Below are 144,179 nucleotides of genomic sequence, written 5' to 3' on the forward strand. Positions count from 1 at the left end.
GATGCAGTATTTCTAATGAACCATTGAAAAGTGATTACACAAAAGTACAAAGATCTTTTATACCCAAGATCCACCCTTCAACGTACATGACGAACAACAGATCTTAGGGACTGTTCACAAAGGGACCTTATACTTTAGAAAGGAGTATCCCTTAGCCAGATAACATTCGCTATAAATTATCATTCAGTTTGGTCCCTAATGACGAGGTTCTAATCTTGTTCCTGGTACTTCATAATACAAAAACACCATCTCATCCAATGGCATATCAATTGTCAACTCTAGATACTCCCATCTCAAGTAAACCCCCTCTTGATCCCACTCCTGGACAAGCTCACTGAGGGGAGTGACTTGCGCACAGACATTGTGGAGACAAGTAATTGGTTCCCCATTAATCAAGCCATCCCTTCACATGGTTTAACAGATACATTCACATATGAAGACAATGTTTCATTCTGTCCTCTTCAGGGACATGTAAAAGACAAGCCTGACCTCTCCCCTCTCTGGGCCCCAAGTGACTGAGCCCCAGCTAAGGGAAAAGTGCAACTGAAAAACACCAGAGTCTAAAGGGATACTTTCTAATGATAAGTATCTCACATAAACATATTATGCTAATAAAACATCTTAATTATCTATGTTACCCAACTAATTCTGATTCATCTGCCACACATGCCAGGGTAAGCCCTTGTGCTTCTTAAATCCCTTATGGGAAAAGTGGAGTGTAAAAATTATTGGAACCGTTTTCCTGTTTGACTGCTAGATTTATCGGTATTATGACGCCTCCACTGTGGGACTCTATAGCCTACATGATAAGATATTATGGTTGAAAGTGCGAGATTATTTTTATTTGTCAAACAGCAGCCATGCATCGATCATGTCACCAGAATAAGACACTTGATATTTATTGAAAGGAGCATCGAGATCATCACCGTGAACATTCACCACCCTGTGAATTTCACCAATTTATTTCATCTGTAGCCTAATAAACTGAATGCTTTCTGATGTCATTACATTTTTTTATCTTACATGTACTTTACTCCCACAAAAAGGTTGGCTGGAGACCTGTACGCTGTTATTCAAATTACATTTTCACTGCAGCCTAAGAGTATAATTTTGTACTCACTTAAACAATGATTCATTGCATTGTGGTGTTGTAGGCTAGTCTATGTAGGATAATTGTATTGTCCCTAAATAAGATTAATAGGGGAGCTTTTTGAGCTGCATGTCTCATGTCTTCACTGTTCAAATCAAATTGTATTTGTCACATGCGCCAAATACAACAGTGTGAAATGCTTACTTACTAGCCCTTAACCAACAATGCAGAGTAAAACAAAGGTTTGCTAAATAGACTAAAGAAAAAATAGTAACACAAACTAATAACGAGGCTATATACAAGGGTACCAGTACCGAGTCAATGTGGAAGGCTACGGATTAGTTGAGGTAATATGTACATGTAGGTAGTGGTAAAGTGACAATGCATAGATAATCAATAGAGTGTGTGTGTGTGTGTGTGTGTGTGTGTGTGTGTGTGTGTGTGTGTGTGTGTGTGTGTGTGTGTGTGTGTGTGTGTGTGTGTGTGTGTGTGTGTGTGTGTGTCATCAATATGCAGGTGTGTGTTGGAGTGTCAGTGTGGTTAGAGTCCAGTGAGTGTACATCGAGCCTGTGCAAGAGAGTCAGTGCAAAACAATAAGAATAAAACAAGGGGGTCAATGCAAATAGTTTCATGTACAATGATGCACCTTGCCTCTCTGCCTATCAGCTATTCATAGTTTTTCTTGTGGGTTCATATTGAAAATGTATCCAGCTTTGAATGCTTATATGTGTGGTATGATTGCTAGTTAGCTTATTGCAGACCTTGACAAATGATCCACCTTCCACTACTATTACTATGAATGGTGGATAGAAGACAGGATCAGTGTTGCCAACTAATTTTCAGGGTAAGTTGCTAGAGGCAGGTTGATTTGTTGCTAAATGACGTTGTGATGTCATTGCGTTATAACGTAAAACTGCGTCATTACGTTGAATACACAATAACGTTACTCAAATTGACTGGCCATCTCGGCAAAAAATATGATTTTACATTTGTTCAGGTACAGACTCCCACTCTGTTCTGTACTTCTGGCTGTACAATTTTCATTGAGACATGTTGATTGATGTAAGTTCTGTTCAAGATCAAACATTCGTGACCAACTATATTCATTGGGTTTGGCTCGTCGAACCCGCACTACTGCTGCTGCAGTCAGCCAACAATGATTTGCAATTTACTGAAATTGCTGCTGGCTGTGCATGAGCTGAGCGCTTGCTGCTGACGTCACACATAACGCACTTTTGCAGCCAGGCACGTGTGTTGTGACTGAATGTGTGACAGACAAAATCGTTTTTGTGTCATTTAGAGGGAAAATGCGTGCACTTTTCAAAAGTTGCTAAAAGTTCCAAATACATTTTTTAAAAGTAGCAAAATTTGTTGCTAGTTGCTGTTTGAAAAAAAAGTTGCCAGGGCAGTCTGAAAAGTTGCAAAATCTAGCAACAAAATTGCTAAATTGGCATCACTGGACAGGATAGACAGACTGGCAGACTATATTGACCTGTGGTATTAAAAGTTAGCATCCCGAAAAGCGTAGTGTATAAGGGAAGTACCAAAACACCTTAATGTAGGGGATGTGCATGCAAGCAGATGAGGAAATGTGGCTAGGATAGAAGAAATAATGCAAAAGAGCGAATGTAAACCAGGGAAAAAACGCACTACCCTCCCCTGTGCCCAAGAATAAAAGAAAAAACACTCCCCAAAGCAAAATGTTAGACCAGGGAAAAAATGCACTACCCTCCCCTGTGCCCAATAATTACAAAAAAAAACACTCCCCAAAGCCAGTATTTCTACTTTACACATTCATCTACTGCACATCTACCATTCCAGTGTTTAATTGCTATATTGTATTTACTTCGCCACCATGGACTATTTATTGCCTTACCTCCCTTATCCCACCTCATTTGCACACACTGTATATATACTTATTTTTCTACTGTATTATTGACTGTATGTTTGTTTACTCCATGTGTAACTGTATGTGTCGAATTGCTATGCTTTATCTTGGCCAGGTCGCAGTTGTAAATGAGAACTTGTTGTCAACTTGCCTACCTGGTTAAATAAAGGTGAAATAAAATAAAAATTAATAAATACATTTACAACCCCGCCCGTCCTTAACGTTTCCCTAGGTAACGAATGTCTGCAGTTTGACCACCAGAGGACGTTATTTCAACTATACTCCTAGGGGGCGTGGTCAGCATTGCTCTCCATTAAGTCACGTTAAGTAACATTTTGTTGCAATTCCAGTATTTGAGCCAGTCGTCAAGTCACGTAAATCGGAGGATATTCGAACCCTATTGAGTGTACACGACGATTTATGAAAACATATCTTTAGGGAGAATCGATTGGTAAGTTACAGTAGGCAAGATAAAAAATATCTGTTTCTTTTTTGTGGTTGTTATGGACCTAGCTAGCGTAACGTAAAAATGTGATTTTCACCCAGCAAGCTTAAACTAGCATACTAGCTAATTTGGTTGAGGCGGGGGCAAAGTAGCAAGTTAGCTAGCTAGCTACGTACTTGACTGTGGTTAGACTTTGCTGTGATCTGAGAGAAATATAATCTTTGCTGTGGTTCATGGGGAGTGATGTGAAGCCGTGAGACAGATTAGGGTGGGTCAGTATGGGTGACAGCCCACGGCTATAGTAAATGCACTAGCTAACGTTAGCTATCTGCTGTATTTAACATTCACGTTGTTGATGTAACTAACTAGTTATAATAACCAGAGACTGTAGAGAAACTATCTCTGTGGTAACTATGTAGCTAGCTGTAACATATTGGCAGACGGTAACTATTATAATGTAACTTCCGGCATAAGCCATGGATTCACGAACGACACTGTTGGAGTATCCACATGGCTAATTTAACCTCCCATCAATCTGCTTAGATCCCAGAAGAGATGGAACTCCTCTGTCCCATTCTGCCAAATAGCGTTCTTTGTAAACTGTAATCTGTTCTACACCCACCCAGACTGTCACTTTTTCCAAAGTTGATTGCACTGCTTTTTGTCAGCATAAGTACTAACCACAAAGTAACCGCCATCTAGTTACCACAACACATTCTCTGTTATTCCACTAGCTTGTACATTTCCTTATAAACAGGAAGTAAAGTATCAAAGGCAAATTGTGTGTGTGTGTGGGAAGTTGTGTTGGGTCTGCCAATTTGGTCTTTGGCTTGGGTGATTGACATGAACAATGTTTATTGAGGCTCCACGCTACTGTACCAGATCGGATGAACAAGTGACTGTCAGACACACAACTTGAGGCACTAGGCCTACTTCATCACTTATATTTACATTTTAAACGTTATTTTAATTAGCTCTAAGATCTCAAGGCTGTGTTTACATTTATGATTACATGTGCAGCTGTGTTATTGACCTCCTAGGCCTTAGCTATTTGGAATTGGAACTAGCAGCAAAACACTAGTACTAACTCAGGGACAATTGAAAGATTAGGCCAACCAAGTGGAGACTGTCTAATGATGTTGACAATCTTCTCTAACAGCTTTTAGGTCCAAATCAAGATGTTCCACACATGTGGACCCAATGAAGCCATGGTGGTGTCTGGTAAGATGTTTAGTTTTATGTGTTAATATTTATTAACATAATCTTACATGACACAATACAGAACCCTCCAAAAAAAACAGGTTGGGCAATCTACCCAACCTTACCCCCAGCGCCCTACATGGCCCAATATTGTTATGACTCTTCTTGAAACTGTAATAGGCCCATGTTGTTTACTGTATGTGATTGTTTACAATACAAGTAACAGTAAATGTAATGCAGGGCCATGTGACATGTGACTCACTTTGGCCTATCATGAAGTGTCATGTGTTACCATTTAGTAACTCTAGGCCACTTTCAGTTGTCAAACTTTGCTGATAGAAAAGTCATTAATAGAGCCAACATGATTTGTTGATCGACATGTCGGAGAGGCAAATTTGTTCTATGTTACATATTTCTATCTGAATGTTCCAAAACGTCGTGTCCTGCTGAATGCGCCCGGATGTCACAGTGTGTAGTAAACCAGGACAGGAAACTGTAATCAGGTTCAGCTCAAACCGTACAGTATTTTGTTTACATTTTACAATACCAGCTGTCGATAGGCTAGCTCCTCACTTACATTGTATTGTATGGAATGTTGTGCTGCAATGTAGTCCTATATGTAGGTAAATTAATGTCATAGACTCACTGTGTACATTCCATCTTAATTGTGTGCAGTACTGTGTTGACAGAGAGTATAGCCTAATGTAATCTCATCTCTCTCATATTTTCAAATAACCCACTCTTTTAGTATATACTAAGGCTACATTTTTTACTTTTCTTTGTCAAAGACTGATTGCCCTCTCTCTCCTTCGCTTCTCCTCCAGGCTTTGGCCGTTCCCCTCCTCTAATGATCGCTGGAGGAAGAGTGTTTGTCCTCCCCTGTATTCAACAGATCCAGAGGTGGCTTTCTCTCCCTCCCCTTCTTCTTTCAGTTATCTATCCATCTGTTCATCTATCCAGGTTTCATTCAGGGATTCTATTCATGTATAGAGAAAAAGGCCCCATAGTCTCTGTGTATCCTCTACTGAGTAAGCCTATATAAATGCCAGGCTACTATTTGAAGTTTATAATGCAACACAATCTGTCATTTGTAGCCTCCACCTGTAGTTGTGGTTACTCTCTCTGTCTGACTCACTTTCTCCTCCCTCTCGCTATTCCCCTTTTCTATTCTCATTGTACTTTCCCTCTTTGAACCACATACCCCCTTCTCTCTCTCTCTCTCTCTCTCTCTGTGTGTCTCTCGGTGTCTGTTAGGATCACTCTGAACACCCTGACTCTGAATGTGAAGAGTGATAAGGTGTACACTCGTCATGGAGTGCCCATCTCTGTCACTGGCATCGCCCAGGTATGGACTTAGAAATCATCCCCTAGCCCCTACACACTTCGTGTACATGTGAAAGTAGCCATGTATTCTGATTGGATAGGTATAATTGACCTCACAGGTCAAATAGGGATTCCAAATGTGACCTTTGACCTATAACCTCTGACAGGTGAAGATCCAGGGTCAGAACAAGGAGATGCTGGCCACGGCCTGTCAGATGTTCATGGGGAAGTCTGAGGCTGAGGTCTCCAACATCGCCCTGGAAACACTGGAGGGGCACCAGAGGGCCATCATCGCCCATCTGACTGTTGAGGTAGGCTACACACCGCACCATGTCCTGATAAAGGGCATGTGTTGCCTCTGGTGCCCCTTTCTCTTCCTAAAGGAGTGCCTTGGTCTTTTGAATTGCTGAATGTCTCACTGACTTCCAGCTACAAGCCATAGCTTGTTTTTCCTCATTGTTGACCTTTCTCATGACTTACCTAAAATGCTGGCAAACCTGCCTGGAAACTCAGCGCAATAATGGATTATAGTTATTATAACGTATGTAATAACAAGTCTCCTTTCATTCCCAAGGTCTGTTGTTTTACTTCCTGTGTAGCTCTGGCTGATCTCCTCTGTATGCTACGGGTCCCCCCCCCCCCCCCCATGTAGATACACAAATACTAGAAGGGACAAAGCCAATTTGACAGGAACACTCATGGGTACACTCGTTATGGCTGGTCCACCCTTATCCCCCTCTTGTCCTGTGTGACTCAGTTAGTAGAGTATGGCGCGTGCAACGCCAGGGTTCATAGGTTCGATCCCCGTTGGGGCCACCAATATGAAAATGTATAAAAGTGACTGGTAAATGGAATGTATATTATTTATTATTATTAATGTCCTTCCCCTGTAGGAGATCTACCAGGACCGTAAGAAGTTCTCTGAGCAGGTGTTCAAGGTGGCCTCCTCTGACCTGGTCAACATGGGCATCGGCGTGGTCAGCTACACGCTCAAAGACGTTCATGACGACCAGGTTTGTTCTCTCTGACAAATATACAGCGACGTTACAGTATGAAGGTCACACAAGGATTGTTGTTACAGAATACAGTCTGAAATTGAGATATTGGCACAGATTTGGTACAATGTTGATGTCTTTTAAAAGTCAGTGTTCGAGAATGCAAGACAAATTCCTGCACAGAAATAATTGTTTACTGTTTTGTTTATGTTCGTAACCAGTTTATAGTAGCAATAAGTCCCAAGGTGGTGTGGTATATTGCCAATATTCCACGGCTAAGGGCTGTTCTTAGACACGATGCGAAGGGGAGTCCCTGGATACATTCCTTAGCTGTGGTATATTGGCCATATCAGCCAATCACATGCTGGACCCAAACTACCATGTTTCTAATAATAATAATAACACTGTCTCTGTCAGGACTACCTCAACTCCCTGGGTAAAGCTAGGACAGCTCAGGTGCAGAAGGATGCCAGGATCGGAGAGGCTCAGTACAAACGAGACGCGGTGATCCGTGAGGCCCAGGCCATGCAGGAGAAGGTGTCGGCCCAGTATCTGAATGAGATCGAGATGGCCAAAGCCCAGAGAGACTACGAGCTGAAGAAGGCCTCCTACGACTACGAGGTCAACACCAAGAAGGCAGAGTCTGAGATGGCCTATCAGCTGCAGGTATCCTGCCACCAAACACTGGGCCGTGCAATAATCCTCTCATTCAGACACGCAACACAGCTGAGGCAGTGTGTCGTGTTCTAATAATGGAAAATATTCACGTTTATTTACACAGGGCAGAATCCTAACTTGAGATATGAGCATGATCCTCAAATTCCCCCCACTGCCATCACTTTTGATGTAAAGTGTCTGAGTGTTCTTTCTAAATCCGTTGTATTATTGGGGTTATGTAGGTGGCGAAGACGAAGCAGCGGATTGAGGAGGAGACGATGCAGGTGAAGGTGGTGGAGAGGTCTCAGCAGATCATGCTCCAGGAGCAGGAGATCACCCGCAAGGAGATGGAGCTGGAGGCCAAGGTGAAGAAGCCTGCTGAGGCAGAGAGATACCGTCTGGAGAGACTGGCTGAGGCTGAACGGTATGTTACAATACCAAGGGCATCATTTAGAAACATTTCGTAAGCACAAAATATGCCCCAAAACCTACATGCGCCAGTTTTTACACAAAAGTTGTCAGTTATAAAAAGGAAACTTGAGGGGAGAATGTATTTCTCCTCCTGCCGACTCTAGACCATGTGTAAACAACGTTACTAGTGGGTGAAGTTATTGCATTGTTAAAAGGCAAAGGTAACCTTGTGCAAATGGAGAATATGCAGTTGAAGTCGGAAGTTTACATACACTTAGGTTGGAGTCATTAAAACTAGTTTTTCAACCACAAATTTCTTGTTAACATACTATAGTTTTGGCACCTCGGTTATTAAGTAATTTTCCCAACAATTCTTTACAGACAGATTATTTCACTTATAATTCACAAAATCACAATTCCAATGGGTCAGAAGTTAACATACACTAAGTTGACTGTGCCTTTAAACAGCTTGAAAAATTCCAGAAAATGATGTAATGGCTTTAGAAGCTTTTGATAGGCTAATTGACGTCATTTGAGTCAATTGGAGGTGTACCTGTGGATTTATTTAAAGGCCTACCTTCAAACTCAGTGCCTCTTTGCTTGACATCATGGGGAAATCAAAAGAAAACAGCCAAGACCTCAGAAAAAAATCTCTAGCCCTCCACAAGTCTGGTTCATCCTTGGGAGCAATTTCGAAACTCCCGAAGGCACCAGGTTCATCTGTACAAACAATAATACGCAAGTATAAACACCATGGGACCACGCAGCCGTCATACCGCTCAGGAAGGAGACGCGTTCTGTCTCCTAGAGATGAACGTACTTTGGTGTGAAAAGTGCAAATCGATCCCAGAACAACAGCAAAGGACCTTGTGAAGATGCTGGAGGAAACGGGTACAAAAGTATCTATATCCACAGTAAAACGAGTCCTATATCGACATAACCTGAAAGGCCGCTCAGCAAGGAAGAAGCCACTGCTCCAAAACCGCCATAAAAAAGCCAGACTACGGTTTGCAACTGCACATGGGGACGAAGATCGTACTTTTTGGAGAAATGTCCTTTGGTCTGATGAAACAAAAATATTACTTTTTGGCCAAAATGACCATCGTTATGTTTGGAGGAAAAAGGGGGATGCTTGCAAGCTGAAGAACACCATCCCAACTGTGAAGCACGGGGGTGGCAGCATCATGTTGTGGGGTGCTTTGCTGCAGGAGGGACTGGTGCACTTCACAAAATGGATGGCATCATGAGGAGGAAAATTATGTGGATATATTGAAGCAACATCTCAAGACATCTGTCAGGAATTTAAAGCTTGGTCGCAAATGGGTCTTCCAAATGGACAATGACCCCAAGCATACTTCCAAAGTTGTGGCAAAATGGCTTAAGGACAACAAAGTCAAGGTATTGGAGTGGCCATCACAAAGCCCTGATCTCAATCCTATAGAAAATTTGTGGGCATAATTGAAAAGGCGTGTGTGTGTGTGAGCCAGGAGGCCTACAAACCTGACTCAGTTACACCAGCTCTGTCAGGAGGAATGGGCCAGAAATTCACCAAACTTATTGTGGGAAGCTTGTGGAAGGCTACCTGGAACGTTTGACCCAAGTTAAACAATTTAAAGGCAATGCTGCCAAATACACTTAATTAGTATGTAAACTTCTGACCCACTGGGAATGTGATGTAAGAAATAAAAGCTGAAATAAATCATTCTCTCTCCTATTATTCTGACATTTCACATTCTTAAAATAAAGTGGTGATTCTAACTGACCTAAGACAGGGAATTTTTACTAGGATTAAATGTCAGGAATTGTGAAAAACTGAGTTTAAAGGTGTATATGAACTTCCGACTTCAACTGTATGATGATACTCTTATTCATAACTAAAAAAACAAGTAGCTAAATATTATAGCAAGATGCATTCATTTGCTGTTAATTTTGCCTTCTAAAATATTGATCATTGCAGAATGAATTCCTTATTTTCTGGTCATGAGGTCATATTCCTGAGGTAGCCATACAACAAATTACCATGAACATCTCTCATTTTTAATTGGACCCATTAGATAGGCTGTTCTATATATATTTTTAAATGGTCTAGCTAGCCTATGCATCCAACAGGAATCACAGTTTATAACAGACAGTTGATTTGAGTCTGTGGTTGATGTTTTACATTGAAGTGTGTAGGCTACAGCTGTAAGTAGCCCTACTGTAGTTGTCATTTTTATCCAGGCACACCATGTTTCAGAATTCGCGGGCAGTGCAGCATATTTATGTTCGGGGGGGGAAAAGTGACTGCAAAACATTATTGCGTTCAAACGATCTGTTAACAGGTCCACAACAATTTGCAATTGTTTCTTTCTTTCAGGAACGGTCAGATACACCCAGAACATTTCATCAAGTTCACCACTATTTCCTTTACATACTGCTTTGGCCTAATTCCAATACTTCTAAAGTATACAGCAAATAAAGGCCTTATTGTCACCATAAATATGATGGGGGTATGTTCTGTAGTAGTTACAGTAGTCCTGGACAGTGAGTCCTGTTAAACTGAGAAAGAGACTTTTCTAGTGCTCCAACATTTGCTCAGTTCAGCTCAACTCAAACGGTCTCTGTCCTTCTCTCTTTCACAGTGCACAGCTCATCATGGAGGCTGAGGCAGAGGCAGAGTCCATCAGAGTGAGTTCAGCAGCACCTCTCCTCTATCACTCCCCTCCACTTTCCTGTCACTCCTGTTATGTCTCTTCACCCCCAGTACAATAGCTGTCTGATATGCCTCCTGTCCTAGCTTCTCCCCTGACACCCTGTCACCCTCCTGACAGACTTTCCACCCTCTCATTCATCCACTTGCTCTCTCTTTCTCCCTCCCCTCTCTCCATATTGAGGTTGGTGTTCTCTGTTCCACTTCCTGTCTCTATTCTAACTTCCCTGTCTCCTTTGTAGACATCGCTTACTTGCATTAATTTAACCTTACTTTAGGATAAGTTCTCTCTCTTTCTTCCTGTTTCATATATTATACACATCCTTATTAATCAGTCTTACTAACAGTCCATTTCACATTTGGATTTATTTTTCATAGAACAACCACCCTCCTGTGTCTCGCGGTTCAGATGCATTGGTATATACTCAGTTTATTAGGTACACCACCCCATTCATGAAAATGGTTCGCTCCTACAGACAGTGAGTCACGTGGCCGTGGCTTGCTATATAAAGCAGGTAGACAGTCATCTGAATGGGCAAAATGATTGACCTAAGCGACTTTGAGCGTGGTATGATCGTCTGCGCCAGGCGCACTGGTTCCAGTATCTCAGAAACGTCCGGCCTCCTGGGCTTTTCACGCATGGCAGTGTCTAGGGTTTACTGAGAATGGCAGTGTCTAGGGTTTACTGAGAATGGCAGTGTCTAGGGTTTACTGAGAATGGCAGTGTCTAGGGTTTACTGAGAATGGCAGTGTCTAGGGTTTACTGAGAATGGCAGTGTCTAGGGTTTACTGAGAATGGTCCGACAAACAAAAAGCGTCCAGTCACTGGCTGTCCTGTGGGCAAAAACAGCTTGTTGATGAGAAGTCGAAGGAGAATGGCAATAATCGTGCTAAGAGGCGGGCCACAAACAGGCAAGTAACGGAACAGTACAACAGTGGTGTGCAGAACCACACCTCGGAAAGCACAACTCGTCGGTCCTTGTCACGGATTGGCTATTGCAGCAGACGACCACACCAGGTTCCACTCCTATCAGCTAAAAAACAAGAAGAGGCTCCAGTGGGCACGGGACCACCAACACTGGACAACCGAGGAGTGTAAAAACATTTCATGGTCCGACGAATCCCGCTTCCTGTTGCGTCATGCTGATGGTAGAGTCAGGATTTGGCCTAAGCAGCATGAGTCCATGGCCCCATCCTGCCTGGTGTCAACGGTACAGGTTGGTGGGGGTGGGGTAATGGTGTGGGCAATGTTTTCTTGGCACAAGTTAAGTCCCTTGATACGAGTTATTGAGCAACGTTTCCATGCCCCGGAGAATTTAGGCTGTTCTGGACCCGCCCAGGTACTAGATATACCTAATAAACTGGAAACTGAGTGTGTTCTTATTTTCTTCCGTATATACACCCTTTGGTTATTTGAACTATGTGTTCTCTCTCCTTGTGTCTGTCCTGTCTGTGTAGATGAGGGGCGATGCTGAGGCGTTTGCTCTGGAGGCTAAAGGTCGTGCCGAGGCAGAGCAGATGGCTAAGAAGGCTGAGGCCTTTAAACAGTACGGGGAGGGAGCCATGGTGGACATGCTGCTGGAGAAACTACCACTGGTCAGTCACACTGGGAGTAGGACTGGTTCTACTAGAGACTGGGAGGGTGCATGGATAGGGAGAAGGATTGATGGGAAAGCGATTCAGTAGATGGATGGAGAGATGCTGGATGGATGCATAAATGGTCAGAGTATGTAAGGATAGATGGATGACAGATTGATTAGATGACAGACGGACATGTAGTGTACTGTTACTGCAGTCCTGTCTGCTGCTGTTCTCTTCCTGAAGCTGCCATCACTCTTCCTGTCCTCTAGATAGCAGAGGAGATCAGCAGGCCCCTCTCCATGGCCCAGAAGGTTACCATGGTTTCCAGCGGCGGCGGTGAGGTGGGCGCGGCCAAGCTGACCGGAGAGGTTCTGGACATCATGACCAGACTACCAGCTGCTGTGGAGAAACTCACTGGAATCAACATCTCACAGGTCTCTGTGTGTGTGTGTGTGTGTGTGTGTGTGTGTGTGTGTGTGTGTGTCTGTGTGTGTGTGTGTGTGTGTGTGTGTGTGTGTGTGTGTGTGTGTGTGTGTGTGTGTGTGTGTGTGTGTGTGTGTTCATATACAGTACGTGTATGTGAACATATTTGTCGACAAACACTGACATTCTCTCCCCTTCTTTCCACAGGTTGGCCTGTCCACCCGAATGGGCTGAGAATGGAGCCCAGTGACTGAGACAGTCTGCACTGTCAGACCAGGAACTCCAGACTGCCTCCTTGTGCCTATAATTACTATTACCTAGTGTAGTTGTCTGTCTGCATGCCTGTCTGCATGCCTGTGTTAGCACTGTAGTCTTTCTTAGGGCATGTCTCAGCACTCTTATTGGCACTGATCTGGAAACAGAGGATGGGTCAAAGTTGTAGGCCTACTGTGGGACTTTGTTTCTCCTGGTCATTCATATCTCTGTTAGATCAGCTTGGATGAAGGAAAGGAAAGCACTTTGGACTAGCATGACACAGCCTTAGTAGTTCTGGTAGTAACTAGCCTCTTTTTCCCGTCCGTTATTCAGTGTGTTTTAATCACTGCTTCAAGCCTGCTTTTCTGTCTCCCTCTGTTACAGGTTTGGGTCCATATAAACTGTTCCACTGTCACATAGTTGTGTTTTAGTTGTAATTGATAGAATATTATTTCATTGGGATGTGGTTGAGAAAGGATGTTTTCATTCTCAGTGCCTTTTGTTGTTCATAGGAAATAATCGTGTCTGTTTGAGGTCGTCCATTTCATTGTTGGGTTTGTCAGCTGATTGTTTTGTCGACATTTGCAGTTGTTCTGTAAGGTAGTCTGTCTTGTTCTGAGCATGGTTGGCTAGCTAGTTGCTATCAATTGCTTTGCAAATGAAGAAGAAATGCTCTTTACTGTCACTGTGGACATATCTTCATTTCTGTTTTAAAGTCTAATTAATCATATCAATACAAGCCATATTACAGTAGAAGCCAAGTTGCATACAGATAATGCTGATTTGTGTTTTTTTTTTGCCATGACTCTGCCATTTGTGTGGGATGAAATCACAAACTATATGATGGGTTGACACTAAACCTCTTCTCTCTGTTGGTACAATACTGGCATAGACACAATCGATGGAGTACTGAATTTGATGGTACCTAATCTCATTTTCCAAAGCAAAAAAAAGTAAGGAACTACAGATTCTCTGTTACTATAGTGTTGTTTATCCAACAGACAGATTGTCATATACACCATTATGGCTTAGTTCCAGTGTGTTTTTAAACTTATTAGACAGACAGGCCTTAGATCTGAGCTTCTACTGTGCTGAAACTGTATAAAGGCTGAGATTTTCTGTGAAGTGATTGGAAGGAAGGAAGGAAGGAAGGAAGGTGGGTGGGAGGAGGGAGGGAGCAGACTGGGGTTTTCCTGCTGAAGACTAACCTCAGAAGTCTCTTTATCTAGGTCTGGCGTACTGTCAGTCACGTGGTGCCTGGTGGATGTGCTGTTTGAGGTGTAGTTATGTGTGTAGGAGGGGAATGGCGAAACTAGCCTGGGTGCCAGTCTGTTTCTGCTCTCTTGTCAACTCCTTATCGAATTGTCATGCCAAACGTGTTTCCCTTGACAATGTCAATGGAACAGGCAAAAGCACAAACAGACCTGGGACCAGGCTACAGACACGACTGTTGTGGAGTTCCATGTTTGGTCCAGTGGGGTATACAGGGACCTTCTGTAGACTGGAGTAGACAATATACATTTTAATCAGATGTGTTGATTAATCAGGAGCTATCCTTTTGTATCGTAATCTTATCATTAGACTGGTCTATTTTTCCAGATTTTCTATGTGGTGCTGATCACATCCCTGTTTGATCCTTTTTGTAGTATAGGGTTGTTGTTAGGGACTGGTTCTATACCATAGAAATAGAATCCTTCTATGTTCTATATCACCGCTCAGGATTCTAGAAGCTACTTCTCTCTAGCTGATTGCATTTCCCAAAGCTTACATGCTCTCTGGCTGTCTATGCATTTTGTTACCGTCAAGTGCCTGACTAAGTTGAAAGTTTGCCATTTTTCTCTCAACCTAAAGGCTAAACTATCACCCCAGGTTAAACATTGTAACAACCTATAGAGGCATGCTATGTTCTAAAGATATTAATGAAAGCCAATTTTGCCAAACCAATACTACTGCTTTCACTTATGCACACACCTGTATATTATGTCATAATGTCAATGATTTGTGACTTTTAACCTTTTTCTGTACTGTAGCTGCTCTTAGTTAAATATGATTTCTGTGATTGTATTTCCGTCTATGCTTCGTTGACTTGCCAAGATAATGCCTGGCCTTCCATGTACAGTGGCTTGCGAAAGTATTCACCCCCCCTTGGCATTTTTCCTATTTTGTTGCCTTACAACCTGGAATTAAAATAGATTTTTGCGGGGTTTGTATCATTTGATTTACACAACATGCCTACCACTCTGAAGATGCAAAATATTTTTTCTTGTGACACAAACACGAAATAAGACACAACTGAACTTGAGCAAACATAAACTATTCACCCCCCCCCCAAAGTCAATACTTTGTAGAGCCACCTTTTGCAGCAATTACAGCTGCAAGTCTCTTGGGGTATGTCTCTATAAGCTTGGCACATCTAACCACTGGGATTTTTGCCCATTCTTTAAGGCAAAACTGCTCCAGCTCCTTCAAGTTGGATGGGTTCCGCTGGTGTACAGCAATCTTTAAGTCATACCACAGATTCTCAATTGGATTGAGGTCTGGGCTTTGACGAGGCGATTCCAAGACATTTAAATGTTTCCTCTTAAACCACTCAAGTGTTGCTTTAGCAATATGCTTAGGGTCATTGTCCCAGTCTCAAATCTCTGGAAGACTGAAACAGGTTTCCCTCAAGAATTTCCCTGTATTTAGCACCATCCATCATTCCTTCAATTCTGACCAGTTTCCCCAGTCCCTGCTGATGAAAAACATCCCCACAGCATGATGCTGCCACCACCATGCTTCACTGTGGGGATGATATTCTCGGGGTGATGAGAGGTGTTGGGTTTGCGCCAGACATAGCGTTTTCCTTGATGACCAAAAAGCTCAATTTTAGTCTCATCTGACCAGAGTACCTTCTTCCATATGTTTGGGGAGTCTCCCACATGCCTATTGGCTAACACCAGACGTGTTTGCTTATTTTTTTTCTTTAAGCAATGGCCTTTTTCTGGCCACTCTTCCGTAAAGCCCAGCTCTGTGGAGTGTACGGCTTAAAGTGGTCCTATGGACAGATACTCCAATCTCTGCTGTGGAGCTTTGCAGCTCCTTCAGGGTTATCTTTAGTCTCTTTGTTGCCTTTCTGATTAATGCCCTCCTTGCCTGGTAGTGAGTTTTGGCCCTCTCTTGGTAGGTTTGTTGTGGTGCCATATTCTTAAAAAAAAATTAATAATGGATTTAATGGTGCTCCGTGGGATGTTCAAAGTTTTTGATATTTTTTTTTCTAACTCAACCCTGATCTGTACTTCTCCACAACTTTGTCCCTGACATTTTTGGTGAGCTCCTTGGTCTTCATGTTGGTGCCCCTTGCTTAGTGGTGTTGCAGACTTTGGGGCCTTTCAGAACAGGTGTATATATACTGAGATCATGTGACACTTAGATTGCACACAGGTGGACTTTATTTAACTAATTATGTGACTTCTGAAGGTAATTGGTTGCACTAGATCTTATTAAGGGGGTGAGTACATATGTGCGCACCACTTTTCAGTTTAAACTTTTTGAAGCAAGTAATTCTTTTCATTTCACTTCACCAATTTTGACTATTTACATGAAATAAAAATTAAAATCTATTTTAAATGACAGGTTGTAATGCAACAAAATAGGTAAAACACCAAGGGGGGTGAATACTTTTGCAAGGCACTGTAGTGTAAACTTTTAATTCAAGTGCACTAAGTTATGAATATTATTGTAACATTATATAAACACAAACTGTCTGATTTCTTAACTCAAACCATTTGTTGTTTCTTCAGTGTGTTTGTGTGTTTAATGACAAGTAAAACATTCTTCCTTGCTTTATTTGGAAAGGTTAACTTTATTAAAACTACAAAAATAGACAACCCAATGAATTACAATGGCATCAAGGTAATGTAGCAAGCTTTCTACAAAGGAACAAAAAGAAGAGACCAACTGTAACAAAGAAATTCCATATATTAGTCAACAAAATAAAAATTCTGTCCTTAGAATATGTACACATCAGGTTCATCTTCAAAGACAAAGGATGACATCATCACTGACAAGGAGATTCTAAGTACATATACAGGAAATATATATATACAAATATGGGTTTAGTTGGGCTACAGTGTATCAAAAAAGGTCAATCGAGACACATACTGTATTCGTATGGCACCACCATTCATACTCATTCAATCAGTAAACAAGGATTATTTGATAATCTTGATTAAGCCTGACACATTATACAGAACTACAATCAGTAAGGTAGAGTCCACCACGGGCAACTTATGTTGGGATAATGTAGATGAAAGGTTACTGACAAACTAAAAGGCTTTGGATACAGTTGTTAGTGAGTGTTAAATTTGTTGTGATTTTGACGTTTTAACCATTAAGGTCTGATCTTTTCCCTATTGCTGGGTATCTATGTAACACTGACAGTTTGGGGATGAGCATTTGGTGTACTCTGCCTTTCCTCATAATGCAGACAGAGGTTTTCCAAACCTTTATTTTCCTCCTTTAGAACACCTTTTATGAGGGGCGGTTCTATTTGAACAACAATCCACTGAAATGAATCATGAATGATAAACTTTAAGTAGATAAATCACAAGACACTGACCTGTTTTTCTGTTTAGAACTACATCTATTTTGACCAGCAATGCCATGTTGGACTGCTATGGGTTCTAACGCCAAGGGGATCCAGACTGTCTGTACGCTCCAACATACATACCAGTGTTGGGGGACCTACTCTGAAAGTGTTGTTAATTAGTTGTTAAACTACAAGTACTGTAACTATGCCCCAAGACTGGCCACAACTAGTATTCTAGTGCAGGTACTGGGGTGTGCGGCCAGAAACAGCCTTTAAAGTGCAGCTGGTAGTGTATTGGACATATACATGAACCTCCTTTCTCCATCTGGGTCACTGAGTCAGACCCAGCTCCGCTATCCATCGCTGGTAGAAAATCATCAATTCGCTCACCTCACTTACACATGAAAATGGTCATTTATATATATCAGCCCCCACTCCCCTCTAGTCGTCAATCCATCTGTCCATCCATGTTCCATCAGCTAGTCACCAAACAACTGTCAGTTTCACATGTGATGTCACAGCGCAGGCAGTGTTGTCTGTCTTTCAGTGTGTGTTGCTGTGGGCTGTACTTTTCCAGCTCCCATAAGGAAGGATGTCTCTCTTCTGTTAAGTTCAAGTCTCATTGGTTGTAGCCGTTCACAGTGCACCTCCCCTGCTGTACCTGTTCTCAGTCAGTGAGGCTCACGTCACGTGACACCAGTCAGTGAGGCTCACGTCACGTGACACCAGTCAGTGAGGCTCACGTCACGTGACACCAGTCAGTTCTCTCTGGCAATGGAGGTCCAAAGGGTTTCAGTTTGGAGGTCTGGTAGAGTAACAACCATATCTCTATGGTAACAACCACACACTTCCTGTCCTGGAAAGAGTCCTCGAGCCCAGATCAGTCCACATCAGTCCAGTATAACTCCATAGTTACAGCTCAGAGTGGATCAGATGTGAGACTGCAGAATGAAAGGCTTACGGAGTGGTGAGATACTGAGGTGGGTGGAGAGGGAGGCAGAATATAGTCATAATGCCAGCCTAGTCTGGGCTGAGCAGCTGACTGACAGTATTGTGTGTGTTACAGATTGCTGGTGGAACACCTGTTGCTGTGTCTGCTACTGGCCTGTGTATGAGATACCATCATTCTGCTTGCCAGACTTTAAAGCTCAGGCGTAACGGGTAGGCCAGAGGAATATAATGCAATATTCAGCCTCGTCTGGCTCCATGAGACCAGAGACCGAACCTTAGACTGGGGTCTGGGATGGAGGGTTTGGGTCTGGGAATAAGGGTCTGGGGTGGAGGGTTTGGGGCTGGGAATAAGGATCTGGGATGGAGGGTTTGGGGCTGGGAATAAGGGTCTGGGATGGAGGGTTTGGGGCTGGGAATAAGGGTCTGGGATGGAGGGTTTGGGGCTGGGAATAAGGATCTGGGGTGGAGGGTTTGGGGCTGGGAATAAGGGTCTGGGGTGGAGGGTTTAGGGCTGGGAATAAGGGTCTGGGATGGAGGGTTTGGGGCTGGGAATAAGGGTCTGGGATGGAGGGTTTGGGGCTGGGAATAAGGGTCTGGGGTGGAGGGTTTGGGGCTGGGAATAAGGGTCTGGGGTGGAGGGTTTGGGGCTGGGAATAAGGGTCTGGGATGGAGGGTTTGGGGCTGGGAATAAGGATCTAGGGTGGAGGGTTTAGGGCTGGGAATAAGGGTCTAGGGTGGAGGGTTTAGGGCTGGGAATAAGGGTCTGGGGTGGAGGGTTTGGGGCTGGGAATAAGGGTCTGGGGTGGAGGGTTTGGGGCTGGGAATAAGGGTCTGGGATGGAGGGTTTGGGGCTGGGAATAAGGGTCTGGGATGGAGGGTTTGGGGCTGGGAATAAGGGTCTGGGATGGAGGGTTTGGGGCTGGGAATAAGGGTCTGGGGTGGAGGGTTTAGGGCTGGGAATAAGGGTCTGGGATGGAGGGTTTGGGAATAAGGGTCTGGGAAGAACTGGGTTATATACTGAAAACTAGTGAAACATACTGGAGTTTACTGGGACATACTCGTTTTATATATAGTACTAAGACAGCAAACCTTGTGTGCAATTTCACCTCTGTGTGAAAAATGTGTGCGTACCGTTGTGAGATGGAGAAATGTTGACAGTATGAGAATATATATAGACCTTCACCAGTAACCCTAGCACATGATTTATACAATACCAAAAACATTAGCATGTCAAGTAATAAAATATCTATATAGGACGATGTGTTATTAACTTTATCCCAAAATGTTAATATGCTATTAAACTATGATCACATTTCAGAGTGTTAAAGTCTGACATTGATACATAATCAGATTGGTATTGTTGATATTCTTTGATAAAAGTTAATCAGCGTTACAAATTCGTCTGTCTCGTGGGAGTGAAAACCGAACCAGCGGTGTCTCAGCCCCATCCGCCCATCATAGAGAAATACAAAATATACAAGCAGGCACCCATCCCTCTACTGTACACCTCTCCCTCTACACCTCCACCACTTCTACACCCATCCCTCTACTGTACACCTCTCCCTCTACACCTCCACCACTTCTACACCCATCCCTCTACTGTACACCTCTCCCTCTCTACCTCCACCACTTCTACACACATCCCTCGCTCAAAGCACTCATCTCTATGATGAATGGGGGAATGAAGGTCGGAGTCGTCGTCGTCTCTCATCCCTCTCTCTCCATCTCACTCTTCCATTCCCCTCTCTCTCTCTCTCTCTCTCTCTACACCATGTTCATGGCATCCTCTGTGAGGAAGGAGTGAATGTGGGAAAATGAGGGGCGGAGCTTGCAGTCCCGGTTCCAGCAGCTCAGCATGAGGTCATAGAGACCCTGAGGACACACATCTGGTCTGCTCAGATACACCTGGGGGGGGAAAGATAGAAAGGGGGGGACAAAAGAGATGAGGGTTAAACATTCCATCTACACATTTAAATGTACTGCTACTGTACTGTATGAGCGTGTGTTTGAGTGTGTGTACCTGTCTTCCGTGGTCCCTGAAGAACTCTCCAGCATTGTCTATGACCTGTTCATCAGTCAGGTTGGAGTAGGGTTGCTCCTGACACACACTCAGCATCTCCCACAGAGTCACACCAAACGCCCACACGTCACTGGCTGTGGTGAACTTCCCCTGCAGAGACACACACTCTCTGTTAGTTACTGGTTAGTAACTTATTTACCACTGCTAACTTACTACTTGTCCCACCATTTTGTTTGTTTCTTTTGTAATGTCCTCATATCATCTCTCTTGTTTCCTTTATGCCTCTCTCTCCTTCCTCCCTGTCTCCCTGTCTCCCTGTGTGTCCTCTCACCATCAGGATACACTCCCAGGCCATCCATCGTATAGGCAGCACAGCCCGCCCCTGGATGCGGTAATAGTCTCCAGCATACAGGTTTCTGCTCATCCCAAAGTCGGCGATCTTGATGGGTCGCTCCCCGCCCCGGTCGCCCCCGCTCTCGCCCTTCTCACCCCCCACCAGGCAGTTTCTTGTGGCCAGGTCACGGTGCACGAAGTTCAGAGACGACAGAAACTTCATCCCTGAAGCTATCTGACTGGCCATGGCGATCAGAGCAGGGTAACTGGAGGGAGGGAGGCGGGATGTGTGGTGGAAGAAGAAGAGGAGAGATTAGAGGCAGAAATACAATATTTCAGATGCAGGTGGAAAGGTGTTTGTGTGTGTATATGGATCCGTCTTTCTGAAAATGTGAGTGTGCGGGGGGGACGGGTGTGTGTGTGTGTGTGTGTGTGTGTGTGTGTGTGTGTGTGTGTGTGTGTACTATGTGTGCGTATTACCTGATGGTGGGGGTGTTGTGTGTGGGTCCAGTCTTGTCCAGCAGGACTCTGTGTGAGAGGTACTGGTTGAGGTCTCCACTCTCCATGTACTCTGTGACCATACAGAGAGGATCGCTGCTCACACACACTCCCAACAGACGGATGATGTTGGGGTCCTTCAGACGAGACAGAATCTTCCCCTCCTTTAGGAAGTCATTCCTAGGAGGGAGAGAGAGAGAGAGGAGCGAGGGGTGGGGGGGTGGAGAGAGAGATCAACAATTGCAATGAGAAAAAGCTAAAAGAGAAGAGATGGAGCGAGAGAGACAGAGACTGAGAAAGAAAAACTAAACTTTAGGACCAAAATTAGATGTTCTTAATAGGTCTAGAAATGGTAATTGTTCGCTAAATGATTTAGATGAACTATCCTGAGACAGACCTGGCGTTCTTGGAGGCGTCAGGGCGCAGTATCTTAACAGCCACCAGCAGAGGGCGTCCTTTCCTCACGTTGAAAGGGAACTCCAGGTTAGGCAGGTCCTGAGGGCTCTCTATCTCACACAGGTGCACCTGAGGAAGGAACCAACAGGAGAAGTTACCTTCAGACAACCAACAACCACAACTAAAAGTCTCTCACATGATCAGAAAACCACCCCGCATCGCCACAAATGACTTCAATGATGCCAGTCTCAGACTAAAGAATGTAGTGAACGACAGAGCAGCGGAAGAATTTAGTGAGAGTTGTCAAGCTCCCACACACACACACACACACACACACACACACACACACACACACACACACACACACACACACACACACACACACACACACACACACACACCACACACACACACAGTATAGTTAAACACATCTACACACAAACACATGCACACACACAGGCGTACACACCTCTCCAAACTGTCCTTCTCCCAGTTTCTCCTTGAAGACCAGACAGTGTCGGGGCAGTTCAGGCAGGGGGGTGCAGTCTGCTGCAGTGGGGCTGGGGGAGGTCAGGGCTGGCACTGCATATGTGTTGTTACCACTGACGAGACAAATCAAAGTGCATTTCAAATCACAACACACTTTAGGGTAGAAACACGAAAAAGGCATTAAAAGAGATGAATAAAAGAACATAAAAACAAAGAAAGATCACTGATTCAAGTCCAAGTTAAAAAGGTGGGTTTTTAATGGTGATTTAACCCTCCTACCTGACGCCCTGCAGGCTAACGATGTCCGCCTCTGCATAGTGGGGCACGCTGGCGGGGAAGGGGGGAGACAGGGCCGGGTAAGGAGGAGCATCGGGGTACGGGGGAGGCTCCTCCTGGGTGGGGGGCAAGCCCTTCTCCAAGTCCATACCACAGGCTGGAGGGAGGGAGAGGAGGGAAGAGGTTGTGAAAGGAGGGATAGAGGAGTGGAGAGAGGCGTGCTCAGGCCTTTGTCATGAGCATTTTGAGACAAATGACTTTATTATGCTTAAAGCACTACACAAAATGGAGTGAATTGATGCAGTGAGTGACGGACAAACGGTTCATAATCAAACACATGCTCAGAGCCCCGATGTTACTCTGTTATTCTAGACAGTATGATTCCAGCTCCATGGAGCTCCAGGGAGGGGGTGAATCCTGGTACATCCCCCCAGTCAGAGGCTCTTACCCTGGGCCCCATTATTGAGGCTCTTCTCCTGAGGGTGAGAGGAGCTGGCCCTGGCCAATGGGACGGTTAGGGGCCACGAGGAGCCTGAGCCATGCTGCCTCTGATCTGACAGGAGGAGGTCATAGGCTGGGTTGTTTAACAGCAAGGCTGGGGGGACACATGGAGCACACACACACACACACACACACACACACACACACACACACACACACACACACACACACACACCACGCAAAACACAAAATAAGGCAAACATGCGATATACACGACAAGGCAAACAGCACAACACAGTACAGCACAACACAGCACAACAAAAACACAACACAAGTTAGCGAAACACACCAGTGACTATACAAGGGGAAGGATGCATTAAGTTGGGGAGAACAGAACAGGTCAGCAGAGCAAAGACCAGGCAAGGTTAACACAACTCAGACAATGAACAAATGTAACACCCACAGGAGTATAAAGTACATGTGGGAGGATAATATTTCTGTTATTCAGCATGATAACGTTTCTGTGATATTGTTATTCTTCTGTATAATATGTGACATTGTTCAAATCTCACACAGTGGATAGTAAAGACAGCATAGCGGCCGCCTGCAGCGCAGAGCAACTAGGAATGCTCTCTCTCACTCTTCCCTTCCTGTCAGTCAACAATAGGTCTCTTATGCCCTGTGTGTGTGTGTGTGTGTGTGTGTGTGTGTGTGTGTGTGTGTGTGTGTGTGTGTGTGTGTGTGTGTGTGTGTGTGTGTGTGTGTGTCCCCTATTTGCCAGTCTGTGTCTATCAGCAGGATCTGATGGTGTCATGTTAAGTTTTAGTGTTCGATCTGTTGTATCCTGTTGTGTGTTTACTGTACCACATCTCCTTTGTGTGTTTACTGTACCACGTCTCCTTCTCCTTTGTGTGTTTACTGTACCACATCTCCTTCTCCTTTGTGTGTTTACTGTACCACATCTCCTTCTCCTTTGTGTGTTTACTGTACCACATCTCCTTCTCCTTTGTGTGTTTACTGTACCACATCTCCTTCTCCTTTGTGTGTTTACTGTACCACATCTCCTTCTCCTTTGTGTGTTTACTGTACCACATCTCCTTCTCCTTTGTGTGTTTACTGTACCACATCTCCTTTGTGTGTTTACTGTACCACATCTCCTTTGTGTGTTTACTGTACCACATCTCCTTTGTGTGTTTACTGTACCACCATCTCCTTCTCCTTTGTGTGTTTACTGTACCACATCTCCATCTCCTTTGTGTGTTTACTGTACCACATCTCCTTTGTGTGTTTACTGTACCACATCTCCTTTGTGTGTTTACTGTAACACATCTCCTTTGTGTGTTTACTGTACCACATCTCCTTTGTGTGTTTACTGTAACACATCTCCTTTGTGTGTTTACTGTAACACATCTCCTTTGTGTGTTTACTGTACCACGTCTCCTCTTTTTCTAGCCAAATCAACTGGCTAATTGATATAGCAGTTGCTAGATTTGATTTTCTTTCTTCCAATAATACAGCACTTTCTCCAGTACCAGTTCAATGTATTTGTCTGTCTGTCTGTCTGTCTGTCTGTCTGTCTGTCTGTCTGTCTGTCTGTCTGTCTGTCTGGATACCCGTCTGTCTGGATACCCGTCTGTCTGGATACCCGTCTGTCTGGATACCCGTCTGTCTGGATACCCGTCTGTCTGGATACCCGTCTGTCTGGATACCCGTCTGTCTGTCTGTCTGTCTGTCTGTCTGTCTGTCTGTCTGTCTGTCTGTCTGTCTGGATACCCGTCCGTCTGTCTGTCTGGATACCCGTCCGTCTGTCTGTCTGGATACCCGTCCGTCTGTCTGTCTGGATACCCGTCCGTCTGTCTGTCTGGATACCCATCCGTCTGTCTGTCTGGATACCCGTCCGTCTGTCTGTCTGGATACCCGTCCGTCTGTCTGTCTGGATACCCGTCCGTCTGTCTGTCTGGATACCCGTCCGTCTGTCTGTCTGGATACCCGTCCATCTGTCTGTCTGTCTGTCTGTCTGTCTGTCTGTCTGTCTGTCTGTCTGTCTGTCTGTCTGTCTGTCTGTCTGTCTGTCTGTCTGTCTGTTTGGATACCCGTCTGTCTGTCTGTCTGTCTGTTTGGATACCCGTCTGTCTGTCTGTTTGTCTGTTTGGATACCCGTCTGTCTGTTTGTTTGTCTGTTTGGATACCCGTCTGTCTGTCTGTCTGTCTGTCTGTCTGGATACCCATCTGTCTGTCTGTCTGGATACCCGTCTGTCTGGATACCCATCTGTCTAGATACCCATCTGTCTGTCTGTCTGGATACCCATCTGTCTATCCATCTGTCTGTCTGGATACCCATCTGTCTGTCTGTCTGTCTGTCTGTCTGTCTGCCTGTCTGTCTGTCTGTCTGTCTGTTTGTCTGGATATCCATCTGTCTATCTATCTGGATATCCATCTGTCTATCTATCTGGATATCCATATGTCTGTCTGTCTGGATATCTATCTATCTGTCTGTCTGGATATCCATCTGTCTGTCTATCTATCTGGATATCATCTATCTGTCTGTCTGGATATCTATCCATCTGTCTGTCTGGATATCTATCCATCTGTCTGTCTGGATATCTATCCATCTGTCTGTCTGGATATCTATCCATCTGTCTGGATATCTGTCTGGAATCTATCTGGATATCCATATGTCTGTCTGTCTGGATATCTATCCATCTGTCTGGATATCTGTCTGGAATCTATCTGGATATCCATATGTCTGTCTGTCTGGATATCCATCCGTCTGTCTATCTATCTGGATATCCATCCGTCTGTCTATCTATCTGGATATCTATCCATCTGTCTGTCTGGATATCTATCCATCTGTCTGTCTGGATATCTATCCATCCATCTGTCTGTCTGGATATCTATCCATCTGTCTGTCTGGATATCTATCCATCTGTCTGTCTGGATATCTATCCATCTGTCTGGAATCTATCTGGATATCCATATGTCTGTCTGTCTGGATATCTATCTATCTGTCTGTCTGGATATCTATCCATCATCTGTCTGTCTGGATATCTATCCATCTGTCTGTCTGGATATCTATCTATCTGTCTGTCTGGATATTTATCTATCCGTCTGTCTGGATATCTATCTATCCATCTGTCTGGATATCTGGATATCTATCCATCTGTCTGGATATCTGGATATCTATCCATCTGTCTGGATATCTGGATATCTATGCATCTGTCTGGATATCTATCCATCTGTCTGGATATCTATCCATCTGTCTGGATATCTGGATATCTATCCATCTGTCTGGATATCTATCTATCTATCTATCTGTCTGGATATCTATCGATCGATCTATCTGTCTGGATATCTATCTATCTATCCATCCATCTATCTATCTATCTGTCTGGATATCTATCTATCTATCTATCTATCTATCTATCTATCTATCTATCTATCTATCTATCTATCTGTCTATCTGTCTATCCGTCTATCCGTCTATCCGTCTATCCGTCTGTCCGCCTGTCCGCCTGTCCGCCTGCCCGCCTGCCCGCCTGCCTGTCTGTCTGTGTGTGTCTTTCTAACTATGTGTCAAACTGACACTCTCTCAGTGTGTTTGCGGTCTTACTGCGACCATGTCTTACCGGTGCTGTCTCGTCCGGTGCTGTCTCGTCCAGTGTGGTCTCGTGGTCGGAGCAGTGCGCTGGGCTCCTGGTACTCTCCCTCTCCGTCGCAGCGCTCCCTGTCCCTGTCGTCAGGGAATGTGTGTATACGCTGGTAGCGGCTGGAGTAGCTGTGTGTGTTGTTGATCACCACGTTGTCCGAGGGGACGGACAGATGGACACGCAACTCGTCACTGGACAGACTGCCCTGGGCCTGGAGAGGACAAGGAGAGGGTTAGCAAAACACACACACACGTAAGCCAGCGCATGCATACGCGACACACACACACACACACACACACACACATACATTCTCACACGTTACTGGACAGACTACATTACTACTAAGTAAGAATGTAAAGATACGTGAGACAGATAGTGGTAGCCATTTTGAAAGTCATGCTGAAAGCCTTTCCTCCTTCACCTTGCCCAGTATCTTCTTCCAGTATTGCCTCCACAGAATGACAGCGATCACAGTCAATAGCAGCAGGATGATGCCCACCAGGCAGCCAATCAGGATGGCTGTGTTGCTGCTGTCGTCCTTGGCGACAGGAAGGCCCGCCCTCGGGCTCACAGCAACGAAGTCGGCCCCTGAGAAGAACATAAACGTAATGAAGTGCATGTGTGTGTTTGCGACAGTATACAGCTCTGGAAAAAATGAAGAGACCACTGCAAAATGATCAGTTTCTCTGGTTTTACTATTTATAGGTAAGTGTTTGGGTAAAATGAACATTTTAGATTTATTCTATAATCTACTGACAACATTTCTCCCAAATTCCAAATAAAAATATTGTCATTTAGAGCATTTATTTGCAGAAAACGACCTGGTCAAAATAACAAAAAGATGCAGAGGTTTTCAATGGGGTTGAGGTCTGGAGATTGGGCTGGTCATGACAGGGTCTTGATCTGGTGGTCCTCCATACACACCTTGATTGGCCTGGCTGTGTGGCATAGAGCATTGTCCTGCTGGAAAAACCAATCCTCAGAGTTGGGGAACATTGTCAGAGCAGAAGGAAGCTAGTTTTCTTCCAGGACAACCTTGTACGTGACTGATTCATGCGTCCTTCACAAAGACAAATCTGCCAGATTCCAGCCTTGCTGAAGCAACCCCAGATCATCACCGATCCTCCACCAGGTCTCACAGTGGGTGGAGACACTGTGGCTTATAGGCCTCTCCAGGTCTCACACCCACTGTGAAACTTGGTGGAAGATCTGACAACACTGCATATTTTTGTTATTTTGACCAGTTGTCATTTTCTGCAAATAAATGTCCTAAATGACAATATTTTTATTTGGAATTTGGGAGAAATGTTGTCAGTAGTTTATAGAATAAATCTAAAATGTTAATTTTACCCAAACACTTACCTATAAATAGTAAAACCAGAGAAACTGATCATTTTACAGTGCTCTCTTAATTCTTTCCAAAGCCATGTGTGGTACGTGAGAGAGTCAGTATTTCATCAGTAAATGTGTAAGTGTTAATGTGCTTTGCAGTCTGTGTATTAACACGGTCTACATAGTCAGAGAGGGAACTGCTGAGAACGCATCTGTCTGTCACACCCAAATACTTTCATCAAGCTCACTGACTGTCTGGGTGTGTGTGTGTGTGTGTGTGTGTGTGTGTGTGTGTGTGTGTGTGTGTGTGTGTGTGTGTGTGTGTGTGTGTGTGTGTGTGTGTGCGTGTGTGCGTGTGTGCGTGTGTGTGTGTGTGTGTGTGTGTGTGTGTGTGTGTGTGTGTGTGTGTGTGTGCGTGCGTGCGTATGCCGGGGAGGTCTGTGAAAGCCTCAGGGCTGGTCTTGGGGACAGAATGTTTTAGTTGTGTTTTCTGTTCCAGATGACCTTGCATGAGAGCAGCAGCTCTGATTATATAGGAAATAGAATGCACACAGTTTATGAGTTCAGCTCAAACATGCAAAACAGTGTTGTAAAGTGAGATCTCTCTCTCGGCATGCGCACATACTCAAACAAACACATCCATAGCCACACAACCATAGCCGTTAAGACAGACATAGCACTACACACCCACCACAGTGGAACCCACTGCCGCCCTCTAAAAAGACCTGTAATTGTCTGGTGTTCCATGATCTGATGTTCCTTAGTTCCACAGTGGTTCCGTTGGTTCCGTCAACATGCAGTTAGGGAGATCACAGGAAGGAAGCAGTGGCGTTGTTGTATGTGAATATGATGAGGTACCACAAAGCAACATGCTGTGTTAGTGTGTTACACTCTTTGGCCCAGAGTCAAAACATTAACTCTACCGCTCCATCCTTCCCTCCTGCCCTTCATCCCTCTTTTCTCTCCTTCTGAACCCCTCATGGTCTCAGGACAGCTCTAAGCTGTGTTAAACAGACCAGTTATCAGGGGAAATGTCCTTTCCCTCTTTCCACCCCTCTCTCTCTCTCACCTGACAGTGTGCTGTTACCCGTGCTGTCCATCATGGGGTTGGTGGTGGGGGGTTCTGGAGGAACGAGGGATGGAAGGAGTGATAAGACAGAGGAGAAGAGTGTACTGAAAAGGTACTGAAAAGCATGAGAGTGATGATATGTAGCATATGAGATGTCCAACTCCACGTGGACAACAAAGATGTATTATTCTGTAGACGACCATGTTGCCAGACAAAGCTGCACAAAGCTGCAGTGTAGACGGCTGTTGTGTGAGGTTGGACTGAGGACAGGGGCTTTAACAGCATGATGGACAGAGGAGGAGGCGGCTCACACATGGCTCCTTTCTACCTTGATATCCAGCACTGGGTGGTGTGGTTACTTCTTATACCCTGTCCTTTTGTCATTGCATGTTTTTGGAACTGCTTTAACCTGTTAGGGCTAGGGGGCAGTATTTGCACGGCTGGATAAAAAAATGTACCCGATTTAATCTGGTTACTAATCCTACCCAGTAACTAGAATATGCATATACTTATTATATATGGATAGAAAACACCCTAAAGTTTATAAAACTGTTTGAATGGTGTCTGTGAGTATAACAGAACTCATTTGGCAGGCAAAACCCTGAGACATTTTCTGACAGGAAGTGGATACCTGATGTGTTGTATTACCTTTAAACCTATGCCATTGAAAAACACAGGGGCTGAGGAATATTTTGGCACTTCCTATTGCTTCCACTAGATGTCACCAGCCTTTACAAAGTGTTTTGAGTCTTCTGGAGGGAGATCTGACCGAACAAGAGCCATGGAACGATGATGGCCCATTAGACACCTGGCGCGCGAGTTCATGTTGGGTACCCTCGTTCCAATACGTTATAAAAGAGAATGCATTCGTCCACCTTGAATATTATTCATGTTCTGGTTAAAAAAGGCCCTAATGATTTATGCTATACAACGTTTGACATGTTTGAACGAACGTAAATATATTTTTTCCCCTCGTTCATGAAGTGAAGTCCGGCGGGCTTAGATCATGTGCTAACAAGACGGAGATTTTTGGACATAAATGATGAGCTTTTTTGAACAAAACTACATTCGTTATGGACCTGTGATACCTGGAAGTGACATCTGATGAAGAGAATCAAAGGTAATGGATTATTTACATAGTATTTTCGATTTTAGATCTCCCCAACATGACGGCTAGTCTGTATCGCAACGCGTATTTTTCTGGGCGCAGTGCTCAGATTATTGCAAAGTGTGATTTCCCAGTAAGGTTATTTTTAAATCTGGCAAGTTGATTGCGTTCAAGAGATGTAAATCTATAATTCTTTAAATGACAATATAATATTTTACCAATGTTTTCTAATTTTAATTATTTAATTTGTGGTGCTGACTTGACTGCCGGTTATTGGAGGGAAACGATTTCCTCAACATCAATGCCATAGTAAAACGCTGTTTTTGGATATAAATATGAACTTGATAGAACTAAAAATGCATGCATTGTCTAACATAATGTCCTAGGAGTGTCATCTGATGGAGATTGTAAAAGGTTAGTGCATCATTTTAGCTGGTTTTATGGTTTTGGTGACCCTGTCTTTGAATTGACAAAACATTACACACAACTCTTGTAAATGTACTGTCCTAACATACTCTAAATTTATGCTTTCGCCGTAAAACCTTTTTGAAATCGTAAAACGTGGTTAGATTAAGGAGATGTTTATCTTTCAAAGGGTGTAAAATAGTTGTATGTTTGAAAAATTTGAATTTTGACATTTATTTGGATTCAAATTTGCCGCTCTTGAAATGCACCTGCTGTTGATGGAGTGCACCACGGGTGGGACGCTTGCGTCCCACCTAGCCCATAGAGGTTAAACACACGACTTAGAACACTGCATGCCCACACTCATCACAACTGGTGGGTCGAGGGGCAAGAGGGAGAGGGAGAAGGAGAGGAGAGAGGAGGAGAAAGGGGAGAGGAGAGAGGGGAATGGAATAGTAATGGAGGAGGGGTGAAAATGGGGAAGGTGGGAAGGAAGGGGAAAGGATGAGGGATGAGAGGAGAGTGGGACGAAAGGGGGATGAATGGAATAGAGGGGGATGAGACGAACCGGGATGAGAGAGAGGCGACTCACCTGAGGGAACGCTAGTGAAGTTGGAGGAGTTGTGGTTGAGGGCGGGGCTGACGGAGGAGGGGAAGACAGGAGGAGGAGGAGTAGCGGAGGAGACCGGAGGAGCAGGAAGAGCAGGAAGAGCAGAGCCCGTGTCCACGGGGTCGACACCCTCCCCATACGGCTCTGAGAGAGAGATGGGGATAAACAAGAATAGGATGATCAACTTCCTAAGACAATCAGAGATAACCATGAATCCCACAGAGTAGAAGGGGAGAGAGAGACTGAGAATCAGAGAGAAAAGGAGAGAAGAGGAGTGAGAATGAAAGGCAGTGAAAGAGAGCAATACCCTGAACGTACCAGAGTAGAAGGAGATCTCAGAGATGAGCATCCATCGGTCTGCGAAGGCAAACTGGCAGCGTAAGATCTGGGCGGGGCGACCCCCCAGGGGCAGGGAGATGGGGCGTGAGGAGGGGTCCTTCAGGTCCTCCAGGGGTACAGCCAGAGAGAGGGGGGGCGAGGACCAGGGGAGTAACAGGCCAGGTTTAAACTGACACTCTACCTTACTGAAGACCCTCACACCCTGGGTGTGGCGGTTATTACTGTGGACCTGGATGGGGGAGGGGGAGGGAAGAGAGAGGGGGAGAGGGGAGGAGGAAGAGAAAGGAAGGGGAGAAAGTTAATAAGATAATGAACATATTTATAACAATGAGAAGGGTTTATCAAGAAAAACTTCCAGAAGGACTAATTCAAGGCAGAAAGGAGTTGGAGAAAGCAACAAAAAAGGCAGAGATGTATTTATTTTAGCTCACTTTAATCCATTGTAAAGGATGCAAACAGGTCACTGATGTTTCAACGTCAAGCTGACGTCTTCCTCCGAGTGACCTGACCATTGCACCTACCTCCTATTTATAGCCTAGTGGCCCATTGAGACACAACAATATACCAAGATTATCATAATAATATATTTCAAGGTAAATGGCAAATTATAGCACAAAATAATACTAATAATGAGATAAATAATGTGTCTCGTTAGTCAATAGGCCATGTCAAAATATACAGTTGAAGTCGGAAGTTCACATACACTTAGGTTGGAGTCATTAAAACTCATTTTTCAACCACTCCACAAATTTGTTGTTAAAACTTCTTAAGGCTAGGGGGCAGTATTCGCAAGTTCGGATGACTGACGTGCCCAAAGTAAACTGCCTGTTACTCATGCCCAGAAGCTAGGAAATGCATCTAATTGGTAGCATTGGATAGAAAACAGAACTGATATGGCAGGCGAAAACCCGAGGAGAATCCATCCAGATTCAATTTTTTTTTTTTTTTTGAGGTCACCACCCATTGAAATGCTTGTCATTGGGATATTCAAAGAAAATCCTCCCAGATTGCAGTTCCTATGGCTTCCACTAGATGTCAACAGTCTTTAGAAAGGGTTTCAGCCTTGTTTTTTGAAAAATGAGTTAGTCATTGTAGTTTTCAAGGTGGCTCTCATTTTGGACTGTAGTCTTGTGTAGTCTTTATCGAACAAAACCATTTGTTGTGTAGCTGGGACTGCAAACAGAGGAAGATCTTCAAAGGTAAGTGAATTATTATATCGCTATTTCTGACTTTTGTGACACCTCTGCTGGTTTGGAAAATGTTTTTAATGCTTTTGTATGCGGGGCACTGTCCTCAGATAATCGCATGGTTTGCTTTTGCCGTAAAGCCTTTTTGAAATCTGACAACGCGGTTGGATTAACAAGTGAAGCTTTTAAATGATGTAGTACACTTGTATGTTCATGAATGTTTAATATTACATTTTTTGTATTTTGAATTTCGCGCTCTGCAATTTCACCGGATGTTGTCGAGGTGGGTCACTAGCGCCCCACCTAGCCCAAAGAGGTTTTAACAAACTATAGTTTTGGCAAGTCGGTTAGGACATCTACTTTGTGCATGACACAAGTAAGTTTTCCAACAATTGTTTACAGACAGACACTATCACAATTCCAGTGGGTCAGAAGTTTACATACACTAAGTTGACTGTGCCTTTAAACAGCTTGGAAAATTCCAGAAAATGATGTAATGGCTTTAGAAGCTTCTGATAAGCTAATTGACATCATTTTAGTCAATTGGAGGTGTACCTGTGGATGTATTTCAAGGCCTACCTTCAAACGCAGTGCCTCTTTGCTTGACATCATGGGGAAATCAAAAGAAATCAGCAAAGACCTCAGAAAAAATTGTAGACGTCCACAAGTCTGGTTCATCCTTGGGAGCAATTTCCAAACGCCTGAAGGTACCACGTTCATCTGTACAAACAATAGTACGCAAGTATAAACACCATGGGACCACGCAGCCGTCATACCGCTCAGGAAGGAGATGCGTTCTGTCTCCTAGAGATAAACGTACTTCGGTGTGAAAAGTGCAAATCAATCCCAGAACAACAGCAAAGGACCTTGTGAAGATGCTGGAGGAAACAGGTACAAAAGTATCTATATCCACAGTAAAATGAGTCCTATATCGACATAACCTGAAAGGCCACTCAGCAAGGCAGAAGCCACTGCTCCAAAACCCGCCATAAAAAAGCCAGACTACGGTTTTCAACTGCACATGGGGACAAAGATCGTACTTTTGGAGAAATGTTCTCTGGTCTGATGAAACAAAAATAGAACTGTTTGGCCATAATGACCATCGTTATGTTTGGAGGAAAAAGGGGGAGGCTTGCAAGCCAAAGAACACCATCCCAACCGTGAAGCACGGGGGTGGCAACATCATGTTGTGGGGGTGCTTTGCTGCAGGAGGGACTGGTGCACTTCACAAAATAGATGGCATCATGAGGAGGAACATTATGTGGATATATTGAAGCAACATCTCAAGACATCAGTCAAGAAGTTAAAGCTTGGTCGCAAATGGGTCTTCCAAATGGACAATGACCCCAAGCATACTTCCAAAGTTGTGGCAAAATGGCTTATGGACAACAAAGTCAAGGTATTGGAGTGGCCATCACAAAGCTCTGACCGCAGTCCCATAGAACATTTGTGGGCGGAACTGAAAAAGCATGTGCGAGCAAGGAGGCCTACAAAACTCAGTCAGTTACACCAGCTCTGTCAGGAGGAATGGGCCAAAATTCCCCCAACTTATTGTGGGAAGCTTGTGGAAGGCTACCCGAAACATTTGACCCAAGTTAAACAATTTAAAGGCAATGCTGCCAAATACTAATTGAGTGTATGTAAACTTCTGACCCACTGGGAATGTGATTAAAGAAATAAAAGCTGAAATAAATAATTCTCTCCACTATTATTCTGACATTTCACATTCTTAAAATAAAGTGGTGATCCTAACTGACCTAAGACAGGGAATTTTTACAAGGATTGAATGTCAGGAATTGTGAAAAACTGAGTTTAAATGTATTTGGCTAAGGTGTATGTCACCTCATCTTGGTGAAACTACAAAGCACAGGGAGGAAGGTAAGCCATGGTCGGCTTCGATGCAGTGACGTGCAATTTTTTATTTTATTTTACCTTTATTTAACAAGGCATGTCAGTTAAGAACAAATTCTTATTTTCAATGACGGCCTAGGAACAGCAATAACATAGTCCGTGCTTTAACTATGCTCCAACTTCTTGTTACCTCGAATTAGTCCTTTTGGAAGTTTTTCTTGATAAGCCATTCTCATGATTTTTGTCATTGTTGTTGAGCACCCCTCCTTTCCTTTGTTTTCTGAAGTGTGAAGGCCCACCTGATCTTGATTTTAAAAATAGTAACACTAAAACCCTGCAGTTATAATGCATCATTAGCATTGTTATGACCATGTGCTACCTCTTTATAATAGGAACATCACATTACACTGAGGTACTTGGTGGAAAATAACAAAACTCTGCATAAAGAAATGGTCAATGTGCGAACTATCTTTTTAAGTTGGAGGGGGAGAGGGGGGCATTCAATTAAAACATGAAATTAAAAACATGATTTAAATCCTGTTGACTCTTGATTGCTTTGGCAACATTGTTGTGAATCGGCTATAAATGCAAATGAGTGAAAGTGGAAAGTGACAAAGTATGAGAGGGAAAAGAAGAGAAAGAAAAGAGGGGTGAGAATAAGAGGGGGAAAAGGAGAGGTTGATTGGTGGGCTGTAAAATGTATTTTCTCCAGAGGGACACGGCAGGAGAGAAAGTCTATAGACATAGATGGAACCTATCACTGCTGAGAGAGAGAGAGAGAGAGAGAGAGAGAGAGAGAGAGAGAGAGAGAGAGAGAGAGAGAGAGAGAGAGAGAGAGAGAGAGAGAGAGAGAGAGAGATTCAAGGGGGAAAGGTAGAGAATAGAATAGCCAGGGAGCGGGGAATACAGAGAGGAAAGGGAAAGAGGGATAGGGCATCTGGAGGGAAATAAAGGGTGAGAGAGAAATGTTTCCTTTAATGGGGAAGGAAGGGCTGGTATTAAGACTACTGACAGGTTAGTCATTAACCTGACACTTACTGTAGGGAAAACCTCTCTAACTAAAACCACATGTGGACCAGTATAATACAAACACACACACCCATATATGCACTCATGCACACTCCTGGAACACAACGCTGAGGTTAACATGTAACTGATTGTAATCTGGAGGGGGCCTAATAATTCAACAAAGCAAAGCCTGCTGGGTAATCTGATCTGCACAGGCCTGGCTAGAAAACATACATTATGTTCTTGTTATTTCGTGCTTAAGTGTTCCCGTTGCATTCTTCTAGAACATGTTTCTGCTCACTTACTTGAATGCACTTATTTCTGAGTTATATGAAAACATCCTACTAACTGACTGAAATGTTAATGAAAGAACATGGAACAAGGAACATATGACAAGTAGGTTAGAGGAGAACAGACCCTTATTAGGCCGTCATTGTAAATAATAATTTTGTTCTCAAATCGATTCACCTGGATAAATAAAAAAAGGTACAAAAGTATTTGCCACATTCTGATTTTCTCTATTTTTGCATATTTTTGATACTGAATAATCAGATCTTCAACCAAAACCTGATATTAGATAAAGGGAACCTGAGCTTACAAATATTAAAATAAGTACACATTTTGGTTAACAAAGTGACGCAACACCCAATTCCCCTGTGTGAAAAAGTAATTGCCCCCTTAACTTCACTAGGGTAGGGGGCAGCATTCGGGAATTTTGGATGAAAAGCATGCCCATAGTAAACTGCCTGCTACTCAGGCCCAGAAGCTAGGATATGCATATAATAGTAAACACTCTAAAGTTTCCAAAACTGTTAAAATAATGTCTGTGAGTATAACAGAACTGATATGGCAGGCAAAAACCCGAGGAAAATCCATCCAGGAAGTACTATTATTTTGAAAGGCTGTTTTTCCATTGAAAGCCTATCCACCATACAAAGACTTAGGACCCAGTTCACAATCTCTATGGCTTCTTCTACATGTGGCCAGTCTTTAGGCATTGTTTCAGGCTTTTACTCTGAAAAATGAGGGAGATACAGCACTTTCAATGAGTGGACAGTGGAAATTTCCAGACATGAGTCCAGCGCGTGATCGGGAGCGCGCCTTTCTTGTTTCTCCTTTTTCTATTGACGAAGCTTTTATCCGGTTTAAATATTATTGATAATTTATGACAAAAACAACCTGAGGATTGATTTTAAACATCGTTTGACATGTTTCTACAAACTTTTATTATACTTTTTTGATTTTGTGTCTGTCTGTTGTGACCGCGCTTTGTTCCAATGGATTGCTGAACAATACGCACCAACAAAACGGAGGTTTTTGGACATAAAGAGGGACATTATCGAACAAAACGAACATTTATTGTGAAACATGGAGTCTTCGGAGTGCAACCATATGAAGATCATCAAAGGTAAGTGATACATTTTATCTCTATTTCTGACTTATGTTACTCCTCTTCTTGGCTGCTAACTGTTTGTAATGATTTGTCTGCTGGGCGCTGTTCTCAGATAATCGCATGGTTTGCTTTCGCCGTAAAGCTTTTTTGAAATCTGACACAGCGGGTTGGATTAACAAAAAGTTTATCTTTAAGCTGGTGTATAATATTTTTATCTTTTATGTATGTTTATTATGAGAATTTCTGTTTTGTTGAGTTTCACGCTCTGCAATTTCACCGGATGTTGTTTGAGACAGTGGGTTATTGAACAAAACGCGCTAACAAAATGGAGGTTTTTGGATATAAATATGGACTTTATCGAACAAAACAAACATTTATTGAGTAAATGGGAGTCTTGTGAGTGCAAACATATGAAGATCAAAGGTAAGTGATTAATTTTATCACTATTTCTGACTTTTATCACTATTTCTGACTCCTCTACTTGGCTGGTTACTGTTTGTTATGATTTGTCTGCTGGGCGCTGTTCTCAGATAATCGCATGGTTTGCTTTCGCCGTAAAGCCTTTTTGAAATCTGACACCGTGGTTGGATTAACAAGAAGTTTATCTTTAACCCCATGTATAACACTTGTATGTTTCATGAATTTTCATAATGAGTATTTCTGTTTTTGAACTTGGCGCTCTGCAATTTCACTGGATGTTGGCCAGGTGGGACGCTAGCTCAATAACGGGTTGTGACACCTTTAACTGCAATGGCTGCAACTAAATGAGTCCATTCTCTCATACCGCTGTGGAGGATGTGACCCATCTCGTCCAAAAAGTTGACTCAAATTTGCCAAATAGCACCTGGATGATCATCAAGACTCTTGGAAGAATGTTATATGAACAATGAGTCAACAGTATAACTTCTTGGACGACATGGTTCCCATTATGGCTGGAGAAAACCAAACACTGCATTCCACAGTAAGAAACTCCTACCAACGGTCAAGCATGGTGATGGTTTGGGGATGCTTTGCTGCCTCAGGACCCGGATGATTGTCTTAATAGAAGGAACCATGAATTCTGCTCTGTATCAGAGAATTCTACAGGAGAATGTCAGACCATCCGTCTGAGTTGAAGCTGAAGCGCATCTGGGTCATGCAGCAAGAAAATTATCCAAAATACACAATCAATTCTACATGAAAATGGCTAAGACCTAACCCCAATTGAGTTGTTGTGGCAGGACATTAAAACGAGCAGTTCATGCTTGAAAACCCACAAATGTTACTGAGTTAAAGCCGTTCTGCATGGAAGAGTGTGACAAAATTCCTCCACAGCGACGTGAGAGACTGATCAACAACTACAGGAAGCGTTTGGTTGGAGTCATTGCAGTTAAAGGTGGCACAACCAGTTATTGAGCATAAAGGGTATTGGGTGTTATTTAATTTATTTTATAAACTAAGTTACGCAAGAATGTAATTGTTGTATTATTTGTTCACTCAGGTTCCCTTTATCTAATATTAGGCTTTGGTTGAAGATATGATAATTCAGTATCAAAAATATGTAAAAGTAGAGAAAATAAGAAAGAGAGAGAGAACAAGAACGAGAGAACAAGAGAACGAGAACTAGAGAGAACAAGAGAACGAGAACTAGAGAGAACAAGAGAACGAGAACTAGAGAGAACAAGAGAACGAGAACTAGAGAGAACAAGAGAACGAGAACTAGAGAGAACAAGAGAACGAGAGAGAACAAGAGAATGAGAGAGAGAACAAGCGAGAGAGAGAGAGAGAACAGGAGAGAACGAGAGAGAGAGAACGAGAGAGAGAGTGAGAACAAGAGAGAACAAGAGAGAAGAGAGAGAGCGAGCTAGGTAACGGAACACGTTCCTCTCCTGCGAGAGCGTCCTAGAACAAGGTTGGAGAACATATCTCCCTTTAGAGATCGCAGACTGTCAGGTTCATGTTCCTGCAGTTATTTATGTGAACTGTGTGCTATTCCCTTCAGGTGTATGTTTGCTGACATAAGACCAGGGAACGCATTGGAAAAAGACAGGGGAAAAAACTGCTTAAGCTCAGGAAAAACATCAGGAATACATCAGGAACAGGATTGAGGAAAGACTACAGGAGAAGTTATTGAAACGATCTATATAGAAAAACAAAAACACAGGAAAACGTGTCAGGAAAAACCTTTAGGAAAGTGATAGAAAGCTTTAGATAGCTTAGGTGCAGCATTCCAAGAGGACTGGGAAAACACTGGGATAGTTGAAGAATTCCCATCCTTAACGACATAGCATTGGGGAACTAATGAGTAACACTGAAAAGGTTGTATCTAGACTGGAAAGTCAAACTGGTCAATATTGTTTCTTTACTCATCTCTTTCATTCTTCCTGCTTGTTTTCTTTTATCTCATTCATTTTATTGTTTTAAATACACTTTCATTCAAGTTTTATTGGATTTAATAATATGTGTTTTTATAGTGGGCAAATCTCCAATCCCAGCCCTAACCAACATTCCAGACTGACTCCATTCCAGAAGAGAAAACAACAGGACATTAAACTGGGTTCATTCACATTAAACTGGGTTCCTTCACATTAAACTGGGTTCCTTCACATTAAACTGGGTTCATTCACATTAAACTGGGTTCCTTCACATTAAACTGGGTTCCTTCACATTAAACTGGGTTCATTCACATTAAACTGGGTTCCTTCACATTAAACTGGGTTCATTCACATTAAACTGGGTTCCTTCACATTAAACTGGGTTCACACATTAAACTGGGTTCCTTCACATTAAACTGGGTTCATTCACATTAAATAAACTGGGTTCATTCACATTAAACTGGGTTCATTCACATTAAACTGGGTTCCTTCACATTAAACTGGGTTCATTCACATTAAACTGGGTTCACACATTAAACTGGGTTCACACATTAAACTGGGTTCATTCACATTAAACTGGGTTCCTTCACATTAAACTGGGTTCATTCACATTAAACTGGGTTCCTTCACATTAAACTGGGTTCATTCACATTAAACTGGGTTCATTCACATTAAACTGGGTTCCTTCACATTAAACTGGGTTCCTTCACATTAAACTGGGTTCCTTCACATTAAACTGGGTTCCTTCACATTAAACTGGGTTCCTTCACATTAAACTGGGTTCCTTCACATTAAACTGGGTTCATTCACATTAAACTGGGTTCATTCACATTAAACTGGGTTCCTTCACATTAAACTGGGTTCCTTCACATTAAACTGGGTTCACACATTCCAAAATCTTCCAACATAACAACAACATTTCACCATAAAGAAACCATCAAACCACAACCACACATACAGCCAGTCATACAACCTAATGGCCCCTAGACTACAGACTACAGACAAACAATGATAAACGACAGGAAAATGACAAGCTAATATGATGGTGGGACTGAAAGGGTCATTTAAGACAATGTGTTACTGGTTAGTCACACATTGATAAAGAGATATAAAGTGATGTGACAACAATTATTATATTATTATGTGTTGTGTAATGTTGGTCAACATTATTGTATAATGGGTCATTTGAAGGTTTTATAGAGACGTATTGGACTGTGTGAGCCAAGGATTTTGGGGGGGATTTTTGGACTTAAAGACCAGACAGAGACACACGTAGACATAAGACACACACTAACACACACACACACACACACACACTTACCTGCATGGTGTGGAAGCTGCGTGTCTTTTCGAAGTGGAACTCGATGTCAACGCTGCCCTGCCCCAGAGCCTCTCTGCTCCAGCCCAGGTAGTCATACCCCGGCCACACCCTCAGCTCCTTGGTCTCTGTGAAGTCATCCCCTCCTAACACACCGTCAAACAGCTGGCCCAGGCCTCCGAACTGAACCCTAAACACATACATACAGTACACACACATTATTACACAGTTATACATATACTGTACACATGCCAAGGCATACACAGTCATACATTGTACACACACACACACACACACACACACACAACTCAGACCCCTGTGTCTCAGCTTTCACACACACACACACACACACACACACACACACACACACACACACACACACACACACACACACACACACACACACACACACACACACACACACACACACACACTGTATATAGGTCTGGGTTGCGTTAAAACCGTTAGCTCACCCGCTATGAAAACAGTTGTGCCCCATTAAAAAGGCATATGTGAATATAACCTCCCTACTTCTCCCCATCCCTGGACAATACAGTCTGGAAACAGAGTACAACTCCCTCAGCAAATAAAGTCTGACTCCAGATCATTTCATTCTTATTCGATTAGGTGGACATAGAAAATAAACATTGGGTAGAGGAGTTGTTTCGTGTGTGTGTGTATGACAGACTAAAGCCATTTGGCTGACTGCGGCTCACTAAGGCCCTGTTCACTACTAACAGATGGGATGAGTCCAGGAGCAGAGCAGCAACGGAGAGGGTCTGCAGATTTTGGAGGCCATGTTTCAGCTAGCTACTGGTTCCTTTATATATTCATCCATATTTTACCAGGTAGGTTGGCTGAGAATACATTCTCTTTTACAGCGACAACCTGAGGAAAAGTTGCATTTGTGTGGGACCCAACTAAAAGCCAACGGAGGATGAAGACCAATCTCAAGTAGCCAGCCAATACCCCCAGAGCTGAGAGAGGAGGAGGATGCTCACCCTGCCTCTATGCTGCCATCGTAGGTAGAATCGTTGAGGTACACAGGTGAGCCAGACAGGTGCATCACATGACCCACTGGAGCTGTGTACACCAACAGGCCATCTGAGAGAGAGAGAGAGACCGAGAGAGAGAGACCGAGTGAGTGAGTGAGTGAGTGAGTGAGTGAGTGAGTGAAAGAAAGAAAGAAAGAAAGAAAGAAAGAAAGAGGGAGAGAGGGAGGGAGAAGGGGGAGAGGAAGTATATAGAGAGAGAATGCATTAATAATGTACACTTTAATAAGATACAACATACATCAGATTTACCATGGCCTGGTCAGCTACACATTAACTACATACGCTGGTTAAGCCTGGGTTCAGGTGGTGAGAAACACACAGGCAGAGCAGATCTCTCCAGACCAGAGCAGCTCTATAGAACATTAGTCAGTGAAACAGACTCTCTCTCCCCCCAGCCAGCATGTATGGCTAATCAGCATGTTCTCCTAGCACAGGCCTGAAGTCACTCACTGTAACTAGCACCTTCACCTTCAGAGCTCACATCCATAATAAATAGCTTTTACAGAGGGAGAGAGTGTGTGCGTGTGTTTGTGTGCGTGTGTGTACATGTGTGTGGGGGACATGGGCTCAGTCCCATTGGGGTCTTGCACAATAAACAAACCACATAGCATACCCGTTCCCCGCCACAATGTAAAACGTGACGATGGGACAGGAATGTGTGCTGAGAAATGTGTCTGCCATTTCTGTGAATCTGCATGTTATAGTGTTAGTGGTTACAGAGACAGAACCCTCTCTAACAGACAATCATGATTCCAGGAAGATAGTCAATCTATCCCCAGAGAGACACACAGAGGTTGAGTCTTAAATGACACCCTATTCTCTATACAGTGCACTACTTTTGACCAGAGCCCTGTTCAGGGAATAGCTAGTGGCATTTGGGATGCATCCAGATGCAGCGACCCCAGGCATTAAGGCTCAGCACTAGGCTTGATTTACAGCCAATAAGCCAACCATTGTGTGAAGGGAGGACAGAGAGGAGAGAGGAGGAGACGTGACCCTCCCATAAACACAGTGTAATGCACTGGTGCTCTGTGAGCATGGAACATACCATCTATCATCCTCTGTGCTGTAGTGTCACTTATCTGTGGTAAAACTGGATGGTTTTTATCTCAGGCCAAACCAGACAGTAAATTAAAAGTCATGGTGAGTGAATCCTATTACCCTATCTGCAGAAATACGTGCTTATTTGAAGACACATAATCAGCCTTATTTCTCAAATCCTGTTTGCTGGACATTTCTCAAATCCAGAAAAAAGACTGTAAATTCAAGGCGACACACACACGCACACGCACAGGAATTATATCTAAGGATGGTGAAGTCGTTGGCCATCCCCCTAAGTGTCTGTAGTGCAGCCAGCAGAGATATGAGTAGACAGTGTGATGTCCACTGTGCTGTGATCTTCCAAAGGACTTCTTTTCAATGTCTGTCTGTATCCACTTTACACTCTTAGAAAAAAAGAACCAAAAGGGGTTCTATGCTTGCTTCATATATGCCCCCCCCCCCTAAAGGTTCTATAAGGGTTCTATGTGGAACCAATTTTGGTTCAATGAAGAAGAACCCCTGGGGTTCTGATCAAAGAACCCTATAAAAGGGTTCTACAGTGTATAGTGCCGTATATGAAACAAGCAATAGAGCCCTTTTTGGTTCTATCCAGAACCTTTTTTCTAAGAGCGTATTAATTCATCTGCTCTCGACCCACACCCACACAGAACCCATCCACACATATTTCCCAACTATCAGACAGACAGACAGACAGACAGACAGACAGACAGACAGACAGACAGACAGACAGACAGACAGACAGACAGACAGACAGACAGACAGACAGACAGACAGACAGACAGACAGACAGACAGACAGACAGACAGACAGACACTCAGTGTGACTCACCGTTCCACAGACAGCCATAGAGCTCCACTCGTAGACAGACGCTCATGACCCGGTCTGCCAGGGGGTAGAAGCGGACATAACGGGCAACAATGGGTGGACCCAGGTCCTTCAGAACCACATCATAGGTGTTCTCATTCCCAGACACCACCTGGGGGGTGAGGGGGGAGGAGGGAGACGGGAGACAGCCAAGAGTAGCATGGAGACCCATTGAATAACCATGAATAGAAGCATTTAGATGTGACCCATTGAATAACCATGAATCTAAGCATTTAGATGTGAAAAAGCAACATGGACATAATGGAATATAGAAATGATAGTGAATGAATGATACATAAAAGGGCTTTAGGAAACTAGTGAGATTCAAGGATGTTGTGAGTGGGTGGCTGAATAAAAGGTTTGTATAAGACAGAAATAATGGAATGAGTCAGAAAAGCAGAGCCAAGGGGAGAGAGATACATTAGATAGATAACACACACACACACACACACACTTCTCTTTACCTCCTGCCCCCAGCGGTCCTTCCAGGTGATCCAGGTGCGTCCGTCTCGGGAGTAACGAAGCCGGTAGCTGCGGGCAAACTCCTGGCCGTGCCCGTCGGCATGGCGACCCTGGGTACCCACCAGAGCCAGGAAGTGCAGCGAGCGCAGGTCCACCTGGAAGAGAGAGAACAAGACGTCTCTAGTCACTGATCTAAGGTCAGTTGTAATGTAGTGCTCTGACCCTCAGCCCACCCTGACCCTCTAACTCCAACACAGGGAAACTAAGGAACTTCTACCTTGATTCAATTAAACACAAGCTATAACCCAATAAAATGTGAGTATTGGCAGGATGAATGCACCTCTAGCCAATGGAAACAGTGAATCCTTCACATACAGTATGTGTTGTAGCCCATGTCTGACCTGGAGGTACTCTGAAGCACTGGGGAACACTGCTCCTGCAGGACACCATGCACCGTCTCCCTCTCCTGTACTCAACCTGGGGGGGGGAAGAGTTATTGAATTATACATTTATGGATTCCATAACGAGATCATTCTGGATAGAATATAACTTTATCATCCAAACTATCCCAACCACAAATAATTCTTACAGAGACCACAATATCCATCACCAGAAACAAACCACAATACAACCACTTAGTCGCTGGCATTAGGATCAATTCACACTGAGAACTGGTCCTCATGAAGCAAACCAAACCTGGACCATATAAAGACCAGCCCGAACACCAAGACACAGTTCTTCCTGTCAACATTGTTGAATCGAATGCCAATAAAGTTATACTACAGTTGATGGCGATCCCACTGAGGTCAACCTACCATTCAGAACACTAGGTCATTGACACTGATGGAGGGAGGGAAGGTGGGATAGAGGGAGGCCAGGCCTCACTGCATCATACAGTAGATCAGATACGAGGGAGGGATGGATAGATGAAGAAAGGGAGAGAGAGACAAACCAGGCCTCTCCATCCTACATCATCCAAAATGATTAATATGACAGATCACTGCCGTGCAAAAGGAGACAAACTGTCCAAGTCCTCAATCCCCCCTCTATTCCCCCCTCCATCACTCTATTCCCTCTCTCTCACTCTCAGACCAGCCCTCTATCGCCCCTCTAATCCCCCCCTCTATTCCCTCTCTCTTTCTCACTCTCAGACCAGCCAAGTCCTCTATTTCCCCCCATCCCCCCTTCATCACTCTCTATTCCCTCTCTCTCTTTCTCACTCTCAGACCAGCCAAGTCCTCTATTTCCCCCCATCCCCCCTTCATCACTCTCTATTCCCTCTCTCTCTTTCTCACTCTCAGACCAGCCAAGTCCTCTATTTCCCCCTATCCCCCTTCATCACTCTATTCCCTCTCTCTCTTTCTCACTCTCAGACCAGCCAAGTCCTCTATTTCCCCCTATCCCCCTTCATCACTCTATTCCCTCTCTCTCTTTCTCACTCTCAGACCAGCCAAGTCCTCTATTTCCCCCTATCCCCCTTCATCACTCTATTCCCTCTCTCTCTTTCTCACTCTCAGACCAGCCAAGTCCTCTATTTCCCCCTATCACCCCTTCATCACTCTCTATTCCCTCTCTCTCTTTCTCACTCTCAGACCAGCCAAGTCCTCTATTTCCCCCTATCCCCCCTTCATCACTCTATTCCCTCTCTCTCTTTCTCACTCTCAGACCAGCCAAGTCCTCTATTTCCCCCTATCCCCCCTTCATCACTCTCTATTCCCTCTCTCTCTTTCTCACTCTCAGACCAGCCAAGTCCTCTATTTCCCCCTATCCCCCTTCATCACTCTATTCCCTCTCTCTCTTTCTCACTCTCAGACCAGCCAAGTACTCTATCCCTTCCTCCTTCTCTCTAAATTCCCTTCCTCCCTCTCTCCTCCCCCTCTCCTCCCTCTCTCCTTCCCTCCATCTAACATGCTGTCATCCAGCTGCTTTGGGACAATATCAATGAGCACCTCCCTAAGATCACACACCAGGCTTCCTCCCTCCCTCGTTCCATCCCTCTTTCAATCTCCCCCTCCTCCCTCCATCACAGTGGCGCCCATTTTCCCTACTTCTCTCTCCTCTCTCTCTCCCCGATCCCTCCCTCTCGCTCTCTCTATTCCCCTCTCTCTCTCCCCTTTCCCCCCGTCTGTCGCGCGTCTGTCTGTCGTCTGTCTGTCTGTCTGTCTGTCTGTCTGTCTGTCTGTCTGTCTGTCTGTCTGTCTGTCTGTCTGTCTGTCTGTCTGTCTGTCTGTCTGTCTGTCTGTCTGTCTGTCTGTCTGTCTGTCTGTCTGTCTGTCTGTCTGTCTGTCTGTGGTGTCTCTTTAAGGGGTTGGGGCTGATCACCTCCACATGGACTGACAGTCAGCCAGCAGACCCATCCCAGACACGGCAGGCTAAGAGAGACATGGAAACTGAGTCCACACACACACACACACACACACACACACACACACACACACACACACACACACACACACACACACACACACACTCACTCACACACTCACACACTCACACACACACTCACACACTCACACACTCACACACACACTCACTCTGTGGATGTCTAGTAATAGACCATGTCAATCTGCCTTGTTTAACAGATAGGCTGGTAATGTAATATCATGACCTAATGTGCTATAAAGAGACATGCTGGCCACAGCCTTGTATTGTAATCTGATAGTCTTCTCCTGTGTGATTTAAACATGGTGACAACAGATGACAGACATAGTCAACGGTAGAGAGATACAGACCCAGAACCAGACATGAATAGAGATAATATAATTGCACACACACACAGGCACACACACAGGCACTCACACACAGGCACTCACACACATGCAAAAACATTTTGAATACTCTATTTGCACTCTCCACAGTCAAGCATTGAGGTACAAAGGACCCAAATATGTCATAGGTCACAGAGTCTTAGAATGATGTAAACCAGAAAGATTTCTCCTCCACAGAGATCAGCTAATATAACAGCTGACACAGAGCTATACAGGCCAGCTGCTGGGCTGTTTGCCCTTTGGAAGGTATGCAATAATACACACAAACACACACACACACACACCGACATATGTACCTGCCGTGTTTGGCCTCAGTAGAGTCTGACCAGGCGCTGGAGGCTGTGATGTCAGAGTCAGGGATGGTGCCGTCCTCCATCCCCAGGGCATAACGACACTGAGCTGCATGGATGTGGCCGTGCGTGTGTATGTGTGTTCGTGTTTGTGTGTGTGTGAGAAAGGGAGACATAGACAGGGGGGGGGGGGGGGGGGGGGGACAAGAATGAGATAGAGACTACATAATAGAATTCATCATGCCTGTCATACAGAGACTAGAGGACAGAATAGAGCATTCTACTATCGTACATTCTACTATCATACATCAGGAGTAACATGATAGCTATATGTACAGATGTAGGATCTTCATTTGACCAGTTTCTCACAGAAGGAAAATAATCCTGCAGCAACAGGAAATATGAATTAGTACGTGGATTATAATTAATATTTTTCCTTCTCTATCTTTCCTATCTACATGGCACCCTACTCCAAGCTTCTGGTCAAAAGCCATGCATTCTATAGGGAATAGGGTGCCATTTGGGACACATCCTCAGACTGCGTAGTGGAGCTCATCCAATAATGTCCTTGTCACCTCTTATTTCTCTTCTAGTCACTCAGGAAGAAACAAGTGCAGTCAATGTTAATGAATCATCTAATAGGATGAATATTGAAGAATAGGAGCTGCCAAGGTCATTACAAACAGATATCCTTCTATTAGCTTATAACACTGAAGAGGCATCATTCTCCATTTGTTTTAACTTTAACAGGCAGATGAGGTGAGCTGAGCACAGGGCTAAAAAGAGGAGGAGAAAGAAGAGGAGAAGGTGGAAGTGGAGTGAAAGAGGGGAAGAGGAGGACATAGGGCAGACAGTTAACAGATGAAATGGACAGCTCTGCTCTGCCCGGTTCAAATATCAGCCCAGACAACAGTCCCACAGGCATATATCAACCAGGCACTATCCAATGACTTAGCTATCTGCCATGACTTCACTGCAGGGCCAGACATGACCAAATGGAGGGCAGAGAACCAGTCACAGTGAGTGGTGGTGGTGGTGGGCCAGATGATATGAAAGGAAGGGGGTGTGGGGGAGACAGGATGGTGCTACTAACTGGGGTGGGGGAGGGGTGGTGATGGAAAATGAGAGGGGATAATGGGGTTGTGCTAGTGGGGGGGAAATCGAACTCAGTTATTGTTATTGATACGGAGGCTTTGCTTTGGGTGGATAATTGATGCTGTCAGTGATATGGAGGTGGGGGGATAACTGATGCTGTCATTGATATGGGGGCGTGGATAACTGATGCTGTCATTGATATGGGGGCGCGGATAACTGATGCTGTCAGTAATATTGGGGCGTGGATAACTGATGCTGTCAGTGATATGGGGGCGTGGATAACTGATGCTGTCAGTGATATGGGGGCGTGGATAACTGATGCTGTCAGTGATATGGGGGCGTGGATAACTGATGATGTTAATGATATGAGGGCGTGGGGGTGGATAATGATGCTCTCAGTGATATGGGGGCGTGGGGGGATAATGATGATGTCAGTGATATGAGGGCGTGGGGGGGTGATAATGATGCTGTCAGTGATATGGAGGTGGGGGGGGATAATGATGATGTCAGTGATATGAGGATGTGGGGGGTGATAATGATGCTGTCAGTGATATGAGGGCGTGGGGGGTGATAATGATGCTGTCAGTGATATGAGGGCATGGGGGCTGATACTGATGCTGTCAGTGATATGGAGGTGGGGGATAACTGATGCTGTCAGTGATATGGGGGCGTGGATAACTGATGCTGTCAGTAATATTGGGGTGTGGATAACTGATGCTGTCATTGATATGGGGGCGTGGATAACTGATGCAGTCAGTGATATGGGGTGTGGATAACTGATGCTGTCATTGATATGGGGCGTGGATAACTGATGCTGTCATTGATATGGGGTGTGGATAACTGATGCTGTCATTGATATGGGGGCATGGATAACTGATGCTGTCAGTGATATGGGGGGGTGATAATGATGCTGTCAGTGATATGTGGGCGTGGATAACTGATGCTGTCAGTGATATGGGGGGCGTGGATAACTGATGCTGTCAGTAATATTGGGGCGTGGATAACTGATGATGTTAATGATATGAGGGTGTAGGGGTGGATAATGATGCTCTCAGTGATATGGGGGCGTGGGGGGATAATGATGCTGCCAGTGATATGAGGTCATGGATAATGATGATGTCAGTGATATGAGGGCATGGGGGGGTGATAATGATGCTGTCAGTGATATGAGGGTGTGGGGGGTATTAATGATGCTGTCAGTGATATGAGGGTGTGGGGGTGTGGATAATGATGCTGTCAGTGATATGAGGGAGTGGGGGGGTGGATAATGATGCTGTCAGTGATATGAGGGCGTGGGGGGTGATAATGATGCGGCCAGGGATATGAGGGCGTGGGGGGTGATAATGATGCTGTCAGTGATATGAGGGCGTGGGGGGTGATAATGATGCTGTCAGTGATATGAGGGCGTGGGGGGTGATAATGATGCTGTCAGTGATATGAGGGCGTGGGGGGTGATAATGATGCTGTCAGTGATATGAGGGTGTGGGGGGTGATAATGATGCTGTCAGTGATATGAGGGCGTGGGGGGTGATAATGATGCTGTCAGTGATATGAGGGCGTGGGGGGTGATAATGATGCTGTCAGTGATATGAGGGTGTGGGGGGTGATAATGATGCTGTCAGTGATATGAGGGCGTGGGGGGTGATAATGATGCTGTCAGTGATATGAGGGTGTGGGGGGGTGATAAGGGGGAAGTTCTAACTTAGTTGCTGTCAGTGAGTCAGTGGATAGGAATGTGGGGTTGGAAGATAAACCCTCTGCCCCCCCCCCCCCCCCCCCCCCCCCCCCACACACACACACACACACACACACACACACACACACACACACACACACACACACACACACACACACACACACACACACACACACACACACACACACACACACACAGGCCTGTTTCATTACTTCATTACCAAGCTGCCAATAAAACTCTCTCTCTCCAGGCCTCTCCATCTCTCTTTTACTCCTCTCTCTGTCACTGCCCTCTCTGTCTCTATTGACTTTCTTCCAACGCTCCATCTCTCTTTCTCCCCCTTTCACACACATGGTGGGTGTTTCCCTTCTTTTATTCACTCTTCATATCAGTTCATTATCCCGGTACTAATGTGCTATTTCCTCCTATAAAAGACTTGTTGTTGCATCACCGCAGCAACGGTGTGGAAATAATAACCATATGGATCAAATCAGATGACACAACTGTGCGTGTATGTGTGTGAGACAGATAATTCATTGTCTGCTGATACCCTGGAGGTGACAGAAAACGGCAGCTCTGGTTTCACCATGTGGAGTTTAATTTTCTCTACTCTCTCTCTATCCCTCTCCTCCCCTCCCTCCTTCCTTCCCTCTCTCTCTTTGTATGATTGACAGGTTGATGAGCAGCCTGTACATTAGTGAGGTTGAATACCCAAGGCTCTATCTCCCTGCTACCATCTCTCTCCTGTTACACATGGCTGCCTAGGAGACATGGACCTGAAACAGGATCGGCTGCTGATAGCTGATGGACAGACTTAAGGCACACATCCAAGAATGTGAGGAGAATGTAGACATGAGAGGGGCAGAGAGGGTGAGGGGTGGAGGAGGAGGATAAGGCAATAGGTGAGGCCGAGATGGAATTGTCTGACATTTCTGAGGGGGTGCCTGTGAGATCTTGAATGGAAGGTAAAACACATCTGTTCTGATTATAGTTTTTTCCCTTGTTGTGACTCAAATTGTATTAAACCTGGCCGATTGGTCAACGATCATCAATCTCTAGTCCGTCTACTATCTACCTTGGCTTTAACCTCACTAGGGTAGGGGGCAGCAATCGGAATTTTGGATGAAAAGCGTGCCCAAAGTAAACTGCCTGCTACTCAGGTCCAGAAGCTAGGATATGCATATAATTGGTAGATTTTGATAGGAAACACTCTAAAGTTTCCAAAACTGTTAAAATAATGTCTGTGAGTATAACAGAACTGATATGGCACGCAAAAACCTGAGGAACATCCATCCAAGAAGTGCCTTTATTTTGAAATGCCTTTTTTTCCATTGAAAACCTATCCACAATACAAAGACTTATGACGCAGTTCACAATCTCTATGCCTTCCACAACATGTGGCCAATCTTTGGGCATTGTTTCAGGCTTTTACTCTGAAAAATGAGGGAGAAACAGGACTTTCAATGAGTGGACAGTGGAAATTTCCAGACATGAAGCCGGCGCGTGACTGGGAGTGGGCCTTTCTTGTTTCTCCTTTTCTATTGACGAAGATATTGTCCGGTTGAAATATGATCGATTATTTATGACAAAAACAACTTGAGGATTGATTATAAACATCGTTTGACATGTTTCTACGAACCTTTATGGTACTTTTTAGATTTTTCGTCTGTCTTTTGTGACAGCGCTTTGTTCCAATGGATTGCTGAACAATACGCACCAACAAAACGGAGGTTTTTGGACATAAAGAGGGACATTATCAAACAAAACAAACATTTATTGTGTAACATGGAGTCTTCGGAGTGCAACCATATGAAGATCATCAAAGGTAAGGGATAAATGTTATCGCTATTTCTGACTTTTGTTACTCCTCTTCTTGGCTGCTAACTGTTTGTAATGATTTGTCTGCTGGGCGCTGTTCTCAGATAATCGCATGGTTTGCTTTCGCCGTAAAGCCTTTTTGAAATCTGACACAGCGGTTGGACTAACAACAAGTTTATCTTTAAGCTGGTGTATAATATTTTTATCTTTTATGTATGTTTATTATGAGAATTTCTGTTTTGTTGAGTTTCACGCTTTGCAATTTCACCGGATGTTGTTTGAGACAGTGGATTACTGAACAAAACGTGCTAACAAAACTGAGGTTTTTGGATATAAAGAGGGACTTGATCGAACAAAACAAACATTTATTGGGTAACTGGGAGTTTTGTGAATGTAACCATATGAAGATCATCAAAGGTAAGTGATTAATTTTATCACTATTTATGACTTTTGTTACTCGTCTACTTGGCTGGTTACTGTTTGTAATGATTTGTCTGCTGGGCGCTGTTCTCAGATAATCGCATGGTTTGCTTTCGCCGTAAAGCCTTTTTGAATCTGACACTGTGGTTGGATTAACAAGAAGTTAATATTTAAACCGATGTATAACACTTGTATGTTTCATGAATTTTCATAATGAGTATTTTTGTTTTTGAATTTGGCGCTCTGCAATTTCACTGGATGTTGGCCAAGTGGGACGGTAGCGTCCCACCCCCCCTAGAGAGGTTAACTAGGTAGGTTATTGAGAACCCATTATTTTCAACAATAACGACCAATCATATTCTAGGGATCTGATTTGACCTTAAACAGCCACTTCCTCTCTGACATCTGACCTCTTACCTGGTTTAAAGTGCCACTCGTGGTCATCCGCAGCCGACAACACCACCAGGACGATAGTAACCACAATGACAGGCAACAGACGCAGCTCTGGCGTTGCCATGGCACCAGCAACACACCTGGTTACCTGTCCGGAGACGCGCTGACAACCACAGGCATACCTGACACAGAGAGAGAGAGAATGAGAGCAAATGAGAGAGAGAGGATTAGAAGATTTCAGAATGCATGAATCATTTCTTATGTTTCATGAAAGACAGAATACGAGAGAGTAGGAAGAATGAGAGAGGTGATAATCTGTGTGGATGGGTTTCTTTCTAAATGTCAGGTCCAGTCTAGTAGATACAGTAGTAGGTCCTTTATACATCCACACTGTGTGTCTAGTAGATACAAATAACTCAATTCAACACAACAAAATACAACAAAACAGACCAGTGGGTGGGGTTATATCCTGCCTGGTTGGCCCTGTCCGGGGGTATCGTCGGACGGGACCAGTGTCTCCCGACCCCTCCTGTCTCAGCCTCCAGTATTTATGCTGCAATAATTTGTGTCGTGGTGCTAGGGTCAGTCTGTTATATCTGGAGTATTTCTCCTGTCTTATCCAGTGTGAATTTAAGTATGCTCCCTCTAATTCTCTCTCTCTCTCTCTCTCTGTCTCTCTCTCTTTCTCTCGGAGGACCTGAGCCCTAGGACCATGCCTCAAGACTACCTGGCATGATGACTCCTTGCTGTCCCCAGTCCACCTGGCCGTGTTGCTGCTCCATTTTCAACTGTTCTACCTGCTGCTATGGAACCCTGACCTGTTCACCGGACGTGCTGTTTTCGACTCTCTCTCTACCGCACCTGCTCTCTAACTCTGAATGATCAACTATGAAAAGCCAACTGACATTTACTCCTGAGGCGCTGTCTTGTTGCACCCTCTACAACCACTGTGATTATTATTATTTGACCCTGCTGGTCATCTATGAACTTTTGAACATCTTGGCCATGTACTGTTATAATCTCCACCCAGCATAGCCAGAAGAGGACTAGCCACCCCTCAGAGCCTGGTTCCTCTCTAGGTTTCTTCCTAAGTTCCTGCCTTTCTAGGGAGTTTTTCCTAGCCACCGTGTTTCTACATCTGCATTGCTTGCTGTTTGGGGTTTTAGGCTGGGTTTCTGTATAGCACTTTGTGACATCGGCTGATGTAAAAAGGGCTTTATAAATACATTTGATTGATTGATTGACTAGTGGCACCACAACACAGACACCATTGGCTTGGTTTAGATCTGTTGTTGTTGCACAATGAACCAATCGAAGGTGGTATAATTAGCCTAGCCAGCATTACTTAGTACTTCAGCGTTCGAAATGTCAATCATGTCATTTCCAACTCCCTTATTGCAAACTCCTCCTCAAGCCCTAATTAGCTTAAACATAGCAGCAGGGTTGTTTCGAGATAGAGAAAGACAGTAGTAAATACATGTAGATCATTCATCAGATCACATAGCCAGAAAAGGACAGATAGAGAGAGAAATAGAGGAAGGTAACAGATATATTTGAGATGATTGACAGTCCAGTCTGTGTATCAACACTACAAGGAGAGGGGCTAAGACAAGACAAGACAAGACAGACAGACAGAACGGACAGACAGATAACACCACCAGGACAGATAGGGTGCTGTAGTAGTTAGACTGGGGCCTGATAGGGTAGACAGGGCACTGTAGTAGTTAGACTGGGGCCTGATAGGGTGCTGTAGTAGTTAGACTGGGGCCTGATAGGGTAGACAGGGCACTGTAGTAGTTAGACTGGGGCCTGATAGGGTGCTGTAGTAGTAAGACTGGGGCCTGATAGGGTGGATAGGGTGCTGTAGTAGTTAGACTGGGGCCTGATATGGTTCTGTAGTAGTTAGACTGGGTCATGATAGGGTGCTGTAGTAGTAAGACTGGGGCCTGATAGGGTGGATAGGGTGCTGTAGTAGTTAGACTGGGGCCTGATATGGTTCTGTAGTAGTTAGACTGGGTCATGATAGGGTGCTGTAGTAGTAAGACTGGGGCCTGATAGGGTGGATAGGGTGCTGTAGTAGTTAGACTGGGGCCTGATATGGTTCTGTAGTAGTTAGACTGGGTCATGATAGGGTGCTGTAGTAGTTAGACTGGGGCCTGATAGGGTGCTGTAGTAGTTAGACTGGGGCCTGATAGGGTGCTGTAGTAGTTAGACTGGGGCCTGATAGGGTGCTGTAGTAGTTAGACTGGGGCCTGATAGGGTGCTGTAGTAGTTAGACTGGGGCCTGATAGGGTGGATAGGGTGCTGTAGTTACCCATCTACGAGACACAAAAGGGCTTGTCCAGTAGTTTTACTGGTGGATGCTTAATGATTGGGGGTGATGGGGGCAGGGAGGGGGAGACAGCTGGTAGGGGAGGGGGTGTAGAGGGGTGGCCTGGGGTTCCTGTGGGCCCTCTCTGTTTCGGCTTCAGCTCTGACTTCACTGGCACAGACCAACAGCTGACACACAGCTGTAGGGACACAGAGGAAGGGGAGTGACAGTGTGATGGACAGAGAGAGGGAATGAAGGGAGGTATGAAGACAAGTGAAAAGTGGAATTGTAGGCATAGAGAATGGAAGAGAAGGATGGAACGAAGGAGCAGTCCAGATGACATGGATGACATAGTAGAAAGAGTGTGTGTGTGGTACAGAGGAGATTTCAGGGATAGCCAGCCAGTGCAGCTGTCCAGAACAAGAGACAGGCGCTAGGCAACAGATACAGGGTGCAAGTGTTCAGAGAGAGAAGACAGCTTGTTTTGAGAAAACACCCAAGCCTTCCAAATGAGTGAAGCAGTGTGTGTCTGCTTTGCCAGATGACACCATGTTGAAATATGTCTCTTACAGGATTCCAGTAACTCCAAGCATGCAGAACCAGAGCTGAGAATCTCCCTCCGCTGGCCTGTCCACTATGTCAACAATCCTACACAGTCACCACGGTAACCACTCCACATCGTAAACGAAAATGATCCCTGTCACAATCAATAACAACGTACTTGACAAATGTTACAACAGATAAAATACTTTTACTGACCAGTGACCACAAAACTGGATGGAAATACAAACCTTAGGTTCTAAAGAAAATACAACCAAATTAAATCCCCACTAACCAAAACCAAGATTATGTTTGGCATAGACAGTCAAGTGTTTTTGAGGAAGTGGAAAAACAAGCCGCAGTGTTTAGGGAAAAGCTAGCGAGGGAAGCGAGGCGAGCCCATAGTGTTTAGCTAACCATCCATCTCCCTATCCCACTGCCATCTCCCTCCACTCACATGACTTGTCCAGACTAATCCACAGTGCTAATTAATGGTTATGGCTGTCTAAGTCCCACCACACAACAATAAAACAGACAGAGAGTGAAGGAAGGAGGGAATGAGTGAGGGAGAAGAAAGGCTCTTATGAAAAAGTATGCTTCAGAGAAAGTTTGACAAAAGAGTTTGGATTTCTTTTGGCACTGCAATGTCTCATGACAATCACATTGTAATTTGCATTCCAAAATATACTGAAAAAATATATAAACACAACATGTAAAGTGTTTATCCCATGTTTAACGAGCCTAAATAAAAGATCCCAGACATTTTCTATACGCACAAAAAGCGTATCTCTTGGCCAAATTTGTTTACATCCCTGTTAGTGAACATTTCTCCTTTGCCACAATAATCCATCCACCTGACTGTGGTGTGGCATATCAAGAAGCTGATTAAACAGCATGATCATTACACAGGTGCACCTTGTGCTGGGGACAATAAAAGGCCACTCTAAAATGTGCAGTTTTGTCACACAACACAATGCCACAGATGTCTCAAGTTTTAAGAGAGCGTGCATTTGGTATGCTGGCTGCAGAAATGTCCATCAGAGCTGTTGCAAGAGAATTTCATGTTAATTTCTCTACCATAAGTCACTTCCAACGTTGTTTTAGAGAATTTGGCAGTACGTCCAATCAGCCTCACAACCGCAGACCACGTGTAACCACGCCTACCAAGTACCTCCACATCTGGCTCCTTCACTTGCGGGATCATCCAACCCAGGTCTCCCGAGTGGCGCAGCGGTCTAAGGCACTGCATCTCAGTGCTTGAGGCGTCACTACAGATTCCCTGGTTTGAATCTAGGCTGTATCACAATCGGCCGTGATTGGGAGGCCCATAGGGCGGCGCACAATTGGCCCAGAGTTGTCCAGGTTTGGCCGGTGTAGGCCGTCATTGTAAATAAATATTTGTTTTTAACTGACTTGCCTAGTTAAATAAAGGTTAAATAAAATTAATTAAATAAAATCTGTGTCGAGCCACCTGGATTGATGAAACTGAGTTTGTAAACCAAAGATTCTCTGCACAAACTGTCAGAAACCGTCTCAGGGAAGCTCCCCTCCGTGCTCGTCATCTTCACCAGGGTCTTGACCTGACTGCAGTTTTCAGTCATAATCGACTTCAGTGGGCAAATGCTCACCTTTGATGGCCACTGGCACGGTGGAGAAGTGTGCTCTTCATGGATGAACCCCCATGTCGCAAGGATCTGTACACAATTCCTGGAAGCTGAAAATGTCCCAGTTCTTCCAAGGCCTGTATACTCATACATGTCACCCATTGAGCATGTTTGGGATGCTCTGGATTGACTTGTACGACAGTGTGTTCAAGTTTCTGCCAATATCCAGAAACTTTGCACAGCCATTGAAGGGGAGTGGGACAACATTCCACAGGCCACAATCAACAGCCTGATAAACTCTATGAGAAGAAGATGTGTCGTGCTGCACGAAGGCAAATGGAGGTCATACCAGAAACGTACTGGTTTTCTGATCCACGCCCCTACCTTTTTTTAAAGGTATCTGTGACCAACAGATGCATATCTGTATTCCCAGTCATGTGAAATCCATAGATTAGGGCCTAATTTATTCATTTTAATTGACTGATTTCCTTATATGAACTGTAACTCAGTAAAATCTTTGAAATTGTTACATGTTGCATTTATATTTTTGTTCAGTGTATAATGTGATTGTCTGGTAACTGCTAAGAACAATAGTGCCCATTAAAACACCCATTCAAGTTGGGCCATATTATGAGAGTTTGCCATACTATATGACTTGATGGTATCAAGCCCAACTTTGAGTTGGAATGTTCGTTCCTCTCAGTCTAATTCTAAGGGGTTGAGTTTGGGCCTGGGGTAGAACAAGGAGCTGATTCTAAATCTATTATATTCTCTGTGTTCCGTCTTCTCTGTGTGGAGTCCATGAACACAGCAGCCACAGAGACTGTTTCTCTCCCCAGCCAGTCAGCCAGTTAGTAAGACAGACAGACCGTTTCTCTCCCCAGTAAGACAGACAGACAGGAGTAATAGTAACCCTCCCACTGGGGAGGCTAGAGAGTAGTGAGGTCTTTGTTCTGGGTTTCCGTCAGACCCAGTAGAGGGAGTAACTGAGGCACAACCATCCGGTGAGTCCTGGATAGATGGAAACACCTTTAAACCTTCCAAGCACTTACAGTGTTCAATGGCGTCAGCCGGGGAAACAAGGCGACATTTGAAGGCTTTCCTGAACGAGAGCAGATGGTTTTGTGGTTTTGTTTGTGAGTCAGTGATAGCCTGGTCCCAGATCTGTTTGTGAGGTCTTGACACATCAGAGGGGTTTACTACAAAGTAGGATCAATGAGTTAGCAGGCTAACAATAACAAGCAGAAATAACTGTTGATTTTCTGTTTCATTAAAAAGCCAAACTTAGATATAGGGATGGGTATCGTTAAGATTTTAACGGTATTACTACTCTTACCGATAATGCTTATCCATCCGGTACTTTAACGGTATTCTTATCGGTTCTTTTTTACCAGAAAAAAACCCGAAACAAATTAAGAACAGAATTAACACTGCTTTATTATCTGAAATGTAAAATAAATAAAATAAACAATTATTTACAGCAAAAGAAACAGTGATTTGTTCAAAACATTGCTATTATAGACTAATGTTGTGATGATGGAAATGTAAAACAAATGAAATAAACAAGAATTTCCTGCAAAAGAAAATACAGTGGTATAGAGCAACACGGGTGGGGCCTGCAGGTAGGCTGCAGAAGGACAAGCAGTTCTTCTTCTCTGGCAGAAGTCGGGACCTCTCCTGACTTATTGTGTTCCCTGCAGTCGAAAATACCCTCTCGCTAGGGATGGAGGAGGCTTGAGCAAAGAGGTAGCTTGTTGCAATGTTTGTGAGGAGGGACAGAGAAGCTCTCTTCTCCCACATCACAGGATCTTCAGCCATGGGGATGGGAGTCAGGCCTTTGTAGAGCTCGATCTCTAGGTCAACGCGCTCGCTGAGGGTGAGGGACGAGGTGTCCTGTTGGATCCTCAACCTCAACTCCTCCTCTGAGAACAGCTCCTCCAAGGCACTCCTTGTTTTGTACAATGGAGGGACTGTCTCCTCCATTTCCTCTCCTTCTCCTTCAGACTCCTCCTCCTGTTGCTGGTGCTCTGTGTCTGTCTGCTCCGGCTCCTCTGACAGCCCTGGTGTTGCTCCTGTCACATTGGCCTCAGCATTTGCCTTCCTCAGCCTGTCCCAGGTGGCGTCACTCACCGGCCTCCCTTTAAATCTGGGGTCCATTGCTGTGGCCTCATGCAGGAAGGCTTGAACGTCCTCATCCTGATAGCGCTCGGAGAGGTTCTCCCACACCTCTTTGATGGTTGCCACAAACGTTGTATCTTCATGTTTCACATTGAAGTGCTCTTCCAGTTTTTGAGGATGGGTTTGATCTGTCCACAGGTGGCATTGTTTTCACATGACACACACAGTGTGGATGTATAGAGGATTCTCATGAGCTGGACAAACTCCTCAGCCTTATGGAAGTCCTCGTCCTTCAGACGGTCCAGGTTGTCCTTGGTCATTGCTTTTCGCAGTTGTGCGTCCAAGGCTGCTGCTTGGATCGCTGGATATTGCTCCCTGAATCTCTCTATCATTAGATAGAGCGGGTTCCATCTGGTCTTGACATCAAGGATGAGTGAGTGTTGCGGAAGGCCTGAAACAACAACAAAAAACAACATACATTTAATTACCGCACACTTGAATATCGAATTAAATTGTTAAATGTGGGAATTTCAAAATAATACTTTAATAAATTGAACTAGCTTCTTACCAAGGAGCTGCTGCTTTTGGACATCGAGGATCTCTTGAACCACACGGCCACTGCTCTGATTCGGGGAGCCCATTTATCAATGGAAGTCATTTTGTAGATTTTCTGCGCTGCCAGATTCAAGGTGTTTGCAAAGCATCCTATTTTTAGGATGTGTAGCCGCTTGATGGCAACATCCATATTTCCAGCATTATCAACAGTTACAGCTACAATCTTGCTCGGCTCTGTCTCAAACTCTTCCAGAATGTCTGAGATCTCCTCTGACACTACTTCGTCAGTTTGCCATTTGTACACTGCCCTGGTGTGGAGGACCTTCTGTTGTACACTGCCCTGGTGTGGAGGACCTTCTGTTGTACACTGCCCTGGTGTGGAGGACCTTCTGTTGTACACTGCCCTGGTGTGGAGGACCTTCTGTTGTACACTGCCCTGGTGTGGAGGACCTTCTGTTGTACACTGCCCTGGTGTGGAGGACCTTCTGTTGTACACTGCCCTGGTGTGGAGGACCTTCTGTTGTACACTGCCCTGGTGTGGAGGACCTTCTGTTGTACACTGCCCTGGTGTGGAGGACCTTCTGTTGTACACTGCCCTGGTGTGGAGGACCTTCTGTTGTACACTGCCCTGGTGTGGAGGACCTTCTGTTGTACACTGCCCTGGTGTGGAGGACCTTCTGTTGTACACTGCCCTGGTGTGGAGGACCTTCTGTTGTACACTGCCCTGGTGTGGAGGATCTTCTGTTGTACACTGTCCTGGCTTGTGTAGTGAACTGTAACAGTGAGATAATGGCCCTGACAGAGGCTGGTCCACTCGTCTGATGTGATGGTCAGCTTTGGCACGTCCTTCAGCTCAGTGATCACATTGGCCTTTTCTACCCCATACCAGGTAGGAATTATTGTGTCACTGAGGTAACTCCTGGAGGGAGGGGTATATTTGGGGTTGAGTGCCTTGCTCATCTCCCTACAGTAAAAATTATATATAGTTTTCATGTGTTGAATTATCATTATTGAATTATTGTGTTGTTGTGTATTGTGGAGTGATGGGACTAACATACAACCCTTTGAAACTACTATATCCGAAACATGAATACAACTCAATATATATACTGACAGACTGTTACCTAAAGCCCTTTGACTCCACTGCTGCAAAGGGGTGTAGGCCTTTCACTATGACCTTGGTCATGGCTAGGTGGCACTCATTCACCCTCTCCTCAGTCATCCTCCCACTAGCTGCCAACGTGAAGGGGCTTTGGGCTGGTCTTTGGCTTGGACCAGCTGTATTAGAGGGAGGAGTGGGTTGGTTCATTGTAGCTGCAACTTTAACAAAAAAGTAGCAAAATCTTTAAATGGGCGATTTAATTTTTGAACGCAACCACAGCTAAACAATCAGCTGGCTAATGGTTCCTTTTGATCAGGAACCCATGTTCTCATAATCTAGTTAACTCTGTGTGTGTTGGCTCTAGGCTGCTAGCATACATACCTAACGTAGATCAGGCAACGAGAGATGAACTACAAGCTAGGCAGTCAAACTGTTTCTCTGCCTGTACATGATGCACTTTCCATAGATGTTTGGACAGATTGCTTGTAAGGGCGGAAACACGAGCAAAAGTCTTGTTGCACTTGTGGCAACGAGCATTGTCAGCATCAACTCTGGTGAAGTGTAACCACAATTTTGAATATTTAGTTCTCTCCGCCATCGTCACTAATTAAGAGCAGGGTCTTTCGGGTGTGTGTGTGTGTGTGTGTGTGTGTGTGTGTGTGTGTGTGTGTGTGTGTGTGTGGTGTGTGTGTGTGTGTGTGTGTGTGTGTGTGTGTGTGTGTGTGTGTGTGTGTGTGTGTAGAGATGTGAGAGAGACAGGCTCCGCGCGACAGCTCTCTCTTCTGGATTGGGAATAGCGAAAATGCATCACAGACAAATGTCTTCATCTTATTGCAAATTGGAAACGGTTGGTGAGATAAAATGTGCAAGATAACGTTTATGTAGCAATAATAAATAGGAAATGTATTTTCTTAATTTCGCCAGTACCGAAAGCAGAACCGATAACATCTGAGTTTATCGATACTACGGTCTTTCATAATTTAGCCCTGGGGCCCGTTTAATACCGGGTTTCAGTACACATACCTACTTAGATATGTGTTATTGGTTGTTGAGTCAATTAGACCATGCCCATTTCAAGCTTATCTTTCTAAAAACGACAACGTTATTTCAGAATAGTTAGGCAAGTTAGCTGGCTAACTCATTTATCCTGCTTTGTAGAATACCCCTTTGTTTATTTATGCTGTAGTTGACAATACAGCAGAAACAGATCAGAGACCAGGCTAGGTCATGGTTGTTGTTAGCCTGGTAACACTGCTACTGGTTCTGAGGGGCTATTCTCTGAGAATCTTTGAAGACCTGGCCAGAAGAACAATCGTGGCAGCTAGAGTGCTGTGCTACTATCCAGCAGGCATTTTTGCAAATCCTGCAAGTTCTGATACCCTTTCCCTGAAGCTGTCGCCTTCCCTTGAAGTATTATTAAACTATCTGACTCAATGTATTTCTCCTCCATGTCATTGGTTACTGTTCTCAGAACACCATTGGTCACTGAAGCCGAGGGAAGATGGCTGCCCTCTTGGACAATAGCCCAACAGAAAGTTCTGACCCTCTCTCCGATCGATCGGGATATTGACATTTTTATTTTATTAATCTTTTTATTTCACCTTTATTTAACCAGGTAGGCCAGTTGAGAACAAGTTCTCATTTACAACTGCAACCTGGCCAAGATAAAGCAAAGCAGTGCGACACAAACAACAACACAGAGTTACACATGGAATAAACAAACATATAGTCAATAATACAATAGAAAAATCTAGATACAGTTTGTGCAAATGAGGTAAGATAAGGGAGGTAAGGCAATAAATAGGCCATAGTGGCAAAATATTTACAATTTAGCGATTAAACACTGGAGCGATAGATGTGCAGAAGATGAATGTGCAAGTAGAGATACTGAGGTGCAACGGAGCAAATAAATAAATAACAGTATGGGGATGAGGTAGTTGGATGGGCTGTTTACAGATGGGCTATGTACAGGTGCAGTGATCTGTGAGCTGCTCTGACAGTTGGTGCTTAAAGTTAGAGAGGGAGATATGACTCTCCAGCTTCAGTGATTTTTGTAATTCGTTCCAGTCATTGAGAGAACTGGAAGAAAAGGCGGCCAAAGCAGGAATTGGCTTTGGGGGTGACCAGTGAAATATACCTGCTCGAGCGCGTGCTATGGGTGGGTGCTATTATGGTGACCAGTGAGCTGAGATAAGGCGGGGCTTACCTAGCAAAGACTTATAGACGACCTGGAGCAAGTGGGTTTGGCGACGAATATGAAGCGAGGGCCAGCCAACGAGAACATACAGGTTGCAGTGGTGGGAAGTATACGGGGCTTTGGTGATAAAACGGATGGCACTGTGATTATTCAGCAAATTGGATGCAGTCGCCGAAGTCAAGGATCGGTAGGATGGTCAGTTTTATGAGGGTGTTTGGCAGCATGAGTGAAGGATGATTTGTTGCGAAATAGGAAGCCGATTCTAGATTTAATTTGGGATTGGAGATGCTTAATGTGAGTCTGGAAGGAGAGTTTACAATCTAACCAGACATCTAGGTATTTGTAGTTGTTCACATATTCTAAGTCAGAACCGTCCAGAGTAGTGATGCTGGACGGGCGGGCAGGTGCGGGCAGCGATCGGTTGAAGAGCATGCATTTAGTTTTACTTGCATTTAAGAGCAGTTGGAGGCCATGGAAGGAGAGTTGTATGGCATTGAAACTCGTCTGGAGGTTAGTTAACCTCTTGCGGATTAGTGGGACGCCATTTCAACACCTTCCGGTGAAATTGCTGAGCGCCAAATTCAAATTAAATTACTATAAATATTAAACTTTCATGAAATCACAAGTGCAATACATCAAAATAAAGATTAACTTGTTGTTAATCCAGCCGCCGTGTCATATTTGAAAAAGGCTTTATGGCGAAAGCAAACCATGCGATAATCTGAGGAGATCACCCAGCACACAAATACATAACAAATAATTTTCAACCAGGGAGTTGCGACACGAAAGTCAGACATAGCGATATAATATATGCCTTACCTTTGAAGATCTTCTTCTGTTGGCACTCCAAAAGGTCCCAGTTACATTACAAATGGTCCTTTTGTTCAATAAAGCATTTTATATCCATAAAAACTCAGTTTAGCTGGCGCGCTTCAGTCAATAATCCACTCGGTTTCCCTCCTTCAAAATGCATACAAAATGAATCCCAAACGTTACCAATAAACTTATCCAAACAAGTCAATCAACGTTTATAATCAAACCTTAGGTACCCTAATACGCAAATAAACAATAACATTTAAGACGGAGAATCGTTATTGTCTTTACCGGAGAAAAATACCAAAGAACGCGCTCTCATTCACACGCTTGGAAACACTACAGCCAAAATGGGAGCCATCTAGAAAAACTACAATTTCTGGCTCATTTTTCCAAAAACCAGCCTGAAACTCTTTCTAAAGACTGTTGACATCTAGTGGAAGCCCTAGGAACGGCAATCGGGCACGATTTCGACCCATTATAAAGGTGCCAGCCATTGAAATCAGTGGTAGGATGATTTTTTTTTTTTTGTGATGGTTTGTCCTCGGGGTTTCGCCTGCCATTTCAGTTCTGTTATACTCACAGACATTACTTTAACAGTTTTAGAAACGTGAAAGTGTTTTCTATCCACAACTACCAATTATATGCATATCCTAGCTTCTGGGCCTGAGTAGCAGGCAGTTTACTTTGGGCATGCTTTTCATCCGGACGTCAAAATACCGCCCCCTATCCCAAAGAGGTTAACACAGTGTCCAAAGAAGGGCCAGAAGTATACAGAATGGTGTCGTCTGCTTAGAGGTGGATCAGAGAATCACCAGCAGCAAGAGCGACATCATTTATGTATACAGAGAAAAGAGTTGGCCTGAGAACTGAACCCTGTGGCACCCCCATAGAGACTGCCAGAAATCCGCACAACAGGCCCTCCGATTTGACACACTGAACTCTGTCTGAGAAGTAGTTGGTGAACCAGGCGAGGCAGTCATTTGAGAAACCAAGGCTGTTGAGTCCGCCGATAAGAATGTGGTGATTGACAGAATCGAAAGCCTTGGCCAGGTCGATGAATACAGCTGCACAGTATTGTCTCTTATCGATGGTCTCAGAGAAGTGTTTCTGAGAGAAGTGTGGTGTGGTGCGTTGTCCTTCAGTGGCACATATGGATCCTCTCACTGGATTCCATGAACAACTAACACACAGATGGAATGAAGCCATTTGTCTGGAAACAATGGCTGTGGTGGATATCCTCTGTGATGAGGCTGTATGTAACAGTGTATTGGTTGGTCAGTCAGTCAGCGGTCCAGTCATCCAGTGATTCACTAGTATGTGTCAGCTGACACTTCATCAATACCAGGAAGTACCAGTCAGCAGGAAGTAAGGAAGTACAGCCAGTCAGAAGTTTGGAATCTGAACTGATTTTGACAGGATGGAGCAGGAAGAGGAAAAGTGAGTCATTTAAAAAGGACAAGTGATGAGAGAGGTGAAAGATAGATGGAGAGAGAAACTAAGAACATGCTTGAGTGTGAGGAAGGAAAGAGAGAGAGGGGGGATTATAAAAGTGGGCGGAAAGAAAATAGTAATAAAAGTAATTTTTAAAAGCGGGCGGCGATAGAGAAAGAGTGAGAGAGTGAAAGAAAGAGAACTAATTTCCAGGAATAGTTTGGCCTTGGGAAGTGTGGCCTGACTCATTACGATGGCTCTCTGCTTTCCAAAACACAGTTTCAACAACTCACACACACATACATATGTACACACACACACACACACACACACACACACACACACACACACACACACACCACACACACACACACACACACACACACACACACACACACACACACACACACACACACACAAACTTTCCCTTCACCTAACTGCCAGTGTCAACACCATAAACTTACGCCATGCACAATAACATAGCTCTGAACCAATCTAAACGACGAGGAACTGACAGACTGAAAATATTTATGCAATAAAGACCAATGAATCAACTCTTTAGGAAAGTGAGACAGGAGTAAAAAAGTATTGTAATAAACTCTGATTCATTATATGCAGCTTGGGCCAAGTAGGAGTCAATCATTAAGGGAGTAAAACTTCCAGTTACTCCAATACGTTCCTTCCCCCTTTCCCTAGCCCCCTCTCCTCTCCTCTCCCCTCTCTTGCCCCCTCCCCTCTCCTCTCCTCTCCCCTCTCTTGCCCCCTCCCCTCCCCTCTCCTCTCCTCTCTAGCCCCCTCTCCTCTCCTCTCCCCTCTCTTGCCCCCTCCCCTCCCCTCTCCTCTCCTCTCTAGCCCCCTCCCCTCCCCTCTCCTCTCCTCTCTAGCCCCCTCTCCTCCCCTCCCCTCTCCTCCATAGTTAGGATCAAGTCATCTTGGCCTTCCCCAGTCCTCCTTACTCTAACTCTCTCTCAGCTCCATAAGAGCTGTATTTCTAGGATTGCACATTCTTCAGCATGTCTACATCAGTGGAGGCTCCTCAGAAGAGGAAGGGGAGGACCATCCTCCTCAGTGAATTTCATAAAAATAGTGAAACATTAAAGTTCTCGTTTTTAGATAAAACTTTACTAAATATATTCATGTCACCAAATAATTGATTAAAACACACTGTTTTGCAATGAAGGTCTACAGTAGCCTCAGCAGGACTCTGTAGGGTGGCACCATGTGTAGCCGTAGGACAGCTAGCTTCTGTCCTCCTCTGGGTACATTGACTTCAATACAAAACCTAGGAGGCTCATGGTTCTCACCCCCTTCCATAGACTTACACAGTAATTATGACAACTTCCAGAGGAAGTCTGTGGCTGCTATGAAAGTGAACTGTGTTTATGTCTTATCAGGGGTGTATTCATTCTGACGATTCTGTTGAAAAACAATTCTTAAACGGAACGGGGATAAACATACCAGAATTTGTCTAATAGAAACTCTCATTTGCAACTGTTGGACTAATGATTACACCCCAGATCAGTTAGATGCAGGCAAGAGTGTTCACACCGGTATTGAATGTCTCACTCTGTCACCTTGACTACTCAAAATTCTCTTGACCTGTGCACCTATGTTTGTAAACTTTAATTCATAGGCTAGGTTGTAGCAACCTCATGTAGAAGCCTAAACCTATCGATATTACATTGAGCTGGGTGACTGGAACATGAATGACAGTCATCCAATATGCTGTGAAAAAGTTTTCTAATCCTCCTTCATCTTAAACGGCACCGACCGCCACTGGCCTATATAGTAGAGCAGACAGACGATGATTGAAGACCACAGGTTCAGGTTGTCCTGCTGGGGAAATGAAGCTTTGTCATCAACAGCAACAGAAGCCATATGAAGACATTAGTTGGACGTCAATACAAAATGTATGGATGTTAAATACTAATGCTTTTTTTCATCCCGAAGCAAAACTAAACTAATAATGAATAGATTCAAACTAGCACATTTAATGGAGTTTTGGGTTCAATTTCAAAGTCTGTAAGTAGTCCTAAAGCCAAACACTGACTCATGCTTCTGCTTCCTGTCATTGATCTGCATCAAGATGACAGAATCAAGAGGAAGAATATTCATTTTCTGTTGGGGCATAATACAGTGGGGGAAAAAAGTATTTGATCCCCTGCTGATTTTGTACGTTTGCCCACTGACAAAGAAAGGATCAGTCTATAATTGTAATGGTAGGTTTATTTGAACAGTGAGAAAGAATAACAACAAAAATATCCAGAAAAACGCATGTCAAAAATGTTATAAATTGATTTGCATTTTAAATGAGGGAAATAAGTATTTGACCCCCTCTCAATCAGAAAGACTTCTGGCTCCCATGTGTCTTTTATACAGGTAACGAGCTGAGATTAGGAGCACACTCTTAAAGGGAGTGCTCCTAATCTCAGCTTGTTACCTGTATAAAAAGGCACCTGACCACAGAAGCAATCAATCAATCAGATTCCAAACTCTCCACCATGGCCAAGACCAAAGAGCTCTCCAAGGATGTCAGGGACAAGAAGATGGTCTACATCGTCTACACAAGGCTGGAATGGGCTACAAGACCATTGCCAAGCAGCTTGGTGAGAAGGTGACAACATTTGGTGAGATTATTCGCAAATGGAAGAAACACAAAAGAACTGTCAATATCCCTCGGCCTGGGGCTCCATGGAAGATCTCACCTTGTGGAGTTGCAATGATCATGAGAACGGTGAGGAATCAGCCCAGACCTACATGGGAGGATCTTGTCAATGATCTCAAGGCAGCTGGGACCATAGTCACCAAGAAAACAATTGGTAACACACTACGCCGTGAAGGACTGAAATCCTGCAGCGCCCGCAAGGTCCGCCTGCTCAAGAATACATATACAGGCCCGTCTGAAGTCTGCCAATGAACATCTGAATGACTCAGAGGACAACTGGTGAAAGTGTTGTGGTCAGATGAGACCAAAATGGAGCTCTTTGACATCAACTCAACTCACCGTGCTTGGAGGAGGAGGAATGCTGCCTCTGACCCCAAGAACACCATCTCCACCGTCAAACATGGAGGTGGAAACATTATGCTTTGGGGGTGTTTTTCTGCTAAGGGGACAGGACAACTTCACCGCATCAAAAGGACGATGGACGGGGCCATGTACCGTCAAATCTTGGGTGAGAACCTCCTTCCCTCAGCCAGGGCATTGAAAATAGGTCGTGGATGGGTATTCCAGCATGACAATGACCCAAAACACACAGCCAAGGCAACAAAGGAGTGGCTCAAGAAGAAGCACATTAAGGTCCTGGAGTGGCCTAGCCAGTCTCCAGACCTTAATCCCATAGAAAATCTGTGGAGGGAGCTGAAGGTTCGAGTTGCCAAACGTCAGCCTCGAAACCTTAATGACTTGGAGAAGATCTGCAAAGAGGAGTGGGACAAAATCCCTCCTGAGATGTGTGCAAACCTGGTGGCCAACTACAAGAAACGTCTGACCACTGTGATTGCCAACAAGGGTTTTGCCACCAAGTACTAAGTCATGTTTAGCAGAGGGGTCAAATACTTATTTCCCTCATTAAAATGCAAATCAATTTATACATTTTTTTGACATGTGTATTTCTGGATTTTTTTGTTGTTATTCTGTCTCTCACTGTTCAAATAAACCTACTATTAAAATTATAGACTGATCATTTATTTGTAAGTGGCAAACGTACAAAATCAGCAGGGGATCAAATACTTTTTTCCTCCACTGTAGCCTAGACCTAAGGCCTATACGCCTACACCCACACTGCAGATTGGAGAAACGCAACCTGTACAATTCTGAACAATTAACTAAAACACCTCTGTTGTTGCCTAAGTATGGATCCAAACCCGTATGGAACCAAGATCACCTGGGAGAATCAAGACAACGTTAGCACAATGAGCTAAAGCCTAGGCATTAGATCTAGAACATTGAGCTAAATCATTTACATTTACGTCATTTAGCAGACGCTCTTATCCAGAGCGACTTACAAGTTCGTGCATTCACCTTATGATATCCAGTGGAACAACCACTTTACAATAGTACATCTATATCTTATTGTTTTGTTTTTTTTTTGGGGGGGGGGGGTTAGAAGGATTACTTTATCCTATCCCAGGTATTCCTTAAAGAGGTGGGGTTTCAGGTGTCTCCGGAAGGTGGTGATTGACTCCGCTGTCCTGGCGTCGTGAGGGAGCTTGTTCCACCATTGGGGTACCAGAGCAGCGAACAGTTTTGACTGGGCTGAGCGGGAACTGTGCTTCCGCAGAGGTAGGGGGGCCAGCAGGCCAGAGGTGGATGAACGCAGTGCCCTTGTTTGGGTGTAGGGACTGATCAGAGCCTGAAGGTACGGAGGTGCCGTTCCCATCACAGCTCCGTAGGCAAGCACCATGGTCTAGACATTAGCTAGTATATAACTACTGCTATGCACACCCTTTCTATTCACATACTGTCCATACACACCATTCACATACATACAGTGCATTCGGTAAGTATTCAGACCCCTTGACTTTTTCCATATTTTGTTACGTTACAGCCTTATTCTAAAATGGATTAAACAGTTTTTTCCCCCCTCATCGAGCTACACACAATACCCCACAATGACAAAGCAAAAAACGTTTTAGAAATGTTTTTTAAAACTGAAATATCACATTTACGTAAGTATTTCAGACCAGTTACTCAGTACTTTGTTGAAGCACCTTTGGCAGCGATTACAGCCTAGAGTCTTCTTGGGAATGGCACTACAAGCTTGGCACACCTGTATTTGGGGAGTTTCTCCTATTATTCTTTGCAGATAGGGTTGTTGACCTGTTGGAAGAGGAACTTTCACCTCAGTCTGAAGTCCTGAGTGCTCTGGAGCAGGTTTTCATCAAGGAGCTCTCTGTACTTAGCTCTGTTCATCTTTCCCTCGATCCTGACTTGTCTCCCAGTCCCTGCCTCTGAAAAACATCCCCACAGCATAATGCTGCCACCACTATGCTTCACCGTAGGGATGATGCCAGCTTTCCTCCAGACGTGATGCTTGGCATTCAGGCCAAAGAGTTCAATCTTGGTTTCATCAGACGAGTGTCTTGTTTCTCATGGTCAGAGTCTTTAGGTGCCTTTTGGCAAACGTCAAGTGGGCTGTCATGTGCCTTTTACTGAGGAGTGGCTTCCGTCTGGCCACTCAACCATAAAAGCCTGATTGGTGGAGTGCTGCAGAGATGGTTGTCCTTCTGGAAGGTTCTCCCATCTTCACAGAGGAGCTCTGGACCTCTGTCAGAGTGACCATCGGGTTGTTGGTCACCTCCCTGACCAAGGCCCTTCTCCCGCGATTGCTCAGTTTGGCCGGGCAGCCAGCTCTAGGAAGTCTCTTGGTGGTTCCAAACTTCTTCCATTTAAGAATGATGGATGCCACTGTGTTCTTTGGGACCTTCTATGCTGCAGACACTTTTGGTACCCTTCCCCAGATCTGCGACTTGACACAATCCTGTCTCGGAGCTATACGGACAATTTTTTCGACCTCTTGGCTTGGTTTTTGTTCTGACATGTACTGTCAACTGTGGGACCTTTATATAGACAGGTGTGTGAGCCTTTCCAAATCATGTCCAAGCAAGTGAATTTACCACAGGTGGACTCCAATCAAGTTGTAGAAACATCTCAAGGATAATCAATGGAAACAGGATTCACCTGAGCTAAATTTCAAGCAAAGGGTCTGAATACTTATGTTAATAAGGTATTTCTATTTTTATAAATTTTTTATAAATTAGGTAAAATAAAAAAACTGTTTTAGATTTGTCTTCATGGGGTGTTTCGTGTAGATTTATGTTTTTTTATTTAATACATTTTAGAATAAGGCTGTAACGTTAAAAAAAAAATGTGGAAAAAGTAAAGGGGTCTGAATAATTTCAGAATGCACTGTATATATACTGCTCAAAAAAATAAAGGGAACACTTAAACAACACATCCTAGATCTGAATGAAAGAAATAATCTTATTAAATACTTTTTTTCTTTACATAGTTGAATGTGCTGACAACAAAATCACACAAAAATAATCAATGGAAATCCAATTTATCAACCCATGGAGGTCTGGATTTGGAGTCACACTCAAAATTAAAGTGGAAAACCACACTACAGGCTGATCCAACTTTGATGTAATGTCCTTAAAACAAGTCAAAATGAGGCTCAGTAGTGTGTGTGGCCTCCACGTGCCTGTATGACCTCCCTACAACGCCTGGGCATGCTCCTGATGAGGTGGCGGATGGTCTCCTGAGGGATCTCCTCCCAGAACTGGACTAAAGCATCCGCCAACTCCTGGACAGTCTGTGGTGCAACGTGGCGTTGGTGGATGGAGCGAGACATGATGTCCCAGATGTGCTCAATTGGATTCAGGTCTGGGGAACGGGCGGGCCAGTCCATAGCATCAATGCCTTCCTCTTGCAGGAACTGCTGACACAGTCCAGCCACATGAGGTCTAGCATTGTCTTGCATTAGGAGGAACCCAGGGCCAACCGCACCAGCATATGGTCTCACAAGGGGTCTGAGTATCTCATCTCGGTACCTAATGGCAGTCAGGCTACCTCTGGCGAGCACATGGAGGGCTGTGCGGCCCCCCAAAGAAATGCCACCCCACACCATGACAGACCCACCGCCAAACCGGTCATGCTGGAGGATGTTGCAGGCAGCAGAACGTTCTCCACGGCGTCTCCAGACTCTGTCACGTCTGTCACATGTGCTGTGTGAACCTGCTTTCATCTGTGAAGAGCACAGGGCGCCAGTGGCGAATTTGCCAATCTTGGTGTTCGCTGGCAAATGCCAAACGTCCTGCACGGTGTTGGGCTGTAAGCACAACCCCCACCTGTGGACGTCGGGCCCTCATACCACCCTCATGGAGTCTGTTTCTGACCATTTGAGCAGACACATGCACATTTGTGGCGTGCTGGAGGTCATTTTGCAGGGCTCTGGCAGTGCTTCTCCTGCTCCTCCTTGCACAAAGGCGGAGGTAGCGGTCCTGCTGCTGGGTTGTTGCCCTCCTACGGCCTCCTCCACGTCTCCTGATGTACTGGCCTGTCTCCTGGTAGCGCCTCCATGCTCTGGACACTACGCTGACAGACACAGCAAACCTTCTTGCCACAGCTCGCATTGATGTGCCATCCTGGATGAGCTGCACTACCTGAGCCACTTGTGTGGGTTGTAGACTCCGTCTCGTGCTACCACTAGAGTGAAAGCACCGCCAGCATTCAAAAGTGACCAAAACATCAGCCAGGAAGCATAGGAACTGAGAAGTGGTCTGTGGTCCCCACCTGCAGAACCACTCCTTTATTGGGGGTGTCTTGCTAATTGCCTATCATTTCCACCTGTTGTCTATTCCATTTGCACAACAGCATGTGAAATTTATTGTCAATCAGTGTTGCTTCCTAAGTGGACAGTTTGATTTCACAGAAGTGTGATTGACTTGGAGTTACATTGTGTTGTTTTAGTGTTCCCTTTATTTTTTTGAGCAGTGTATTTATATTCCACACACAATGCAAAGCTGCCATTGGACTCTGGAGCAGTGGAAACGCGTTCTCTGGCATGATGAATCACGCTTCACCATCTGGCAGTCCGACGGACGAATCTGGGTTTGGCGGATGCCAGGAGAACGCTACCTGCCCCAATGCATAGTGCCAATTGTAAAGTTGGCCCCTTAGTTCCAGTGAAGGGAAATCTTAAACACTACAGCATACAAAGACATTCTAGACGATTCTGTTCTTCCAACTTTGTGGCAACAGTTTGGGGAAGGCCCTTTCCTGTTTCAGCATGACATTGCCCCTGTGCACAAAGCGAGGTCCATACAGAAATGGTTTGTCGAGATCGGTGTGGAAGAACTTGACTGGCCTGCACAGAGCCCTGACCTCAACTCCATCGAACACCTTTGGGATGAATTGGAACACCGACTCTGAGCCAGGGCTAATCGCCCAACATCAGTGCCCTACCTCACTAATGCTCTTGTGGCTGAATGGAAGCAAGTCCCCGCAGCAATGTTCCAACATCTAGTGGAAAACCTTCCCAGAAGAGTGGAGGCTGTTATAGCAGCACTGGGGGGGACCAACTCCATATTAATGTCCATGATCTTGGAATGAGATGTTCAACGAGCAGGTGTCCACATACTTTTGGTCACGTAGTGTAGCTCATTCTAATATTTCTACTACTGTACATGACATTTTAGTTACACTGTTTATACACACCGCATATGTATTTATATACTGGATTCTTAACATGCTATTTTACTTCTTTGACATTTTACTGCATTGGTAGGAGCTAGTAACATAAGTATTTCGCTGCACCAGCTTTAACATCTGCTAAACTGTGTACGTGACCAACTTAAACTGCTGAGCTAAAGCCTAGGTATCAGATCTAGACCACGTTAGCACACTGAGCTAAAGCCTAGGTATCAGATCTAGACCACGTTAGCACACTGAGCTAAAGCCTAGGCATTAGATCTAGACCACGTTAGCACACTGAGCTAAAGCCTAGGCATCAGATCTAGACCACGTTAGCACACTGAGCTAAAGCCTAGGTATCAGATCTAGACCACGTTAGCACACTGAGCTAAAGCCTAGGCATTAGATCTAGACCACGTTAGCACACTGAGCTAAAGCCTAGGCATTAGATCTAGACTACATTAGCACACTGAGCTAAAGCCTAGGCATTAGATCTAGACCACGTTAGCACACTGAGCTAAAGCCTAGGCATTAGATCTAGACCACGTTAGCACACTGAACTAAAGACTAGGCATTAGATCTAGACCACGTTAGCACACTGAGCTAAAGACTAGGCATTAGATCTAGACCACGTTAGCACACTGAGCTAAAGACTAGGCATTAGATCTAGACCACGTTAGCACACTGAGCTAAAGACTAGGCATTAGATCTAGACCACGTTAGCACACTGAGCTAAACCCTAGGCATTAGATCTAGAACACGTTAGCACACTGAGCTAAAGCCTAGGCATTAGATCTAGACCACGTTAGCACACTGAGCTAAACCCTAGGCATTAGATCTAGAAGTTGACAAAGCTTTCAAGTCACTGGCAAGGTTACGCATCACATATATATTTACAAAAATGTATGTATGTATGTATGTATGTATGTATGTGTGTATTTACAAAAATGTATACACTCCCTATATATATATATATATATATAATATATATATATATATATATATATATATATATATATATATATATATATATATATATATATATATATATATATATATTAGGGGAATGGAAATGATGCAGACAATACATTGATATAAGCCACAATCTACATGTTGAGAAAAAAAAGGCCCTGTTCAAAAGTAAAGCACTGTGTAGGGAATAGGGTGCCATTTTGGACTCAGAGTGGGACTCCAATAGGTTCCCACGGGACAAGAATTTTGTTTCACTCTCACTGTCTGCTACTCCAACGGTTTTGTTTTGGTTCTCAGACAGGGCTAAGATCTCTGTACTTGTCAGTGCCCGTCCAGGGAACTGCTCTGGGCCTCAAACGGATGATTACACCTGGCCTACAGACGCTACACTCCCTCTCTCCATAATCCCTATCCTGGATATATACACTGAGTACAAAACATTAGGAACACCAGCTCTTTCCATGACTAACCAGCTGAATCCAGGCAAAAACTATGATCCTTTATTGATTTAATTTGTTAAATCCATTTCAATCAGTGTAGATGAAGGGGAGGAAACAGGTTCAAGGATTTTTAAGCCTTGAGACAATTGAGACATGGATTCTGTATGTGTGCCATTCAGAGGGTGAACAGGCAAGACAAAATATTTAAGTGCTTTTGAACAGGGAATGATAGTAGGTGCCAGGTTCACCGGTTTAAGTGTGTCAAAATCTGCACTGCTGCTGGATTTTTCATGGTCAACAGTTTCCTGTGTGTATCAAGAAGGGTTCATCACCCAAAGGACATCCAGCCAACTTGATACAACTGCATTGTGGTAAACATGGGCCAACAAATTGAGGCAAAAGGGTGTGCAACTCAATATTAGGAAGGTGTTCTTTATATGTACACTGAACAACAAAAACATTACACAACACATAAAGTGGTTTATCCCATGTTTCAAGAGCTGAAAAAAAGATCCCAGAAATGTTCCGTACGCACAAAAAGCTTATTTCTCTAAAATTTTGTGGCCAAATTTGTTTACATCCCTGTTAGTGAGCATTTGTCCTTTGCCAAGATAATCCATCCACCTAACAGGTGTGACATATCAAGAAGCTGATTAAACAGCATGATCATTACACAGGTGCACATTGTGCTGGGGACAATAAAAGACCACTCTAAAATGTGCAGTTTTATCACACAACACAATGCCACGATGTCTCAAGTTTTGAGGGAGCGTGCAATTGGCATGCTGACTGCAGCAATGTCCACCAGAGCTGTTACCAGAGAATTGAATGTTAATTTCTCTACCATAAGCCTCCTCCAAAATCGTTTTAGAGACTTTGTCAATGCGTTCAACTGGCCTCACAACCGCAGACCACGTGTATGGCATCATGTGGGCGAGCGGTTTGCTGATGTCAACGTTGTGAACAGAGTGCCCCATTTTGGTGGTTGGGTTATGGTATGGGCAGGCATAAGCTATGAATGAACATTGCATTTTATCGATGGCAATTTGAATGCACAGAAATACAGTGACGAGATCCTGAGGCCCAATGTGAGGCCCATTTATTTTAAGGTATCTATGACCAACTCATGTGAAATCCATAGATTAGGGCTGAATTAATTAATTTCAATTGACTGATGTTCTCATATGAATGGTAACTCAGTAAAATCTTTGAAATGGTTGCATCTTGCATTTATATTGGTTCAGTATATGTTTTATTGTCACATACACCAGGTAGGTGCAGTGAAATATGTTGCTTTACAGGGTCAGCCACAGTAGTATGGCGCCCCTGGAGAAAATTAGGGTTAAGTGCCTTGCTCAATGGCACGTCAGCAGATTTTTCACCTGATCAGCTCGGGTATTCGAACCAGCAACCTTTCGGTTACTGACCCAATGCTCTAACCGCTAGGCTACCTGCCGCCCTAGATGGGAGAGAAGTGCAGTCACGAAAACCCAGGGAGGTGTACTGCCACTGAATCTGAATTAAGAACCCTCAAATCTCTTTAAGTCTCAAGCTATAAACATAGTCTTGGTGAGAACATTTTAGCACTGAAAAAAGAATGTTGTTTTAACTGAATTGAGCCCTAGGTATAGGAATAACAGTACCTATCTAACTTATGATGTCCTGTTTTCCATATGAGACCTATACTATAACAAGTATGTAATATATCGGTAGTAGCATTGGCATCCTAATAACATACTGGCGATAGAGTGAATATCAATCTGTGATGCTAGACTGCCTCTAACTATACTGGACCTCTGAGGGTTTGTTACAGTTCTAGTGACACAAGGCCTCAGACCAATTCCCTGAATTCAATTTACACTGTCTCACTACCACCTGTCTGCGGAGAGGGGAAAGAAAGGGGGGGGGGTGAAGGGGAGGAGAGAAAGAGGGGAAGAGGGGGAGGAGAGAACGGCTCCGTGCTACTCTCACAATGGGGAGAGAGAAAACGGACTGCCGCCTAGTCCACCATGGTGGAGAGAGAGAGTAGGAGAGAAAAGGGGGAGAGAAGAAGAAACGAGAAATGGGTAGAGGAGGAGAAAGTGGTAGAGGGAAGTAGAGGAGCAGAGAGAGAGGGGGGGCTTCCATATTTAGAAGCCTGACTCAGAAATATAGAGTAAGCATTAGACAGCGTTAGACAAAGACGGGACCTTGGCAGCAGGAGGGTGAGAATGATTCACCCAGTGACTTAGCATTGAAATGGAAAGGAGGACAGGAGGGAAAAGGAGGGAGGGAGGAATAGTTTGGAGACAGAGAGAAAAGGGAGAGAGCAGGTCAAACCGGAATGTGTTGTGCGAGGCTCAGCATTTAGAACTGCAGTGAGAAAAACAGACTCTCTACTTCACTAACCAACTTCTTCATCAAAACAAATAAATGGTCACGCAGGGGAAGACTGAAGACATCCACAGAGCTGTTTAATGTCAGTCTGGACCATTCACACACACACACACACACACACACACACACACACACACACACACACACACACACACACACACACACACACACACACACACACACACACAGAGCTGTTTAATGTCAGTCTGGACCATTCAAACACACACAACAAACAAAATCTCAGCTCTGGAGCCGCTCCTGATGACCTGATTAACGTGGAGTCTGGTTCTAGATGTAACTCACGCTGACACACACACGAACACACCCATTATCATTTTTACGCCCCTCAGGCATCGGTTGATCCCTCTACCAGCTAATTTCTCTCTGCTCCTAAAAAGAGCTCACTGACACTTCACAGGGCAGTATCCTGGTCCTAATGCCTGGAAGGGGAAGGCTGAGGTCATAGTCAGAACCTCAACAGGGATGGTGTTACTCTGAACACTGAGGTGATAAAGAGACATAGGCTCAGTCCCAAATGGCACACTATTCCCTATATATAGTGCACTACATTTGACCAGGGCCTAGGAGAGCTCTGGTCAAAAGTAGTGCACTATATATAGGGAATAGGGTGCCATTTGGGACACATAATGAGGAAATAAGCAATTCTTTGTGGCATCGTGACGGTTTTTCCTTAACATTTTCTAGAGTTGTCTGGAAGCCCTGAGTAATGATTGTGGGGGTGGGATACTGTACCACACAAGTCAACACACACACACACACAGAGACAGAGACAGAGATGAAAGAAAAAGAGCTCATTATTTTGGACTTAAGTCGACTGAAGTTTGTTAGTTTCCATACTTATCGTAGGCAAATATGATAGCTGTCATATAGAATGTGGAGAGACACTTGTTAGAGTAAAATCATTACAATATAATAATGTGAAATGCCTTTTAGGTTGTTTGGGGGCACTTCACTATTCAAATACTCCCTGACTGTATCACTGAAATGAACAACCCTGAAGACGATTCCTCATTATACTGCATGCAGACAGAGGAATTCCAGTCAGCTCTTATGCTGGCATGATATGCAGAGGGTATGTGAGATCCCCAGATAAGATACACTGACAGATTCACTCATTCAAACAGTCCAGCCACAGTCAATAGATACAACTGTTTACCCAGCCCCATACCAACACTATCTATCAGGGTTGGGAGGATGGTAACCACACAGATGAGTGGAGGCAGAGATGGGGGGGGGGGGGGGGGGGGGGGGGTGATGATAATGATAAAGAGATGGGAGGATGAGGGAAAGGAATAGAGGGATAAATGATCTAGTGCTGCTTCAGCCAGAGGGGGACAGATAGAGAGAGAGAGAGAGAGAGTGGTGGAAGATGTTCAGAGAGATTTGGAGAGAGACAGATTGCCAGAATGATCAATTACTGCATCAAAGGTATGTTGGATGGGGCAGAGGGAGAGACGGATGGAGAGGGGGAGATCAAATGGGTCTCAGAAATGGTTTCCTTTTAGATTTGAAACAAACCGACACACAGAACCCAAAACGACCTCACATCCCGCTTTTAAGTGTCACCACCCATTATGCAATTTAGAGTTTCTCTCTCTTTTCTTCATCTCTCTCTTCCTCTCTCTTTGACAGCCATTCAAATGCTCGCAAGAGAAAAGTATGAGAAAGAATTTGGATTGAAAAGTCTAGCTAGCTGTCTAGACCAAAGGGAAATTGGTTTAGGACAAGAGATAAACAATTTAGCCAATGGTTTCTTTTTGGAGGTGGTTCCGTAAAAGGCTACTTTGTCTGAGCGTGTGGATGGAACCTGCTCATCCTTGGTGATTTAAATATTCCTGAACGTGAGGTCTGTCAGCCTGTTGGGAGCCAATTAGTCCAAAACAAACCCCAGTGATATGGACAACTAGATAACTGCTTCCATACAAGCCATACACTCCATAAAAGGATGCTATTACTATGTTTTAATCTCAGATTACAGATTATAGATTATAAAACAAAATCCTGTACACTGTGTATGCTTGCAAAGTTTCAGATCTTTATTATTTCAATAGCCAATGTTTAGTTCAACAGACCTCAATGATAGATGGAAGCATTGGCTATTGAAATACAATAGATTACAATAAAGAGGTGAGGTTTTGCAAGCAGGCAGTGTGTGGTTCATTTGTTATTTTGATTCACGTTTTATGAACTGGTCAAATATATAACATATTTTACATGCGAGCACATCTCTTTTGAAGATTGAAGTCATTTAACTGTGCAGTCCCTCTCCTAACACTACATCTAATAACTGTATCTCATAAACACTATGACCTGAAAAAGAGGACAAATGTGTCATCAGCAGCGAGGTCAATGATGAACCTGTGTGACTGTATACTGACGGAGACTAACCCTGAGTGCTTCACAATCACCTAAACCCAGTTACATTATTAACCTTTAACATACTGCTGTATGACTGGATACCACTTATATCCCATAATCCATTTTGTCACGTTTATTACATTTTACTGATAATGTGTAGTTTCATGGTATGTGGTATCCATGCCTTTGTGTAATTACATGCATCTACAGTGTATTCAGAAAGTATTCACACCCCTTGACTTTTTCCACATTTTGTTACAAGGTGTGATTAAAATTGATACATTTGTTGTCAATGATTTAAATAAATAATGTCAAAGTGAAAAAAGAATCTAACTGTAAAAAAAAATACAATTAAAATAAAACACTAATATATCTTGATTATATAAGTATTCAACCCCCTGACTCAATACATGTTAGAATCACCTTAGTCGGCGATTACAGCTGTGAGTCTTTATGGGTAAATCTCTAAGAGCCTTGCACACCTGGATTGTACAATATTTGCTCATTATTATTTTTAAAATGCTTCCAACAGATACCTCTTACTGGTAGACTGAACAGACAACTTGCATAGAGCACTTACAAAGAAAATCATTCTGACTCTGTAAATTCATCTTTCCTGTACAAAACTCAAAAGAATGCACAAGAATCCAATTTGTATGCAGCGGTATACTCACATTGTTGAAGTTTGATCTAAATACTGTAGGCTATAATATGTCAATTTCTTCTCGTCTCTTCTCTACAGCTGATAGAACCAGACTATGAAATGACAACCATCCTCTTCGGACGACATGGAGGAATTAGCATCCAAATGCCCATTAGACAGGGATAGAACAGATCCCTTAGGGTCTATGTATCAACACAACGCTCCTCCTCTATGTCCTCACTCTTCACTGGTACTACTAGCACAGCAGAGGGAGTAGGGGAGAGTGAGCCTGTAGGGGACAGGGAGGAGGCATAGAGAGAGAAAATAAAGGGAGAGAGAGAGAGAGAAAATAGGGGAGAAAGAAAGAGAAAAAGAGAGTGCGAGAGAGAAAGCCATCCCCTACAGAGAGATGAACCTGGAGAAGAGTCCCCTAAGCAAGCTGGTCCTGTGGCTCTGTTCACAAACACAAACAGTCTATTAATGTTCTGTATTATGTCATGTTTCATGTTTTGTGTGGACCCCAGGAAGAGTAGCTGCTGCTTTGCAACAGCTAATGGGGATACTAATAAAATACACACAAATACCAAATACTCCACAGAGCCCCAGGACAGCAACACAATAAGACAACTAAATCATGAGAAAACAAAAAGATAATTACTTGACACATTGGAAAGAATTAACAAAAAAAACTGAGCAAACTAGAAAGCTATTTGGCCCAAAACAGTGTACACAGTGGCAGAATACCTGACCACTGTGACTGAACCAAAATTAAGGAAAGCCTTTGACTATGTACAGACTAACCATCGTGCATACATTTATTTTGTCCCCCCACACCAAACGCGATCACGACACGCAGGTTAAAATATCAAAACAAACTCTGAACCAATTACATTAATTTGGGGACAGGTCGAAAAGCATTAAACATGTATAGCAATTTAGCTAGCTAGCTTGCACATGCTAGCTAATTTGTCCTATTTAGCTAGCTTGCTGTTGCTAGCTAATTTGTCCTGGGATATAAACATTGAGTTGTTATTTTACCTGAAATGCACAAGGTCCTCTACTCCGACAATTAATCCACACATAAAACGACCAACTGAATTGTTTCTAGTCATCTCTCCTCCTTCCAGGCTTTTTTATTTTTGAGCTTATATGGTGATTGGCATCTAAACTTTCATAGTATTACCACGACGACCGGCAAAACAGTTTGTCTTTCAATCCCCCACGTGGGTATAACCAATGAGGAGATGCCACGTGGATACCTGCTTCTATAAACCAATGAGGACATGGGAGAGGCAGGACTTGCAGCGCGATCTGCGTCAGAAATAGGAATGACTTCTATTTTAGCCCTTGGCATCGCAGACGCTCGTTGGCGCACGCGAGCAGTGTGGGTGCAATAATTGAATAACATGGATTTCTACATTTATTTTGCAACGCTCACGCACGCAACGTGAGCATAGCCTTGCTATTGAGAAAGGTTGCCATAGGCAGACCTGGCTCTCAAGAGAAGACAGGCTATGTGCATACTGCCAACAAAATGAGGTGGAAACTGAGCTGCACTTCCTAACCTCCTGCCCAATGTACAACCATATTAGAGACACATATTTCCCTCAGATTACACAGACCCACAAAGAATTCGAAAAAAACGAATCAAACTTTGATAAACTCCCATATCTATTGGGTGAAATACCACAGTGTGCCGTCACAGCAGCAAGATGTATGACCTGTTGCCATGAGTGAAGAACAAACACCATTGCAAATACAACCCATATTTATGTTTATTTATTTACTTTAACTATTTGCCCATCATTACAAGACTGTATATAGACATAATATGACATTTTAAATGATTTTATTATTTTGGAACTTGTGTGAGTAATATTTACTGTTTATCCATTTCACTTGTTTTGGCAATGTAAACATATGTTTCCCATGCCAATAAAGCCCCTTCAATTGAACTGAGAGAGAGAAAGATAGAGAATAGGGGGAGAAAAGTTTTTTTTTGTCTTTTTATCTATTAACAAAACTACAGGCAGCTAAACCAACCCCCCCCCCCCAGCCAGCAATTCCCTCCCACCCCAAAAACACCATCCTCCCTACACAGCAACAGGACCAGCCCCCTGGCCAGGACAACTATCCACCCACAATAAAAGGCATATATACCCCCTAAAGGCATATCTACCCCCTAAAGGTAGCATTTTCAGCCCAGGGAAGAGAAACCAGACCCCTGCTCTCTCTGCACAATTATCCCCCTAACCTTATCGTTTACTCTGTGTCCCAAAAACACACACAAATACACACAGTTGGTTCTATGTGAAAGCATATTTTCTCTCACTGTAATTCATCTCATGTCTCTGTCAGAGGATAATCGATCCATTCATTCTCCATGATGGATTCATCAACACTGTGGGTGATGATGCTTGAGACATAATGGCCATGTTTCTCCTTCTTCCTTCTCTTTCTTCCGCATGTGTTCCTTCTAAAAACCCTTCAGTTTTTGGTGGTGTCCGATTGTGTTCCATAGGTTGAGACTGGATTCTCTAAAAACATGTTTATTTTCTCTGGCAGTACTTCAGGCTAGTTTGGGGGGTTTGTTCCAGTGACTGATTGCTTCCCAGAGGAGAACCCCCATTCGCTACACTGGTGTATCCCACAGGGACAAAATTCAAGCGGCTCTGCCTTGTTTGGGGTCACCTGCTTACCGCGCGAGGTCGCAAGGTCAATAACCGCGCCATGTTCCATCTCGGTGTGACAATGGCCACCTGGACGCTATGAGGTCATCATGGTAAACATTCAACGTTTTATTGACCCCATTCTTCTCACATCAAGGACCGTTGAGCCTTTGCCTTTTTACAGTTTTAGTACTCTGCATCCGTAGAATTGATTGTGTTTAACACCTACTGGGTTTGAGGAGCCCCATATCAATAGAATCGGCCCATTACCTCTATAGTTTACAGACTCTGGATAATTCAAAGCGAACCATGTCACTGAAAGGTTATTTAGTATGGAATGAGGCCGGGGGAATGACTTGAAACAACTCAAGCCCATTTGCAATTTAGGGGGGGGTCAATTGTGGGCAGTAAATCAGATAAGCGCCTAAGGGATCTAATGGAAAATGTAGCCTAAATAAGGATATGCATGAAAAAGCTAAATGTGCGCATAGACCTTGGCCTAATGCAGGCCAGCTAATTCATATAGGTGGCCTACTAAGAACAAAAAACGATTGAACAACTGATAATGCGTTTAGGTAATACACTGTTTATACACTGCTATTACAGTGGTCATCTATCAAATAATATAATAGAATGACGTGAAGAGCAGTTAAGACTATGTGGTCTAATAAGAAGCAGATGTTATGGGTTATCAGTTCTGTTGTCCCTTAGAGAGATACAATGTACTGTAACTACGCTATACATTAGGATACTTTTTATACTGCAGGGATACAATGTAGCCTAATTACAATAGCCTTAACTAGCTACTTTGTATATCATTAATGAAGACGTGAATGATGCAATGTAATAACTATGTTGTTAGTTCGTTGACTCGTGGAAGAGAGAATTTATCAAATCACCAGGCCAGGCAAACAAGCAATGTGGTTGCAACGTTACACCTCACTATGCGCTTCCAGAGTGCGGTGGCCGGAGTCCAAACCAGCCTTCCCCGCCGTACACCGAGACTGTTTGACGCCAATCGACACAGCGAGGCAGGCAGACAGACAGACTGACATAAACCCACAAACACCCATGCACAGACAAACGGACATAAATACCTCATGTAACCGTCTAAGATAGCCTACCCACAGCAGCTCCTTAACTGGCATGAGTAAAGCGATTTAGCATTTTGCGTTTATTGACAGTGCGTACTGATATGTAAACTCTTTGTCAATGCATAAACGTGATGTCGTTTTTACCACTTACCTAAAAGTCACGGAGAAATGTGACACCAATCGCAACTTCTAAATGTTTTGAATATCCAGTGCGCAATGTGTCGGACTGTGACTGTCCACCAAAATATTCCGCCACGGGAATAATCAAACGCTGCCTGCAGTTGTTGCGCGGCGCGTTCGACCTTTCTTAAACTCTGAAAACAACAAAGCACTCCAAAATAGGCAACACGTTACGTCTAAAAACTTAGATGAAAATGTCACGTTGTCTAGCTCACATTTGTCAAGATTAAAGTGAGAACGGGACGAGAAAACCGTTCATATCTCCGTTCCGTTTGTTCGTCGCTCTCTATTCGTCTACTTCACCGCGGAAACCTAGCTTCAGCTGCGCACACGAGAGCCCTGCTCAAACCTCAACTCACCCAGAGGCAAGCGAACGCCACCAGGTGCTCATTTACATAACTGCACTGGCTGTGTCCAATCACAACAGCCAGCCAGGTGCTTGTTGAATATTCTACCAGCAAACAGCCAATCAGTAGTCGCCCTGGGTGGGACCCATGGCCCTACAACAGCACTGTAAATATGAGTAAGCCCCTGGGTTTAAAGTGATTTGTATTTGTTACAGGAATTGAGAGCTTTGGGGAATATTAAATAATATACAGAGGAAGAAAACAGAGGTATTTTACCTTTTTAATTACTTTCTTGTACGCCTAACAACATTGACCTTTCTGTCTGGGTAACTGTATCCTGGTTTTCAGCATCAACATCCTTACTTTATGTGAGATATCAAAAACAACACTTAGGGTGTCTCCCAAATGACACCCAATTCCCTATACAGTGCACTACTTTTGACTATGGGCCCTGGTCAAAAGTAGTGCACTATAGGGAAATGGGTGCCATTTGGGAACCACACCTTCATCTGTTATCACTTCTTTCATCCACTCATCATAGCTGTTGCCAGTAGCCTACATCTATCTAGGGTTTTTTATTTGGATTTACCCCAAAAGTAAACATTATTACAGAGTTTGCCACTTTAACTGTATACTATTACACCCCTGGGCTATAATTAGTGTGATTGAAGGTTTTGCACTAAAGCACAGTACTTTGCATCATAAGAGTTGTGAAAATGGGTCTTGGAGAGGAGACCAAAGCGCACACAGAAAATACTCAACCTAAGAAGTGAGATAAAAGTGTTGTTCAGTATAAGTGTGAAAGAGTAGAGTTTGTAAGGTGAATGAAACAAGCAAACACAAACAGTAACACACTACACAAACTCTAATGAAAACAATTGGTTATTTTAAAATCAAGACTGAGTGTCAGACAGTGTAGTAGCCTAGGAGTTGGGTATGCTGAAGGAAAATGAGTAGAAGGCAAGAAGAGCGAGATAGAGAGGAAGAGTATTAGGCAGCTATGTGTCAGTACTTGCCCGTCTCTCGCAGTGTGGTGCCACGAGGACAAAAGCGATCTTTATCTGGCACTCTATCAGCAGCGTGGGACAATAAAGGTCATTAGCAAACACTGCCTGATCCAGACCCACTTTGGATAAACAGGAGCACTGAACCACTGATAGACTGTTTGTGTGTGTGTGTGTGTGTGTGTGTGTGTGTGTGTGTGTGTGTGTGTGTGTGTGTGTGTGTGTGTGTGTGTGTGTGTGTGTGTGTGTGTGTGTGTGTGTGTGTGTGTGTGTGTGCGTGCGTGCGTGCGCGTGTGCGCGCGTGCGCGTGTGTGTACGCGTACAGTATATTGGTCAGCATGTTACCTTATCTCAGTACGTCAACATGAAAGCATGGTGTGGTTTATGTCAGAGGACAAAGAGACATAAACGCTATATTCCAAACACCCATAAACCCAGATAATGTATGGACACAAATAGTTTTACACGCATGCCCTCATTTCCTTTAACCTCTCTCTCTCTCTCTCTCTCTCTCTCTCTCTCTCTCTCTCTCTCTCTCTCTCTCTCTCTCTCTCTCTCTCTCTCTCTCTCTCTCTCTCTCTCTCTCTCTCTCATTCAGTCTACCCCCTTTTCTCTGTCTCCTTTCTCTCTCTTTTTCCATTTGAATAGCAGAGCTGCTGTTTCCTTTGGTCTGCTTGCCTTGCCCTGCATATCATTAACATTCTATCACCAGCTTCCAATTCATGCTAATCCCAAGCCTGAGTCCAAAAACCTACTCTTTTGTTTGACTGGAAACCCTGGACCCAAATCCAAGTCTCTCTTTAAACCTCTTAATGGTTATATTTTAACCTTCTCCTCCTCAAAGTCCAAGTGTTTCATATAAACCACTTGTAACTGCTGAACCTCTGGCAGTCTCTATGGGTGTGCCACAGGGTTCAATTCTCCGGCCGACTCTTTTCTCTGTATACATCAATGATGTCGCTCTTGCTGCTGGTGATTCTCTGATCCACCTATACGCAGACGACACCATTCTGTATACTTCTGGCCCTTCTTTGGACACTGTGTTAACTAACCTTCAGACGAGCTTCAATGCCATACAACTCTCCTTCCGTGGCCTCCAACTGCTCTTAAATGCAAGTAAAACTAAATGCATGCTCTTCAACCGATCGCTGCCCACACCTGCCCGCCCATCCAGCATTACTACTCTGGACAGTTCTGACTTAGAATATGTGGACAATTACAAATACCTAGGTGTCTGGTTAGACTGTAAACTCTCCTTCCAGACTCATTAAGCATCTCCAATCCAAAATGAAATCTAGAATCGGCTTCCTTTTTCGCAACAAAGCATCTTTCACTCATGCTGCCAAACATACCCTCGTAAAACTGACTATCCTACTGATCCTTGACTTCGGCGATGTCATTTATAAAATAGCCTCCAACACTCTCCTCAACAAATTGGATGCAGTCTATCACAGTGCCCTCCGTTTCATCACCAAAGCCCCATATACTACCCATCACTGCGACCTGTATGCTCTCGTTGGCTGGCCCTCGCTTCATATTCATCGCCAAACCCACTGGCTTCAGGTCATCTATAAGTCTGTGCTAGGTAAAGTCCCGCCTTATCTCAGCTCCCTGGTCACCATAGCAGCACCCACCCGTAGCACGCGCTCCAGCAGGTATATTTCACTGGTCACCCCCAAAGCCTATTCCTCCTTTGGCCCCCTTTCCTTCCCGTTCTCTGCTGCCAATGACTGGAACGAATTGCAAAAATCATTGAAGCTGGAGACTCATATCTCCCTCACTAACTTTAAGCATCAGCTGTCAGAGCAGCTCACAGATCACTGCACCTGTACATAGCCCATCTGTAAATAGCCCATCCAACTACCTCATCCCCATATTGTTATTTATTAGAATTTTTTGCTCCTTTGCACCCCAGTATCTCTACTTGCACATTCATCTTCTGCACATCTATCACTCCAGTGTTTAATTGCTATATTGTAGTTACTTCGCCACTACAGCCTATTTATTACCTTACCTGTCACGACATCGACGGAAGGTGGCGCCCCTCCTCGCCCGGGCGGCGCTCAGCAGTCGTATTCACCGGCCTGCTAGCTGCCACCGATCCTCTGTTTAATTTTCTGTTGGTTAGGTACGCACCTAACCAACAGAAAATTGTATTGCATTAGTGGGGGGGGGGGGTATTTAGTCTTGCTATGTAGGTTTGTTTTTTGTGTGTGATTATTTTACGTCAGGATGATTCGTCTGGGGAACAGGTGTTTCCCTCTGCCTGCCTGTGGGTTTTGCAGAGTATATTGTGGGCTGCGTCCCTACATTGTGTGCGGGCTGGTATTTTGGGCTTTTGTATTGTCGCCCTGCCCTACCTAGTTTTTGGACAAGAGTGGATACCTATTAAACGTGTGTTCACGGACTTGTGTCTCCTGCGCTTGACTTCACCCCTCCTGCTTCCTTGAGCCGCCTGACATTACCTCCCTAATCTTACCTCATTTGCACACACTGTATATAGATTTTTTCCTATTGTGTTATTGACTGTACGTTTGTTTATTCCATGTAACTCTGTGTCGTTGTTTGTGTCGTACTGCTTTGCTTTATCTTGGCCAGGTTGCAGTTGTAAATTATAACTTGTTCTCAACAGGCCTACCTGGTTAAATAAAGGTTAAATAAATACAAAATAAAAAAATGAATAGGGTTTTCCACCATGTTCTTTGAATCTATTTAGTCACTTCACTAACTTCATTTATACATGTTGTCTGGTTGCTAGGGTTGTTTGATAGACTTACCCACAGCTTTTAGTGCAACTGTCTGTGGCCTCAAAAGTGTTTTTGATGTTATTTTTTCCCCAAGACGAATGGCGAATGAGTAGGTCAATATAACAGTAAAACTACAGTAAACTGTTAGGTAATGTTTAACTGATATTTTCCAACTGTATGAAGGTGATGAAAACCAAATGAATGTTTGACAGTCATCAGATTTTAAATACTATCTGTTACTCAAGCGTATTCATACAAAAAGTTCCCCATGGGGATAATGAAGTAAAAAATATTCAAATATTATTCTCCCATTTCTATCAGAAGCTCTTTCTCATTCTTACTGAGAAATACTTCAGCTGCTATCCTTTGTGCAGGCCATTGCCTCTCCCTCTTGCTTTCACACTCTTTTCTGGGCTCTTCCCCTGACTGGCAAGGCTTTGTTGGTTGCCCCGGCAACCGCAAATACCCCTCCAAATGTTATGACCTTTATTACCATTATCCTTCTGGCCTTCTTTCCCTCTGTCTCTCTTCACTTCTTACCTCCTTTCTGACATTATTTCTTTCTATTTTACAAAATTCATTTTTTGTCCATTTGCTGTTGTTTAAAACCTACACATGCTGCCCCTTAACCAGCCATTTTGGTGTGGTGTCACTCTCCACCCCTCTTCTTCTCTCCTCACTTTCTCCCTCCTCTCTTGCTACTTTGAGTGAAACCTAGTGAATGAAGCATAAAAAGCAGGTCTGATCCTGTGAGGAATTCACTAAAGGAGGGAGGGATGAAAGGAGGGGGGGAAAGAGGGAGGGAGGGAGGGAGGGAAAGAGGGAGGGAGGGAGGGAGGGAGGGAGGGAGGGAGGGAGGGAGGGAGGGAGGGAGGGAGGGAGGGAGGGAGGGAGGGAGGGAGGGAGGGAGGGAGGGAGGGAGGGAGAGAGATAGAAAGAGAGCATGAAAGAAAGAGAAGAAAGAAAGAAAGAAAGAAAGAAAGAAAGAAAGAAAGAAAGAAAGAAAGAAAGAAAGAAAGAAAGAGGGAGAGAGAGAGGGAGAGAGAGAGGGAGAGAGAGAGGGAGAAGAAAAGTTCAAGTTGTAGAATGGATGAGGAGTCAGGTAGAAGGAGAAAGGAAAAAAGGTAAGAAGGTTGAGTAGAGAAAGAAGTGCAGAGAGAGAGTCAAGAGTCATTATCAAGAGAGAGCATAGAAAAAGGGTTTTAAAGGGGAGATTTTCTCTACTCTTCATTAATGCGCCTAACTCTTTGTTAATTGAAAGATAGCCTTGAGATTTTAAAGAAGTTGATTATGAGAAATGAATCTGTCTCTGTAATTTAACCTTTCATCCCAAGTTTCTTTAAGTATTCAGTCTAGTTCTTCTGTATTGACAGTGATGAATCTCCTGTTATTCGACTCATTCCAAATTTATGCTATCAATTTATCGCCTCTTTGACTTCAGCTGAAAAATGTAAATAAAAAATGTAAGTGGCTCTCTCAAAGGAATTCAAGAGGCAAGACACACACACACATCCTCTGTTCCATCCCCTGTTCTGATCAGTGGCGGTTCTAGACCATTTCAACTGGGGCCAGTTGTACTGTTAGAGGGGCCAGTTACATTAGACGTTATTGTTGTCATATCGTTTTGCATGTGGTACGATACTGTTGTGTTCCGCCTAAAGCCATCCCTCTAGACAATGTGTGGGTTAAATTAGTGTTCCGTGTTGCCACTATCTAATAATGGATGTAAAAAAAGTTATGTAAAAATTATTTCATACTCCACATTTAGGGGGGCCACAAGGGGGTCCAAAATTGTTGCGCCCCCCCCCCCCCCCCCCCAGAACCGCTAGTGGTTCTGATATGACAGCTGTGGAGGGGTGCAGGATTCTGACAACACAGATCAGTTCCAGAATGCCGAGCATTCTACCCTCTAAAACATTCTAATCTATGTGTCTCTTTTTCTCATTGCCTCTCAGAATCCCTAGAATTTCTCAAAATCTCAATGGCTGTTGAAAGCACAGACTGTACAGTGACACTACCCCCCCCCCCCCTCTCCCCCCTCTCTCTCCCTCTCTTTCATGGGCTTTCCACTCTGTTCTTCAATGTCACCTCTGAAATGGACGGAGAACACAGCACTTATTTCAATATGCAGGGTGTTTATTGACTGTGTGTTTGTGTGTGTGTGTGTATGTGTGTGTGGGTATGCATTATGCATGCACATGTGTCTGTTTAGTGTGAGTTGTCTGTGTTTGTCACTATCAATATCCTAGGCCTCGGGGTGGGTTGTTTATAATTGGTCCCTGGAGAGGCTGTGGGAGTCGTGGAGGTGTCAGGGGTCATTGGGTCAATGTCTGCCCCAGGGGAAGGTTCCTGGGTGGGGGTCAGGGTGTGTGGCACAGCCCCTGAGGAGATCTCCTCTGGATGTTCAGTGTAAAAAACCTGCAGTGGTCAGCTCCTCTCACTCTCCTCAAAGTTCTTTCTGTGACCTGACACATTCCCCTACCCAACTCCGTTTAACACCCAGTCAATCATTCAGTCAGTGTGTGTGTCAGTGTCTCAGTGTGTGTTGTGGGGAGGTTTGTTTTTACAAGCAAACAAATGAGAGCCAAGAGAGCCAGAAAACTGTGTGGCTTTAGAGGATAGAGTTAAATGGACATTTTGAGTCCTAGTGGTTATTGAGGTGATTGATAGCTCGTGTACTGTAATAAAATAGCATTTTAGCAGCATACTGTCTAACAGCGAGCAAATCAATGTTTCTGTCTCCGAAGAGCTGCGACAGCCATTATGTGAAATGCTCTACTCAATAACGGATACATGGATTGATCAGTGTGTATTTAACAACTGTCTCAGTTATTTCATCTGTGTTTGTCGTCGTTGAAAGTGATCCCACTCGAAGGTTTGTGCTGTGGCCAGAGGGTTGTGTGGTGGGTTGCTACACTGTTGTGTGCTAGAAGGTGGACGTGATGTTGGTTGGTGGGATCATAGTGGTGGTGGGGTCAGAGGAGAAGGGGTGGGGGGGTTGGGGGTAGGCTTTGAGGCGGGTGTTCCAGATGACCCCTCACACAGTCAGGAGGTCTCTGGGGACCCTCTCAGCTGTACCCTGCCATGGCCTGCACTTGTTTCCTCTCTTCCTCCTGGAGGGCTGGGTGGGTGGTGGTGTTTGGGGGGAAGACTTCTTTTGGGTGTCGGGTTCCTTTACTCCTCTCAGAAATCCCCCACAATCCTTCATCCACCACACACACACCGACTAGTAGCACTCACACACACACCAACGCACACACACCGACTAGTAGTCCACACAAACACACACACACACGACACATACACACCCTGCAGCAGAGGGGGACTGCTGCAGTCGCTATGGCATTTGGGCGGCTCTCCCACAACTATCGCCCCCCTGTTCAAACTGTCACTCCAACCCCTCCAGGGTTACGCTTAGTTTTTTCCCCCCTCTAATTTCTCCCTCCCTCCCTTCTCTCTCCACTCCTGTCTTGCTCAGCCTGTGAATGAAAATGTTCCCCCTTCCTTCTCCTCTCTCTAAAGTGTCTAACTATAGTGCTTAGGGACTTCCTCTTATAGCCCCCATTGGATGTGCCCTAATTCATTTTGTCTAGTCACGGAACTATTGTCTTGTCCAATTACACCTTCTTTCATTCACTCTGTCAGTCGAGGCATTACCATCCTACTACCACTCCTCTCTCCAACACTAACAGTAGCTCAGGGAAATCTCTCAACCACATACAGTGCCTTAGAAATTATTCTGACCCCTTGATTTTTTCCACATTTTGTTACGTTACAGCCTTATTCTAAAATGGATAAAAAATAAATAAAAAATCCACAGCAGTCTACACACAATACCTCATAATGGCAAAGCAAAAACAGTTTCTTAGAATTTTTGCAAATGTATTAAAAATAAAAAACAGAAATACCTTATTTATATAAATATTCAGACCCTTCGCTATGAGTCTCGAAATTAAGCTCAGGTGCATCCTGTTTCCATTGATCATCCTTGAGATGTTTCTACAACTTGATTGGAGTTCGCCTGTGGTAAATTCAATTGATTGGACATGATTTGGAAAGGCACACACCTGTCTATATAAGGTCCTCCAGTTGACAGTGCATGTCAGAGCAAAAACCAAGCCATGAGGTCGAAGGAATTGTCCATAGAGCTTCAAGACAGGATAGCGTTGAGGCACAGATCTGGGGAAGGGTACCTCTACAGTATTGAAGGTCCCCAAGAACACAGTGGCCTCCATCATTCTCAAATGGAAGAAGTTTGGAACCACCAAGACTTCTCCTTCCAACAGGACAACGACCCTAAGAACACAGCCAAGACAACGCAGGAGTGGCTTCGGGACAAGTCTCTGAATGTCCTTGAACGGCCCAGCCAGAGCCCGGAATTGAACCAGATCGAACATCTCTGGAGAGACCTGAAAATAGCTGTGCAGCGACGCTCCCCATCCAACCTGACAGAGCTTGAGAGGATCTGCAGAGAAGAATGGGAGAAACTCCCAAAATACAGGTGTGCCAAGCTTGTAGCGTCATACCCAAGAGGACTCCAGGCTGTAATCGCTACAAAGTACAAAGTACTGAATAAAGGGTCTGAATACTTATGTAAATGTGATATTTCAAATTAGCAACATAAAAAATAAAATAAAAAATGTGCTTTGTCATTATGGGGTAGTGTGTGTAGTTTGAGGGAAAAAATTTTTTTAATCAATTTTAGAATAAGGCTGTAACGTAACAAAATGTGGAAAAAGTCAAGGTTCTGAATACTTTATGAATGCACTGTAGTCTCTCAAACACAGACACCTACAGTGTTGTCTCTCTGTTTGCAAACATGGTTAGACTCAACAATCTAGAAGCACATATTTATGAATGAACAAATAATCAAACTTTGATTATTTGAATCAGCTGTGTAGTGCCAGGGCAAAAACCTAAACATGCGCACTCTTGCCTGCGGGTTCTACTATCACCATGGTTACTGGAGTCATCCAATCCCCTATCGTCTGTCTCTGCTCCTCTCGTTTCTAAACTATCACTCTCCTTTTTAAAGTTACACACTGACTGTTGCTGGCTAGCTCTATAGTCTCTCCCAGTGAGAGGGAATGTTATGGCGGAGGGATTGGAGTGGTGGAGGTGGAGGGTAGACAGGGTGGGTGGGGGAGGTCCAAAGGGGTGCGAAGGAGTGCCATTGCAATGCAGTGAGAGGCGGCACTAAAAATACCTATTGACACATGGGTTCCAACTCACAAACAGGGGCACAGACAAACACACACGCCGCCTGCAGTCGATGACTGAAGGGGACCCATTCACTCAGAGACACATACAGTATACAGAACCTCAGACTGAAAACAAGAGGAATTACACACACAAATAACAGTAGGCTTCATGCAGCTAGACAGACATAACTATGTATGATTAGTTCAGCATCATCTACATCTCAGTCCATTTAATGACAATGAGTTTGTATTCCTAGAGTGATGCTCCTCACCCAAGCTAAAAGCAGTGCCAACAGTTTTCACACGCAAGCGCAGGTCCTTAAGGCAAACAGCTCAGCTGACATATTGTGAAAGAAATATGTAGGGAAAGTGTTATTTCTGTGAAACGTCATAAAACATGACAGTTGGGACATGTATGGACTAGTTTACCTAATGTTGTCATAATGATACTAGATCAGTCCGCCAACTGTTGATAGTCTGATGTACAGTAAAGTAGTCACAGCAGACTAGTAAATAGTTGCTACTTATCAGGAATCAAGGTCGAATTGACAATGGTTTAATATTCCAACAGGGGCAGGCAATAGACAGGTCAAGGCAGGCAGAGGTCAGTAAACCAGAGGTGGGGTAAAGGTACAGATCCGCAGGCAGGCTCAGGGTGAGGCAGAGTGGTCAGGCAGGCGGACTCAGAGTCAGGACAGGCAAGGGTCAAAACCAAGAGGGCGGAAAAAAAGAGAGACTGGGAAAAGCAGGAGCTGAGAACAAAAACGCTGGTTGACTTGACAAACAAGACGAACTGGCAATGAACAAACAGAAAACGCAGGTATAAATTCAAAATGGATAATGGTGAAGATGGATGAGACATGGGTGGGGTGGAGACAGGTGAAACATGTCAGGGTGTGACAGTACTTCATCATGACTGTTGTTTTTTCCTCACAGAGGAACTGGGGCTGGGTGTGTGTACCTGGTTATGAGACCCTCCAGGACAATGGAGACTGACTGTTACTGAGCAGCCAAGTTTGTGACACGATATGCTTTCTCTCTCACAGAGGCTGTAAGTCAATAGTAGAGCATAGTAACAGGCTTCATTGCCATGGCCTCTCCTTCATGAAAGAACTGGACACTCCCTGTAGACCTCCACCATATTGCTTCCCCTTACTTTGTGTTTTCAGATTAGTAAAAGTGAAGAAGAGAAGATGAGTAGAGGACACCCATCTATAAGATTCAGCATTACATTATAGCACAGTCTAGTCTAAAGTGGCTTTCTTTCCTCGTCTCCTCCCCTTCATCTCAAGTTCTCTAAGTTATTTTCTGGGAGTGCTCTGTCCCTTAGCAAACCATATCCAGAGACCATAAGAAATGTTTTGCACCAGCCTGGTGGGTATGATCGATTGCTATTTTTACTCACAGATCGAGCTTTCGCAGAATGTTTCAGGGGGAAAAGAAACACAAGACAGGAATAACATCAACCAGAACAGCAGTGACGATGGGCCCAACCCAGTAGACCCAGTGGTAAGGTGGCTTCCTAGTCTTCTCTCATCTCCCCGGGTGCTCTGTTTGGGCCTAGTGTGTTGCCCTAGTTAAAACAAGCCTGAGACAGGGAGATCAGGACACCCAATCTGCCGGCTGAGGCTGCCCTGACCCCCACAATGACGCACCACTCGGAAGCAGGCTGGAGACAACCGCCTGGTATTAAATCATTTAAGGGAGGAATTTGTGTGTGTGTGTGTGTGTGTGTGTGTGTGAGTGTCTGTGAGTAAATACAGCATTACAGTCTGAGAAAATACAGTATGTGTGTGTCTGTGAGAAAGTAGAGGGTGAGTGTGCGCCTCTGTGTGTGTACAACTGTATGTGTGTATTTGTGAGAGAGAAAGATACTCAATAGTCCATGACACACCTGTGTAAAGGTAAAACCAGTCATGTGTGTGATATCATGTAGCACATACTGCACATACATACTATTAACACCACCAATGAGAACCCTGTGCACAATAGGCCAGCAGAACCTGCCCAGTAACAACTCCAGACATCAATGGTGCTGCAAGGCTTGAAAGCCCTCTAGTGACCATACAGGTGTACATGCCAGCTGGGTATTTTGGTTCCACAGTTGGTGTTGTGGAAATCTTGTTCACAAGATGCTTCCTCCCAATGCTAGCCTGGGGAACAAGTAAGTGCTGTAGTAATGAGGTTAACTCTGGGTGTTGAGTTTGGGCTTATGGGGTCCTCTCTATTCTGTTTCCCCAGTAAGTAGCCATAATAAGGGCCCATTATAACACCTGTACTCTCAGCTTCCAACGTGTGTGTGTGTGTCCACTCAGGGGACAGTGTCTACCAGGCTTAACGGCGTTTCTGTAATTTGTTCATTTTCCGCCTCTCATACGAAACCTATTCATTACCATCTGGTCTCACACACATTAGGCATTTGGCTAGTTGAGGGGGCACACGGAGATGGAGTTTGTGCCAGGGTAGGAAGTGTGCATGTGTGTGTCTATGTCTGTAATTGTTTGTGTGTGTGTCAGGATAGGAAGGGGAAGGGGGTTAAGGCACTGATTACATCATGAGAAAAGAGTTCCACAGTGAGCTTCCCTGAAAAGCTGAACTCTAACTCAAACCACATGGGCATTACTGGCGCGACCAACACATACTGCTGGCAGTAAGTTCTTTTGACACACCAGAATTTAATTAACAGTTTTTATATTTATGGTGTCATGCACTAGTAAATCTCAAGGCTGCTTTCTATGTGACGGTATAATTGCTACCATACAGGTTGTAGTTCCCTGGTAATCAGGCGGTGAATAGTTTGGGGTGTCGATCAGAAACCATTCCAGATCATCTGTGGTATTAACCCACTGGAGGGATGGAAATGAATAGTGATGAAATAGATAACCAATGCACTCAGATACACACACACTGTATAGTGCACTACTATATAGGGAATAGGGTGCCATTTGGGATGCAGTCACTGCCAAGAGAGACGGTATGGACGTCTATGATGAAAGTGTGGATGATGATTCAGAAGATGACTGTCTGCTTCAACATGATAGCCTACATAGGGTTCCCCAACAGCAGTCAAACTTGGGGGTGGCTTATTTGGGGGTGACTTATTTGGCCACCCAAGTTTTCTGAGTATTATTATTTTTATCGTTGAACATAAAGGATTGTAAAAACACCAGGAAATCAGCTCCAAGTGCAAAACATTTTTGGGAGTCTGTTCCCCAGTATTCCCACGCATAATAAAGAGATACACGTGTGATCATGTACAAATAAATGTAAGCAAGGTTTGAAATGATGTTTTAGTCAAATATACACTACCGTTCAAAAGTTTGGGGTAGCTTAGAAATGTTCTTGTTTTTGAAAGAAAAGCATTTTTTTTGTCCATTAAAATAACATCAAATTGATCAGAAATACAGTGTAGACATTGTTAATGTTGTAAATGACTATTGTAGCTGGAAACAACAGATTTTTTATGGAATATCTACATAGGCGTACAGAGGCCCATTATCAGCAAACATCACTCCTGTGTTCCAATGGCACGTTGTGTTAGCTAATCCAAGTTTATCATTTTAAAAGGCTAATTGATTACTAGAAAACCCTTTTACAATTATGTTAGCACAGCTGAAAACTGTTGTCCTGATTAAAGAAGCAATAAAACTGGCCTTCTTTAGACTAGTTGAGTATCTGGAGCATCAGCATTTGTGGGTTCGATTACAGGCTCAAAATGGCCAGAAACAAAGAACTTTCTTCTAAAACTCGTCAGTCTATTCTTGTTCTGAGAAATGAAGGCTATTCCATGCGAGAAATTGCCAAGAAACTGAAGATCTCATACAATGCTGTGTACTACTCCCTTCACAGAACAGCGCAAACTGGCTCTAACCAGAATAGAAAGAGGAGTGGGAGGTCCCGGTGCACAACTGAGCAAGAGGACAAGTACATTAGAGTGTCTAGTTTGAGAAACAGACGCCTCACAAGTCCTCAACTGGCAGCTTCATTAAATAGTACCCGCAAAACAACAGTCTCAACAATGAAGAGGTGACTCCGGGATGCTGGCCTTCTAGGCGGAGTTCCTCTGGCCAGTGTCTGTGTTCTTTTGCCCAAGTGTATCTTTTATTTTATTGGCCAGTCTAAGCTATGGCTTTTTCTTTGCAACTCTGCCTAGAAGGCCAGCATCTCGGAGTCGCCTCTTCACTGTTGACGTTGATGGTGTAATATCATGGTACACTAATACACTACATAGCCAAAAGTATGTGGACACCTGCTTGTCAAACATCTTATACCAATATCATGGGCATTAATATGGAGTTGGTCTCCCCTTTGCTGCTATAAAAGCCTCCACTCTTCTGGGAAGGCTTTCTACTAGATTTGGGAACCTTGCTGCGGGGACTTGCTTCCATTTAGCCACAAGATCATTAGTGAGATTGGGCACTGATGTTGGGCGATTAGGCCTGGCTCGCAGTCGCCATTCCAATTCATCCCAAAGGTGTTCGATTGAGTTGAGGTCAGGGCTCTTTGCAGGCCAGTCAAGTTCTTCCACACCGATCTCGACAATCCATTTCTGTTTGGACCTCGCTTTGTGCACAGGGGCATTGTTATGCTGAACAGGAAAGGGCCTTCCCCAAACTGTTGCCACAAAGTTGGAAGCACAGAATCGTCTAGAATGTCATTGTATACTGTAGCATTAAGATTGATCATTAAATCAGCCCCAGACCATTATTCCTCCTCCATCAAACTTTACAGTTGGCACTATGCATTGGGGCAGGTAGCGTTCTCCTGGCATCTGCCAAACCCAGATTTGTCTGTCGAACTTCCAGATGGTGAAGCGTGATTCATCACTCCAGAGATCGCGTTTCCACTGCTCCAGAGTCCAATGTGAGCAAGCTTTACACCACTCCAGCCGACGCTTGCCATTACGCATGGTAATCTTAGGCTTGTGTGCGGCTGCTCGGCCATGGACACCCATTTCATGAAGCTCCTGATGAACAGTTATTGTGCAGAGGCAGTTTGGAACTCGGTAGTGAGTGTTGCTACCGAGGACAGATGATTTTTACGCGCTACACGCTTCAGCACTCTGCGGTCCCATTCAGTGAGCTTGTGGCCCACCACTTCGCGGCTGAGCCGTTGTTGCTCCTAGAGGTTTCCACTTCATAATAACAGCACTTACAGTTGACCAGGGCAGCTCTAGCAGAGCAGAAGTTTTACGAGCTGACTTGTTGAAAAGGTGGTATCCTAGTGTACTTATTTTGTGTGCCAGTATCTTAAATGGGCAATCTGAGATTCAAACAAAGCATCCCGCCACTTTTTTGATTGACAGCTGAGGGATGGGGTAAAACAATTGAAATAAGCTCATTAGGCATTTATACATATTTATGAAGAATCAATGACTATAAATAATTTATTTAAAAGTCAAAAAATGTATATATCAATCCCAAATTGCCGCTTATAGGATTGCTAAAGTAAATCCTGTGTGAAGAAAGAGCCTGTCGTTAAAAGACAGACAGACCTCGTTCCATGGATTATCTTTATTGCAGAGAGCAGTCCAGTTCGTTGTCATTTGAGCATACCAGGAATGAAATAAAGAATGCAGCAAATACACAATCCAAAACACTCGAGTACAAGTCTGTTTTAATCATTCAAACAAAGAGCATTAACACATCTATCTCCATATCGGAAACCAGAGTGGTGTGTATTAGGGACAGGAGTTTTTCCTGGTCACGTGGGTAGGAAAAACTCTGCTGGGTCCCTAGTTGTTGCTTAGACACACTACCGCCCGGAGTTTTTCCTGATCAGTCACACAGACAGGAAAAACCTATGGCCCTAGTGTGTATATTTATTGGTGTGCCATTGGTATAGACCAGAACAGTGCATGTTGTTACATGGTAACACAGCACTGTGCAGTAGTGTTCCCTCAGAGTGACATGTAATACAGTAGGACAGGAACAATGAGGTACAACAGTAGGCAACAGCACACTATAATCCAGCCCTGACAGATTGTAACATTAGAACAGAGCCATAGAGCGATAGAGATGGAAGTTTGACCAATATTAATGTTGTTCCATTTTTCCAGTATTTAGACTCTCGTTCTAAATTCTAGCTACTCAGCTGGTTTGCGTAGCTGGTATAATGTAGGATCAATAACAGGACCGTTATTGTATTGGTCAAAATTGGCTGCTATGGAACCATGTGATACCATCTCAGAACATCAGAGTGCTTTTTGGTTGAAACCGCAGTGGCCAAACTCTATCTTTATCAAGTCAGTCAGTCAGCTTTGAATGATACAGTGCTGCACGTGAGTGGCTGCACCAGGATTGACAAACACTGCCCCTAGTGGACCCTAAAATAGAACACTGAATTGGGTAGAATCATATAAATGGGTTTGACAATGATTATTACCACTGAAAGCAGCATGGAATGCTGAATTCCACATCCACCCATCCCGACTCTACCGAAGTACTATCATACTGTTGTACACAGTGAAATCAACCAGGATTAGACAGTGATGTCATAAATCTGCACTGGCAGCCAAATGGAAGTCCCATGTGGATGACATCATCATCACTGTCTAATCCCCATTTAGACTGTGACCTTCAACATGAGGTGGAATCCATAACCCTGTCTGTTCAAGCCATTACATTTCTAGGGTCTAATGACCTTTGGCATCTCAGCTGTGAGGGCACTTATCAATTAACAGATTGAAAACCAATCAATGATTAATACACCACAATGCCCCTACCAGCTTTAAGGGAAATAATAAAAGTAAAATCCTACATTCAGGAAAATGATAAAAACAAAACAAACCAAACGTAATCCTACAATAGTTTAGACAGGCAGCCCAATTCTGATCTTTCCTTCACTAATTGGCCTTTTGACCAATCAGCTGTGATAAAGATTGGATGTGAAAAGATAGGATGTGATTAGTCAAAAGAACAATTCGTGGAAAAAAGATTCAAATTGGGCTACCTGTCTAAACGCAGTCTAAGTACAGCTGCATGGGTGTACAAGCAGAGCAGAGGCACAGCATGGAGAAATGAAAATGTTTTATACAATATCAGAGTGCTTTTAGTAACCTCTGGGAGAGGGAAGGGGCGAGGAGAGAATAGAGGAAAGAAGAGTCAGAATGTAAAAGGAATGCAAGTCAAGGGAAAAAAAATGGAATGAAGGTGCAGTGAGTGGAGGGAGAGATCAAGCACTTTGTTTTTTTAATTCATTCTTTCTCTCTCACTCACACTCGTTTTCCCGGAGGACATCGAACATGTTGACTGTGAGGCTGGTTGGCCCCTTCCTCTCTTTCACTGCTGGGTGTCCAAACCCTTCATCTTCATCATCACCATCCTCATCATCATCATCAGCATCCCTATCCCTCTCCTCCTCCGGCTCAGAGCTGGACTCCCCCTCCTCCTCCTCATCCCTCTCTCCTGCCCCCTCTTCCTTCCGTCCCTGTAGAGCGATGATCTCTGCCAGGTCTGGGTGGGACTCCCACTGCTCTGTATAGCGCAAATCCATTGGTTGAATAATTAATCAATAAATCAAGCAATCAAATAAACACTTTTCTTCATGTTTTTTTGTACAAAGCCCCAGTCAACAGTTTAAAGGACGGAAACCAGATCAACATGAACATCAGCCGTGCACAATAGATCACCTGCTGGGATTTGACCTTCCCTTGCGTGCCCACTGTTCACGACCGACATTCGTGTCAGTCTATCTTCCCTTTTAAATATGAGTCTCTGTTGTCTGTACAGTAGTGATATGCCTGATGCCTCACTGGTTGTCATGACCTGTGTACTGACCTCTCTGATCGTTGTATGACCTGTGTACTGACCTCTCTGATCGTTGTATGACCTGTGTACTGACATCTCTGATCGTTGTATGACCTGTGTACTGACCTCTCTGATCGTTGTATGACCTGTGTACTGACCTCTCTGATCGTTGTATGACCTGTGTACTGACATCTCTGATCGTTGTATGACCTGTGTACTGACCTCTCTGATCGTTGTATGACCTGTGTACTGACCTCTCTGATCGTTGTATGACCTGTGTACTGACCTCTCTGATCGTTGTATGCAGGTGGTCTGAGGCACAGACACAGCCTACCGTCGACGGCCAGCCGCAGCAGACTGTTAGCTGCCCGATACACGTCGTTACGAGCTGCCTTCGCTGTCTTATAACCCCTCCTCTCTGCCCAGGCTGTGAGACAGACAAGGAGAAAGAGAGAGAACGAGAAAGAGGGGTAGGGAGATAATCATTTTTTTGTTTTATTGTATTATAATTTCAACTGTTCCTGAGAATTTCCCAAATGTCTCCCTGACATCCAGACAAGAGAGTGTGTTTCAACAGTTTAGAACCAGACCAGAGGTTCTAGAGCCAGACTGGAGGTGGTCCTTACCCTCACACACGTCCCAGGCTGTCCAGCTGTGCTCGGGCCCCTGCTCCCTCTCCTTCTCCCCCCCCTTGGGTGCATGCTGTGGGCCCTCCACGCTGGGGTGCCGGAGCTTGAGCACCGACAGGAAGGGGGTCCGCTCACACAGATAACCTACAGAACTGTAGGGCTCCTGCAGCTGAGACACTGGGTAGATACCAGCTAGGATCTAGGGAGAAAGGGGCAGATAAGAGGAGGGAGGGTGAGATGGAGGAAGAGGCGTAGATACAAAAGAATGGAGGAAAAGTGTTTAGATATAGTAAAGCATGATTAGAAGGAAAGAAATTTAGAAAAAAAAGGTTGAAAAGGGTTGATGGGTAATGATTCTCTCCGTAGTAGTTGAGACTTAAAAGTGGTACGGATTATGATTCTACTCCAAAGACAGCCTTCAAATGGCCAGAGGGAAAATCAGTTATTCTTCTATTCTCCAAGACATTTCCTCCACAGGCTGTCACCAAAAAGTGATTTGACCTGGGATTCTGAGGGAATGAGAGGACATAGTACACACACAAACATACACACTTACACCCTACTCACTCCCTCCTCTCAGTTACCTGTAGTTGTTTGTTGACTAGTGAAGGGAAGACCAGTCCAGGGCAGTCACACAGTTTGACAGTGGGTGTGAGGTAGTAGGTCTGGAAGTATTTGGTGTGGCCGGGGGTTCGAGACACACTCACCACCTTCCTACCTACCAGACTGTTCAATACTGATGACTTCCCCACGTTAGGGAAGCCTAGGGAGGGAGAGAGACACGTATATTCATATTCCCTTTGTAGTAGACATTTCTGAATGCCAGAGGAGGTTGGTGGGGGAACAAAGCCTTGAGGTACACAAGCATAACTTCATTTATCAAGTTACTAATCAGTGACGACAGATTACTGATTGGGAAGTAGGAAAGCAAGCTTCCAACATGGCCGCTCACCTATACAGCCCAGCGTGAGCACGCCATCTTTATACAGCTCCTGGGAGGGGCTGCTCATCTCCATGGCAACATCACTCTGGTGCTCCACTAGCACAGAGTCCACCCCCTCCTCTGACTGCTCCCCCTCTGATCCCATAGCAACCGCATCTCTCTGGATCTTCTTCTCCCAGCTCGACAAGTCCACTGCAGGGGGGGGGGGGGGGGGGGGGGTTAACAATGGTGAACACTCCCAATCATTCTGTACACTTCTGGGAAAAAGTGGAGAATTGAGAAGCAGTACTTGTCTTTAGCCTATTTTAAGACGACTTCCATTCAGTGTTGGTTCTATGATATACCCTTACAACCCTGCACCCACACACTAATCCTTCATTCAACAGTAATTAGCTATGCTATGGAAAGTACCTGGCCAAAGCATTAAGTCATTACAGACTTACATGTTTAGCAATACATGTGTGAAATAGGTACTATGCCACCCAGGTGGTTGGGTCCCTTTCACCTTTTCCTGCTGTGATTTCCTGACACGCCTTCAGGATGTGGGTGGGGCCCCCAGCATGTCCCCACCCACATGTACCCTTTTTTCTCATCCTCTTCTTCTGAAGCACTAGAGTCACAGAGACAGATACAGACAGTGCAATAGGTTATCCTGGTGATCAAGTACACAGTTCAACAGCTCCAATCAGCTCTCATCATTGTCCCTCGCCCTGTGTATCCCTTTCGCTTCAGCACAACCACCCTCACTCCCACCCACCTGTGCTGTATGGCTGGCCGGGGTGTGATGTGAAGCAGACACAGTGGAGGTGGGGGAACTGTGTCTGGAGGTAGTGTGTCCAGGCCAGCACCAGGGGAGGGGGACACAGGTCAGCTTTGTTCAGCACCACCACCACCTGCTTCTGCAGCTCCCCAGTGATGTAGTGGTACAGCGCTGGGGGAAACTGCAGCACCTACATGGGAGGGGGACACCAGGAACAGATTCATTAAGACACGCATGCTCGGTCTGGCAAACGACTTACAGACTGAGTACCAAATGGCAACCTATTCCCTATATAGTGCGCTACTTTTGACCAGGGCCCATAGCAACATAGTCATGAACATAGTCAAGTTATACATGGTACTGACCACCTATAACTTACCCTGTCTGTGGCTCCACCTGGTGGACACTCTATGTATGCATTTCACCATATGGTTCAAAGCATAATGAAACCATCATTTGTATTTATTATATTTAACCTTTATTTAACTAGGCAAGTCAGTTAAGAACAAATTCTTATTTACGATGACGGCCTACCGGGGAACAGTGGGTTAACTGCCTTGTTCAGGGGCAGAACGACAGATTTTTAACTTGCCAGCTCGGGGATTCAATCCAACAACCTTTCGGTTACTGGCCCAATGCTCTAACCACTAGGCTACCTGCCATCATAGTGACTATTAATTACATTATCATGGTGACAGTAGTAAGTTGATAGTGATACTATGGTACATGACTAGTAGCAGATAATGACGGTAGGAGTTTAAAAGAGATTACCCACCGGGTGCCTGATGTCCACGATGAGCAGGATCACATCGGACATCTCCAACACTCTCCACAACTGTCTCCACGTCTGACAGAAAGAGAGGGGGAGAGATAGAGAGGGGGGAGAGAAAGAGAGAGTGGGAGAAAGGAAGGGTATAAAGAGTAAAGTTATATGAAGAGTATTTAGGTTTCACCTACCCTAGGTTTTGCTCAGTGTCAGAGAAAGAGGTGGTTTTTCAAGGAGTCATTCAAGTTTATAGAATATTGTAGAATTAATAGCTCTTTGTTTATCCATCAAAATGGACCTTTCTGCTGACACAATACAGCCCCCCCGTAACTAGCCGGTCACTAACCTCAAGGCTACCACCGCCCTGAAGAGCATTTATAAAGGGTGTATAAAGGGTTCTGAATATATTGTTTCCTCACCTCCAGGTTGTGCTCAAAATGGCTGAGGGATCCAGGTGGGTTTCTGGAGTGCAGGTCATTCAGATATTCCCGGTATGACTTCTCTTCTTTCTTCAGCAGCTCCTCACGATTCATCCCATAGTTCCACGGAGGTCGCCGCGGAAACTCAAGACCTGAGATTGGAGGTCAGTGGCACAGATACGTCAAGCAGTGACACAAAGTGAAAAGACCATGTCCCACTAGAGCGGGTCTTTATTTAACAGCATTGAGAGGCTCAGGGTACAGGTTACGTACCAAATCACACCCTATAGTGTACTACTTCGACCAGAGCACATATAGCTTAGGTCAAAATGAGTGTACTAAATAAGGATAGGGTGCCATTTGAGACAGAACCTTTATTTAACAGCATTAAGAGATTGTTGTGAGGCTCAGGGTCAAGGAGCTCTGACCTTTCTCTGTGGGGTAGATGTCGTTGATGTCAACCTCCAGGTCTTTGTCTAACATCTGGTCCAGAACCTTCTCTCTGGCAAGCTTCTTCCTCCTCTCCACCTCCTCTCTGCTCTCCTTCTCAAAGTGCAGACGGAACCTGAATGGACAGAGAGATGAGTATAGCTGTGTGTAGAGGGGGGAATTGGGCAGGGTGAGTGTGTGAAGGACACAAACCCATTTGTGTGCAGAGTCATGAACATCAGGTGTGTGACATGGTTGTTTGTTCTGACAACAGCAGTTTCTGTAATTTACCATTGACCTCTGTCGGAAAGTTGTTTGCTCATGGTTCAGGATTCCTACAGTAACGTGTTCTCATTTTTTTACTTAGTCTCTTTCGGCCTCTTACTTTTAATATGTACAGACCCAGACATTGCTCTAATTAATATTTTTCCATTAACCCTTCAGTTTGTTCCAGGGAATTCCCACTGTTCCAGCCATCAGTTCATAGAGCAATCATGACATGTTTTCCCAAAAGGTATTGTTGATGATATCTGACAAAACAGAAACCCACTCAGCTGGGTAGAGCCTTATGAGCCTAGCTATCAGTGGTCACCAATCCTGGTCCATACAGTCTGCAGGCTTCTGTTCAAGCCCAGCAATAACAATACACCTGTCTTTGTGTTTGGTTTCATTGCATTTGATGTAGTATTACCTTTGCTTTGGTCCAGGGTGTTACGTGTGGCTTGCTCAGCGTCTGCATCAGTAAGCCGCATGTAATCCCCTGGACCAGAGCTAAATATTACCTATGCTAATGTATTGGTAACTCACCTATTGGGGTCGTATCTGCCCTCCCTGATGCCAGGCTGCTGGTTTATCCTCCTGACATCTGTGGTTTCACTATCTGAGGTGTCCGACTGCCTCTCCCTGTCCATCCCCCGCTCCACGCTGGCATTACGGCTGCTGGGCCCTGAGCCTGGCTCACCTGAGGAGGAGAGGTCATCATAGTCAGAGGCTTACATTGAACCCTTCCCAAATGGCACCCTATTCCCTATATAGTGCACAACTTTTTGTTGGACACAATATATAGGTGATAGGGTGCTATTTGGGACACAAACATACAGTGGACAGAATGAAAACTACCCTCTATGTCAGCACTTGGTACCAAACAAAGACCACATTCCACAACGTTCTACTTTAGAATCGAGTGTACATGCATTTACATACAATATATGCTATCTACATTACATAACACATAGCCATCTATACATGTGGTAATCGTCTCAATACTAACCCTACGTAATAAATTGACAGTGGGCGTTTTCATAATAAATCTATTTTCATTGCTAGCTGTAGTGTAGGTATGTGATCTCCAACACCTTTTGTTATTCCCTCAATTTGAGAAAGCTAGCTTTCCTACATAATTTGATAGCGAGTCTGCGCAGTAGAGTTTACACAAAGTGAAAACAATACCAGTGTAGTACAGTGATGCTGATTTCTGTGCATCAATACTTTTCCACCAATGGCAATGAATGACGCCAGCAATACAATTTGAGCGATAAGGTCACACACATAGCTAGCTCTATAACGTCGTCACCGCCTTAGCTAGCAAGCAAGGTACTAGCTAGCAAGCAAGGTAGTTAACGTTTGCTAGAAAGACCCAAATACACAAGGCACACATGTTATGGCAAAATAATGACGTCCCTATTCTTTATTTGTAGCTAATTCGTCCAAAATATATAGGGTAACATGACAGTGTTATTGTTCCTGAAAGCAGAGCTAACTAGCCAAGTTACTCAACTCTCCTCGTACAAGTTAGTAAAATGAAAAGCTATGCTAGCTAATGTTAGCATTTTCGGCACGCACACTTTCTGTCATTGCAGCTCACGTTACCTCTCTTTCTTTCCCGTTTCACTTGCATCTGTTTCTTCTTCTGTTTGGTGCTGAACGGCTTTTTCCGAGGCATGATTGAATGAAAAATTACAGTTTCGTAGTGTGGGTTTGTGTTAGCTAAGGCAGAAATACAGTAACGTCGTTATTTACTATCGTGAAGTTTCTCGACTCCTACACTTTACCCATCCGACGCCATCCGGCACTGCAGAAAATTTTGACTAAGTTACAAAAACATTCAATGGTAATACATGTCATTACACATGTTTATATTTACTTATTTTTTAAACAATGTAAATGTCATGCTTTGAATCATTGTCTGACAAGACATGGCAAGTTAATATGGATAGAAAAAAAATATTTAAAGAATGGTACAGTCCACACAGTAAACCGCCGATTCCACTATCATTGCTCACGCTAATGTTGTGATGCAGGTCTTATTTGCATGGCACATCACACTACAGCAGGTCAATGAATCAAGCTTTTACAAGATAGGCAATCAACACTGCCAACTTTGCAAGTCCCCACATGCATTGGGGCAGATTTACATATACAGCTTTACATATACAGCTGTCATATTCAAATGTGACATTCAGTGTCATTCAAACTAACACCTCTGACGCTACAATAAATTAAATGGCATCATGCATAGCCTGCTTGGAAGGGGTGAGGTGATGCTATCTTCAAAGTTAACCTTTATCATTACTGCAAGTGCACAATGTGTTACAGGGATAGAGAAAGGCAAATTGTTGGACTTCAGTGAGGTTTATTGTTTGATAAGGGTAAACAAACTATTTTCATATGTATCAGTCTATTTGTAAAGGCTCATACACTTTAGCATAACAGTAGTGGAAGTAGTCAGAATATATTTGGATAACAATGATATTCTTAGGTTACAAATAAATAAATATGAGGATTACATACAACATGTACCAGCTGATCACATTCACTTCCCAGTTCTTAAAGGGTCATGTGAGGTAAACAGGGCTCTATGATTGGCTTGTGGACTGAGGCTAAATATCAAAGTGTTATATAGTATGGATTATACATTTATTTTTAAACACGCACACATATACACTGGTATGTATATCAATATATACTTTTGCAGGCCTTTTTTCTTTCCAGAAACGGAAAACAGATCCTACTTCCCTTTTTTTCCCAGTAAAAAAGATTTGTGAGCAAATTTTACAAGGTAGATTACAGTAACCATCATGACAATGATGTAATCAAAACCTGATAGTATCTGTGAGAAAGTAGAAAAATTTACCTTAACAGTTATCTGTCAGTTTCAGTTATACACTTCACGACGTGACCATAATCAAAGTTGTGTATGTAGGGAGGAGTAGGAGGATAAAAAAAAGAAAGAAAATTCTCTCTTCTTCACTCATTGTTCTGTCATTTTTGTCTCTTCCTCACCATTGCAGTGACGGACAGAGAAACACTCCTTTACCAACGGTATACACTAGCCATCCATTATAAAAGAGTAGTACAAAAACATAGGCATAATGAAATAAAAGTGATAAACGAGTACAAAAAAAACTACAAAGTCCTCTATTTCCAGACTTCATCTCTGTCCGAACATCTCTTAACTTCCTCTTCCATTACCCACCTTTCAGGCACAGTCACATCTTCCTATGTCCCCTCTGTATTGCTTTTATCCAGTCTGTCCATAGGCCTCCTCCAGTTTCTCTCAGTCTCTACCACCCCTCCCTCCTACCCCTATGAGTTTAGGTGCTCCACCTGAATGGTGGAGGTAGCCACGGTGAGACAGAGGTCCTTGTGGGTCGCTAGGTCCGCCACGCTGACTGTTTTGAACTGGATGTCCCCTGCAGCGACTGTCTTATACTGGTGCAGGTCAAAGGGGCAGGATGTCGTCTCTGCCTGAGAGTAGCTACCCTGGTTTTGCCCCTGGTTCTGTCCTTGTCCATGACCTCCACCTTGTCCTCCGGCTCGGTCTGCCCCACTATCGGTGACCTCTCCTCGGCCTTGGCCATGAGAACCTCCCTGGTTCTGGGTATGGCTTTGGTTCTGTTGGTTCTGCTGAGAGTGCTGTGCAGCAGCCACCGCCGCTGCAGTGAGCGGGTCTGAGTTGTGTTTCTGCATGTGTTTCACCAGGTACGTCTCCTGAGAATAGAATACAGAGGGTTAGAGCGAGAGTTGACAAGTGTGCACAAACACACATTATGCACGGACATGCACACTGTCTGAAGCCTGTGAAAATGTCTGTTGAAAGTTAAAGGTCTGCGACTACTACATGCCGGGTGCCTTAAAAGTGGTGTTTCTCTTACAGAGGTGTATGTGCGGTTGCAGAGGCCACAGGAGTAGAGCTTGGCGTGTTTGACCGTGTGAGTGGACAGGTGGACTTCCAGACTGGCCGCGTCCGTGTAACCACGGTTACAGTTGGTGCACTTGAAGGGTTTGTCCTTGTTGTGCTGCCGTCTGTGGGACTGGAACAGAACAGAACAGGACCGTTCAGGACTCATCTTCAAATGGGTATTTGTAAGGCTGTAACTACTAAGGGTCAGTGTTACTGAGCTTTCACCACTGGGAATAAAAAACAAAGAAAAAGGGATAGTAGTCACCTGTAGGTTGGAGAGTTGTGTGAAGGATTTCTCACAGCCCGGATGAACACACTTATAAGGCCTGTCTCCTGTGTGGATCCTGCAGAAACATGGAAAACACAACCAGTAAGAAGAAGAAAAGAGGGGAGAAATGTAAATGGACCCACCATATTCTCCTTTCAGCTATCCTGTGATCCACACCATTACAGATGAAGGAGATGGAGAGGAAGCCACTGTAGACTATCGAGATGCCGCCCCCCCAGAGAAATAGTCTATCGAGATGCCCCCCACAGAGAAAAGACTATTGAAATGCCCCCCCCCCCCCCCCCCCCCCCCCACAGAGAAAAGACTATTGAAATGCCCCCCCCCACAGAGAAAAGACTATTGAAATGCTCCCCCCCCCCACAGAGAAGACTATTGAAATGCCCCCCCCCCCCACAGAGAAAAGACTATTGAAATGCCCCCCCCCCCCCCCCACAGAGAAAAGACTATTGAAATGCCCCCCCCCCCCCCCCACAGAGAAAAGACTATTGAAATGCCCCCCCCCCCCCACAGAGAAAAGACTATTGAGATGCCCGCCCCCCCCCCCCCCCCACAGAGAAAAGACTATTGAGATGCCCCCCCCCCCCCCCACAGAGAAAAGACTATTGAGATGCCCCCGCAGAGAAAGGGGCAGATATGTAGGACATCACCCTCACCTGTTGTGCTGCTGTAGATGACTGAGCTGTCTAAAGGACTTCTGACAGAAAGAGCAGGTGTACGGTTTCACCCCCTGTGTGGATGCGGATGTGCTGGGCCAGATAGCTGGAGTTGGCAAAGGACTTAGTGCAGTGGGGACACTTGTGGGGCTTGGACTCTGTGTGGTTTCTGGAAGCAAGAAGAGAAGATAGAGGGAGGAGGGGAGGACAGTGTTGCTTTTCTTTAAACCTTGATTGATGGGGGGGGGGGGGGGGGGGCAATCACACTTAAACACCCTCTATTACTCAGTGCCTGACTTCTAAAAAATCACAACGTTTCTCTGACCCAAATTATTTTCAAACGTATCGTGTGTAAGTGTGTGTGTGCACGCGCAAGGGAGAAGCAGCAGTGAAGAAGTAAGGACACCAAACAGACAGACTGAAGAGACAAAGAGGGACTTGAAGTAGAGATCACACACAATCATGCTCACACACACACGGCCTGCGTCTTGCCTTTTCACAGACATCTCCACACACACAGTGCTAGCAGCCAATAGAGGGGAGGGGAGAGGGGCAGGCTAGGTAAAGCCTGTAGGGTAGAGCAGGTCAGGTGGAGCTGCTGTGAGCAGTACCGTGTGTGCTGCTGTAAGTGACTGAGCTGTCTAAAGGACTTCTGGCAGTAGGAGCAGGTGTAGGGCTTGGCCCCGCTGTGGATGCGGATGTGCTGGGCCAGGTAGCTGGAGTTGGCGAATGACTTGGAGCAGTGGGGACACTTGTGGGGCTTGGCCTCTGTGTGAGACTTGGAGTGGATCTGCATGTCTGACTTACTGAAGAAGGTCACTGCACACATCCGGCACCTACGGGACAGAGACAGACACACAGACCAGGGAGGGGGAGAAAGAGGGGAAGGCGAGCGGGAGAATGGGAAGACAAGAGGTAGGGATGAAGGAAATGAGGGCAGGAGCAGGTGAAACAGAGAGATGAAAATACAAAAAGCAAGGACAAAGAGACATGAGAGATGCGCAAGGGAGAGGAAGAATGCAAAAAAGAGGGGTGAAACATGAGACAGCAAGTGGGGAAAACAAAGGGAGAGAGCAAGAGGAAAAAGACAACAGGATAGAAAGATAAAAACAAGGGAGCAGATGAAATGAACGAGGGATGTGAAAAAAAGAAGACAAGAGACAGGGAGGGGGAAGAGATAAAGAGGGTGAAATCAGTGAAAACAGCAGGAAAAATAGCAGATTCTGCTGAAGCAAGAAAGAGAAAGACAAACAGAGATAGCTTGAAAAGTAGGGAAACATTGTATGAAGGAGAGATAGAAAGAAAGAAAGAAAAGAGGACAGAAGTAGGCAAAGGAGTGCGTGTCCAAAGTGTGCAGGGATGCGCGTGTGTGTGTGTGGGGGGGGGGGGGCGGATGCATGAGGGAGGCAGAGAATGTGTGTGTCCATGCTGCAAAGAAAACACACATTGTGTTTCAGAGTGCAAGTACAAACACATAGTGAAATACTTAAGCGGGTGTGTGCGCTGCCACAGCATGCAGTGGAGTCGTTTGTGTGTGAGAGAGAAAGAGAGAAATGCCCGTGCCCAGCAGCACCTAGTGTTCATCCACAGCCTGTCTAACCTCTCTGCCCTGACTATCATCTACAACATACAGACATACGGGTGTGCAAGCATTCCACAGCTTCACATTCCTATGGGGATGCACAGCACAGCAGGTGCTTTTTGGCCCTTCTGTGACGCCGTAGGTCCGTACCTGTAGGTCTTGTTGCAGTCTTTCCCGCTGTGGTTCTCGTCTTCGTTGGCGAGGTCGTACGGGTCAGTTGTATAATGCTGCGAAGACATAACCACCTATCAAATGTCACAAACATTAGAATCACGTTCATCATATTAAAAAGGCATACTGTTGTAAAAGTCTACATGAGCTTTTTTGTTGTTGCTTAGTCTAGAAATCAATAGCCTGAGCTTAGTCTGGAAATGTCTGGAAGTATTTTAGTGGGAATAGCTTTATTTTGGTTACTCTGGAGTTACTATGGTAACTGCCTCACCTGCCCTCCCGACGCCAAGTGCGCCAGAATCAACGCCTCATTTCCGGCGGAGAGGGTGTGGCCACCAGCAGGCCCCGCCCTCCCTAGTGTCGACTTCTTCTTCCTGCCTCGCTTCGAGGGTGTCGGCATGACGACCACCTGGGGGGTTCCATCTTCCTGTTTCTTATCTAAGTGAAAAATGTGTGTGAGACTCTGACAGTATGTGAGTGAAGTGTGTATTTTTCAGTGTTAGGATAATGGAGGGTGGAGACAATCGTGTGTGTGTGAGTGAGTGTGTGTTACCTGGAGCGTGCAGTGTAGAGACGATCATGGTGGTGGTGGGATGTCCAGAGACGAAGGACTGAGAGGAGGAGGCAGGAGAGACCAGCTGCGTGCCTTGAGGGGTTGTGATGACCAAACCCGCTGCAGAGAGAGGAGAATAAAAATATAATACAAAACAGACAGATGGGAAAAATACAATGCAAAAGTGTGATCAATTCTACACTAACATTTGACACACACACCTGCTGTCATGATACCAGTGGAAGGTACAGGCACCACAGTGATGTTCTGGGTGTGAGGGGGGTGTAGGTGACCCCCTTGGCCCTGCCCCTCTCCCTCCTGCTTGGGGACAGTGAGGACGGTAGTCTGGTAATGAGAGGAGGGGAACAAAGTGTTCTTCTCCTGGTCCTTCAGTTGTTTCAGGAACATGGCGTTTTCAATCTGACAGAGAGAAAGAAATCCTTGTTAAAAAATTCAAAATTCCAAAAAGAGTAATTGCTATAATCCGAAGGTGTCACTTGCAATATACTTTAACATTTTAAACGGAAATGTTTCATTAAACGTACCTGTCCTTGTACAGGCACAGGGGACCAGAAATACTGAGAGTTAAAATGGGAATCCTCCATAATTTCTGCAATGGAAGAGTAACACCGCCATATCACCACTAGGCCAAACAGTTAATCACTCATCAATTGAAATAAAATTGGCTACGGTACATTGTTGCACATCCGACTGACACCTTTGGGCGACAATAAATCTTAAATCATTTAAATGTCACTTCACATACATTAGCTAGCTAATGAAACAATAATGTTAGCTATGTTGGTACTTTATTTGGTTAAATAGCTGAAATATTTGGACATATATTACAATAATTATGCTACGGGTTAGACAATAATATGACTTGCTAAAGGCTAACTAGGTAATTTAGTTGCCTACTGTAAAGGTGCATTGTTGTGGTTGCATGGGAAGGAGGACCCGTGCTAGCTCGCTATTACATGGGTTTTCCCCTTCAAAGTAATTAATTTGGTGATGGGTGGTGATACAATGTAGCTAGCAATAATTCGAACACAGATAAGATGTCTAGATTGCTATTTGTTAGCTGTAAGTGCATTTCAATGCCTTGCTAGGCGTTTACAGTTAGCTAGAAGTTCTAATAAAATCACGAGAGGAATGTTATCTGACTCTCGCACTCTTCGATGCCTGTGAAAATAGAAAAAGCAAAGCACAAAAAAAATCGAGGATAAAAAAAAACTGAAGCGGTAAGAGAATTAAAAAAAAAAACTCTCGCACAGACTTCCGGCTGTCCAGACAGAGAAGAGACTCGTCGGGTACAAGTCGCTCAAATTGGAAGATAAATGATATGATTATGAAGACAAATAAGAGTATTTACCTGTGCTGACAGAGCTTGCTTGCTTCCTTCCCGGAATTCCCGTAGACCGGTACAATTCAGAAACTCTGTTCAATCTTTTAGATTTGACAAATTCACTGAGTTTTTTTCTCTTCTTTTTTTCTATTTTTTTTTCTTTCTTATGGAGTCGCTTGTCTGCGCTGCACTTCCTTCGAAGAAGGTCGATTAAACTCTGTGAAGAAACAAAGCTCTCTGAGTGTGTGGTGATGTCATTTCCGTCTAATTTTGGAAGCTTCAAATTGGTACTATCGATGTGCTATTAAATATATAAAACGTAAATTAATACAATGTTCTCCTTCTGCGTATTTTACTGTAATGCAATAAACATGAAAAAAATACGTTTTAATGTCCCACAATAAATCTAATCTAGTGAGATCTCTGAAGCCCAGAGTACAGAAACAATCAGTCCACATGGTGTCGCCAAAGGTTTTTATAACTCAATGTTCTATCTATGGTCGCTGTAAACGCAAGCAACAAACAGACTTCCGGCAAATAAGAGCGGATATTGCCCTCAACATCCGGTAGGTGAGGTCAAACACGTAAACTCATGGCCGTACGAATCATTTTACTGTGTTACATTTTGGGGGAAGAAGTATAGAGCTTTATACACATTCACGCAATGAAAGTTAAAGTCCTCTCCAGGAATCCGGACGACTATGTCCGTGAGACGAAGTTGGATATCCAGCGTGGTAAGTGCAGATAGTTAGCCAGCTAGTGCACATTAGCTAACTTCACACAGTTCAATCCACTGTAGAGAGCTATAGCTAGCTCAATCAGCCCTGGCAAAACAACTTATTCTAACAGTGTATGTAACCTACAGTACCAAGAAATTACGACCCGTCCCTCCATCCATTCGAGGTGCCAAGAGAATACACCCGTGCCCTGAATGCCACCAAGCTGGAGCGCGTGTTCGCCAAGCCGTTCCTGGCTTCTCTGGACGGCCACAGGGATGGGGTGAACTGCATGGCCAAGCACCCCAAGAGCCTCTCCACAATGCTGTCCGGCTCCTGCGATGGCGAGGTAGTTAACTAGCTAACTGTACTTAGAGTTAGCAATGGCCTGGTTAAATATGAGTTGATTACAAATCCAAGAATTATAGGCTACATGTCTAACTATGGAATGGTCAAACATATATGATGACAAGTCTGTGCATTGAGATGATGCATCTAAATGACCTGTTTATACTGTAAGACTAACTGATTTTTTTTCTCAGCTGAAGGTGTGGAATCTAACCAAACGTGAGTGTGTTCGTACACTCCAGGCCCATGAAGGCTTTGTCAGGGGGATGGTCGTTCGCTTCTGTGGCACCTCCTTCTTTACGGTACAGTATCTGTTCCACTATCCAGGGTTGTATTCATTAGGGCACACTAAACATTGTGCAATGAACAAGTTCACATAGTACCTCCCCATTCTGGCCCGTTGCTTTCATTTTCTGTCTAGTGAATACTAACCAGACTAGGGGTGTATTCATTAGTTGGATTCCGTTGCAAAACATTTGGTCTGTTGCAATGGAAACGGTTTACCGTTTACTCTAGGTGCTAAATGGAGGTAAACAGAATGAAACTGGGAGGGACCTATCTGAATTGCTCTAATAGAAACTCTTGTTTTTGTTGCAAAACGTTTTCCATTTGGAGTAAACGGTTTCCATTGCAAAATGTTTTACAACACACAAAATTAATACACCCCTGAGTTTCTCACAGAATGGTTGCCCGCTGCTGGAATGCAGTCTTATGACACAACTTCATTATAAATCAACCTCAAACCTCTGTGAAAGTAAACATGCTTGTGTTTCTGAATAACAGGTTGGTGATGACAAGACTATCAAACAGTGGAAGATGGAGACTCCCGGCTACGGAGAGGAAGAGGAACCTCTCAATACTATTCTTGGGAAGGTATGGAGGAGGAGGTGTCTCGTCTCTGTCATTATTCTGCTCAATTAATATCTCTGACCTAACCTATCTGATCTCATTAAGCAACACTGTAAAATGTGCATACCATCGAGTGGACCCATCATTAAAGATTGTGGCTTTAAACCCATGATGATGATAAGAATGATGGGTTTGGAGATATTCTCTGCAGTCAGGGTGATGGTGATGGTTGTTGTAATGTATTCCCTCTAGTCAGTGATGATGATGATTGAGGATTCACTTTAAAAATGTAACTGAGACCAATGTTTGTTCCTTCCAGTCTGTGTTCACCAGCATCGACCACCACCAGAAGGAGGGTGTGTTTGTGACGTGTGGCCAGCAGGTGGACATCTGGGATGAGCAGCGCAGCAGCCCCATCCGCTCCTTCTCCTGGGGCGTGGACAGTTTCAGCTGCGTCCGCTTCAACCCTGTAGAGGTAATCAACCCTCTCTCTGCGTGGATTGTAGCAGAAAGTGTCTGAGTAGGATTCCTGATCAAGGATCAGGTCCTCCATGTCCATATCATTTAGTTAATTATAATCTAAAAGGCAAAGCTGGTCCTTGATTAGCTCCTCTGCTCTGAGACTCTTGGTGAATGCGGGCCCTGACATTGCTATAGCACAGACAGAAGGCGTAACCCAGACACGTCACAGAGGCTATAAAGCTGAAGTATCCGTTTAGAATGTTTTCTCACCACCAACATGTATAGTAGTGAGAGGAAGTCCAGTCGCGGGGGGGGAGGGTGGAACTAGGTGAAACTGTGCCAACATTCTGCAAATTTTCTCATTGTTGAAACAAATTTTTCTGTTCCCAAAACTAGAATCTGTTACGAACACAGTGCACTAATATTTATAGACTTGACGCTTTGCCAAACTGAAAAAAGAAATGTGTTGTTTAGAAGGAGTGCAAGGTCAAATTGAGTTTGTGCACACACGCACTTCACAGAGGAGGCGTTCCCTAATGGAAATATGCAAATACTAGCTACAACGCGCCAATAGCTCGGCTTGGCTTTGCCTACCTCCTTGCTTGTTTTGCCCACTATGCTTCCTTTGCTCAAACTGTAAACGCACAGATGAACTATCTTGTGTTAGTTATAAATATATTTGGCTATAGCCTCCATACACCAGAATAATGGAGGCTATATGCATATCAGGACTATGTAGGTCAAAGGTTGTATAAAACACAGAATTGTATGTTAGTGGATTTAAAAAAGTTTAATTCTTGACCTTCCCGCTTTTCTCCTCAGACTGAACTTCTAGCAAGTTGTGCCTCTGACAGAAGTATTGTGCTGTATGACATGAGGGAAGCTACACCTCTTAAAAAGGTACATTTCTATGTCCTTGGGTGCATCCCAAATGACACCCTATTTAGTGCACTACCATTTGGCGAGGGCTCGTAGGGTGCCATTTGTGATGCTACCCATTAGAACTGCACGATTAATCAAATTTGAATGTAAATTGAAATATTGACATGCGCAATATCCATATCGCAAGAGGCTGCGATATTTTGAAATGCCACTTAGCCGTCCGTCTGTAATGCCCGTTTTTAGTTTTTATATATTACTTTAGTTGACGAGTTCTCCTCTCCTCTTTTGGCCACTTCCCAATCCCACACACACAAAGCCCCTGTCACTCAAGCAGGCAGTTCCTCGTGCTCCAGATTCATTGCATGCATTGACCATGCAGTCAACAGATTTGTTTTCTAACAAGAACGACACAGCTTTCCACTTTGCTTCTTAATATAAATTCACGTTTTCTTTATTATACTATTCATTTGTGTAACTTGCTTTCTGCAAAACACTAGTTAGCTGAACATGTGCCTAGAATTTGTTAGCAAGGCTAATCGCTTCCTAGCTAATTCCACTGAGTGCAAATCTTGCTAGCAATCTTTTGTTCTAATATTGGATGGAACCAGTGGTGGAGTATATCATCATTGTTTGTGAAACAGTTTGTTCTTAATCAGAGAGGAAAAGACAAATAATGTTGTAAAATCTTTGTCTAAATATATATATTTTAACCTAATTAGGGTCCCATTTGATTTATTTAACCAGGTAAATTGACTGAGAACAGTAACAACCTGGGGAGTAGTTACAGGGGTGAGGAAGGAGTGCAGTGGGAGGCAGCAGTGGGATGCAGGGTGGTATGCTGCTGGCCATGGGAAACACTGACCAACACTTTGGTTCTTACTCTGTCACAACCATCTCCTTCCTTACCTTTTCCTCGTTGTCATGCCAAACAAAACTGCATTCCAAGTAGCCACTCTATTCCAACCGTAACATTTGAATGATCAGATCATTCTATTTCTATGATTCCAACAGTTTAACCAAGTGATTTGATGTAAGATCGCATTCGCAATATTTAGTAGAAAAATGTCAACTAGATTTTTATGCCCATATCATCCAGCCCTACTGCCCATGACTTTGCCCATTACTAAACTAATTTCCCATTCCGTACTGTCCTTTCATTACTGCAATGTGTCTAATGGTTAGTGTATTGAAGTATGAATGTGTGATTTCCTATATAGGTTATCATGAGTATGAGGAGCAACACTTTGTGCTGGAATCCCATGGAAGCGTATAACTTCACCTGCTCTAATGAAGATTACAAGTGAGTGATGCAATTCAACATGTGTTGAGTTTACAACATGTTCACTACATCACATAAGCCTCATTCATTCCTGGAGAGAAGTTTGTGTATTTTCAATGCTAATAATGTTTTTGTTCATGCAATTGCTTGGGGAGTGATATAATTATTATTTCTAATGTACATTTACACTTGTTTTACAATTACAGCATGTCCATCGAGATCTCGTGTTTTCATTTACTGACCTTACACCGTGCATGAGAGAAGCATGGTGGTGTGTGTTAACATCTCATCTCTGTATTTATTAACCAACAGCATGTGTTTCCTCCCCCTACAGTCTGTATACATATGATATGAGGTACCTGGACAAGCCTTTCACCGTCCACATGGACCATGTCTCAGCCGTGCTGGATGTAGACTACTCTCCAACTGGCAAGGAGTTTGTCTCGGCCAGCTTTGACAAGACCATCCGCATCTTCCCCAAAGACAGTGGCCACAGCAGGTTAGTGGTGCCAGGGGTTCAGACACTGGGTTCCAGCAGATTGGGCGTTTATTATCAGCTTTGGTTGTATTTATTTTTCTACAGGTGTCGACATGTTTAGAGATGACACAACATTGTGTTCTGTGTGTGTGACTTCACAGGGAGGTGTACCACACCAAGCGCATGCAGCACGTCATCTCCATAAAGTGGTCATCAGACAACAAGTACATCCTGAGTGCTTCAGATGAGATGAACATCAGACTGTGGAAGGCCAACGCTGCTGAGAAGTTGGGATTGGTGAGACAGACAGTCCTCTTCCTCTCCTTTAGAAGTAGTGTACTCACGTCCTGTAACCTGCAGGTGCCGGGTATCAAAAGTAATGTCATGAAAGAAAGATGGATCCTAGAACAATGTCGAATGCTTACCATTAACTGGTAGGCCTACAGTTGAAGTCGGAAGTTTACATACACTTAGGTTGGAGTCATAAAAACACATTTTTTTAACCACTCCACAAATGTATTGTTAACTATAGTTTTGGCAAGTCGGTTAGGACATCTACTTTATGTATGACACAAGTAATTTTTCCAACAATTGTTTACAGACAGATTATTTCACTTATAATTCACTGTATCACAATTCCAGTGGGTCAGAAGTTTACATACACTAAGTTGACTGCCTTTAAACAGCTTGGAAAAATTCCAGGAAATGATGTCATGGCTTTAGAAGCTTCTGATAGGCTAATTGACATAATTAGTCAATTGGAGTTGTACCTGTGGATGTATTTCAAGGCCTACCTTACTTGACATCATGGGAAAATCAAAAGAAATCAGCAAAGACCTCAGGAAAAAATATTGTAGACGTCCACAAGTCTGGTTCATCCTTGGAAGAAATTTCCAAACGCCTGAAGGTACCGCGCCATTTGTACAAACAATAGTACGCAAGTATAAACACCATGGGACCACGCAGCCGTCATACCGCTCAGGAAGGAGACGCGTTCTGTCTCCTAGAGATGAATGTACTTTGGTGCGAAAAGTGCAAATCAATCCCAGAACAACAGCAAAGGACCTTGTGAAGATGCTGGAGGAAACCGGTACAAAAGTATCTATATCCACATTTAAACGAGTCCTATATCGACATAACCTGAAAGGCCGCTCAGCAAGAAAGAAGCCACCGCTCCAAATCCGCCATAAAAAAGGTTTGCAACTGCACATGGGGACAAAGATTGTAGTTTTGGAGAAATGTCCTCTGGTCTGATGAAACAAAAATAGAACTGTTTGGCCATAATGACCATTGTTATGTTTGGAGGAAAAAGGGGGAAGCTTGCAAGCCGAAGAACACCATCCCAACCGTGAAGCACGGGGGTGGCAGCATCATGTTGTGGGGGTGCTTTGCTGCAGGAGGGACTGGTGCACTTCACAAAATAGATGGCATCATCAGGCAGGAAAATTATGTGGATATATTGAAGCAACATCTCAAGACATCAGTCAAGAAGTTAAAGCTTGGTCGCAAATGGGTCTTCGAAATGGACAATGACCCCAAGCATACTTCCAAAGTTGTGGCAAAATGGCTTAAGGACAACAAAGTCAAGGTATTGGAGTGGCCATCACAAAGCCCTGACCTCAATCCCATAGACAATTTGTGGGCAGAACTGAAAAAGCATGTGCGCGCAAGGAGGCCTACAAACCTGACTCAGTTACACAAGCTCTGTCAGGAGGAATGGGCCAAAATTTCACCCAATTTATTGTGGGAAGCTTGTGGAAGGCTACCTGAAACGTTTGACCCAAGTTAAACAATTTAAAGGCAATGTACCAAATACTAATTAAGTGTATGTAAACTTCTGACCCACTGGGAATGTGATGAAAGAAATAAAAGCTGAAATAATTCTCTACTATTATTCTGACATTTCACATTCTTATAATAAAGTGGTGATCCTAACTGACTTAAGACAGGGAATTTTTACTAGGATTAAATGTCAGGGATTGTGAAAAACGGAGTTTGAATGTATTTGGCTAAGGTGTATGTAAACTCCCGACTTCAACTGTATTTGCTAATATTCTGATGCATTTGTTGGAGCTGTGATTTTGACCTTCCGTTTTGTGAGTTCCTCAACCTGCCATGGCCAGATGCCCACCATGGTACGCTCGGCATGGTAAGAGAGAGGGAGGCAAGGCTGCCAGCAGCAACAGCAGTGGCACTGCCAAGGGCTCTGATGGATGCTGACTGAATTGGAACAGAATCACTTTCAATAAGTACAATGGACCAATAGGGACAGCAGGGCAGGGTTGGTGACAGACTGGAGCTATTTGGAACTCTTGATTACCAATAGACAATTTCTGACCAGTCAGTCAGTCAGTGTGGGCAATGTGGCACTATAGAGTGGATTTAAAGGGATAGTTCACTAAAATGTATGTATGGCAAATAGGGACTGCAACTTTGATAGACTTGAATTACTTAGAGGTGTTACAGCAGGCTAACGTTAGCATCGCCCATCCCAAAACATTGGAATTATATCTGTTATGCTTTCTTCAACCTCTAACTCTCCGAATGTTCAAGGCATTATTTACACATTACCTGAAATATAAGGTTCTGTTTAGCGTATCTTAAACAGATTCTTACACATAGGCTAGCCTAACTCTTTTCTCATCTGATGCCAAAACCAGCATTTAGCCTACAAGGATGAATTGCAAGGGAGATGAATGGACGTTTTTCAGTGCCATCTCCAATATCCATCCCCCTTCTGCTTCCCTCTTCCTTATTCCCTTAATGCAGCTTAACACTGGAGAATTGGGCAACTTTTGGCACTTGTTTTACTGTCAGTGTATAAGAGGATATTTATTCTGTAGCTTTGTACTTAAACAGATCAGACGAGCCCAGCTGCTATCAGCAGTTTGAATAGGCCCAATCACTTAAAGAACGGCCACTCTGGAACTAATGAAGCATTAACCATCAAGTTGGACTGGAAGAGTCTTTAATTAAAAAGAAATGCTGAATCAAGGCTAACTGTCAGATCTCCGGAAGAGTGGAGGTCTTCAGCCTGTGTTTGTTGCAACTGCAGTGTCTCTCTCTCTCTCTGGTTTTTGACTTTTGATGCCTTTCTATGAGCTGACCTTTGACCTCACTGTGAACTATACAGGTGGAAGGTGAAAGATCATTTAGTTTTTGTCCTATGATCCTATTTTTCATATTACTTGGAGTAACAATGACCATATCATGACAGTCATGAGAAGTATGACCTATATATCCTATACATACAGTGACCTCAAAGTATTGGGCAGTGACACGTTTTTTGTTTTGGCTTTGTACGCCAGCGCTTTTCACTCCATATCGGGTGAACCATTTAGAAATGACAGCACTTTTTGTACACAGTCCCCCCATATTACAGGAACCTAAAGTATTGGTACAAATTCACTTATGTGTATTAAAGTAGTGAAATGGTTAGTATCTGGTCCCATATTCCTAGCACACAATGACTACATTAAGCGTGTGACTTGACAAAGTTGTTGGATGCTTTTGCTGTTAGTTTTGGTTGTTTCAGATTTATTTTGTGCCCAATCGAAATGAATGGTAAATAAGGTATTATGTCATATTGGAGTCACTTTTATTGTAAATAAGAATAAAATGTTTCTAAATACTTCTACTTTAATGTGGCTGTTACCATGACCAAAACACACAGCTACCATGACCAAAACACACAGCTACCATGACCAAAACACACAGCAAATGCATCCAACAAGTTTGTAGAGTCACAAGATTAATGTAATCATTGCGTGCTAGGAATATGGGACTAAATACTCAACTTTGACTACTTTAATACACATGTAAGTGAATTTGCCCCAATACTTTTGGTCCCCTAAAATGGGTGCTGTAATTTCTAAACGGTTCACCCAAAATGGATGAAAATACTCTCAAATTAAGCTGACAGTCTGCACTTTAACCTCAGTCATTGTATCATTTCAAAACCAAAGTGCTGGAGTACAGAGCCAAAACAACACATTTGTCACTCTTCCAATACTTTTGGAGCTCACTATCTCTATGGATACACAGCTCATACTGCTACATAATACATGATTCCATATGTGTTATTTCATAGTTTTGACGTCTTCACTATTATTCTACAATGTAGAAAATAGTTTTAAAAAATAAAGGAAAAACCTTGAATGAGTAGGTGTCCAAAATTTTGACAGGTACTTTTGTTTTTAGTCGAGCAGTAGTAAATATAATCTCTCTGGCCGTGGTTTCAGAGGTTCTCCAAGTGGCCACTCTTCCAGGGCTTTTATTCTAATTATAATCAATTCAATTTGTTGGAGATTAGCTAATAGCTGCTGATAATGTTGATGTACACTGCTTTGCTTAGACCAGGCCAACAGCCTGTTAAATGTTATTTATGAAAACCTGAACAACATTTAGAGTGAAAAAGGAGCAGAGCAACACTGACTCTGCAGAGTTCTCTATGGTCTATACACTCTTTCAATACCCAATGACTAGTAGGCTTAAGGTGTTAAACAAATCAAAATATATTTTAGATTTTAGATTCTTCAAAGTAGCCACCATTTGCCTTGACAGCACCATTTGCCTTGACAGCAGAATGCTGTGGTAGCCATGCTGGTTAAGTGTGCCTTGAATTCTAAATAAATCACTGACAGTGTCACCAGCAAAGCACCATCACACCTCCTCCTCCATGCTTCACGTTGGGAACCACACATGCAGAGATCAACCAAAAATCTCAAATTTGGACTCATCAGACCAAAGGACAGATTTCCACCAGTCTAATGTCCATTGCTCGTGTTTCTTGGCCCAAGCAAGTCTCTTCTTCTTATTGGTGTCCTTTAGTAGTGGTTTCTTTGCAGCAATTTGACCATGAAGGCCTGACCAATTTGACCATGAAGGTCTCCTCTGAATAGTTGATGTTAAAAAATATATATATTTTGAGCTCCCTGCCTTTCAATCACCACTCGGCGTGAAAGGGAAAAATGTCATGCTCTTATCCAGTGGAAACGCCATAATAGGCCTACCTGATTACTTCTTATCCCTTGCGGCTTTATAGGATATTTCTACCTAGTTGGCAATAGAAGTAACTTGTTAGGTTTATAATTTATTCATATTTGGATTACATTTTGATGAACTAAATGACAAATGATTTTGAGATACAAAGACGTTTATTATAAATTAAATTAAACTGTTCCACGAAAATGTGCATATGAAAACCATAACTGGCTCGCAGATCAGATCGGTAGTAATGGTAAGATAAATTGCCATTCCACATGAGGAAGTTTGCCGACTTCTCATATAGCCTATTACCGGCAATTTCAGGAGCTTAACTGCAGAATCTGCAAAATCCAGGAGGAGTGGGAGGAGGATAGTCGGGACAGGTTTTTTTTATTTTCTTCTGGTTATCTTGATCTCTGACTCCCTCTTGAGTTATTTGTGTCTTATTTCATCAAACAGTGAGCTGTAAAGCATCAGACAAGCTCAATGCATATATTTTTGATTTTTTTGAGACGCATAGGGTGTGTCTATATATGGAAAAATACACGTTAAAAAATTTAGCCTGGTCAAACGATTGGTCGAAAGAACAGACTTTCAGTGATCCAATATTTCTTTTTCGGGGACAGCCCTATACTGTAGATAATAGCCAATATTTTACCACCTTATAACTAATATCGTTCAGTCATAATATCCAAGTCACAAAGATCAGTGAGCAGTAGTAGGTGTTAAAGATAACTGTCTATCCAAAGATGAACATATTCAACCCTGCTTTTTGCCATGGTTCAACATCCCAGGGGACATAGTTATACCATTTTATTTAGATTTCAGTTTTTTCATGAAAATGTTGTCATTGTGGACTGATAGTGTATACTGATAAATGAGGCACCCAAGTAGACCTCAGTAGTAGATTGAAATCTCTTGGTTCTCTCTTTATTTTCTCTCCCTTTTTTTCTTTCTTTTTCCTCTCTCTTTTTCTTCTTACCCGCTATTTCTCTATCTGTCGTCGCCACCCCCCCCCCCCCCGTGGTCTAGCTGGCTCCTAGGGAGAAGGCAGCTGTGAACTACAGCCAGAAGCTGAAGGAGAAGTTCCAGCACCACCCTCAGATCCGCCGCATCTCGCGCCACCGCCACCTGCCCAAGTCCATCTACAGCCAGAGCAAGGAGCTGCGTGTCATGAAGGAGGCTCGCCGCAGGAAGTATGGGCTCCTCCTTTACCCATGCCACTACTGTCTGCCCTACAGTGGCTTTCTGTTCTTAACTCTACCTGCACATATCCTCAATACTCTTGTTTTTAACAGTCAAACCACATGTCTATATATTACAGTATGTATATCAGTAGAATTGGCTTCTTTGTGTTGTTCTTGGTAAGGTTAGTGTGGTTTTGGATCTTATTTGTCTCTGTGTTGATGGGAGGAGGTTTTCGGGTGGTTGACCTGGTCTTTGGCCTCACCACAAAGGAAACTGTCAATTTCTGTTAATACAGTAGGTTTAGAACTACCCTGGCCTCTGTCCCGCCTGAACACAACTACGGCAGAAGGTCCTCATAGTGTCCATCTAGTGGTTAAGGCCGTAGCTGGCTGCCAGAATAGGTCTGACTGACCCTACCAAGGCACACTTACCCTAATGGGTAACAGGACTGATAGGACAGGATGGTCCCTCATGGCTTGGTCATCATGGGCTTTTTGCTCATTTACACTAAAGTCTCTTAAGGGGAAGTGATGGTGCCATCATGACCAGTTAATGATTAATCAAATATGAGTCAGTGTTAATTTTTGGTCCTGAAACGTAGTAACACATTGTAATATGTCATCCACGTGTACCTAGGAGCTGTGACTGAAGGCAGTGTAGCCTACATGCTCTTTGTGTATTTTTCAGATGACGTCAGTATTAGTGCATTCTACATTATGACATCAGGCCACCTGCCTGGCACTAACTCCTTTGTGTACTCTGCTAACGTTTCTCTCTCTGTGTGAATACTCTCATGAATTGGTTCCTGATGTTTGAGTTATTCATTGTTGCCTCATTGTGTGTCCCAGGGAGAGGAACGTACGCAAGCACAGCAAGCCTGGCTCCATGCCCGTGGTGACGGAGAAAGAGAAACATGTGGTCACCGTGGTGAAATAGAAGGAACATGGACGCCAGTGACCGTGTGGCATTGGAGGACTAAAGGACTACTGTCTCTACACACCTGGGCCACATTCAGAAACACACAACTAATGTTGCAAAATGTCGGTAAGAGTCCCAGAATTCTCTGGTTTTCCAGAAATTCCTGATACCTGGATGTCCTGCTTGTTCCCTCATGATTCCAGGACAGAGGAGGTTGGTGGCACCTTAATTGGGGAGGACGGGCTTGCGGTAATAGCTGGAGCAGAATGGGATCAAATACATGGTTTCCATGTGTTTGATGTCATTCCATTTCCTCCGTTCCGGCAATTAATATGAGCCGTCCTCCCCTCAGCAGCCTCCTGTGTTCCAGGAATATTCCAAACGGGATTTCTGACAAACCTGGCTATTTGGGAAAGACACCAGAATTTTGCAGCCCTGCAGACAACGTTATGTGTCCCTTCAGTTTTTTCATGACATTCTAATCTGCAAAGGTCAAAAGGCTGCACCCTCCTGAACACAACCCTCCTGAACACAACCCTCCTGAACACAACCCTATCTAAGACTGAAAGAACTCATTCCACCTCTCCAAGGCTTATTACGAAAAAGAAATATGGGTGAATATTGTGAAGTTTGTTGACATAAGTGTCCCAGCTGTCATGGTGAAACTTAGTACCACCAGATTAAGATTTCATGAATGCTATTGTTGGATTATTTTGGGATGTTATTGTATTGAAATAAGAATACACTAGAAACCAAGAAGAACGACATCCGTCAAATATCACCAGAACATTTATTTTAGTATTTTAGGAACTTAGGAACTATCTTAAATGTTTGGCCTCCCTACACCACCACATACCTTCAGCTATTGTGTGTACTGATTCAGTAACCTTAAAGATTGTATGATGCTAAGGGTTGTTTCTATTGATCGTGTTTTTTGTATTTATTGATACACTGCTAATAAAGATGTATGATATTTTTGGGTCTGATATGAATAATGTTTTCTGGTAGGCAAAATACACTGATTCTCATATCGATGCAACGATACTTTTCAACGCTTGTTTCTTACATTTAAAAAAATGAAGTATACAATTAATAACCAAGGGCTCAGATTAGCATCATTTGTGTGTTTGGCATATGAGTAATATAGGTGGTATAACGATAGATACATTATAGCAGTAAAATCCTAAAAACAGTCTACTGATCTATGGGGATGGCACAAGTGATGGTAACACGGGTGATTGTTTCTGAATTGTCATTTTAATGTGCCTGAGTTCTAGTAACCAAGAAGGTATGTGTTGTAATTGGTATACCCATGTTGCAGGGCCGACAAACACACAATTAGACTGACTTTTCCCAATGTTTTTGGATTAATTTTGTACCAGTGATTTCTTAACATTGACTCAAGGTGGATGATCTTGTATAAGGGTTACTATAGATGCATGTTTCGTCGGCTGTGACGCGTGCTAAGTATGCCATCAGAAAGGATCCACAAAGTTGCCTTCATGTGGACACCAACTGGAAAAGAGCGAGGCAGGCCAAAAACTACCTAGCGACGGATAATAGTGGCTGAGCTTGAAGTGATGGGTCTCATGGGATAGCACAAGCTCTGGCCAAAGATGGAGACTGATGGCAGAAGATTGTTGCAGCATTATGTACCACCTGAGATACGAAGATGATTAAGTTAAGCAGTCGCTATGGTAACAAGTTCAACACACTTTTATCAGTGTTTTGGTGTTTAATGATTTCTTGGCATTCTGACTCAAAGTGGATGAGCTTGTGTTGGGCTCAGTGTATTGATGCTAATGGACTTAGTCTTAATGAGGTATAGTGTTCTATCCACTTTATCACGGCAGGATTTAGATAGGATTATGAAATAAGTCAAGAGCGTCATATCAAACCTGGATCATGAGCACGGTTTGGGAAGGGGGGATGTTAGGGCTGGGCCTTGGGATGAGGGGTTGGGGCTGGGCCTTGGGATGAGGGGTTAGGGCTGGGATGAGGGGTTAGGGCTGGCCTTGGGATGAGGGGTTAGGGCTGGGCCTTGGGATGAGGGGTTATGGCTGGGCCTTGGTATGAGGGGTTATGGCTGGGCCTTGGTATGAGGGGTTAGGGCTGGGCCTTGGTATGAGGGGTTAGGGCTGGGCCTTGGTATGAGGGGTTATGGCTGGGCCTTGGTATGAGGGGTTATGGCTGGGCCTTGGTATGAGGGGTTAGGGCTGGGCCTTGGTATGAGGGGTTATGGCTGGGCCTTGGTATGAGGGGTTAGGGCTGGGCCTTGGTATGAGGGGTTATGGCTGGGCCTTGGTATGAGGGGTTAGGGCTGGGTCTTCTGATGAGGGTTTAGGGCTGGGCCTTGGTATGAGGGGTTAGGGCTGGGCCTTGGGATGAGGGGTTAGGGCTGGGTCTTCTGATGAGGGGTTAGGGCTGGGCCTTGGTATGAGGGGTTAGGGCTGGGCCTTGGGATGAGGGGTCACGGTCTGGACATTGGGATGAGGGGGCTGGGCCTTGGGTTGGGGTGAGAGGGGATAAGAGGGGTGTTTGACAATGGGACCAAAAAGTTAAGAAGCAGTGTCACAAGAAGCAGCTGATAAATCAATGATAGACATGGATTGTGTTGGTGCTAGCTTTTTTCTAGAACAAATGTTTTTTATATTTTTTTATTATACCTGGATGGTTAAAAGTAGTCTAAAGTGTTACCAAATCAGGAATAAGAATGCTGTATAACACATTTTATTCATACCTCCAGTTGGAGAGGCAATCCTATCGGAAGAGAAGTTCCACAATATGCTGCTGCACCACATAACAAACTGGACAGCGACATGGTGTTGAAATGCACATTTCTTGTGTGCCAGTTGTATCGTGTGCTGATGAAGCTTCTAACTTTCGCTGTACATTTCACATCACTTTTCTTCAGAAAATGCTCTTTAACAGGCAAATGTTTTTTATAATCTGGTCCTGCTGTAAAGGATTTACAGTCCGTGTTTTGCAAATGCCTGATGTCAATGAAAGTACGTCGACAAGCGCCCCTCTCCCCTTCCTTTTTCATGAAGCCACTCGCGCTCAGCTTTGTTCTACGCTTCTCCATCGCTCCGCCTACTCTTCCTATCGGGATTTTTTCATTGCATCCATTTTTGTGCATTTAAGAAATCTCCAAGAATTATAAACCTGGAGGAAAGCGAGAAAGAGAGAGTGTGTGGCTAGGACTCGAAAGAAAAACAAACAGACAAGGGAAGAGGCGACGTCTTTATTACAACATGCGAGCAAACCCATTCTAAAGGATGACCACGATGGGTTAGACGGGATTTAACATGATTGCAAAATAAAAGGCAAGAGCTCTATTCTATATTTCTCTACAATCCATCCGTGAATGGAGAAGGATAATTGTGTTTGGAATGCTTGTTTCCAGAAGACCGTATATGTTGGTTATAAAACCAAATGGTCTCTGTCCAGCATCTCCAGTGTCTATCTCATAGGTTACTGGAATTGGGGAGTTTGTGTGAGAATTAGGCGATGATTCTGTTGGATATGTGTCTTGTGATCCTCACCGATTAATTTCTCTGTATTTATTATGAGCTGTAGCAGCCTTCTATACCAGAACCGCTGAATCCCAATCAGATAACTGTCATGTATTGGGTGAAAATTGAGGCTATATAGAATTCATGTCTGCATCCCTTGTAAAAAGTAGCATTTTGACACATTGTGTCTTATTCTTAAAACCCAAATATAATGGAATGCGTCAGGATATGTGTGAACAATCCAACCGATATGTCTTGCATTAGGGTAGCCTATGCTAGTGGTTATGATTATGAATACAAGAAACACATGGAATATTGCACCCTAATATTAGAGTAGCAATCTGATTTTGCAATTTGGAAATGTTCTATTACAATTAAGTCTATCCATTCTATCACTCAATGTTGGTATATATATATAAAAAAATACATGTTATTATTACTTTTTAGCAATTGTGTGTAGCGATGTCAGCTCCACTCGGGCCCCGGGGCCCAGACGCTCCCCCGCCGGCTGGAGCCCTACCCGACCTGCCGGACCTCAGCCACCTCACCGAGGATGAGAGGAAGATCATCCTGGGCGTCATGGACCGACAGAAAAAGGAAGATGAGAAGGAACAGTCGATGCTAAAGTAAGCCATTATGATTCACTATCATTCAAACGTGTGAGAGAGAGAGTGAAGAAAGAGAGAGTCATTGTGGGGACATCGCGCGCTAACTGTCACGTCAGCTGTGCTCGTGCAGTGAGTGCTGAGTTGGGGTAACCCTGTTGTAACTGGTTGTCGCGAGCTGGAGCTGATCACATTGAAAGGTTACGTAGCCTACGTCCTGCACATATTGCCTGTTCTAATGGGCTAATCGTTCTGAGTGGAGAGAATATATTATATTTATTAACATTATTGCCTCTAGAAATAGCGTTTACAATAAAGCAGCATATTGGCTATGCATTTTGTCTGTTCTCCAAATGATGTTCGGATAATATGAGCAGGGAGAAGGATCTTTGAGTCGACTGAATATGCTTCAGTAGCCTATGTCTTTCAACAGTTAGCAATGCATTTGAATCCTAGGCTATTAAGCGGCCTTCTCACTTTGTTGGCTTTGGGTTGGGTTAGCAAAGGGCGCCATCTTCGCGTCAAATCATACCACTTCCTTTTCAATCACGTACATGTTACACAACAACGATTAAAAAATGGCGTTTGAAGAACTAATGAGATATATCCTGTATAATGATTTTCAACGTTAGCCTATCTGTCAGACTATACTGCATCAGTGCTATGGAAACGGAAACATTCCCTCTCCTGTGTGCAGAATCAGATGTCGCTGAGCATTTCAGCACCACGGCGCTGTCCAGTTCGAGGCATAGAGCAGCAGCACAGTTCGATGCCGCTGACGCTCACGCGTGTAGATAGACCATTCATTGCTATTCATAGGCTAAGCATTGTGTGCCAAATTATTGACATGCTTTTGACAACGCTTTTAGTGTAATACTAAATATTGAACACAGTTATCTCTATGTTGTCACTTCCTGCAGATACTGTATTATCCTTATGAAACTTTAACCGTTTCTGTTTACATAGACTGTAACTTTCTTCATTTTTTTGTGGAAAAGTCTCAAACGGTCCTCTATTTTACTGTGGTTTTGGGATTATATTAAGACTACTGTATTTTTTTCCTCTCCTTAAGTCTCTGGAATTTGAATAGATATGAGGAGATATTGTATCACAGGCTGGTTCTGAGGAGTTCCTTTGTGACTCTGCACAGTGGTTCAAGGGTCAACATGCAGGTTTTTCCAAAGAGCCTTTTGGATTCCAGATGTCAGGCCTTTTCTTAGTCCCAAATGGCACACTGTTTCCTTTATAATGCATTACTTTACCCTATGGGCCCTGCTCAAAAGTAGTGCACTCTATAGGGAATAGAGTACCATTTGGGATGCACACCTTGTCTGAAGTACCTTCAGAGACTGTGACGTCATGTGTCAGGCTTTCCAGGGGCATTCAAAGCTGATGATTTCCGTCATTGGTTAAATATTAACAGTTGGGTTTGTTCTGATGGGGACTGGGGAGGAAGTCGCCTAGTGGAGCAATACTGTGGTAAATATGACTCACAGACTCCAAGATAATGGCAGGCAGGCCACCTCAGTTTGTGCTGCTGCCTGCGTGTGAATCATCCATGGCTGTTTTTCCCCATCGCTGAGTGCTTTTTGTATTTTTTACTCTCTCTCTCTCTCTCTGTCTCACCCTGTCTCTCCCTCTGTCTCCCTCTGTCTCCCTCTGTCTCTCTTTCTGTCTCTCTCTCTCTCCCTGTCTCTCTCTCTGTCTCTCTGTCTCTCTCTGTCTCTCTGTGTCTCTCTCTCAGAGGTAAAGCGATTGTCAGCTTTAGTCACTCAGAGCCATGCAGGCTGCCAGTGATGTCACAGCCTAGCGTAGCACGACTAACTGAGTGTGTGCAGCAGGGATGCTAGTCTACCTTACAGGCAACATGGTCACTCAGTCACTATTTCTAAAGTTCATTATTTTCAGATGTACACAGACTGGGGTGTTTTTCATTTTTTAAATTAAACTTTATTTAACTAGGCAAGTCAGTTAAGAACAAATTCTTATTCACAATGACGACTTACCAAAAGGCAAAAGGCCTCCCGCAGGGACTGGGGCTGGGATTAAAAATACAAAATAAAATACAAATATAGGACAAAACACACATCACGACAAGGGAGACACCACAACACTACAGAAAGAGAGACCTAAGGCAACAACATAGCATGGCAGCAACACATGAAAACACAGCATGGTAGCAACATGACAACAGCATGGTAGAAGCGCAAAACATGGTACATACATTATTGGGCACAGACAACAGCACAAAAGGGCAAGAAAGGTAGAGAGAACAATACAGCATGCGAAGCAGCCACAACTGTCAGTAAGAGTGTCCATGATTGAGTCTTTGAATGAAGAGATTGAGATAAAACTGTCCAGTCTGAGTGTTTGTTGCAGCTGAAAAGAGGAGCGACCCAGGATGTGTGTGCTTTGGGGACCTTTAACAGACTGTGACTGGCAGAACGGGTGTTGTATGTGGAGGATGAGGGCTGCAGTAGGTATCTCAGATAGGGGGGAGTGAGGCCTGAGGGGGGTTTATAAATAAGCATCAACCAGTGGGTCACGCGACGAGTAGAGATGGTGGGCTGGGATGTTACTTTTGCAGAGAGTGGTTTTACCTACAATAGGTGAGTACACTTATTTTAAGTAAGACCCTCTGGATAAGAGTGTAGCTAAGGGACTAAATGCAGATGTATGATCACCCTGTCATGTTCCCTGTGTGGCCTCCCTGTCATAAGTCTAGGTGATGCGGGTAAGGCGGAGTCAGGCGCAGGACACAGAGATGAGTGACAACCGTAACTTTACTCAAAAACAATATTCCATGAAGGAGATAAATAATCCAGGTTACAAAACAAGACAACTTGACAATAACAAACACGCACAAAACCAAGGGGGAAACCAGAGGGTTAAATAGGGAACAATGATTATGGAATGGAAACCAGGTGTGTATAATGAAGACAAAACAAATGGAAAATGAAATGTGGATCGGTGGTGACTAGAAAACCGGTGACGTCGACCACCGAACGCCCCTCGAACAAGGAGAGGGACCAACTCCGGTGGAAGTCGTGACACTCCCTCCTCTCCACCTCTCCCTCCCCTTCCTCCCCTCCATCCATTTTTCCCTCCTCTCCACCTCTCCCTCCCCTTCCTCCCCTCCATCCATTTTTCCCTCCTCTCCACCTCTCCCTCCCCTTCCTCCCCTCCATCCATTTTTCCCTCCTCCCCCTCTTTCCCGCTGAATGCCTCAGTTAACCAGTCTTCTCTCATTAGCAGAGGTGAACAAAGGAGGGTTGTGTCCCAAATATCTCCCTATATAGTCCAAAGGGCTCTGATCAAAGAGAGAGAGACATAGGAAGACAGAAAGAGAGACAGGGAGAGACAGAGAGAGACAGAGAGAGGCAGGGAGAGACAGGGAGAGAGAGAGAGACAGAAAGAGAGACAGGGAGAGACAGGGAGAGACAGGGAGAGACAGGGAGAGACAGGGAGAGACAGGGAGAGGCAGGGAGACAGAGAGAGGCAGGGAGACAGAGAGAGGCAGGGAGAGACAGAGAGAGGCAGGGAGAGACAGGGAGAGGCAGGGAGAGACAGGGAGAGGCAGGGAGACAGAGAGAGACAGAGAGAGACAGAGAGAGACAGAGAGAGAGACAGGGAGAGAAAGAAACAGAAAGAGAGACATGGAGAGAGACAGGGAGAGAAAGAAACAGAAAGAGAGACATGGAGAGAGACAGGGAGAGAGAGACAGAGACAGAGAGAGAGAGAGACAGAGAGACAGGGAGATACAGAGAGAGAGAGACACAGAGAGAGAGAGACAGAGAGAGACAGAGAGAGAGACAGAGAGAGAGAGACAGAGAGAGACAGAGAGAGAGAGAGACAGAGAGATACAGGGAGGGAGAGAGATACAGAGAGAGAGAGAGAGACAGAGAGAGAGAGAGACAGAGAGAGACAGAGAGAGAGAGAGACAGAGACAGAGAGATACAGAGAGAGAGAGACAGAGAGATACAGAGAGAGAGAGAGACAGAGAGAGACAGAGACAGAGAGATACAGAGAGAGAGAGAGACAGAGAGAGAGCGAGACAGAGAGAGACAGAGAGATACAGGGAGGGAGAGAGAGAGAGAGAGACAGAGAGAGAGAGAGACAGAGAGAGACACAGAGAGAGAGAGACAGAGATACAGGGAGGGAGAGAGAGACAGAGAGAGACAGAGAGAGACAGAGAGACAGAGAGAGACAGAGAGATACAGGGAGGGAGAGAGAGACAGAGAGACAGAGAGACAGAGAGAGACAGAGAGAGACAGAGAGATACAGGGAGGGAGAGAGAGACAGAGAGAGACAGAGAGATACAGGGAGGGAGAGAGAGACAGAGAGAGACAGAGAGATACAGGGAGGGAGAGAGAGACAGAGAGAGACAGAGAGAGACAGAGAGAGAGAGAGACAGAGAGAGACAGAGAGAGAGACAGAGAGATACAGAGAGAGACAGAGAGAGAGAGAGAGACAGAGAGAGACAGAGAGAGAGAGAGACAGAGAGAGACAGAGAGAGGCAGGGAGAGAGAGAGACAGAGAGAGAGAGACAGGCAGAGACAGAGAGAGGCAGGGAGAGAGAGAGAGAGAGAGAGAGAGAGAGAGAGACAGGGAGAGACAGAGAGAGTCAGGGAGAGAGAGAGAGAGATAGGGAGAGACAGGGAGAGACAGAGAGAGAGCGAGAGAGAGAGACATGGAGAGACAGAGAGAGAGAGACAGGGAGAGACAGGGAAAGAGAAAGGGAGAGACAGAGACACAGAGAGATAGAGAGAGACAGGGAGAGACAGGGAGAGAGACAGGGAGAGAAAGAAACAGAAAGAGAGACATGGAGAGAGACAGGGAGAGAGAGAAAGAAACAGAAAGAGAGACATGGAGAGAGACAGGGAGAGAGAGACAGAGACAGAGAGGGAGAGAGACAGAGAGACAGGGAGATACAGAGAGAGAGAGACACAGAGAGAGAGAGACAGAGAGAGACAGAGAGAGAGACAGAGAGAGAGACAGAGAGAGAGAGACAGAGAGAGACAGAGAGAGAGAGAGACAGAGAGATACAGGGAGGGAGAGAGATACAGAGAGAGAGAGAGAGACAGAGAGAGAGAGAGACAGAGAGAGACAGAGAGAGAGAGAGACAGAGACAGAGAGATACAGAGAGAGAGAGACAGAGAGATACAGAGAGAGAGAGAGACAGAGAGAGACAGAGACAGAGAGATACAGAGAGAGAGAGATACAGAGAGAGAGAGAGACAGAGAGAGACAGAGAGACAGAGAGAGAGACAGAGAGATACAGGGAGGGAGAGAGAGAGAGACAGAGAGAGACAGAGAGAGACAGAGAGAGACAGGGAGGGCGAGAGAGACCGAGAGAGACAGAGACAGAGAGAGACAGAGAGAGACAGAGAGATACAGGGAGGGAGAGAGAGACAGAGAGAGACAGAGAGAGAGAGAGACAGAGAGATACAGAGACAGAGAGAGAGCGAGACAGAGAGAGACAGAGAGATACAGGGAGGGAGAGAGAGAGAGAGAGACAGAGAGAGAGAGAGACAGAGAGAGACAGAGAGAGAGAGACAGAGAGATACAGGGAGGGAGAGAGAGACAGAGAGAGACAGAGAGAGACAGAGAGAGAGAGAGAGACAGAGAGAGACAGAGAGATACAGGGAGGGAGAGAGAGACAGAGAGACAGAGAGACAGAGAGAGACAGAGAGAGACAGAGAGATACAGGGAGGGAGAGAGAGACAGAGAGAGACAGAGAGATACAGGGAGGGAGAGAGAGACAGAGAGAGACAGAGAGAGACAGAGAGAGAGAGAGACAGAGAGAGACAGAGAGAGAGACAGAGAGATACAGAGAGAGAGAGAGAGAGAGAGAGACAGAGAGAGACAGAGAGAGAGAGAGACAGAGAGAGACAGAGAGAGGCAGGGAGAGAGAGAGAGAGAGAGAGACAGGCAGAGACAGAGAGAGGCAGGGAGAGAGAGAGAGAGAGAGAGAGAGAGAGAGAGACAGGGAGAGACAAAGAGAGTCAGGGAGAGAGAGAGAGAGATTGAGAGAGACAGGGAGAGACAGAGAGAGGCAGGGAGAGAGAGAGATAGAGAGAGACAGGGAGAGACAGAGAGAGGCAGGGAGAGAGAGAGAGATAGATAGAGAGAGATAGGGAGAGACAGGGAGAGACAGAGAGACATGGAGAGACAGAGAGAGAGAGACAGGGAGAGACAGGGAAAGAGAAAGGGAGAGACAGAGACACAGAGAGAGAGAGAGACAGGGAGAGACAGGGAGAAACAGAGTGAGAGACAGGGCGAGACAGAGAGAGAGAGGCAGGGAGAGAGAGAGAGAGTGAGAGACAGGGAGAGACATGGAGAAACAGAGTGAGAGACAGGGCGAGACAGAGAGAGAGAGAGACAGGGAGAGAGAGAGAGAGAGTGAGAGACAGGGAGAGACAGGGAGAGACAGACAGGGAGAGAGAGAGTGAGAAACAGGGAGAGAGACAGCGAGAGAGACAGGGAGAGAGACAAGCCTCCAGGTGTGTCGGGCTTGCCAAGTCCCTGTCCCTGCTACCAAGACAATGGTAGACAATTCAGAATGTCCTCTCTAAGAATGACTATGCTGCTGAACATGAATGGAGGAGAACCCATTGACTTCCCAGAGCCCATGTGTCTGAACCCTCTGTCATTTTTCCTCCATAACAAGAGCCTGCTGGTTTTCTGTTCTATCTGATCATTCATTGCACCCACCTGTCGTCCCAGGTCTAAATCATATTAGAGGGAAACAATTCAAAAAAGGAGTGGAACTGGCTTCAAGGTCCAGATTTGAGTTTGAGGGTTCTAGTGCTTGTCCCTCTGATATTGATTGGTTGTTTTCCCATACTAGCCTCTTATCCTTACAATATACAGTAGCTCAACTTATTCCACTTTTTGTTTCCAATCAGATGTAGTCTCTATAGCAGCCATAAGATGTTCTAGAGCTCTGATTTGTTCAGAGAAACATCCATCCATGTACTGTGAGTTTAGTTAACGAACAGCACCAATACCAGGTGATGTGATGCAATATGGAAGGATTAAAGGCAGTGCACACTACTCCAATTAACCAAGCATCCATCACTCCAGGTCCACTGGCACTTCAAACAGACTGTAGCCAGCTAGCGGTATGCCTGCTGCAGCAGCCGGTCAGCTCCCCATGCTTCACTGAACCTCTGACTGTTACAGTAATGACAGATCCGGGACCCCTCCTCACCCACACACCCTGGGATGCAGAGTCCCAGGGCCACAGGGAGGATCCACAGATCCGCAGCCCAGGATCAGCAGCCCTGGTTGGGGTAACCCCAGCAGGCCCAGAGGAGACCTGGGGGTCCACTTCTTCCAGAGAGTGACCTGGTGCCCCATGGTGCCCCACGGCGGAGGAGACCCTGTCTCTGCAGCCACTCCCCCCTCCTCCGGTCCTTGTCTTGTTGGCTGAGTCATTATCTGTGTCCCAGTGCTCACCAGGGGCCTCCACTGACAGCCCTAATTACAGCAGCTGCCTCATGTGAGGGACTCCCACCGAGATAGTGCTATTCTGGGTCTAAAACGTCTGCCACCGTGGCCCTGTCCGGGTTCTACACCCTCTGCTCCATCTTGTCTAAAGAGCAGGGCGATAGAGGATGCTTCGGTCCCCACCCCCATGTATGTACTGTATTTTACTCCAGAGGGACTTTACTCCAGAGGGATATGTACCCTGTCTGTCCAGAGTTGTTAATGAATGCCAGTATGTTGACCATAATGATAGACTTCTAAGACTAGCCTAGACATCCTGCATGACTCAACCTTTTATCTCTCTTGCTCCTGCTTCTCTACATACTTGTTACTAGGAAGATTTCCCATCAACACACAGGTCCTGACAATTCTGTGGGTCAGTAAAGTTACAACTTGATGTGAGGAAAAAGAATGCTGGCTAAACCCTGTGCTTCCTCACAAATTGTGTGTGTGTGTGTGTGTGTATGTACGTGTGTGTGTGTGTGGTAGGTAAAGGGGGTGAGGGTGGGGGTGGAGGGCTTAGGAAAAGGTTTGACCAAGAATTGGCTTTCTTGGGGCCTCCCGAGTGGCACAGTGTTCTAAGGAAGTGCTAGCTGTGCCACCAGAGATTCTGGTTCGAGTCCAGGCTCTGTCGCAGCCGGACACGACCGGGAGACCCATGGGGCAACGCACAATTGGCCCAGCGTCGTCCGGGTTAGGGAGGGTTTGGCCGGCAGGGATATCCTTGTCCCATTGCGCACTAGCGACTCCTGTGGCGGGCCGGGCGCAATGCACGCTGACACGGTGGCCAGGTGTACGGTGTTTCCTCTGACACATTGGTGCGGCTGGCTTCCGGGTTAAGCGGGTATTGTGTCAAGAAGCAGTGTGGCTTGGCTGGGTTGTGTTTCAGAGGACGCACGGCTCTCGACTTTCGCCTCTCCCGAGTCCATGTGGGAGTTGCAGCGATGAGACAAGACTGTAACTACCAATTGGATACCACGAAATTGGGGATACATTTTTATTTATTTAAATAATTGGCTTTCTTTTCACTCAAAATTTTAGCATAGCAATGTCATTGATTTCCCCAGCCCAGTCCATTCATCTCATAGAGGCAGAGAGCAGCACCAGCTGCATTGTGGGAAATGGAGTCCCCAGAGGGCATGAGCTCACAGCTCCAGGAACCAGAGGAGGCTCCTCCCCTTGCTGTACAGCAGAAGCCTGTGGTTGTAGGGGTTGTGTAGTAGTTATGTAATTGTTATGTAGTGGTTGTATAGTGATTTAGGACAGCAGCAACCTATGGTTGTGTACAGCAGAGACCTATATGGTTGTGTAGTGGTTGTGTAGTGGTTGTGTACAGCAGAGACCTATATGGTTGTGTAGTGGTTGTGTACAGCAGATACCTATATGGTTGTGTAGTGGTTGTGTAGTGGTTGTGTACAGCAGAGACCTATATGGTTGTGTAGTGGTTGTGTAGTGGTTGTGTACAGCAGATACCTATATGGTTGTGTAGTGGTTGTGTACAGCAGAGACCTATATGGTTGTGTCGTGGTTGTGTAGTGGTTGTGTACAGCAGAGACCTATATGGTTGTGTAGTGGTTGTGTACAGCAGAGACCTATATGGTTGTGTAGTGGTTGTGTACAGCAGAGACCTATATGGTTGTGTAGTGGTTGTGTACAGCAGAGACCTATATGGTTGTGTAGTGGTTGTGTAGTGGTTGTGTACAGCAGAGACCTATATGGTTGTGTAGTGGTTGTGTAGTGGTTGTGTACAGCAGAGACCTATGGTTGTGTAGTGGTTGTGTTGTGGTTGTGTACAGCAGAGACATATATGGTTGTGTTGTGGTTGTGTAGTGGTTGTGTACAGCAGAGACCTATATGGTTGTGTTGTGGTTGTGTACAGCAGAGACCTATATGGTTGTGTAGTGGTTGTGTAGTGGTTGTGTACAGCAGAGACCTATATGGTTGTGTAGTGGTTGTGTAGTGGTTGTGTACAGCAGATACCTATATGGTTGTGTAGTGGTTGTGTATAGCAGAGACCTATGTGGTTGTGTAGTGGTTGTGTAGTGGTTGTGTACAGCAGATACCTATATGGTTGTGTAGTGGTTGTGTTGTGGTTGTGTACAGCAGAGACCTATATGGTTGTGTTGTGGTTGTGTTGTGGTTGTGTACAGCAGAGACCTATATGGTTGTGTAGTGGTTGTGTACAGCAGAGACCTATATGGTTGTGTTGTGGTTGTGTACAGCAGAGACCTATATGGTTGTGTTGTAAGGCTGTGTAGTGGTTGTGTACAGCAGAGACCTATATGGTTGTGTAGTGGTTGTGTAGTCGTTGTGTACAGCAGAGACCTATATGGTTGTGTAGTGGTTGTGTAGTGGTTGTGTACAGCAGAGACCTATATGGTTGTGTAGTGGTTGTGTACAGCAGAGACCTATATGGGTGTGTTGTGGTTGTGTAGTGGTTGTGTAGTGGTTGTGTTGTGGTTGTGTAGTGGTTGTGTAGTGGTTGTGTAGTGGTTGTGTACAGCAGAGACCTATATGGTTGTGTTGTGGTTGTGTACAGCAGAGACCTATATGGCTGTGTACTGGTTGTGTAGTGGTTGTGTACAGCAGAGACCTATATGGTTGTGTCGTGGTTGTGTAGTGGTTGTGTACAGCAGAGACCTATATGGTTGTGTAGTGGTTGTGTACAGCAGAGACCTATATTGGTGTGTTGTGGTTGTGTAGTGGTTGTGTACAGCAGAGACCTATATGGTTGTGTTGTGGTTGTGTAGTGGTTGTGTACAGCAGAGACCTATATGGTTGTGTTGTGGTTGTGTACAGCAGAGACCTATATGGTTGTGTAGTGGTTGTGTACAGCAGAGACCTATATGGTTGTGTAGTGGTTGTGTAGTCGTTGTGTACAGCAGAGACCTATATGGTTGTGTAGTGGTTGTGTAGTGGTTCTGGACAGCAGAGACCTATATGGTTGTGTTGTGGTTGTGTACAGCAGAGACCTATATGGTTGTGTAGTGGTTGTGTACAGCAGAGACCTATATGGTTGTGTAGTGGTTGTGTACAGCAGAGACCTATATGGTTGTGTAGTGGTTGTGTAGTGGTTGTGTACAGCAGAGACCTATATGGTTGTGTAGTGGTTGTGTACAGCAGAGACCTATATGGTTGTGTAGTGGTTGTGTAGTGATTGTGTACAGCAGATACCTATATGGTTGTGTAGTGGTTGTGTACAGCAGATACCTATATGGTTGTGTAGTGGTTGTGTTGTGGTTGTGTACAGCAGAGACCTATATGGTTGTGTAGTGGTTGTGTAGTGGTTGTGTACAGCAGAGACCTATATGGTTGTGTAGTGGTTGTGTACAGCAGATACCTATATGGTTGTGTAGTGGTTGTGTAGTGGTTGTGTACAGCAGAGACCTATATGGTTGTGTAGTGGTTGTGTAGTCGTTGTGTACAGCAGAGACCTATATGGTTGTGTAGTGGTTGTGTTGTGGTTGTGTAGTGGTTGTGTAGTGGTTGTGTACAGCAGAGACCTATATGGATGTGTTGTGGTTGTGTACAGCAGAGACCTATATGGTTGTGTCGTGGTTGTGTACAGCAGAGACCTATATGGTTGTGTAGTGGTTGTGTAGTGGTTGTGTACAGCAGAGACCTATATGGTTGTGTAGTGGTTGTGTACAGCAGAGACCTATATGGTTGTGTAGTGGTTGTGTAGTGGTTGTGTAGTGGTTGTGTACAGCAGAGACCTATATGGTTGTGTTGTGGTTGTGTACAGCAGAGACCTATATGGTTGTGTCGTGGTTGTGTAGTGGTTGTGTACAGCAGAGACCTATATGGTTGTGTAGTGGTTGTGTACAGCAGAGACCTATATGGTTGTGTAGTGGTTGTGTACAGCAGAGACCTATATGGTTGTGTACAGCAGATACCTATATGGTTGTGTAGTGGTTGTGTACAGCAGAGACCTATATGGTTGTGTAGTGGTTGTGTAGTGGTTGTGTACAGCAGATACCTATATGGTTGTGTAGTGGTTGTGTAGTCGTTGTGTACAGCAGAGACCTATATGGTTGTGTAGTGGTTGTGTGGTGGTTGTGTACAGCAGAGACCTATATGGTTGTGTTGTGGTTGTGTACAGCAGAGACCTATATGGTTGTGTAGTGGTTGTGTACAGCAGAGACCTATATGGTTGTGTAGTGGTTGTGTAGGGGTTGTGTACAGCAGAGACCTATATGGTTGTGTAGTGGTTGTGTACAGCAGAGACCTATATGGTTGTGTAGTGGTTGTGTAGTGGTTGTGTAGTGGTTGTGTACAGCAGAGACCTATATGGTTGTGTTGTGGTTGTGTACAGCAGAGACCTATATGGTTGTGTCGTGGTTGTGTAGTGGTTGTGTACAGCAGAGACCTATATGGTTGTGTAGTGGTTGTGTACAGCAGAGACCTATATGGTTGTGTAGTGGTTGTGTACAGCAGAGACCTATATGGTTGTGTACAGCAGATACCTATATGGTTGTGTAGTGGTTGTGTAGTGGTTGTGTACAGCAGATACCTATATGGTTGTGTAGTGGTTGTGTAGTCGTTGTGTACAGCAGAGACCTATATGGTTGTGTAGTGGTTGTGTGGTGGTTGTGTACAGCAGAGACCTATATGGTTGTGTTGTGGTTGTGTACAGCAGAGACGTATATGGTTGTGTAGTGGTTGTGTACAGCAGATACCTATATGGTTGTGTAGTGGTTTTGTACAGCAGAGACCTATATGGTTGTGTAGTGGTTGTGTAGTGGTTGTGTACAGCAGATACCTATATGGTTGTGTAGTGGTTGTGTTGTGGTTGTGTACAGCAGAGACCTATATGGTTGTGTTGTAAGGTTGTGTAGTGGTTGTGTACAGCAGAGACCTATATGGTTGTGTAGTGGTTGTGTAGTGGTTGTGTACAGCAGAGACCTATATGGTTGTGTAGTGGTTGTGTACAGCAGAGACCTATATGGTTGTGTTGTGGTTGTGTACAGCAGAGACCTATATGGTTGTGTAGTGGTTGTGTAGTGATTGTGTACAGCAGATACCTATATGGTTGTGTAGTGGTTGTGTACAGCAGAGACCTATATGGTTGTGTAGTGATTGTGTAGTGGTTGTGTACAGCAGAGACCTATATGGTTGTGTAGTGGTTGTGTAGTGGTTGTGTACAGCAGAGACCTATATGGTTGTGTAGTGGTTGTGTACAGCAGAGACCTATATGGTTGTGTAGTGGTTGTGTAGTGGTTGTGTACAGCAGAGACCTATATGGTTGTGTAGTGGTTGTGTAGTGGTTGTGTACAGCAGAGACCTATGGTTGTGTAGTGGTTGTGTTGTGGTTGTGTACAGCAGAGACATATATGGTTGTGTTGTGGTTGTGTAGTGGTTGTGTACAGCAGAGACCTATATGGTTGTGTTGTGGTTGTGTACAGCAGAGACCTATATGGTTGTGTAGTGGTTGTGTAGTGGTTGTGTACAGCAGAGACCTATATGGTTGTGTTGTGGTTGTGTACAGCAGAGACCTATATGGTTGTGTACTGGTTGTGTAGTGGTTGTGTACAGCAGAGACCTATATGGTTGTGTCGTGGTTGTGTAGTGGTTGTGTACAGCAGAGACCTATATGGTTGTGTAGTGGTTGTGTACAGCAGAGACCTATATTGGTGTGTTGTGGTTGTGTAGTGGTTGTGTACAGCAGAGACCTATATGGTTGTGTTGTGGTTGTGTAGTGGTTGTGTACAGCAGAGACCTATATGGTTGTGTTGTGGTTGTGTACAGCAGAGACCTATATGGTTGTGTAGTGGTTGTGTACAGCAGAGACCTATATGGTTGTGTAGTGGTTGTGTAGTCGTTGTGTACAGCAGAGACCTATATGGTTGTGTAGTGGTTGTGTAGTGGTTCTGTACAGCAGAGACCTATATGGTTGTGTTGTGGTTGTGTACAGCAGAGACCTATATGGTTGTGTAGTGGTTGTGTACAGCAGAGACCTATATGGTTGTGTAGTGGTTGTGTACAGCAGATACCTATATGGTTGTGTAGTGGTTGTGTTGTGGTTGTGTACAGCAGAGACCTATATGGTTGTGTTGTAAGGTTGTGTAGTGGTTGTGTACAGCAGAGACCTATATGGTTGTGTAGTGGTTGTGTACAGCAGAGACCTATATGGTTGTGTAGTGGTTGTGTACAGCAGAGCCCTATATGGTTGTGTAGTGGTTGTGTAGTGGTTGTGTACAGCAGAGACCTATATGGTTGTGTAGTGGTTGTGTACAGCAGAGACCTATATGGTTGTGTAGTGGTTGTGTAGTGATTGTGTACAGCAGATACCTATATGGTTGTGTAGTGGTTGTGTACAGCAGATACCTATATGGTTGTGTAGTGGTTGTGTTGTGGTTGTGTACAGCAGAGACCTATATGGTTGTGTAGTGGTTGTGTAGTGGTTGTGTACAGCAGAGACCTATATGGTTGTGTAGTGGTTGTGTACAGCAGATACCTATATGGTTGTGTAGTGGTTGTGTAGTGGTTGTGTACAGCAGAGACCTATATGGTTGTGTAGTGGTTGTGTAGTCGTTGTGTACAGCAGAGACCTATATGGTTGTGTAGTGGTTGTGTAGTGGTTGTGTTGTGGTTGTGT

General features: G+C 44.3%; 6 protein-coding genes across 9 annotated transcripts in view; 3 read left to right on the forward strand and 3 right to left on the reverse strand.

Moving 5' to 3' along the window:
* The first annotated feature begins 3,259 nt into the window (after positions 1 to 3,259).
* LOC106605398 (flotillin-1) lies at positions 3,260 to 15,160 on the forward strand. The gene is made up of 12 exons (XM_014200990.3): positions 3,260 to 3,429; positions 4,583 to 4,644; positions 5,448 to 5,523; positions 5,878 to 5,968; positions 6,114 to 6,257; positions 6,840 to 6,959; positions 7,359 to 7,607; positions 7,841 to 8,022; positions 10,631 to 10,676; positions 12,157 to 12,294; positions 12,549 to 12,713; positions 12,910 to 15,160. The coding sequence occupies exons 2-12, from the start codon at positions 4,602 to 4,604 to the stop codon at positions 12,934 to 12,936; spliced, it is 1,281 nt and encodes a 426-aa protein (XP_014056465.1). The 5' UTR covers positions 3,260 to 3,429; positions 4,583 to 4,601; the 3' UTR covers positions 12,937 to 15,160.
* Positions 15,161 to 16,781: 1,621 nt separating this feature from the next.
* ddr1 (discoidin domain receptor tyrosine kinase 1) lies at positions 16,782 to 84,456 on the reverse strand. 4 transcript variants are annotated; one of them, XM_014200988.3, is made up of 21 exons: positions 84,068 to 84,456; positions 52,500 to 52,657; positions 47,060 to 47,162; positions 44,397 to 44,472; positions 43,998 to 44,150; positions 43,498 to 43,645; positions 41,554 to 41,656; positions 40,556 to 40,742; positions 31,421 to 31,670; positions 31,085 to 31,246; positions 28,980 to 29,033; positions 27,000 to 27,166; positions 26,558 to 26,789; positions 22,939 to 23,085; positions 22,494 to 22,647; positions 22,195 to 22,327; positions 21,727 to 21,854; positions 21,312 to 21,509; positions 20,830 to 21,097; positions 20,499 to 20,648; positions 16,782 to 20,383 (listed from the first exon to the last, which is right to left on the reverse strand). In XM_014200988.3, exons 2-21 carry the CDS (start codon positions 52,597 to 52,599, stop codon positions 20,243 to 20,245), a joined length of 3,054 nt encoding a protein of 1,017 aa, XP_014056463.2. In that variant the 5' UTR covers positions 52,600 to 52,657; positions 84,068 to 84,456; the 3' UTR covers positions 16,782 to 20,242. The 4 variants fall into 4 exon arrangements, with proteins under 4 accessions (XP_014056463.2, XP_014056461.2, XP_014056464.2 ...); XM_014200986.3 differs by lacking the exon at positions 84,068 to 84,456 and adding an exon at positions 80,185 to 80,353; XM_014200989.3 differs by lacking the exons at positions 22,939 to 23,085; positions 84,068 to 84,456 and adding an exon at positions 80,185 to 80,358.
* A 14,538-nt stretch (positions 84,457 to 98,994) lies between these two features.
* Positions 98,995 to 107,343, reverse strand: LOC106605394 (guanine nucleotide-binding protein-like 1). Its single transcript, XM_014200977.3, has 12 exons — positions 106,959 to 107,343; positions 105,897 to 106,050; positions 105,089 to 105,225; positions 104,661 to 104,812; positions 104,251 to 104,322; positions 103,473 to 103,665; positions 103,221 to 103,325; positions 102,725 to 102,907; positions 102,357 to 102,535; positions 101,770 to 101,971; positions 101,430 to 101,570; positions 98,995 to 100,870 (listed from the first exon to the last, which is right to left on the reverse strand). Exons 1-12 carry the CDS (start codon positions 107,029 to 107,031, stop codon positions 100,605 to 100,607), a joined length of 1,857 nt encoding a protein of 618 aa, XP_014056452.1. The 5' UTR covers positions 107,032 to 107,343; the 3' UTR covers positions 98,995 to 100,604.
* Positions 107,344 to 107,701: 358 nt separating this feature from the next.
* On the reverse strand, positions 107,702 to 114,108 carry LOC106605395 (uncharacterized). Its single transcript, XM_045718549.2, is given in 12 exon segments — positions 107,702 to 109,079; positions 109,244 to 109,402; positions 109,538 to 109,616; positions 110,215 to 110,288; positions 110,290 to 110,383; positions 110,826 to 111,050; positions 111,947 to 112,023; positions 112,239 to 112,405; positions 112,521 to 112,640; positions 112,742 to 112,940; positions 113,066 to 113,130; positions 113,893 to 114,108. Coding segments are annotated over 11 exon segments (1,659 nt in total). The 5' UTR covers positions 113,126 to 113,130; positions 113,893 to 114,108; the 3' UTR covers positions 107,702 to 108,674.
* Positions 114,109 to 114,387: 279 nt separating this feature from the next.
* Positions 114,388 to 126,947, forward strand: dcaf13 (ddb1 and cul4 associated factor 13). Its single transcript, XM_014200985.3, has 11 exons — positions 114,388 to 114,599; positions 114,731 to 114,930; positions 115,124 to 115,231; positions 115,713 to 115,802; positions 116,098 to 116,253; positions 117,063 to 117,140; positions 118,340 to 118,422; positions 118,736 to 118,900; positions 119,041 to 119,176; positions 124,898 to 125,061; positions 125,902 to 126,947. The coding sequence occupies exons 1-11, from the start codon at positions 114,530 to 114,532 to the stop codon at positions 125,987 to 125,989; spliced, it is 1,338 nt and encodes a 445-aa protein (XP_014056460.1). The 5' UTR covers positions 114,388 to 114,529; the 3' UTR covers positions 125,990 to 126,947.
* Positions 126,948 to 129,810: 2,863 nt separating this feature from the next.
* LOC145850388 (regulating synaptic membrane exocytosis protein 2-like) overlaps positions 129,811 to 144,179 on the forward strand; it is a 74,650-nt gene continuing 60,281 nt past the window's right edge. The window contains exon 1 of the mRNA XM_082974935.1: positions 129,811 to 130,112. Coding sequence (XP_082831061.1) covers positions 129,949 to 130,112 — 164 coding nt within the window. The 5' untranslated portion in view covers positions 129,811 to 129,948. The remainder of the gene's footprint in view (positions 130,113 to 144,179) is intronic.

Source organism: Salmo salar, chromosome 05 (genome assembly GCF_965601325.2).
Source record: "Salmo salar chromosome 05, fSalSal1, whole genome shotgun sequence".
NCBI classification, from domain to species: Eukaryota; Metazoa; Chordata; class Actinopteri; order Salmoniformes; family Salmonidae; genus Salmo; species Salmo salar.

Excerpts from the sequence above, each read along its gene's own strand:
- LOC106605398 (XM_014200990.3), top strand. The coding sequence starts at position 4,602 with ATGTTCCACACATGTGGACCCAATGAAGCCATGGTGGTGTCTG. Across the intron at positions 7,608-7,840 it reads AGATGGCCTATCAGCTGCAG|GTGGCGAAGACGAAGCAGCG; the intron begins GTATCCTGCCAC and ends GGGGTTATGTAG. Across the intron at positions 10,677-12,156 it reads CAGAGGCAGAGTCCATCAGA|ATGAGGGGCGATGCTGAGGC; the intron begins GTGAGTTCAGCA and ends CTGTCTGTGTAG.
- dcaf13 (XM_014200985.3), top strand. The coding sequence starts at position 114,530 with ATGAAAGTTAAAGTCCTCTCCAGGAATCCGGACGACTATGTCCGTGAG. Across the intron at positions 115,232-115,712 it reads GTGGCACCTCCTTCTTTACG|GTTGGTGATGACAAGACTAT; the intron begins GTACAGTATCTG and ends TCTGAATAACAG. Across the intron at positions 117,141-118,339 it reads AAGCTACACCTCTTAAAAAG|GTTATCATGAGTATGAGGAG; the intron begins GTACATTTCTAT and ends TTTCCTATATAG.
- ddr1 (XM_014200986.3), bottom strand. Across the intron at positions 27,167-28,979 it reads GGGTAACAGCACACTGTCAG|GGGCCGACTTCGTTGCTGTG; the intron begins GTGAGAGAGAGA and ends TGTTCTTCTCAG. Across the intron at positions 22,328-22,493 it reads GTTAGCCTGCAGGGCGTCAG|TGGTAACAACACATATGCAG; the intron begins GTAGGAGGGTTA and ends TTGTCTCGTCAG.
- LOC106605394 (XM_014200977.3), bottom strand. The coding sequence starts at position 107,031 with ATGCCTCGGAAAAAGCCGTTCAGCACCAAACAGAAGAAGAAACAGATG. Across the intron at positions 106,051-106,958 it reads GAAACGGGAAAGAAAGAGAG|GTGAGCCAGGCTCAGGGCCC; the intron begins GTAACGTGAGCT and ends TCTCCTCCTCAG. Across the intron at positions 102,908-103,220 it reads GGAAATCACAGCAGGAAAAG|TGGACTTGTCGAGCTGGGAG; the intron begins GTGAAAGGGACC and ends CCCCCCCTGCAG.